The sequence below is a fragment of the Capricornis sumatraensis genome, chromosome 1, assembly GCF_032405125.1.
Source record: "Capricornis sumatraensis isolate serow.1 chromosome 1, serow.2, whole genome shotgun sequence".
Taxonomy (NCBI): domain Eukaryota; kingdom Metazoa; phylum Chordata; class Mammalia; order Artiodactyla; family Bovidae; genus Capricornis; species Capricornis sumatraensis.
Genome location: NC_091069.1, coordinates 236,840,661 through 236,984,839, shown reverse-complemented (window position 1 = coordinate 236,984,839; position 144,179 = coordinate 236,840,661). Strand labels below are relative to the sequence as shown.

General features: G+C 40.1%; 3 protein-coding genes and 1 non-coding gene across 4 annotated transcripts in view; 2 read left to right on the top strand and 2 right to left on the bottom strand.

Annotated features, from left to right (window-relative positions):
* Positions 1–6,419: 6,419 nt before the first annotated feature.
* On the bottom strand, positions 6,420–18,557 carry DBR1 (debranching RNA lariats 1). Its single transcript, XM_068981906.1, has 8 exons — positions 18,361–18,557; positions 17,387–17,511; positions 15,018–15,098; positions 12,894–12,979; positions 11,599–11,823; positions 7,985–8,065; positions 7,586–7,731; positions 6,420–7,113 (listed from the first exon to the last, which is right to left on the bottom strand). Exons 1-8 carry the CDS (start codon positions 18,555–18,557, stop codon positions 6,420–6,422), a joined length of 1,635 nt encoding a protein of 544 aa, XP_068838007.1.
* On the top strand, positions 15,267–15,372 carry LOC138093267 (U6 spliceosomal RNA). Its single transcript, XR_011146031.1, has one exon. It is a non-coding gene; the product is annotated as a U6 spliceosomal RNA (small nuclear RNA).
* A 14,992-nt stretch (positions 18,558–33,549) lies between the features above and the next one.
* On the top strand, positions 33,550–138,457 carry ARMC8 (armadillo repeat containing 8). Its single transcript, XM_068985575.1, has 22 exons — positions 33,550–33,588; positions 60,394–60,470; positions 73,069–73,140; positions 74,473–74,615; positions 74,720–74,817; positions 78,080–78,172; positions 81,740–81,820; positions 84,428–84,503; positions 84,600–84,690; positions 86,310–86,370; positions 88,783–88,983; positions 91,982–92,077; positions 111,030–111,112; positions 111,424–111,505; positions 116,092–116,178; positions 118,438–118,530; positions 120,844–120,993; positions 122,399–122,494; positions 126,264–126,359; positions 130,568–130,640; positions 131,967–132,060; positions 135,967–138,457. Exons 1-22 carry the CDS (start codon positions 33,574–33,576, stop codon positions 135,998–136,000), a joined length of 1,992 nt encoding a protein of 663 aa, XP_068841676.1. The 5' UTR covers positions 33,550–33,573; the 3' UTR covers positions 136,001–138,457.
* Positions 138,458–143,818: 5,361 nt separating this feature from the next.
* NME9 (NME/NM23 family member 9) overlaps positions 143,819–144,179 on the bottom strand; it is a 23,735-nt gene continuing 23,374 nt past the window's right edge. Inside the window, exon 11 of the mRNA XM_068982652.1 lies at positions 143,819–143,916. Coding sequence (XP_068838753.1) covers positions 143,819–143,916 — 98 coding nt within the window. The remainder of the gene's footprint in view (positions 143,917–144,179) is intronic.

Below are 144,179 nucleotides of genomic sequence, written 5' to 3'. Positions count from 1 at the left end.
CCCCCATCCCTGGGATTCTCCAGGCAAGAACACTGGAGTGGGTTGCCATTTCCTTGTCCAATGCATGAAAGTGAAAAGTGAAAGTGAAGTCGCTCAGTCATGTCTGACTCTTAGCGACCCCACGGACCGCAGCCTACCAGGCTCCTCCATCCATGGGATTTTCCAGGCAAGAGTACTGGAGTGGGTGCCATTGCCTTCTCCGCCCCAAGTACTAGGCAACCAATAATCTACTTTCTGTTTCTATGGATTTGTCTACATCTCATATAAATGGAAATCAATTAACAATTCTTTTTGTATCTGGTTTCTTTCATTTATCACAATGTTTTCAAGTTTCACCCATGTTGTAGCATATATCAGTACTTCATTCCTCTTTATTGGTGAATAATATTCCATTGTGTCAATGTGCATTTTCTGTATTCATTCATCAGTTGATGGACATTTGGGTAATCTCTACTTCTGGCTATCATGAATAATGTTGCTATAAACATTTGTGTACATGTTTTTGTATTCCACATTTTTTGTACTACTCTCTCAAACTTTTATTAGTGAAACAGATTTTTTAAACTTTTTATTTTACATTGGAGAATAGTTGATTAACAATGTTGTGTTAGTTTCAGGTGTACAGCAAACTGATTCAGTTATACATATACATGTATCTACTTTTCAAATTCTCTTCCCATTTAGATTGTTATATAATATGAAGCAGAGTCCCCTGTGCTATACAGTAGGTCCTTGTTGGTTATTTATTTTAAATACAACAGTGTGTATATGTCAGTCTCAGGCTTCCCTGGTAGATCAGTGGTAAAAAACTCACCTGCCAATGCAGGAGATGTGGGTTTGATCCCTGCATTAGCAAGATCCTCTGGAGAAAGAAATGGCAACCTGCTCCAGTATTCTTGCTGTGAAAACTTTATGGACAGAGGAGCCTGGTGGGATACAGTTCAAGGAGTCACTATGAGTCGGACACAACTTTAATGACTAAGCACACACAGAATCACATGTCAATCTCAAACTCCCTAATTACTACCCCCTCCCTCCAACCATAAATTCATTCTCTAAGTCTGTGAAGTCTGTTTCTGTTTTGTAAATAAGTTCATTTATATCATTATTTTACCTTTTCTATATAAGCGATGCGGTATTTCTCTTTGGCTTATTTCACTTAGTGGGGCTTCCCTGTAGCTCAGCTGGTGAACAATCCACTTGCAATTCAGGAGACCCTGGTTCCATTCCTGGGTAGGGAAGATCCTCTGGAGAAGGGATAGGCTACCTACTCCAGTATTCTTGGGCTTCCCTGGTGGCTCAGTTGGTAAAAGAATCTGCCTGCAGTGCAGGAGGCCTGGTTTCGATCCCTGGGTTGGGAAGATCTCCTGGAGAAGGGAACACCTTCCCACTCCAGTATTCTGGCCTGGAGAATTCCATGGACTGTATAGTCCATGGGGTCAGGAAGAGTCAGATGAATGTGACTGAGCAACTTTCACTTTTCACTTCATTCAGTATGACAGTCTCTAGGTCCATCCATGTTGGTGCAAATGGCATTATTTCATTCCTTTTAATGGCTGAGTAATACTTTACTGTATGTGTACCACATTGATTCTTTACCATCTGAGCCACCAGGGAAGCTTCTGTATCCATTATATAGATGCAAAAATCCTCAACAAAATACTAGCAAACCGAATCCAACAACACATTAAAAGGATCATACACCATGATCAAGTGAGATTCATCCTCAGGGATGCAAAGATTTTTCAGTATTTGCAAATCAGTGTGTAATACAGTATATCAACAAGTTGAAGAATAAAAACCATATGATCATCTCAATAGAGTCACATTCTTTTTTAAACCTGTGTATTACTCCATTGGGTATTTGTTCAATCAGTCCTCTCCTGGTGAACATTTAGACTGTTTCCAATAGTTTGTTATTACAAATAATGCTACAATGAATACTCCTGTGCTTATGCTTCCTTTTATTTTGAAGACAGAATGGCAACCCACTCAAGTATTCTTGTCTGGGAAGCCCATGGACAAAGGAGTATAGTGGGTTACAGTTCACGGGGTCACAAAGAGTCAGACACAACCTAGCCACTGAACTACATCTTTAGGCTGACCTATCCTACAAGTGTAATTACTGGGTCTATATAGAGTTCTTTGTACTTTGCAAAGATGAGCCCTTTATCTGTGCTATGAGCTGTAAATACGTTCTTCCATTCTTGTCATTTACCATTGTTTACAGTGTTTTGTTTGCCATGAGAAAGGTGTCTATTTTTGTATATAGTCACATCTGTCAGTCTTTGTTTCTGGATTCAGAGTTACAAAGGTTTTCCTCAGTTCCAGACTATAAGAAATTGTACCCATGTTTTCATCTGATATTTTTATGGTTTGATTCTTTACATTTCTCTCTCATATTTTGGGATTGAATTTTGCTATATTAAAAAAAAAAGTTTCTTTCCAAGTGGATATCCAGAGATCCGATCTTATTTATTTAAAATGTCATCTTTTTCCTCACTGATTTGAGATGTCACTTGAATAATATATTAAACTCTTATATATGTTTGGGCCTATTTCTTGTCTTTCTGTTCCACTGGCCTGTCCACTAAGGGAATAGCACCATGTTGTTTAATTAATATAGAGGCTTTATGGTATGTTTTAATAACTGATGTGGGCAGGATAGGTCCATTACTCTTTGAGGGGTGGGATTTTGCTATTTTAACTTGTTTATCCATATGCACTTTAAAATCAACTTGTCTAGCTCCAGAAAAGCAAACAAAAAAGCATGTATTGATTTCTAACTAATGCTAAATTTATGTATTGAGAATTGGCATCTTTATAGTATTATCTATCCAAGAATAAGAGATGGTTTTGTATTCAAGTCAACTTTTGCATTTTGGGGGTACATTTTAAGTGTTTCATTGTAGGCTTTGCACATTTCTCATTAAGTGTTTCTTTTTATTGTTTTGCTTATACCATGCCACTCATTAGTAATTTCGTATGTGAAAACCGTTGATTTGCATGTTAATTTTATCTTATTACTTTGCTGTACTGCTTTATTTACATATTACTTTAGTGATGTTGATATATTTAGTTTTGACATTCTGATGTTTTGCTATTCCATGGAAACATTCAGGTCATCCATATAAAGATGTTTTTGCCTTTGTAATTCTGATTCCTCTCATTGTTCTATCTGTTTTGCTCTTTTCACAAATATTATAATGTAATGGAGATAGTAGGTATCTTATTCCTTGATTTTGTTACTTTCCTTTGATGGGAATGCTTATAGTATTTCCCTGTTAAACAAGATGCTAGATTTTACTTTTTAAAAAATCAGTGTTCACCTTTGTCAAAGGCCTTTTCATCATCCATGATCATATTTGTCCTTAGATCTATTAATATTATTGTGTAAATCTATGAACAGACTTCCTAATATTGAACCATCTTTGTATCAGTCATGCTGTATCTTAAAAATGTGCTATAGATTCTGTTTATTAATATTTTACTTAGGACTTTACTTAGGATTCGATATTCATATATAAGATTGGTTTGTAGTATTTTTGTGCAATCTTTGTCAGATTTAGGTATCAATGTTATATTAGCTTCATGAAAAGAAACTGAATTTTCCTTCATTTTCTATATTTTGGAACACTCTACATAATGTTAGGGATTTCCCAGTCTTTAAAAGATTTGGTAGTTTCTCCTGAAACCATATAACAAGTAGTCCCTTGATAACTCTATTCCTTCTCCAGAAATTATTTTCACTTTCTGCCTTTACTAGGATTTCAGTAAATTCTATTTTCCTACAAAATTAATCATTTACTTATCAAATTCACTTGTACCAAGCTGTGTAGAGTAATCCTATTAGTTTGAGTATCCTGTTTCAGTGGCCATTTCTCCCTTTTCTTTATTCTTTTGGTAAGTGTGCTTACTCTTTCTTGATTGGGTAAGCTAGGGATTATCTTTTTTTTTTTTTTCTTGAGAAAGAGCACTTATCAACTCTATTATTTATTTTACATTTAATTACTTTCTGCTTTAAACTTTATTAAAAATTTCTGAAAAAGAATAATTGTCAGAGTTTATGGAAATTCAATTAAATCAGTGATGGGGAAAATCCATAGTTTTTAAATATTTTATGTGAGAATTAAAGTCAGTGAATTATTCAACTCAAAAAAGAAAGTAAACAAGAAGATGGAAAGCAATAAAGATAAAACCCCCAAAGTCTAAGACATTTTTCAAGTCAGATATTAACAAGACGGAAGCCAAATGCCAGCACATTCTCCTAGATTAGCTCCTGAATTTCAGCTGCTGTGGGAGGATGGGATCCTGGAACAGCCTTTGGGTTCCATGAGTTCTGACCCAAGGGCTGGGTGACAATATCCTCTGGTGGCCCAGGCATTCTAACCAGAGACAGAACAGAATGTGGCTTCTCCACATGGATCTTTATACACTCTTTAATATTAGTAACCTGTTATATAGCATGAGAGGCAGCACTGATGCAACTTGATCCCTACTAATAACTTTTGTCTTTCTAAATGTGGTGTTAGATCATACATTTTTCAATTTTTTAAATTCAAGTAGTTGATTGACAATGTCATGTTAGGTTCAGGTATACAACACAGTGATTCAGTTTTGCATATATGTATATATATATATATATATATATGTATGTGTGTGTGTGTGTATATATATATATATATACATACATACGTTTCCCTTGTGGTTCAGCTGATAAAGAATCTGTCTGCAATGCAGGAGACCTGGGTTTGATCCCTGGATTGGGAAGATCCCCTGGAGAAGGGAAAAGCTATCAACTCCAGTATTCTGGCCTGGAGAATTCCATGGACTGTATAGTCCAAGGGGTCACAAAGAGTCAGACACAACTGAGTGATTTTCATTTCACTTCATGTATGTACATACATATATATATATTCTATTTAAAATTCCTTTATAGGTTATTACAAAAATGTTTTCTCAATAATTTTATTTTTGGCTGTGAGATCTTTGTTGGGCAGGCTTTTTTCTCTAGTTGTGGAGAGTGGGAGCTACTCTATAGTTACAGAGCAAGCGCTTCTCAGTGTGGTGGCTTCTCTTGTTGCAGAGCATGGGCTCTAGGACACACAGGTTTCAGTAGTTGCGGCTCCCAGGCTCTAAAGCATAAGCTCAATAGTTGTAGCACATGAGCTTAGTTACATTAAAATTAAAGTTAAATATAATATGTAAATGTCAACAGGTGTAATCTCAACAAATAAGTATATGATTTTATGTTTGCCAATGTTGAGTACTTACTTCCTGAAATCTTATCTACCCTCTTCATTTTCAATTATATTTGAGACATTAATGGGGAAACAGTGGAAGACTTTATTTTGGGGGGCTCCAAAATCACTGCAGATGGTGACAGCAGCCATGAAATTAAAAGACGCTTACTCCTTGGAAGAAAAGTTATGACCAACCTAGACAGCATATTAAAAAGCAGAGACATTACTTTGCCAACAAAAGTCCATCTAGTCAAACCTATGGTTTTTCCAGTAGTCATGTATAGATGTGAGAGTTGGACTATAAAGAAAGCTGAGTGCCAATGAATTGATGCTTTTGAACTGTGGTGTTGGAGAAGACTCTTGAGAGTCCCTTGGACTACAAGAAGATCCAACCAGTCCATCCTTAAGCAAATCAGTCCTGAGTGTTCATTGGAAGGACTGATGTTGAAGCTGAAACTCCAATACTTTGGCCACCTGATGTGAAGAACTGACTCATTTGAAAAGACCCTGATGCTGGGAAAGATGGAAAGCAGGAAGAGAAAGGGATGACAGAGAATGAGATGGTTGGATGGCATCATCGACTTAATGGACATGAGTTTGAGTAAACTCCGGGAGTTGGTGATGGAGAAGGAGGCCTAGCGTGCTGCAGTTCATGGGGTCACAAAGAGTCAGACACAACTGAGTGAGTGAACTGAACTGAAGAGCTGACCAGAGAAAATATTTATAACAAATGAAAAGAGAGCACATATAAGTATAGATACAATAATGACTTAACTCTGTAAAAAAATATATAAATATGCCATATTTTATACACCAAAATACTTATAGTGGTAGTAACTCTCTGAAGGCAAGAATCCTTGTCTTACTCATCCTTGTAGTGCCATCTTATAGAATAGTACCTGGTACAAAGTATGTATTCAGTAAGTGCTTGCTCAAAAAAAATTAAAGTGAATAAGTTCTCAGAAAAAGGGGTACTCAATCAAGTAAATATATGAAATTTTAATATATTTTTCATCTGAAATATACAAAGTTCTAAAGATAAAGTCTATACCTAACTAAAATTTTCTTATGTAACTTCATTATTACAAACTTAAGTCTTGAGTCAAAGATCCAATTCTAAAAATACAGTCTTAAAAATCATGTATCTACATATAATACTAAGACAAGTAAACTGTCTCAGGCTGTATCATTATCATCCACTGCAGCATAGATGGCTTGATTCCTTCTCTTGATTTTCTTTCTTTGTTCAGGTTCATGTTCACCACTCAGCCTCTTCAATGGCACCGTGGTTAAGTCCTTTCCATCCCCCACCTCCACAGGGTCACCAGAATTCCCCTCCTTGCACACTGGGGAACCCGAAGTATCATCAGAAGATACAGTCATGGAACTTGGCAAGATCCTGATGTCAGAGAAGCTTGCAGAAAAGTCAGAAGCTTGATCAGAAGACGGTTCTACAGACGGTGTATTCATGTCACTGTGTGCACTTACAATACTATCATCATACTCCTCTTCTTCATCTAACATGATCTCATCAGGATTAATAGAGGACAGGGCAGATGTGTCTGTGTTATATTCACTAGGGTCTTCTCCAGAGTCATTACCCTCCATGTCATCCAGCCCTTCATAGTCACCACACAAGTGCTGGTCTTCCTTGGCCTTCTGAAGCCTGACGTTAATGTCTGTGATGCCAAGTTGGGCACAAAATTCAGTCGTCTGAGGATTGATCCTATGAACCAACTGCATCTGTGTCTGCGGCTTGCTAGGGTCATAACAAGCAGCTGTTATACTAAAGTTATTTGGAATTTTGAGGTCATGATTCAATTTCTCCAGTACTTCGTTAATAGCTTCTTTTGTCGCACTGTAATCCCATCTAAAAAGTCCAAAACAATAGCTTTTTACATTTTATCGACCTCAGCAATAAATAATGAGATCTAACTATGGACTACAGGTGAAATAATTTAAAAATTAACCACATTTTAAAATTAATAAAATTATAGTTAACTTAGCAAAGGGCCATTTTTGAAATTAAAACAATTTTTAGAAAAAGCTGACCTTAACTCATGCCCTAAAACAAGTACAAATTATTTTAATGTGCAAACCAAATCTCCACCATCTTACAGTCTGATGTACTTATACACTTATTAGAGCTGGTGCTCAGCAGTCCATTTTCTTGGATTTCTTAGATGGAAAACATGCAGTTTTCATACCAGTCGGTAAACTCTGAATTGTTCTGATAGTCGTTTAACAATAACTCCTTTGATTAAAAAAATTGTAACAAGGTGGAGGGGACAAAAACTGTGCATACACTGGAGACAGCAAATCCTAAATAAGACCAGACCTACCTTGTATGCAGGCCATTATTCTCAGGCATATTCCACAGGCGCTCAGTCACATTAATAAGATCATCAGTAGCCCTGAGAACAGTGAGCCATTCAGCATCATATTCCAAGGAATCAGGAGCACTGGGGTCATGTTCTACTTCTATTACCTACAGGAAGAAATCGGTAATTTTAAGAAATACATACCTATTCTTATATTCTAGGAATGTCAATGTAACAATACAGTTTAGGAATTTAATTCAGTAGCGTAAAAACATTAATGTAACTTAAACATTCCCAGAGAAATCTCAGAATATATAAATTACAAAAAGCAACAATGAATTCTGAAAGAATAGTTAGTAATTTTTTTTTAATCATTGGAAGAGCAAACTACATGGCAAAGTTATTTCATTTTCTCTTTACCTGAAGAAAGTCTCTGTGTGGTAAGCACTTGTCCAAGGCTAGAAATTTGGTTGCTTTGGCTGACTGTCCTTTATCCATGGTCTAGAAAATATGAACCATGATTTAATAAAGAATGTTAAAACATCACCTCAGGTGGGTGGGGTGGGGAGGGAGAGGTCATATGTATACCTATGGCTGATTCATATTCATTATGGCAGAAACCAACACAACATTGTAAAGCAATTATCCTCCAATTAAAAATTTAAAAAAAAAATCATCTCAGGCAAGTCATACATTGAATAGGACAGAAATAATCTTTATTACCCATACCTCTAAGTTGTGTGCTAAAGGAACAACTGTTACTTTTCCAAAACAAGTCAGCTCTATTTCTACTTGTACAATGGTAAGCAAGGCACTTAAATTCTCTGGGTTTCAATTTCTTTACAAGAGGACTTCCCTGGTGGTCCAGTGGTTAAGAGTCTGCCTGTCAGTGCCGGGGACACAGGTTTGATTCCTGGTCCAGGAAGATCCCAGATGCCACAGAGCAGCTAAGCCGGGGTGCTACAATTACTGAGCCCACATACTGCAACTAAAGCTGTGCACCGCAATTAGAGAAGTCCAAGCAAAGCAACAAGGAGAAGGCAATGGCACCCCACTCCAGCACTCTTGCCTGGAAAATCCCATGGATGGAGGAGCCTGGTAGGGATCACTAGGAGTCGGACAGGACTGAGCGACTTCACTTTCACTTTTCACTTTCCTGCATTGGAGAAGGAAATGGCAACCCACTCCAGTGTTCTTGCCTGGAGAATCCCAGGGATGGGGAAGCCTGGTGGGCTGCTGTCTCTGGGGTCGCACAGAGTCGGTCACGACTGAAGCGATTTAGCAGCAGCAGCAGCAGGCAAAGCAACGAAGACCCAGCACAGCCAAAAGGAGAAAAAGTCCTTATAGTCGTCACAGCAGAAAGTAATGGTGGTAATGATAATGTTAAAGCAAATAATACACACAAACCAAAGCGTATAACACAAAGGTTAAAGACCAGACAAGAGATGAGTTTAAAAGTAAACTGGCAGAGCTAAAACCATAAAACTTGTAGAATTAATAGGAAAAAATTTTTGTAACCCTGGGTTAGGCAAAGATTCTTAGATATAACACCAAAGTAGATATTCACCAATAAAAATGAAAGAAATAGTGACACACGCTACAAGAATGATCCTCAAAGCAAGTAAAAGAGAGAAATCAGAAACCAAAGACTACTTATTTCATGATTCCACTTATATGAAATGTTCAGAAAAGGTAAATCTACAGAGATAAAAAGAAGTGGTTGGCTGGGGCTGAGGGCAGGAACACAGATTGACATCAAAGAGGCACAAGGGATCTTTTGGGGTGATGGAAATGTTCTAAAATTGGGTTATATATGATGTTTGCACAACTCTGGAAATTTACTAAGAATCACTGAATTCTACACTTAAAACAGGTGAATTTTTTGATATGGAAATAAAAATCCAACAAAGCTCTTTTTAAAAAGTGAACTGGCAGAAAGCAACATGGGGGATCACAAAGATGAAAGTCACACTGGAAGAAGTAAAAAGTGATAAGAACAGCAGTGAAGCAAGCTCTTGGACGCCCTGCTGAGAGTTTTGAATCCATGGTGGGAGGCACAGAGACCACGGGCAGATCGGGAAGCAGGGCGGTTCTGAGAAAAGGTGATCTCTGGTGTTGGTTAAAGAGCTCAAACAGAAGACTGGTGAAGTCAGAGGTGCCAAGAAAAAGGGGATCAAACATAGCTTTAATTCAGAGACACAAGCTCCTGAGGTTGATACCAGAAGACTGAGTTGGGCAGGTGGGGGCAGGGGTGGAGTATCAAGTCAGGTGCTTCAGTAACAGTCCAAGAAAGTCACAAGCCCAGAAGAGATTAACAGTGATGCGGGGCAGGTGACTGACAGAAACAGAAGACTTGGAGGTGAGGATAATCACGCTGGCAACAGCCCAAAGGAAAATGAAAGAGGTCACCTCACCTCCTTCCCTCAGTGAAGCTGGAGAGTGAGAATCAGAGAGGGCCCACAGGCATGTTTTCAGACAGAACCTTCCAGACTGTGTTTGAGGAGCATCACTGAAGTACACCTCTACCACTGAAGAGGATTTGGTCCAGTAAGTTCAGGAAGCGCTACACACCCCCATCCCCGATCCTGGAGAAAGGTGATGCCCATTAGGGCATTAAAGACTCTCAGGTTGACTTCCCAGGTGGTCCAGTGGTTAAAAATCCACCTTCCAATGCAGGGGACACAGGGGTTAGGGTTAGGGCAATAAGCTCCCACATGCATGGGGCAACTAAGCCCACGCTGCAACTACTGAGCCTGAGAGCACGCTCTGGGGCCCATGCACCATAGCTAGAGAGACGCCCAAGTGCCACACGCAATCCCACATGTTGCAACTAAGACCCAGTGCAGCCAAAGAAATTACAAAGATGCTCAGAAATTCTAGAGAAGCTTCTGAGAAGGTATCTCTGTTAACCCAGCATTTTCTAAACATTTTCCCTAGGGAATACTTTATGGGAAAGTCAGAATTAAGTCAGAATTGGAGGTAAAAGGAAGAACCATGCATTTCCATAATAGCCTAGCAACAGCACCCCACTCCAGTACTCTTGCCTGGAAAATCCCATGGACGGAGGAGCCTGGTGGGCTGCAGTCCACGGGGTCGCTAGGAGTCAGACACGACTGAGCGACTTCACTTTTACTTTTCACTTTCATGCCTTGGAGAAGGAAATGGCAACCCACTCCAGTACTCTTGCCTAGAGAATCCCAGGGACAGGGGAGCCTGGTGGGCTGCCGTCTCTGGGGTCGCACAGAGTTGGACACGACTGAAGTGACTTAGCAGCAACAAAGTCTATATTATCTACCTGCCATCAAGCACCATCAGCTATGCAGCTACTCAAGGAGCACTCCAGGAGTTCTCCTCCCTCTGTCGCTAAATCCTGATGATTACGCTTCCAAAATCTCCCTGAGCCTGCTTCGTTCTGTGTTCCCTCTTTGCCATAGGTTAGAACCTCATCTTTTACTTACATAGCCCCCTCTGTCTCTCACTTTACGTTACTCCAACCCACACACAAAACTGTTGCCAAACTGATCCTTCTGAAATGAAACTCTGATGTCATTATCTCCCAACTTTCCCAAACTCCAGAGCATGGCTGGAAGGCAGCTATGATCTTTCTCCAGCTTTCTCTCTCCCTGTGCCTCAGCCCCAGAGACCAACTACGCTTCCCCAAAGACGCCACACTCTCAGACTTACAGCCTGTGCACACACTGGCCCCTTGGCCTAGATTACCCTGATAACCTGCTTCTTCCTGGCAACATCAATTTCTTCATAAAACCTCCTCTATCCCTTCATCTCTCTGTCCACATCCCCATCTCACCATGGCCTGGTTTAGGTGTTCCCACAGTACACTAGCACTTTTGTCACAGACTTACTACACTATTCAATAGTTGACTGCTTGTCCCTTCTCCCGATTGGATGCTGAGTTACTCACAAAAGGAAACTTATCTTTGATTTTTTTCGCTAACTTCCCAACTGTGCCCATGGTGCCCATAGATGTTCAGTAAGCGTTTATTAAATCAAAGAATAAACATTTTGGTTCCTACCTGGTGCTGCATCAAGGCTGCAAACTTTACGTGGAGGTGGGCGGAAAACCAGTAAGTAGGTTTTAAGTGCTCTAAAAGCTCGGAGGCAGCGGGACTTCCTAGTGTGTTATTTTCCACTTCTTGTCGGAAAAAAGATTTAGTCTTAAGAAGTTGCTTCTTGTTTCCATAATGATAGATACTTCTTGGCCAATCATGAGATAAGAATATGTCCATAGGCTGCTTCAGCTTTAACAGAAAAAGAAAAGAAAGCAAGCTATTAAAAAGAGATTAAACAAAAGGAATTCCCTGCCTTCCTCCGGCTACCACACCACTTACCCACGGAGTTCTCTAGATTTCAGTGTAATTCATCCTAGGGACACTTTGTTTAATGAAGTTACAGAAATACTGAGCTACTCACTCATTAAAGCAAAGAGAAATAACTTTCTCTCTACCTCATAAATGATCCTTATTTTCTATGGCAAAGCAGCTCAGTAGAGACACACTTTGATTAGACTGCCAGGCTCAGTTCAGCCTGGCAGACTCTACCACTGAACAGTGCGGGTAGTCCGGCAGGTGACTTTACCTAACTGAGCCTTGGCCTCTCACCCTTAGTGTGACAAAGTTGAGTAATATCTATCTCACAGAATCTGAGTGACATTTATATGAACTGTCACAGATGAAAATTGCTAGCCCAGTTAAGCACTGAAAAGTGAAAGTGAAAATCGCTCAGTCATGTCCAACTCTGTGACTCCATGGGCTACACATTCCATGGAGTTCTCCAGGCCAGAATACTGGAGTGGGTAGCCTTTCCCTTCTCCAGGGGATCCTCCCAACCCAGGTCTCCCGAATTGCAGGCAGATTCTTTACCAGCTGAGGCACTGAATGGGATCACAAACAAAAACCTAGCTTCACCCACTCTCCAATTAAGCCAGTGTTTCAATATCACCTTCATGATTTTCCCATATCCTCTATTATCACTATTATTTTCTATTTAATATCACTATTTAAAATAAACAAGTAATACTTTCTGTAAACTATCACTTTTTTCCAATATGTATTCTTTAGCTTTACCTTAAGAAATAGTAGCTGAAATCATGGATCAAATATTTTATTATTAATCACTAAAATAAATGTATAGCCATTAAAAATTTATAAATGTTCATCTGGAAACCTTCTAAAACCAACTCAAGATCCAAATTTTAGAAATACAGAATTAAGCTCTTCTTAGAAGTAGTAGACTAAACTGATCAAAATACATTCTGGTACACAATTTCTTTACATTTTTTCAAGTCTGCCATAGTATAGTTTTTACATACCTGTTTTAATTTGTAGACTTCAATATTTCTCACATGATATATACTCCTTATTGTAGCTGCATTATAAGGGGGGCACTCAAAATGACCTTAAAGAAGAGAAGTTGTATTCAACTCCTTTAAATACTGAAAATATAAATACATACATATACTTCTCCAAAACTGATGTTTGTCAATACTTTTGGTTCTTAAAAATTTTATTTGAAAAACCCTGCTCTCTAAATGCTGGTATTTTCTAATAAGTAATTACAAAGTATAAATCTAAATGACTAGAGGGGCTTCTGATTTTTAAAATTAAATTATATTTAATTTTGGAATACACTGCTTATTCACATAGTTTAAGATTTGAAAGATACCATCTGAAAGGTATAAGGGAAGGCGAAAGAGTGAGGGAAGGATGGATGGGGAATTTGGCATATGGCATGTGGGATCTTAGTTCCCTGACCAGGGATTAAACCTAAGCCCCCTGCAGTGGAAGCTTGGAGTCTTAACTACTGGATCGCCAAATAAGTCCCTATATCATGATATACTTAACTAGTTCCCATCTTTTGCTATTACAAAGAAGACTGAAATAAATAAATTTGTTTATATCATTTTGTACTTGTGTACTATATCTGTAGATAAATTCCTAGAAGTAGAATTCCTTAGTCAAAATACTTATATAATTTCCACAGATATTACCAATTATCCTCCAAAGAGTGGTTTCTATTTGCATCTACACCTGCTACATATGAGGTGGCCTATTTTTGTAGACCTGTTCCAACAGTTTACAACAGGGAGCAGGGCAGCAAGGAACAGACTTGAATTTAACAGTTATACTGAGGATATAAATTTTAGCTGCCAATTTAATTCATGAAAGTTTACAATCAATGGGAATCCAAGCTATTTCTTTAAAATCAAGGTATGATTCATTCAGATTCTGTGTGGTATACTTATACAATGGAATACTATTCACAAGTTAAAATGAATACGGTTATATGTATCAACATGGATTTCAAAAAACATATAAACAAACATGTGACAGAAAAATATATGTAAAATGATACACTTATAATGAAGTTTAAAGCATCCTATATAATACAATGTTTAAAGCTATTAACTGATATGGTAATGACATAAAATAGTCAAGTGAATGATAAAAAACAAATTCAGAATAGTGACTGCCTGGTGAAGTGAGAAAGGAAAAAAAGGGAGAGATGGGATTGAGGACAGACAAACAATGAATTTTGATTGTATCTGCACTTTTTTTCTTAAAAATCAAAACTAAAAATGGCAAAATACCAAATAAAACTAAATGGTGGATACACAGATGATACATTCTAATGTTCTGTACGTTTTCATATGTATATAATATTTTATAAATTTAACAAATCTATTCATAGAAGACAGAGAAGGCAATGGCAACCCACTCCAGTACTCTTTCCTGGAAAATCCCATGGGCGGAGGAGCCTGGTAGGCTGCAGTCCATGGGGTCGCTAAGAGTCGGACACGACTGAGCGACTTCACTTTTACTTTTCACTTTCATGCATTAGAGAAAGAAATGGCAACCCACTCCAGTGTTCTTGCCTGGAGAATCCCAGGGATGGGGGAGCCTGGTGGGCTGCCATCTATGGGGTCGCACAGAGTCGGACACAACTGAAGCGACTTAGCAGCAGATTCATAGAAGAAATTCAATGAAAAAGTCAAACTATATACTCTGTTTAAGTTACTCTGTGGCATATAAGTTCTAAAGTTTAAAAACAATTCTCAGGGGACCACCCTAGCGGTCCAGTGGTTAAGAATCCACCTTCCAAAGCAGGAGACATAGGTTTGATCCCTGGTTAGGGAACTAAGACCTCACAGCCATGAGGCCACTAAGCCGACAAGCCACAACTAGAGAAGCCCCCACAATGAAACTAGAGACATCCTCCCACCACAACAAAGACTAGCGCAGCCAAAAATAAAATAAAAACTTTAAAATAATACTAAAAATAAATAAGAACAAATTAAAACAATTTTCAGAATAACAATACCCATTTTGCTGTACACCTGAAATTAATGTAACAATGTAAGTCAAGTATACTTCAATTTTTTAAAAAAGAATGTAACGTCGTTTGTTGTGTTTTTTTTTAAAAAGGATAATATTACCTTTTCGATAGTCATGAGATTTAAAGATACCAGAGATTCCACCAATCCTTACTCCTCGGTATTTTACTACTCCTGCCAAACCTGAAAAATTACACAATTAAATAAAATTACTATAGGAAAAAGCAATCTCATTACTAACTTAACAGTTTAGAGGTCAAGAATACCATTCAGTCCTAAAATTATGTGAAAATTAAGTATCATGATGAGGTTACCCTTTTGCATAGAAATATGCCAACAATATATAAGGTGGTGCTCGCTTCGGCAGCACATATACTAAAATTGGAACGATACAGAGAAGATTAGCATGGCCCCTGCACAAGGATGACACGCAACTCGTGAAGCGTTCCATATTTTTAATGGAGTATTACTCAGCCATTAAAAAGAATACATTTGAATCAGTTCTAATGAGGTGGATGAAACTGGAGCTGATTATACAGAGTGAAGTAAGCCAGAAAGAAAAACACCAATACAGTATACTAACACATATATATGGAATTTAGAAAGATGGCAATGATGACCCCGTATGTGAGACAGCAAAAGAGACACAAATGTAAAGAACAGACTTTTGGACTCTGTGGGAGAGGGAGAGGGTGGGATGATTTGGGAGAATGGCATTGAAACATGTATACTACTATGTAAGAAACAAATTGCTAGTCTAGGTTCGATACAGGATACAGGATGCTTGGGGCTGGTGCACTGGGATGACCCAGAGGGATGATATGGGGAGGGTGTTGGGAGGGGGGTTCAGGGTTGGGAATTCATGTACACCTGTGGCAGATTCATGTCAATGGAGGGCAAAACCAATACAGTATTGTAAAGTAAAAAAATAAAATTAAAAAAAAAATATATATATATAAGGTGGACTAGGGAGAGGGGACTAGAAGCAAATCAGGCAAGAGACTGAGCAGAGAGGGAGGAACAAATGAGACAGGATGTGTGAAGAGGGAAATTGTTTTGTTGTGTAGTCACTCCAGTACTCTTGCCTGGAAAATCCCATGGACAGAGGAGCCTGGTAGGCTACAGTCCATGGGGTCTCGAAGAGTCGGACATTACTGAGCAACTTCACTTTCACGCATTGGAGAAGGAAATGGCAATCCACTCCAGTATTGTTGCCTGGAGAATTCCAGGGACAGAGCAGCCTGGTGGGCTGCCATCTATGGGATCGCACAGAGTCGGACACAATTGAAGCGACTTAGCAGCAGCAGCAGTCATTAAGTCCTGTTCGACTGTTTTGTGACCCCATGGACTGTGTAGCCTTCCAGGCTCCTCTGTCCATATGATTTTCCAGGCAAGAATACTGGAGTGGGTTGTCATTTCCTTCTCCAAGGGGTCTTTCCTACCCAGGGATCATATTCGTGTCTCCTGCATTGGCAGGCAGATTCTTTACCACTGAGTCACCTGGGAAGCTTGGTACCTAATGGAATATGGGGAGAGGGTGGGGGAAATAGGGAAAAATGTTCTATGATGGATTTATATGTTATAAACCTGAAACAAATTACAGGGAACACACAGGATAAAAGAAGTGCTAAACAACATGAGGGAATCCAGTCAGCTAAACCTAGAAAGCAGGAAAGTCTATTACTGCCAGATAAATTCCCCATTTTCTTCAACAAATAAACAGCATGGGGCAGTGGGGGTGGGGGGGAGGAAAGTGACAAGGGAGAGTTATGAGATTTCAGAATCATGACAAACAAATAAAATGCACAGACCTTGTTTGGATCCTATGTGAATAAGTCAACCGTAAAATAGACTTCTTTGTGATAATCAGGGAAATATGAACATAAACTAGGTAACAGATAATAATAGATAATTGGTAAAATCCTGGTACTGTAGTAGTGGTATTTTTAAGTCTTCATCACTTAAAAATATGTGCTAAAGTATTTACAGGTGAAATAATTTGATGGCTAAGATTTGCTTTAAAATACTACAATCACCTCCTCCCACAAAACAGTTTAGTGGGGAGTGGGTTAAAAGAAGGAACACAGTATGATAATCGTTGTTAAAGCTGGTTAATAGGTACAGAGATTCACTATACTATTCTCTATTTTATGAATGTTTAACAATTTCCATTATTAAAAGTTTATTTCTTTAATTTAATAAGAGGAATAGGAAAAAAATAAAAAGAATGCAAATAGTGTGGAAGCTCTTTGCAGTTACATTAAGTATTGCTTAAAGCACTAAATGATGCATGGGCATATTCTCAAGATTGCCTACTTATGTGAATTATTTTAGTTAAATTTTCATAATTAACTATTTAAATCAAGAGAGTCCCCAAACACCACACATCTCAAGATGCTAATTAACTGATATACAAATCCTGGCAGGCTCTTCCATGCCATCAGACCAAGAAATTAACCATAAACACATACCTAAATAATAAATGTTTGGTGCTACCCAGCCACCGTAGGGTAACTCTTGCAAATGATTTGAGGCTTCATGGTTTCCCCCAATGAAAATCGTGAGAACTGGGGCCTTTTTCTCCCCAGAGTAATACCTAGAACATAAGGTTAAAAGTTGTCAATTGGTATTGCATAAAAGAGACACAGAGAAAAGCAAGTGGGCACGCCTATACAATTAGTCACAGCAGAAAAGCAAAATGATCTCAAGGAAAAAAATCTGAGCTCATCATAAAAACTTTAAAAGCTCTTTCTAAACGAATTCCCCATCCTTTTCCTTAAGAATGAAGAGCTGCCACTTTGGGTTTCAAGCCAAAGTATGTTCAGTGAGGTCAAAAACTTTTGTCGGTTCACTGCTAAAACCTTAGTTTCTAGAATGAGGACTGCGCTGTGCGTGGTGTTTAGTCCTCAGTCGTGTCCGACTCTTTGTGACCCCATGGACTGTAGCCCGCCAGGATCCTCTGTCCATGGAATTCTCCAGGCAATAAAGGAGTGAACTGCCATGCCCTCCTCCAAGAGATCTTCCCAACCCAGAGATCGAACCCAGGTCTCCTGCATTGCGAGCGGATTCTTTACCGTCTGAGCCATCGGGCAAGCCCTGAACGAGGACTAACTAGCACACAGCAAGGATCCAATAAAAACTCTTGGATCATTAAATGAACAAGTCTCAGAGTCTCATCAAGCAGTGAGGTAGAAGAACCTGTCAGTTTCTTTCTCCAGGTGTCCCTCTCAGGCTAAGATCGCTTTCGAAACAAATAAAACAGACCAATGGAAAGAAGAAAAGTGACATTTACTAAGAGCCAGTTCATAGATACACAGCGTGAACAAAGGCGAGAAACGAGAACTAAGAGAGACAGCTGGTCAGTGGTAGGCAGACGGGATTGGAACCCAGCCCCCACCGCTGGCTGCCCCACACCTCCTACCGCGGGCAGGGCCGCGTCCCTCACCTGTAGAAGGTTTGCATGTGGCGGTACTTGGGCGGCACGGCCATGCAGCGCAGGTCGGCCTCGTTGCGCACTGCCTGGAAGTCGCCGCAGCAGAGCAGAATGTCTATCCGCCCCGGGCCACGCCGCTCCGCCAGCGCCAGCGTCTCATAGATCTTGTCCAGCTCGCCGTGGCAGCAGCCGGCCACAGCCACGCGCATCCTGCCGGTCCGTAGAGGGGAGCGCTGCCCGCCACCCCTTAACCAGAACCAGCCCAGGACAGACAGCGAAGACCAGAGTGAGATCAGCAGCCGCCCGCCTTTCCTGACATGCCGCCTCCTGCAATTGACTCTCCAGTAATATAATTCACTTCCGGTTTTCAAATCTCGCGAGAAAGGGATCGGACGGGCAAGATCCACTCAGGGATTCCAGGGAACTTTCAAACAGACTCGGGTTTTGCCTGTCTCGGCGGGTTTTTGAGTCCGAACAGATTGACAGATGCTAGAAATTAAAACCAGAATAGTAAAATAAACATTCCCGAAAATAGTGCAGTTTGATAATATGAAACCAAACTTAGGGTGTACCCCTCACGGCAAAGATAGTTGCCTGAAAATGATTAGAAATTAAAAGGTTTCTAAAAGACACTACAAAATAAAACAAATTTAAAATGAAACTTAAAAACCCACTGACGATTTTGAAATTATCTCTTCGAAGAGTTTCTAAAATTATCAGGCTTTTTGTTTTTGTTTTTGTTTTTTTAAAGGGGGCCGGGGACTCTTCATTTTCCTACCAGTTGTTTGCATAACTAGACACCAAACTCAATGAAAGCGAAGAATGTCTCGAAAACATCCAGGAGGGAAAAGGACCAGACTGACAATTGATGAATTAGTGGCCAAGGCAGAAACAGGTAAACAAATAAAACTCTTATGGCAAATTTAATCAAGAAAAGAATCGAACTTCCTGAGATCAAACCCGGGTTTTCTTGCATTGCAGGCGGATTCTTTACCGTCTGAGCCACCAGGGAAGCCCAAGAATACTGGAGTGGGTAGCCTATCCCTTTTCCAGGGGATCTTCCCAAGGCAGAGACAAGTAAACAAATAAAGCCCTTATGGCAAATTTAATCAAGAAATTAATCTAATCAAACTTCTCTGGTGATCCAGTAGTTAAGACTCTATTCTAACCTCTAACATGATACATCAGCTTTACTTGTTTTTAAATTTCATAGAAATGTCAGTGTATATTACGTATTCTTTTAAGTCTGGTTTCTTTCACTTAATATCTGTGAAATTCGTTCATGAATCTTATATAACCGAGCAGGAGGACACTATGGGGTCTTCCTAGGGCGGAGGACCACACCACCACCACACCACCCCCAAACCCCATAATGTCCTCCACCCACACCTTGTTTGTAGAGAGGCTAGCCTCCTAGGTCTACCCCCAAATCCAAAGAATACATTTAATTAAAGTGAGAAAATGTGGAGGCAAAGGGAAGCAATCAAACAAGACAAAATAATAATTGTTTAGCTGTTAAACAAAGTCAAGGACCTTCAGTTCCCCAAGAACTATTATAGATACTATCTTGAGCCATATCCTTTGAACTGTTTTACAGATACTGAAACCCTGGGTGGAAGAAGTTAACTGTATGCTGCCCACTAGCACAGAGACCTCAGGCTGGTTGGAACCAGAAGGTTGATGATATGTCTCCTGATTGCTTCACCACCAACCAGTCAGAATGTCCACGAGCTAATCATGCACCCCACAACCCTCTCCCTCATCCTGTCTTTAAAAATCTTTCCCTGAAAGCCATCAGGGAGTTCAGATCTTTTGAGCACTAGCTATCTGGACTCCCAGCTTGGCGTCCTGCAATAATTGCTGCTCTTTCCTTCATCACAACCAATAGATTTGGCTTGACTAGAAATGGGCAAGCAGACCCAAGTTTGGTTTGGTATCGTCTTTACTATGGATAGATATAGCCGTAGTATGCTGTTTCATATCACTGTGTAGCATTCCATTGTGTGAACATACCACAGTTCATGGATCTATTTTTCTGATGAAGGAAATTTGGATTGTTTCTAACTTGGGCTGTTATGAATAAAGCCACCATGCACATTTTTGTAAAATCTTTTGGTGGACATAGCACTTTTTCTCCTTGGATTATGGCCAGGAATGGAATCTCTGCATAATGTGGCAGATATATATTAGTCCCTCAGTTGTGTCTGACTCTTTGCGACCCCATGGACTGTAGCCCACCAGGAGAATTCTCCAGTCAAGAATACTGATTCTGTTAAAGACAATATCTAGACAGAGGTACTCATTTTGTTTAGTCACTAAGTCATGTCCATTCTTTTGTGACTCAGTGGACTGTAGCCCACCAGGCTTCTCTGTTCATGGAATTTCCCAGGCAAGAACTGGAGTGGGTTGCCATTTCCTTCTCCAGGGGATCTTCCTGGCTCAAGGATTGAACCTGTGTCCCCTGCTTGGAAGGTATATTCTTTGCCTCTGAGCCACCAGGGAAGCCGATACTCAATGATGAGCAAGACGAAAAAAGAAACCACATGTGAACTATGGAAGCATGCTAAAAAAAAAAAAAAAAAAAGCCTAATCTAGGGTAAAGCTGAGCAGATATTAATTAAAAACTTTGTAGATACAATCAGACCTTTCTCCTCTAAGTCAAGTCTGCTTGTTGAAGTGGTTGATTCCAAGGCAGAGGAAGTACAACATGAGCCTGTATCATCTTGTGCCATAAAACAAAGGTGTGCTCCTTGAAAATATGTGAGTTATTTTCAAATATCTTTTGATATTAATTTCTAACATAATTCCACAGTGATAAGAGAACAGACTCTAGGATTTCAATACCTTTAAACCATGAAATTTTTGCACCTTGTTTTATGTCCCTGGATATGTCCCCTATTTTATAGTCTATGGGAACTTGAATAGAATTTGTATCCTACTGTTGTATGAAAATTGTATTTTCACCTAATTGTGCTTTTTAGGCCTACTGTATCCTTCTACTTTTCTTTATATTCATTCTATTAGTTTTTAAGAGTTTGATAGTGAAATTCTGACTAAAAGTCTTAATTTATCTACTTAAAAAATAATTGTAATATATAGTGGAACTGTATGTAACTCTGTTCTGTATTTTCCAAGTCTCCTATAAATGTGTTATCATACTTTCATAATTTAAAAAATAAAGAGACAAATAGAAAATGAAAACAGGAAGTACTCGAAGAATCTGAAACACCAAAATGTCGTTGACTGAAGGCTTTCTTACAAGCCAAATCTGAAACAATTTCAGCATCAAAATGCATAATTGTAGTAACAGACATTAGCCCATTAAATAAAGTAAGAATACACTATTTCATCCTGGCAGAAGTAAGTGAATAAACAAGTAAGTAGAAAAAGAGAGCTCACATTTACATAAGAATGCTGATTGATAAGTATAGAAGGAAAGTTGGAGTTAAAAATTACCATTTACCATCATCATCACTGTTTCAAGTAAGAATTTTCAGTTCAGTTCAGTCGCTCAGTCGTGTCCGACTCTTTGCGACCCATGAATCGCAGCACGCCAGGCCTCCCTGTCCATCACCAACTCCCGGAGTTCACTCAGACTCACATCCATCGAGTCAGTGATGCCATCCAGCCATCTCATCTTCTGTCATCCCCTTCTCCTCCTGCCCCCAATCCCTCCCAGCATCAGAGGCTTTTCCAATGAGTCAACTCTTCGCATGAGGTGGCCAAAGTACTGGAGTTTCAGCTTTAGCATCATTCCCTCCAAAGAACACCCAGGGCTGATCTCCTTCAGAATGGGCTGGTTGGATCTCCTTGCAGTCCAAGGGACTCTCAAGAGTGTTTTCCAACACCACAGTTCAAAAGCATCAATTCTTCGGCACTTAGCTTTCTTCACAGTCCAACTCTCATATGAATGTTAAAACAACTGGGAAAAACTTTGAAGAGTAATAGGATATTTATAGGGCTTCCCTGGTAACTCAGCGGTAAAGAATCCACCTGCAGTCCAGGATACACAGGAGACCTGGGTTCAATGCCTAGGTCGGGAAGATCCCCTGGAGGAGGACATGGCAACCCACTCCAGTATTCTTGCCTGGAGGATTCCATGGACAGAGGAGCCTGGGGCACTACCATCCATGAGGTCGCAAAGAGTCAGACACGACTGAAGTGACTGCGCACACACGCACATACTCACACACAGAGGATACTTATATAGTCTCAACACAGCTATTATTTGAAGCTATTTATATGATCTCAATTATTGGAGAAGGAAATGGAAACCCACTCATTTATTCTTGGCTGGAGAATTCCATTGACAGAGAAGCCTGACAGGTTACAATCCATGGGGTCACAAAGAATCAGACAGGACTGAGTGACTTTCACTTCACTTATATGATCTCAAAGTATCTTTCCAAAAGATACTTTTTTTTTTTAAACAAAGAGACAAATAGGGATTTTGCACTAGAGAAACCTTGCAGACACCACTTAATAGAGTGATCAAAGTTAATCTCATTAGGAATGGACAAATCCACATCATGTGCCTCCTGAGATGACTTACGTTATTTCTGTGGTATTCCTGAAAAAAATGCATAACCTGAATCTAATCTTGAAAGATAGGAGATAAATTGAAATTGACAAAAAAAATTAAACTACCTGGCCTGTCTTTTATTTTTAATATGATTGTTGTGAAATACAAGGACAGACTGAGAAAGATTAAAAATTAAAGGATATTGAAGATTTGTGAGAACTGAATGCTATGTGCTGCTATAAAAATGCATTATTAGGATAATTGCAAAATCTGAATAAAATCAGTAAATTAGATAGCACGGTATCAGTGTTAATTTCCTGCTCTTGATCATTTTACTATGGGTACATAAAGGATTCCCTTGTTTTTAGAAAACACACACTGAAATATTTAGAAATATATGTATCTGCCCATTCATGTGTTGCAGGGGCTAGAGGCTAAGAAACGACATTTCTTACAGTCCCTTACCAGCTGAAGTCTGGATTAGGTTTTGCAAATGAGAAACATTTGTGTAAAGTTAGAAAGTAGAAAAGTAAAAACCATTTCTTTTCTCTTCTGGCTCTGGCAACAGTTGCAGCTCAGCACCCTGAGCTCATTTAGTGATGGTAAACTTCTTGCTGTTCCCCATCTGGAGTAAACTATTCCTTCCCTGTTAACCCAATAATTTTGTAATCTTTTTGCTTAAAATACCTAAAATGGGTTCTGTATTCTTGTATGTTATACCAGCATAGATATCATTCAAGTAAAAGGCAACCCAAGCAAGATATTTTCAGCCATGAAAGGCCTCCAAGGAGACAATACCCATGAGCCCCTCTTGAAAAAATATGACTTGACAATGAAATCCAGCCAAATAAGAGTTGAATAAAAACAAATGACACAGGAAAGAACTGCATTTAAAAGATGGATGATTTAGAACAGAGTGAGGGAATCGGAAATGTTGTGGTAGGTGTAGGGCACTTAATGAATATAGGGTGGTTCTGCAAGACTATGTTGATAGGGTGACATTGAGCTTCATGAAATAAGGGAATGAGCTCTGGAGCTATCTGGGCAATGAGTCTTCTAGTCAGTTTATAAATAAAATGTTACACATTGAGATAAAACATCTGTCCCTGCTATCTGTATCTTGTAATTGAACTAGGTGGGTGTGGCACCTACTACACCTGATGGCAGTATGCTAACTGCAAGAAACAAGTGAGCAAGTCTGCGGTGGGAAAACTGGAGAGGCAATCATCAGAGAGATATATTAATAAAAAGAGTTCTGTGGCGGCTCTAGGCTCTGCATTTTTAACCTGTCAGACATTCCATCAGACTTCCTGATTTCATCAGACTTTTTTATTTAAAGCTAGCAATATCTCTTGTTTATAGGTTTGATGACTTCCAGATTCCATTTCTGTCTTGTAAATGGTGAAGATTGGATTTACTTTGCCTAACTTGTCACCTTTACATCTCCATTTTCAAACTCGTTTGCCTACTATGGTCATTATTGCTTGGGGTGGGGATGTAGGTGTCTTTTCGTTTCAGTTCAGTCACTTAGTCATGTCCGACTCTTTGCAACCCCATGAACCTCAGTACGCCAGGCCTCCCTGTCCATCACCAACTCCCAGAGTCCACCCAAACCCATGTCCATTGTGTTGGTGATGCCATCCAACCATCTCATCCTCTGTCGTCCCCTTCTCCTCCTGCCCTCAATCTTTCTCAGCATCAGGGTCTTTTCAAATGAGTCAGCTCTCCGCATCAGGTGGCCAAAGTATTGGAGTTTCAGCTTCAACATTAGTCCTTCCAATGAACACCCAGGACTAATCTCCTTTGGGATGGACTGGTTAGATCTGCTTGCAGGCCAAGGGACTCTCAAGAGTCTTCTCCAACACCACAGTTCAAAAGCATCCATTCTTCAGTGCTCAGCTTTCTTGACAGTCCAACTCTCACATCCATACATGACCACAGGAAAAACCATAGCCTTGACTAGACAGACCTTTGTTGGCAAAGTAATGTCTCTGCTTTTTAATATGCTGTTTAGCTTGGTCATAACTTTCCTTCCAAGGAGTAAGTGTCTTTTAATTTCATGGCTGCAATCACCATCCCCAGTGATTTTGGAGCCCAGAAAAATAAAATCAGCCACTGTTTCCCCATCTTTTTGCCATGAAGTGATGGGACTGGATGCCATGATCTCAGTTTTCTGAATGTTGAGCTTTAAGTCAACTTCTTCACTCGCCTCTTTCACTTTCATCAAGAGGCTCTTTAGTTCTTCTTCACTTTCTACCATAAGGGTGGTGTCATCTGCATATCTGAGGTTATTGATATTTCTCCCAGCAATTTTGATTCCAGCTTGTGCTTCCTCCAGCCCAGCATTTCTCATGATGTACTCTGCATATAAGTTAAATAAGCAGGGTGACAATATACAGCCTTGACATACTCCTTTTCCTATTTGGGACAAGTCTGTTGTTCCATGTCCAGTTCTAACTGTTACTTCCTGACCTGTATACAGGTTTCTCAAGAGGCAGGTCAGGCAGTCTGGTATACCCATCTCTTTCAGAATTTTTCACAGTTTATTGTGATCCACACAGTCAAGGCTTTGGCATAGTCAATAAAGCAGAAATACATGTTTTTCTGGAACTTTCTTGCTTCTTCCATGATCCAGCAGATGTTGGCAATTTGATCTCTGGTTCCTCTGCCTTTTCTAAAACCAGCTTGAACATCTGGGAGTTCACGGTTCACGTATTGCTGAAGACTGGCTTGGAGAATTTTGAGCATTACTTTACTAGCGTGTGAAATGAGTGCAGTTGTGCAGCAGTTTGAGCACTCTTTGGCATTGCCTTTCTTTGGGATTGGAATGAAAACTGACCTTTTCCAGTCCTGTGGCCACTGCTGAGTTTTCCAAATTTGCTGACATATTGAGTGTAGCACTTTCACAGCATCATCCTTTAGGATTTGAAATAGCTCAACTGGAATTCCATCACCTCCACTAGCTTTGTTCGTAGTGATACTTCCTAAGGCCCACTTGACTTCACATTCCAGGATGTCTGGCTCTAGGTGAGTGATCACACCATCGTGATTATCTGGGTCATGAAGATCTTTTTTGTATAGTTCTGTGTATTCTTGCCACCTCTTCTTAATATCTTCTGCTTCTGTTAGGTCCATACCATTTCTGTCCTTTACTGAGCCCATCTTTGAATGAAATGTTCCCTTGGTATCTCTAATTTTCTTGAAGAGATCTCTAGTCTTTCCCATTCTGTTGTTTTCCTCTATTTCTTTGCATTGATCACTGAAGAAGGCTTTCTTATCTCTCCTTGCTATTCTTTGGAACTCTGCATTCAAATGGGTATGTCGTTCCTTTTCTCCTTTGTTTTTCGCTTCTCTTCTTCTCACAGCTATTTGTAAGGCCTCCTCACACAGCCATTTTGCTTTTTTGCATTTCTTTTTCTTTGGGATGGTCTTGCTCCCTGTCTCCTGTACAATGTCACGAACCTCCGTCCATAGTTCATCAGGCCCTCTATCAGATCTAGTCCCTTAAATCTATTTCTCACTTCCACTGTGTAGTCATAAGGGATTTTATTTAGGTCATACCTGAATGGTCTAGTAGTTTTCCCCACTTTCTTAAATTTAAGTCTGAATTTGGAGTCCCCAGTAATCCAGAAGATGGTAAGCCATCTGAAGCCCTGTTGGTTTTATAGTGTCTCTTTTCCTATAAATAATTGAGGTCCTCATCCTACCATTGATCTTGGAAGATCTGTCAGTGTTTCCACAGCTAAATGCAGAGAAGTGGTGTCTTAATTGTTTCATTAGACAAATTTTATGGAAAAGCCAAGCTCTGTGTGGAGCAGCACACAGAGCTTTGCCTGGTCTGTTTCTGTTGACACTGTAGGTCAGAGCTTGGGAGCCACCTCTACCAGAAGGACTTCTTATGACTTTAGTCCTGATGAGGTTTCCTCGTAGACCCTCTCTTAGCCCCACACTGTTTCACTAGTCCCACAGTGCCACAAGTGTGGTATTAGTTCCGTAAGACTGAACTCATGTCCCCTGCAGTGGAAAGTGCAAGCAGAGTCCTAACCACTGGACCGCCAGAGAAGTTCCTCTCTTTCCCTTTTTGAAAGCTCTGTGATAACAGGGAATATGTTTCTCTTGTTAATTGTATTACCACCCTGACCACAGTTCCTGACACATAGTAGGTACCTAGTAAGTACAGTTTGTTGATTGAATTAATTTCCCGGATCCTTGGTCTTGTGATTATTATTCTCTAAATGAGTTCTTTTCTCATTATTAAAGAAAAAACAGTTGCTTAACCCACAGTGACTCCGTTTTTACACTTAAATTCTTCACTCTGTGTTTCCTAAGAACAAAGGTATTTTCTTCATAACAGTACAGTTATCAAAATCAGTACATTAACAATGATACCTCATCCACAGAATTTGTTCCCACTTAGCCAGTGTCCCAGTTTATGTGCTATGTAGCAAGAGAGGAATTTTATTTTTTCAGGATTCAATCCTAGAACACAAATTGCACTTAGTAAGTGTCATGTCACTTTAGTTTCCTTTAACCTATAACAGTTTTCCAGCTTTTCTTGTCTTTCATGACAGTTTTGAAGGATATAGATGTGTTATTTTATTGTATGTCCCTCAAGGTTTGTCTGATGTTGGCAGGAATATCACAGAACTGATGTTATATCCTTTTCAGTGAATAATACCATGGGATGTCTATTTCTCCCACTAGTGGTATTATTCATTATAATCACTATAATAAAGTGGTATCCATCAAGTTTGAAAGTAAAGTTACTCAGTCGTGTCCGACTCTTTGCAACCCCACGGACGGTAGCCTACCAGGTTCCTCAGTCCATGGAACTTTCCAGGCAAGAGTACTGGAGTGGGTTGCCATCTCCTTCTCCAGGGGATCTTCCCAACCCAGCGATTGAGCCCAGGTCTCCCGCACTGCAGGCAGACTCTTTACTGTCTGAGCCACCAGAGAAGCCCATCCATCAGGTTTACCTAATATCATTAGCAACTTGTGGGGAGGTTCTGTTTTTCATCATATTTCTCCCAATTAGTCTGAGCATTCATTGTTGATTCTTGCCTCAATTATAACTCCTATGGTTGTCAAAAGAGTGGTTTTCAAATTCATCATTTCTTCTATATTTGTAAGTTGAAATTCAGCCATAGCAGTTACCTAGTTATAAAAAGTGCATTTTGTGGACTTCCCTGATTGTCCGGTGGCTAAGACTGCGCTCCCAGTGCAGGGGGCCTGCATTCAATCTGTGGCTACGGCACAAGATCCCACGGGCCAGGCCTAAAAGATTCCACATGCCACAACTAAGACCCAGCACAAGCAAATACATAAAAAAACAAAAAGTGTACTTTCTTTTTTTTCTACTGTTGTTTCTATTAAGAGACTTTTTGAATATCGTACTAATTCTGCTTTATGTGTATACATACCTTACATCCTCCAAGCACCTGAATTATGGATGCATTATTTCTCATTGCAAAGCTCTTGTAGATTTTCTTTAATTGGTTGCTTGCTTAACTGCTCTGTAATCCCATGTGGGAGAGTCCTATTGGGTCCCAGAGGACCATGTATTAGAGAGCAAAGTATTGAACCTCTCAGAGACTCACTCTTTTTCCTGTCTGCTTGAAGGCAGGAGCTACTTCTTTATTCACTTTGAATCCCTAGGACAATGTGTGCAAAGTAAACCCACAGTTAGTGTCCGTTGAACCACACTATATCTCCTCTGTACCACTGTTAGTTCATTTTTTTCTTTTTAATTGATTTAAGAAAGAGCTTCTATTTTCAAATCTTTTAAAGGGTCCTCTAAATTCCTTTTGGGATCATTCCTTTTTTGTTTAGTCGCTAAGTCATGTCCAACTCTTGCAGCCCCTGGACTGTAGCCTGCCAGGCTCCTCTGTCCATGGGATTCTCCAGGTAAGAATACCGGAGTGGGTTGCCATTTCCTTCTCCAGGGGATCTTCCCAACCCGGGAATGAACCCAGGTCTCCTGGATTGCAGGCAGATTCTTTACCAGCTGAGCTATGAGGAAAGCTCTTTCTACACCGTAAGCTTTCCTTTTTTTTTTTCTTTCACATTGGTATGCTTCTACTTTCAAAAGTATGGTTTTATTTCTCTACCCTGGCAATTCCCTTTAGACGTTTATAAATACTTTTCAGATTTCTTTCCTGCTGTGCTGTTCTTAGTTACTCAGTCATGTCCAACTCTTTCTGACCCCGTGGACTGTAGCCCACCAAGTTTCTCTGTCCCTGGGGGATTCTCCAGGCAAGAATACTGGAGTGCGTTGCCATGCCCTCCTCCAGGGTATCTTCCCAACCCAAAGATCAAACCACATTGCAAGCAGATTCTTTACCATCTGAGTCACCCGGGAAACCCAAGAATACTGGAGTGGGTAGCCTATCCCTTCTCCAGGGGAACTTCCTGACCCAGGAATCAAACCAGGGTCTCCTGCATTGCAGGAGGATGCTTTACCAGCTGAGCCTCCCTTATTTTCTGTTGTGTATTCCTACTTTTTCTTTATTAAACTCATACTTTGTTGTGATTTTTTTGATAAATTAATACTGCTCTGAGAAAGGGAAGGATGGGGTGAAATTTCATTCCTGTTTGTTGAAGAGTCTGTGTTTTGTTGTTGCTGTTCCATGGACGCTGAAACAAATTTTTTAAATTACCCCTCAATTTCTACTCATTATTTAGGTTTGAAGGATGTACTTAAAATTCAGTTCAGCTCAGTTCAATTGCTTAGTCATGCCTGACTATGACCCCGCGGGCTGCAGCATGCCAGGCTTCCCTCCCTGTCCATCACCAATTCCCAGAGCTTACTCAAACTCATGTCCATTGAGTCGGTGATGCCATCCAACCATCTCATCCTCTGTCATCCCCTTCTCCTCTCGCTTAAGATTATTTATTAGCAAAATTTGGACTAGAAATGGGATGCCTGATCCCAGAGCTTAGGGCTTTGCTAATCAATACTTTCTTCCTGTAAAACAGCAGTGTCATATTCTGGAAATAAAACAAAAAAGCCTGGATGCTTTGATTTTAGCCACAGCTGTAATGAGGGTTCTATTGCAAGTTTAGATGCATGCTATCTAGATGCATGCATGCTCAGTTGCTTCAGTCATGTCCAACTCTTTGTGACTATAGCCCACCAGCCTCCTCTGTCCGTGGGATTCTCCAGGCAAGAATACTGGAGTGGGTTGTCAGGCCCTCCTCCAGAGGAGCTTCCTGACCCAGGGATCAAACCTATGACTCCTTCATCTCCTGCACTGCAGGTGGATTCTTTATGGCTGACCCACCAGGGAGATGTTCTCTGCATTCTACCCCAAATGTAAGCCTGCACATTCTGCTTTTCTACATCAGGTTAGGGAAGCCCTTTCTGTTCTCTGCAGAAGTACAATCCAGGAGGGTAGAGAATTAAAAGCTGTGGGAAACCCTCAACCAATGCAGGATGGGTGTGGGGAATTAATGCTCCAGCCTCACAATGGCTATCCAGAATTGGGGGCATGCTGTATGTTTCTCAGGGGTCCTTAAGGAATAAGCAGTGACTTCAACAATGGACCCTTATACCGACTTTTTCTTCTTTCTTGTCTCACTCTTGCTGATCCATCAATTCTGTTCCATGGAAACACTTTCTAAATAAACTAGCTGCACCCAAATCATTGTCCCCAAGATCTACCTTTGGGAGTGCCCAAACTAAGCCACCTGGAGGAGGAGGGCATGGCAACCCACTCCAGTTTTCCTGCCTGGAGAATTCCATGGACAGAGGAACCTGGTGGCTACAGTCCATGGGTTCACAAAGAGTTGGATATAATATGAATGCAAACTAAGCCAACAATTCATTCAACAAACATTTACTAAATGACTTTGTTGTTGTTTAATCACTCAGTCGTGCCTGACTCTTTTGCCACCCCACGGGCTATAGCCCACCAGGCTCCTCTGTCCACAGGATTTCCCAGCATAGAATACTAGAGTGGGTTGCCATTCTCATCCCCAGGATATCTTCCCAACCCAGGAATCCAACCCACGTCTCTTGCATTACAGGCAGATTATTTACCACTGAGCCACCAGGGAAGCCACTAAATGACTAGTCTATGATAAAATTCCTAGTGCCTGCTCTGAAGTGTATAACAGGGAGACCGAAAAGTAGAACATTACCTCAAAGTTACAGTCTGTTGTTGGAGATGCTATGTTAGAGGCAAGAACAGGATTATGCATCAAGACATGGGGTAGTTTATTTGGAAAGTGTTTCCACAGAACAGAATTGATGGATCAGCAAGAGTGAGACAAGAAGGAAGAAAGAGTATAATTAACAGATGAGCTAATTAATGAAATGTGAATCAAATATACAGCAACAACTGTATACCATGCAAATGACAACTAAAATTTGAGTTGATACCTTTGTATGCTCTGTATAGGGCTTCCCAGGTGTTGCTAGTGGTAAAGAACCTGCCTGCCAATGCAGGAGGTGCAGGAGACACTGGTTGAATCCCTGGGTCGGGAAGATCTCCTGCAGGAGGACATGACAACCCATTCCAGTATTATTGCCTGGAGAATCCTGTGGACAGAGGAGCCTGGCGGCTTACAGTCCATAGGGTCACAAACAGTCGGACACAACTGAAGTAGCTTAGCAGGCACGCTCTGTACAAGGGCTATGCTCTGCTCTTTTGTGGTTTGTAGTGGTATATGATATGATCCTAGGTGATACATGGATGGACATTTAAACATTTTTGTAGTTATTATGTTAATGTGTTCAGTTCAGTTCAGTCGCTCAGTCGTGTCCGACTCTTTGCGACCCCGTGAATCGCAGCATGCCAGGCCTCCCTGTCCATCACCATCTCCCGGAGTTCACTCAGACTCATGTCCATCAAGTCCGTGATGCCATCCAGCCATCTCATCCTCGGTCGTCCCCTTCTCCTCCTGCCCCCAATCCTTCCCAGCATGTTAATGTGTACTAGACTAAAAGTATACTTGACTTTTCAGAGCTTTATGGTTTAGGATGAGGCTGAAATTAATGAGTTGAAATTGGTTTTAAAGAAAAACATTGAGGGAATAATACCTGGGTGCAGATTGGCAAACATTGTGTGGGTGGTATGCAGGGTAATGAAATTTGGGGAATAGCGTTGCTGTAGGAAGAAAACCTAAAATGAAATCCCTGCTTTCTGGAAGGTCAACAGTGAGAGAACACTGGCCCACAAGCAAGAATTCACCACAATAAATTTGGAAACCAAACACAGGGAGAAGATAGGAAAACAGTGAGGAGCAAAGTGAAAGCTACGCTAGAGCTACCACCTCCATCGGAAGGCTATTAGCCTAGTCCAGGGGAGAGGTAATATCAGCCTGCATTAGGGAGTGTCTTCAGCAATGGCATCAGGTCAGTTCAGTTCAGTCGCTCAGTCCTGTCCGACTCTTTGCGACCCCATGAATCGCAGCACGCCAGGCCTTCCTGTCCATCACCGTCTCCCGGAGTTCACTCAGACTCACATCCATCGAGTCGGTGATGCCATCCAGCCATCTCATCCTCTGTCGTCCCCTTTTCCTCCTGCCCCTAATCCCTCCCAGCATCGGAGTCTTTTCCAGTGAGTCAACTCTTCGCATGAGGTGGCCAATGGCATAAGGACGAGTAATATATAATAGGTTCGTTGCAATCATCCTATGAAAACCTCGCTGGTTGCGAACCGCATGAAGTTGAAACCTGTTCAGCCAAATCCAGAGCAGCTTTGTTCACATATATACACAACCACACAAATGGAATGAGAGAGCTGAACTCGTCAGTCAGAAATTAGAATTAGAAGCATATTTTTATTTAGCTTCAACGATCAGAGCAGTAGCGTGAATTAATCAGATTCTTGCCCCCATTTTTTTTTTTTTTCTACTTGACTCAGCGGCTCGAGAAACGCTAACACATATACAGCGCTTTCTATGTCTCAGGCATGTTATAAGAGCTTTACATTTTCCATTCTTCTAACCCTTTATTTGACACAGGAGGAAACTGAAGCATAGGAGATGCCCAGGTAATGCAGCTCTGTGAAACAGCAAGGATTAAACTCAGGCGTTCTGGCTCTAGAGTGTCTATTCTTTACACTAGAATAAAAGAGTCGGATAATGCTGAAACAGCATCGGATCGTGAAACACTGTTACTGGTGGCACAACACTTGGTTCTGGGATCACAGTTTCTCCTTCTGTAAGACGGAGATAATAACGACGCTAGGAGTTTGGTGCAAAGAAGGAGTGAGATAATGAATGCGAAAGCGAACTTCAAATTATGTAGGTGGGTCCACACACCAGTCTTTTGGAATAATAAGAACGGGAACTCAACAAATTGTAACGAATCAGTCTAAGAAGCTTGTAGCGAGACTCCGCCCCTGACGCTCCTCCCTCCGCGAGCCGCAGGTGGGGCCGGCAGATCTTCTTTGCGCATGCGGGAGCTGCTGCCCGCTCCCACCTCTAACCCAGGCTGAGAGTAGCTGCCGTTTCTGAGAGGACGATTCGTAAGGAGGCCCCTGGCGCGGTTTCCCATTGCTCGTCCCTCTGCGGGCTTTGGCCATAGTTCAGCGGTGTCTAGAGGGTGGTCTGTTCTCGTCTACCTGCCTGACTTTCTGGAGAGGTACCTGTGGTTGCCCCAGTAGTCGGCTGTCGAAAGTGCCGGCCCCCGCGCCGGCGCCGGCTGCAGCCGGGTGGGAAGGCTCAAGATGGCGTGCCTGTTGGAGACCCCAATCCGCATGAGCGTCCTCTCGGTGAGTGACCCGCCGCAGCCGCTCGCTTGCCCGCGCGGGAGCTCGGGCCCAGCCCGCTCCATTCACCACCAACGCCGTCTGCCTCTTGGGCACCACCCCTTGGGGTGGCCTCTGGCTCAGCTCTGGGCCGGGGAGTGAGAGAGGGTGGGCGGGCGGGATAGACTGGATCCCAGCCGAGCCCGAGACGTCTCCAACTGCCGGAGCGCTCACCGGTGCCGGTTCTCAGGACGGCGTCCGGCGGGCGGGCTGGTTGGGCATACGGGCAGCTGGCCCAGCGGCGCGGCTTGGGCTTTGCCAGTTTCACCGAGCCCTCCTCTTAGCGATGCCGGTTCCCCGGGGCCGAGCACTCTGCTCCGTGAGGCGCCGGGCTTGCCGCTGAGCTGGGGATGAGTGCCCACTTAGCCACCCCTCCCCCCGGCCGCTGTGGCAAAAAGAGATAGAGGGTCCTTGGCCCCCACAGACTTGGGGCTACCACGCCAGATCTGTGTGGCTTCTATCGCTTCCCAGCACCCGGTCACGGGCTGGAGCTGCTTGCTTCTTGGCAACGGGTATTTCATATCAGTTGCAACGTCTCCTAGTGTGTGTAGTTATTTAAGCTCCCTTTCTCCGCTCTGCTGTGGAGGTCTCACCCCTGTGAGTCTGAAGGAACCTGTGCTTGGCATTCCTCTTTCCTTCAAGGGGAGTCAAACGTTAAAAAAAAGAAAAAAAAAAAAAAAGGAATGTATTGACATGCCAGAAAGCAAACCTAGTTTGCTTGTTGAAGTTTAAAAATAAAACCAGAACGCGACTTTCACCGTTTACTGTGTTGCTCTTGAGAGAACCAGGACCAGGGATGAAAGTTACTAAAAGGTACCTTAGAAGGGTTTTGCAACAAATGAAAGCTGTGCAACTGAGAAAAGTCAGTTTCCCAGAGGCCCATTTGTTGTAGTTGGAAACCAGCCGGCAAAGACTGGTTGACCATCTTTCAGACTTGTCGTGGAAGTCAGTCCGATGTTGAGAGGGTGGCTGGATTGTAGGTGACTTGTCAGGTTCGGTGAGTCTGTGGCTTCAACTGGTTTCTTTTCTCTTCGGTGACTTCTCCCACAAGCACACTCACCTATCTTAGCAGTTAGCACATTTGCAACAATTCGCGTTTAGAGCATTGCTGTGGTTAGAGCATTGTTGCAGTTGCAGAATTGTGGTATATTCCACCTTGATAATTTTTTTGGAGGGAGGGGAGCTGTACAGAAATCTTTTCTCTGATCCATTTTAGTAATCCTTTTTAAAAATTTTTAAACTGTGACTGGGGAAATAATGTTCACCTAAGCATTGAATTTAGATTCAGTTACCACACCTCTGACTGACACCTAGGAACATTTTATGGGAGAACAGGCCAATGACTTTTCCATCATTATGCTGTTGTTTTTAAGTCGCTTTTCTCAATTCCCTCTAATTATTCTCGTTTATCCTAAGCTTCGCTTGAAGCGTCTTTATTTTTGTACATTGTCAACTCGTATAGGGTACAGTTGATTTTTTTTTTGTTTGTTTTCACTCCCTTAGTAATATTTCCTATTAAACTTTGTGCAAAAACTTCTTGAAGAGTGTTCTGTACTTCTAGTGGGGATTTGCTTTAGCCCCAGTCTCATTGGGCCTTTCTTCCCCTCCACCTCCAACCACCTGTTTTTTTTTTTTTTTTTAAGGTTTTCAGAGTCTCAGGGTCTGGTCTTTCAGTTCATCAGTTCTGGAGCCTTGGGACATCAGAGCTTTGGATAAATGATTTAAACTGTCAAGCCTTATTGATTATAATAATTTCAACTGAAGCCTGGATCTTTCAAAGTTCTACCCAGGGCACCACTTTTTGAAATACAAAATGCAGATGGAACAGGAATTAATAATCAAAAATTATCTTGGAAATAATTGACCCCTTTAATAGGCTACTTATTTTGTACCAGCTGTGTACAACACTCTTTAACGTATGCTTTAGGGAATGCACGATTGAGCTCAGCATACCCTCAGGGAACTCACTGGTCTGAATGACTCCATAGCTTGAAAAACATAATTCACACCAGGGGCAGATCAAATGGTTTAGAGAATTTCCATTCAAGGCCCTTTATATCTTCTCTCTGGTGGCTCAGATGGTAAAGAAATCTACCTGCAATGCGTGAGACCCGGGTTCAATCCCTGGGTTGGAAAGATCCCCTGGAGGAGGGAATGGCAACCCACTCCAATATTCTTGCCTGGAGAATTCCATAGACAGAGGAGCCTGGGGTCACAAAGAGTCAGACATAACTGAGCGACTAACCACAACCTCTCTGAGAGATTTCATACATTCTAAAACGTTAACTGTAGTCGAGTCACACATCTGCATGGTAAGCCTTGACTGTTCTCCATCTGGTCTCATGTCTTCAGTTGTGTGGGTGTTAGCCATCACTTCCAACAAAGCACATTCCTTCTAAGAGAACTTGGTCCTGACTTCCCTTTTCTGTTAATGGTACTGTCTTTCATGGATCACCCACCATTAAACCACTTGAATCACCTTTGACTCTTAGCTCTTTCATGCCCCTGGAACTAATCAGTCCTTAAGTTCTTTTGGCTCTTCATTCTCAGTGTTTCTCACATCTGTCTGTTCCTATGACTGTCTTCTTTTTCAGGACCTTATCGTTTTATGCCTGCATCACCACAGTTCCTTGCAGTTTATTTTACTGCCTCTAATAGTTTTTACTGCCCCTAGTAGTCCAGTTCTCCACATTAATTTTCCTGTACAGCACACAGGACACACGGTTTCCTTGTTTCAATTCTTCACTGGATTCCTGTTGATGAAAGGATGCATTCCTATTCAGCTTTGGATGTAAGATTCTTTACCCTCTGCATGAACCTCTTATCCTATATAAACTGGCTTTCTCAAGTTAGAGTGATCTCGGATTCTTACAAACCCCAGTAGCCCTTGTCTGCCTGCTCATTTGCACACATGAATTCTAGCTTCATATGTAACATATTTTGAGCTTCTGTCATTTGCCAAGCATGGCATTGGGTTTGAGAATACAGTGGTGAACTGCACAGACTGTCTCTGCCTTCTTGGAGATTAGTCTAGTGGGGGAAAGAGATGTCACAGATCAAAATGTCACAGAGGTCTTTGTGAACAATGATTAGTGTTACGAATGAAAAATGTAGGGTGCTGTACCAGCATGTAATAGAGGAATGTGTTCAAATATAGAGGTCAGTGAGCTAGGAAAGGTTTCCCTGAAGAAGTGACAATGAGCTAATAGTTCAAGGACAAGTAAGAACTAACTAGAAAAACAAGAGCATTCCAGGCAAGCTGGAATCCAGCTGAAATCAAGATTGAAATCAAGCTGGAATCAAGATTGCCAGGAGAAATATCAATAACCTCAGATACGTAGATGACATCATCTCCCTGATAGCTCAGTTGGTAAAGAATCTGCCTGCAATGCAGGAGACCCCGGTTCAATTCGTGGGTTGGGAAGATCTGCTGGAGAAGGGATAGGCTACCCACTCCAGTATCCTTGGGCTTCCTTTGTTGCTCAGCTGGTAAAGAATCCACCTGCAGTGCTGGATCCCTGGGTTCGATCCCTGGGTTGGGAAGATCCCCTGGAGAAGGGAAAGACTACCCACTCCAGTATTCTGGCCTGGAGAATACCATAGGCTGTATAGTCCATGGAGTCATAAAATGTCAGACGCAACTGAGTGAGTTTCATTTTATGGCAGAAAGCACAGAAGAACTAGAGTGTCTTGATGAAAGTGAAAGAGGAAAGTGAAAAAGTTGGCTTAAAACTCAACATTCAAAAAACTAAGATCATGGCATCTGGTCCCACCACTTCATGACAAATAGATGGGGAAACAATGGAAACAGTGACAAATTTTATTTTCTTGGGCTCCAAAATCACTGCAGATGGTGACTGCAGCCATGAAATTAAAAGACACTTGTTTCTTGGAAGAAAAGCTATGACCAACCGAGACAGCGTATTAAAAAGCACAGACATTACTTTGCCAACAAAGGTCATCTAGTCAAAGCTATGGTTTTCCCAGTAGTCATGTATGGGTGTGCGAGTTGGACTATAAAGAAAGCTGAGTGCCGAAGAATTGATGCTTTTGAACTGTGGTGTTGGAGAAACTCTTGAGAGTCCCTTGGACAGCAAGGAGATCAAACCAGTCAATCCTAAAGGAAATGAGTCCTGAATATTCATTGGAAGGACTGATGCTGAAGCTGAAACTCCAGTACTTTGGCCATGTGATGCAGATAACTGACCCATTAGAAAAGACCCTGATGCTCAGAAAGAGTGAAGGCAGGAAGAGAAGAGGGTGACAGAGGATGAGATGGTTGAATGGCATCACCCACTCGGTGGACATGAGTTTGAGTAAGCTCCGGGAGTTGGTGATGGACAGGGAGGCCTGGTGTGCTGCAGTCCACAGGGTTGTAAAAAGTCGGACATGACTAAGCAACTGAACTGAACTGATTCCAGGCAAAGGAAACTTGTGTTGCAGAGGCCCTGAGGCTTTTAGTAATTATTCTCTTTTATCTTCTTAGAGAGTAAAGTAATTCAGAGGTAAATGCTGGACCTTTCCTTCTTTTTAATCTAGCTACTCTTTATAGAGCTTCCCTGGTGTCTCAGACGGTGAAGAATCTGACGGCAGTGCCGGACACCCAGGTTCGATCCCTGGGTAGGGAAGATCCCCTGGAGGAGGGCATGGCTCTCCAGTATTCTTGCCTGGAGAACCTGGACAGAGGAACCTGGCGGGCTACAGTCAATGTGGTGGCAGAGTTGGACACAACTGAGCCACTAATACACTTTCACTCTTTATAACACTGTGTTTTTTGTATGCTAGATTCTCAATAAATTTTTGATTGAACTGTGTATTTGGAGGAATTGGAGGAAATCTCCAGGTACCTTTCTTGGTCATAGCCATGATCACCCTATCCGTCTTTGGTTTGGATTTAGCATTACAACATCACTGTTTTCAACACATTTATACATTTTCCCAAACTTTTGGGTGATTTTACATTGATTGCATTTTTTTTTAAGTTTTTATTTTGAGATAGCTACGGATTCACAGGAAGTTGCGAAGGTAGTACAAAGAGATTGTTATGTATACTGTGCCCAGTTCCCCCTTTTGGTCACGTTTTATTTAACTATTGTATAATATCAAAACCACATAACTTATTGGTATAAATATGTACCTCTCTATCATATCACATGTGTATATTTGTGTAACAACACAGTCAAGATCTCCCTCATGCTACTTTTTTACAGTCACACCTGGTATCTCTAACCCTGGGCAACAATTATTAATCTCTTCTCCATCTCTATGATTTTGTCATTTTGAGATTTGTGATTTTATGATTTTGACCTTTTGAGATTGGCTTTTGTCATTCAGTGTAATGCCCTGGAGATCCATCTAAGCTGTTGTAGATGTGTCAATAGTTTCTTCCTTTTAATTGCTGAGTAGTATCCCATGATACAAAGAAGGCAATGACACCCTACTCCAGTACTCTTGCCTGGAAAATCCCATGATGGAGGAGCTTGGTAGGCTGCAGTCCACAGGGTCGCGAAGAGTCGGACACGACTGAGCAACTTCACTTTCACTTTTCACTTTCATGCATTGGAGAAGGAAATGGCAACCCACTCCAGTATTCTTGCCTGGAGAATCCCAGGGACAGAGGAGCCTGGTGGGCTGCCGTCTATGGGGTCGCACAGAGTCGGACATGACTGAAGCGACTTAGCAACAGCAGCATCCCATGATATGGATTTATAATATGGATGTCTGAAAGATAGTTTGCTTAACTGTTTTCCTATTAGAAATTTCAGTTGTTTGTAGTTTTTGGCTGTTAAAGCCTGCTATGAACAAACAGGTACAGGCTTTTCTGTGGACATAACTTTTTGTATCTCTGAGATAAATGCCCAGTAGTGCAATTTTAGGTCCTGTGATCAATGTATGTTTAGTTCTTAAAGAAACTGACAAACTTTTCCAGAGTGACTGTACTATTTTACATTCCCACCAGTAATATAGGAAAGATACGGTTTCTTTATCGTTAGCTTTTATTTTAGCTGTTCTAATAGACATACAGTGATATCTCATCATGGTCTTAATATACATTTCCGTAACAGTAATGTCAAAATATTTTCATTACTTGCCATTCATATTTTATTGAAATATGAATAAAATATTTTAGTGAAGTATTTTTTCATGTCCTTTTGGCCACTTTCTAATTGGACTGTTTGGTTTTTGACTGTAAGGTTTTGAAAGTTCTTTGTATATTCTAGATATGAATCCTTGGTCAGATAGGTACTTCAAAAATATTTTCTCCCAGTGTGTAGCTTGTCTTTTCATCCTCTTAAACATAGTTTAGAAAATGAACTTTTATCTCAATTTCACACCAGAAATTAATTAAAAATGGATCATAGATTTAATTGTAAAATATAAAACTTCTAGAATAAAGAGAAAATTTCCAGAACCGTGGGTTTGGTAACAAATTCTTAGATATAACATCAAAAGCATGATCCGTTTTTTTTTAATTGATAACTGGACTTAAAATGAAAATTTATGCTTTTTGAAAGACCCTGTCAAGAGGATGATTACACTTTGGTCACTTTGTAATGGTTTGAGAGACAAAATGATAAAATACCTTTGAATCATACTGTAGGCTGCAGAGACAGCTAAGGCCTTCCTTACATTCTTTTTCCAGTGCCATTATGCCTATTTGACAAGCAGCTATTTGAACGGTATAGGATATTCCAAGTCTGGATATTCCTTGATTTTGTTCTGTTCTTGACGATTATAAACATTTGTTGGTCTTAAAGTGCATAGTGATTTACTTTCTTACATGGACAACTGACAAGAGTTTTAAAAAGTTGTTCTTTTCTGTGAAGATCTTCCCTGGTGGCTCAGACGGTAAAGCGTCTGCCTATGATGTGGGAGACCTGGATTCAATCCCTGGGTCGGGAAGATCTCCTTGAGAAGGAAATGGCAACCCACTCCAGTATTCTTACCTAGAAAGTCCCATGGACAGAGGAACCTTATTAGGCTGCAGTCCATGGGGTCGCAAAGAGTCAGACACGACTGAGCGACTTCACTCGCATCCTATAAGTATGAATTTGGTCTCTCTTGGTTTTTAGTAGTAAATGCAAAGTAAAATCTCATAAGAGCATTTTAAAGTTTTCTCTTTGTTTACAAAACACCAGTGAACACAAGATATGTTAGGAGTTGGTGCTAAAACAAAATCAGTATAAACTTCCTAATCTTTAATGGGAATGTGTGAAGAACAGAAGATGCTCATTGCATGTTTCTGGACATCTTGCTATCTTTTTAAGGAAAGATTGCCACCTGAATTCAGACATCAAATGGTCAAGAAGTCATTTATGCTTTACCAAGAATTAGGTAGGGTCTTCCAGTTTCACTTGGAGATCTACCCTTATTTCCTCCCATTCTCATCAAGAATTTTTAAAGTAGTGCCAAGAGCCAGGAATATCAGTTACTTTGATTTTTAGTTTTTTGATTTTGACAGTTGTTTTGGAATGCTGTGTATCGTGTTGGCTTCTAAGTGAAGGTATGGAATTATTGACAAAGGAGAATTTCTGTTATTTTCTGGAAATTGGAGAACAGCTACCCTCACTGAGCAGTAGTGCTGTGATCCTTAGGACTGTTTAGATAGAAATAAAAAGTATTCCAAATAAAAGCTGTTTTGCAGAAACAGCTCCCACTTGTCACTTCGGTAAAAGAAAACTGTTTTGATCTCATTTCATAAACTCAGAAGAATAAAGAATTATCTGCATTCTCTGGTATAGTCATAAAGTTATTGCAGGAGGGGAATGATGAGACAGAGTTGTGCTTTCTATTAAAAATGAAAAGTTCAGATTCCAGCCTGTAGAATCTATTAACATTTGGAAGTCTTTACCACGTGCAAAATGATTACAGAATACACGATTCTTTTGTTTCAGGAAGAATTTATTAAGCTTTCAATAAGTTGCAAGACATGACTGATTGAATAAGGGGAATGAAGAAAAGGAAAGAGTCATAATCATGATCAAGTATGACTGGCAAGATTTTTAGCTTTATATCTAGGCGGTATCCTCTACCGAGATGGTGAGGATTAGAAGCAGAACATGTTAGAGGAAAGTGAAACTCTCTCAGTCTGGTCCGACTCTTTGTGACCCCATAGACTATACAGTCCATGGAATTCTCCAGGCCAGAATACTGGAGTAGGTTGTTCCCTTCTCCAGGGAATCTTCCCAACCCAGAGATCAAACCAGGTCTCCCACATTGCAGGCAAATTCTTTGCCAGCTGAGTCACCAGGGAAGCCCAAGAATACTGGAGTGAGTAGCCTATCCCTTTTCCAGCGGATCCTCCCAACCCAGGAAATCGAACCAGGGTCTCCTGCATTGTAGGCAGATTCGTTACCAGCTGAGCCACCAGGGAAGCCTGTGTTAGAGGAACAAAGAAGAAAAATGAGTTTCATTTTGGACATGCTGTGTTTGAAGTGTTTTCTGGAAATTCATTTAGAGGCGTCCAATAGGCAGTTGGATATTCTGGAATGTTTTCCACAGCACCAAGCAGTTTTCTCCAGTCCTCTGTGGATATCAGCTGGGTGCCCTACAGTTTAGCCTAATTCTGATACAGTTTACTTGGAAACAGTATCAGATTCCACAGGTTAAGTCCTGCAAGACTGTCCCTGCTTCAGACAGCAGTTCCAAGTCCACATGGTTCTCCTGTCCTCTGACTGACCAGATATAAATCAAGGGATTGTACTACTCCCTTCTTGGATTCAGTTATTTGTCAGAATGGTTCACAAAACTCAGCAAAACATTTACTTATGTTTACCAGTTTATTCTAAAGGATAGATGAATAGCCAGGTGAAGAGGTACGTAGGTCAAGATCTAGAAAGGTTTCAAGTTCAGAAACTTCTGTCCCTGTGGAACTGGGGTGTAAAATCTTCCTGGCCTGTGGATCCATTCACCTACCTGGAAACTTATCACATTTTATTCAGGAATGTATATAGAGCTTTAATCTCCAGCCTCCCTCTCTTCCATTTTCCAGAGGTTGGTGGCTGGGACTGAAAGTTCCAGCCCTCTAATCACTTGGTATTTTTGGTAACCAGTCCCAGCTTGAGGCTATCTAGGGCCCCAGCCTGATCATTGATTAGCATAAGCTCTTGAAAAGTATTCCTTATGAATAAGTAAAGGTACTCATATAATGCAGGAAATTTTTCAAGAGTTTCAGGAGCTTTTTGCCAGAACTGGAAGAAAGAATGGATTGGATATACTAGGCTGACCAAAAAGTTCACTCAGGAATGGAAAATCTGAATGAACATTTTGGTTAACCCATTATTTATTAAACTACAGATATAAAGGTCTAATGGGCTTTCCAGGTGGCACATTGGTAAAGAATCTGCCTGCCAGTGCAGGCAATGCAGGAGACACGGGTTTGATCCCTGGGTTGAAAAGATTCCCTGGAGAAGAACATGGCAACAAAGTTCAGTATTCTTTCTGGGAAAATCTTGTGGACAGATGAGCTTGTCAGGCTACAGCTCATGGGGTCATGAAGAGTTGGACATGATTGAGTGATTGAGCATACATAAAGGTCTAATGCTTAAACCTGGGGAGATGATTATTATTGGGAATCATCAGTACATTGATTTGTCGATCTTAGCCTTTTCGGTTTAAGAGACTCAACGCCATCTTCCCCAGAAAAACATGCATCTGCCTAAAGAATCACATAATTTCAAGAGGCTCATGAATTCCCTGAAACCCACACATAAATCTTGAGTTAACAGTTCCTATTCTTTATTCATTCCAGTCAGTCAGAAAAACATATCACAAAATTTAAAACTCATTTAAAATAATTTTAGAATGGTAACAAATTATAACACAAGGTTTTAAAAGTCATGTAAGGTACCATGTGGGAGACTTGGCTCTGAAGAACTATAATCTTTTTCCCAGAATATACCAGTGATCTTCCCCAAGGTGTACTGTATCTACAGAAAGGACTTTGTTGTAGCAGATGGTGTAGCAGACCTGGGAGACAGAGCTAGGTGAGAAATTTCAGTAGGACAAAGTAACATCTGGACACAGGCAAAGTGGAATAGATTGAAATTACAAGTGGCCCATGATATTGGCACAATAGTCACAGACCTCAGTGTGGATGATGGTCAGGCAGATCCTGAGTGGTACTATGATCAAAAAGTTAACGCACCAGTTGCTGGAAGAGACAGACTGAGTATGGGGTCAAGCACCATGGATAGCTCCGAGGCAAGGGTATTTACTGCCTCTAAAACTCTGAAACAAATAAAGCCTTTTTTTTCCCCTTCTCTTTTGAATAAGGCGGCAGGTAGCCTATCTGGACTGTGTCACCTCTGAGGTGTACCATGAAAGACGGTGCCCTGGATTTCTAAGTCATTACATGACTGCAGTTTTGAAGAATAATTCAAACTATTCTTACGGTCAAGGACTATATCGCATCCATGTCTGAGTAGCCTCACTCTGTTATGTCCGGATTGAGAAGTAGGCATTTCAGTGCACCTAGTGGATTTCCTGGGCTATGTTAACATTTTAGAAGGCATCTAAATAAACCTTCGCCAACCCAGAGGATATCTCAATCTCTGTAAAACTCCTCACAACCCTTGTCATTCCAATGAGAAGGTTCTTGCTCCCTTGGACTTCCAGATTCTCCTGTTTGGAACCATAAATCCTTACATGATTCATGTATTCTATCTAGAGGGATCTCTTCTTGGCCCTCAGTCTTCAGACATTTTTGTCTACATTGAAGAGTAAATGAATAAAATTTAATAGTGAGAAGGAATCTTAAAAATCATCTAGACTCAAATATATAAAGAAAGCTGAGTGCTGAAGAATTGATGCTTTTGAACTGTGGTGTTGGAGAAGACTCTTTGGACTGCATGGAGATCCAACCAGTTCATCCTAAGGAAATCAGTCCTGAATATTCATTGGAAGGACTGATGCTGAAGCTGAAACTCCAGTACTTTGGCCACCTGATGCAAATAACTGACTCACTAGAAAAGACCCTGATGCTGGGAAAGATTGAAGGTGGGAGGAGAAGGAGACAACAGAGGATGAGATGGTTGGGTGGCATCACAGACTCAAGGCACATGAGTTTGAGTAAGCTCCAGGAGTTGGTGATAGATAGGGAAGCCTGGCGTGCTGCAGTCCATGGGGTCACAGAATCGGACACGACTGAGCGACTGAACTGAACTGAGACTCAAATAGCTGTTTGTGATTTGTACCATACTTTAAAAAGATAAACATTGCAGTGTGCATATTAAATTGCTTCCAGTTCTTCAGACCACCTAAGCATACTTAAAACATTTTTATACTATCAAGAGCTGTAATAATATTTTATAATATTAGAAACTCACTACAGAAAAAGTAGAGGCTGTTCTTCATATTTCTTTTAAACTGTCCTCGACCTTTCTGTTGTGAAAAAAGTCCTCTTTGTGTGAGTAAAATTATGGAGTCTTGGTATGAAAGAAGCTTGCAGACAGTCTTTAGTTTGTCCTAGTCACTTTCTTATTGGGAAAACTGAAAACCAGAGAGGTTGACCTGTCCACTGTCAGGCAATGGCACCCTACTCCAGTACTCTTGCCTGGAAAGTCCCATGGATGGAGGAGCTTGGTGGGCTGCAGTCCATGGGGTCACAAAGAGTCAGACAGGACTGAGCAACTTCCCTTTCACTTTTCACTTTCATGCACTGGAGAAGGAAATGGCAACCCACTCCAGTGTTGTTGCCTGGAGAATCCCAGGGACAGGGGAGCCTGGCGGGCTGCCATCTATGGGGTCGCACAGAGTCGGACACGACTGAAGCAACTCAGCAGCAGCAGCAGCAGCAGCAACATGAAGTGTCAGAGTCAGGTTTCCAAACACGTAATTAGAAAAGTATTTTGTGTGCACTACCTTACATTTTAGTATTTTATTTTCAGACTTTCTGTGAGTACTGACTTATTTGCTACTTATTTTCAGTCTTAATCATTTACTAAGAGGTCAGGCTGCCTCTTATCCAAGTAGGTTAAGTTAACGATTACATATTTAAGTATTTTCATGATTGCGTTTATGAGATTGAAACAGATTATATTCTAGGAATTTTGGCTGTCATACATATGTTATATTCTGTGCAGATGGGATCTGGCCAGACTCAAGTGCCAGTTTATACACTTTGGAAGTTGCTAGAGACTGCAGAAAAGAAGGCCTTTGGTGAATTTTGGGAGGGAGGATGCTTCAAACCTCTAGAATCACCAAAGAATGAATCCCATGATTTTTTAAAAAGTAAAGATAACAGTAGTTTAAAAAATACTATGTGATAGGTCTGCAGAAATTGAATGCGAATCTGATGAAGTCCTAATCAGGCTAAAAGTTTACTAGAATACAGAAAAGTAAAAGAAAAACCAAAATATCTATGAAATTTTGAGTTTACCTAGGCATTTTCTTCTAATTTTTCTTCCTTTTGGAAGCAGGTGGGAATTTTTTAATACGCAGGAGGGTGTGATAGCTGCAAGGAAAAGGTCAGTCTTTATTGATCAGAGCTGAAACTCCAATACTTTGGCCACCTGATTCGAAGAACTGACTCATTTGAAAAGATCCTGATGCTGGGAAAGATTGAAGAGGGGAGGAGAAGGGGACAACAGAGGATGAAATGGCTGGATGGTATCATCGACTCGATGGACATGAGTTTGAGTAAACTCTGGGAGTTGGTGAAAGACAGGGAGGCCTGGTGTGCTGCAGTCCATGGGGTCGCAAAGAGTTGTACACGACTGAGCGACTGAACTGAACTGTTGATATCCTTTTTTGTATCATTCCAGAGGGAGGTAGATTTTATCCCGTCAATATTAGGGAAAAAAATTCTCCAGCAGATAGTTTTCTTTAATGGTGAAATTAACTCTATGGCAGAGAAATATAGTCTCACTAGAACTCTTCAAGTAGCAATGAGGCAGTATTTAGGATATTGTGACTTTATTGTCACCAGAACACAGTTAGAACATGGGGAAGGGGCGACATATGATTTGACAGTAAAGCACAGTTGAGTAAAATTTCAAAGTGTCAGATTTCTGATGTTCTGGATTGTGACAGCCCAAATCTCTTTAGTGACAATATACAAACACATCAGGGACTTCCCAGGTGGTGCTAGTGGTAAAGAACCCACTTGCCAGTTCAGGAGACCTAAGAGACACTGGTTCGATCCCTGGGTCAAGAAGATCCCCCGAAAGAGGACATGGCAACCCACTCCAGGATTCTTCCCTGGAGAATCTCATGGATAGACGAGCCTGGCCGGCTACAGTCCATAGGGTCGCAAAGAGTCAGACAAGAGTGAAGGGACTTAGCACACATGATTGCACAAACACGTCAAGTGTTCTTGGACTTTAAAATGAATAATTGTGGATCTGTGACTGATCTAAGCAGTACAGTTATTTGGGAGTTGAGAAAATTGGGAAGCATTTGTTTGGACTGAGAGTTTTGGAGACATCAGAAAATCAAATCTTGGTTTTAAATTGGGATGGAGAAGACGTTCTGAAGCTCACAGTTGACTGGAATTTTAAGAGCTGTTTCATTTAGTGGTTCTCAACTCTACCAGACTCCACACCCTGTTCTTAAAACATATTTGTGAAAGTGAAGTCGCTCAGTCGTGTCCGACTCTTAGTGACCCCATGGACTGCAGCCTACCAGGCTCCTCTGTCCCTGGGATTTTCCAGGCAAGAACACTGGAGTGGGTTGCCATTTCCTTCTCCAATGTATGAAAATGAAAAGTGAAAGTGAAGTCGCTCAGTCATGTCCAACTCTTAGCGACCCGATGGATGGTAGCCTACCAGGCTTCTCCATCCATGGGATTCTCCAGGCAAGAGTACTGGAGTGGGGTACCATTGGCTTCTTTAGAAGCACCTCTTTGGCTCTCCTGAAGTGAAATTCACTGGTAACTGTTCTTACATGTAAATTTTTAAGGGTTGGCATGATGCCTCAGCTGTGTTAAGGGAAAAAGAGTAGGAAACTATGCCATTTAAGTGAGTAAATACTCAGGTACTGGAGAGAAGTAATAAAGTAGTGCTGTGCTGTTCTCAGTCATGTCTGACTCTTTGTGACCCCATGGACTGTAGCCCACCAGTCTCCTCTGTCCATGGGATTCTCCAGGCAAGGATACTGGAGTGGGTTGCCATGTCCTCCTTCGGGGGATCTTCCCGACCCAGGGATTGAACCCAGGTCTTCCGCATTGCAGGTGGATTCTTTACTGTCTGAACCACCAGGGAAGCCCAAGAACACTGGAGTGGGTAGCCTATCCCTTCTCTAGAACTTCCTGACCTGGGAATCTAGCTGGGGTCTCCTGCATTGCAGGTGGATTCTTTACGAGCTGAGCTACCCAGGAAGCCAAATAAAGAGGTGATATATTTGCAAGTAAGTTTAGTTTAGCTATAAATATGACTGTTGTAGGACAGATTGATATAGGTATGATGTGATGGCTACTTAAATATAATAAGTGATATTGATTTTGATGTGACTTTCTGAAACAAAAGGTACTTTTGGTAAAGTACCTAACAAGACAGAGTTCAAGTCCAACCTCTTCTATAATCTTTTGGGAATTGCGTTTTTGGAAAATGTTATAGTAAAGTGATGCTGAACATATATTGTGTTTGTATGTAAAATGGAGTTAGAGTCTAGGCTCAGGATATTAAAATAAAGTTTGTTTTGCTACATGACTCTATAATGGAAAGTCTTTTGGAATGTGGGCCTATTGTCCCACTCACAGGACATGTAGCATCCTTGGTCCTTGCCCACTAGATATTAGTAGCGTCTACTGTCGTTTTGACAGTCCCAAATCACTTCCATAGATTTACAGAACGTATTTTAGGCGGTAGTGCTGTCCGTGTTGAGAACCACTGAGATGCTGAGGGTATGGGGTTCTCTGGTGATGTGTGTGTAATAGTATGCCTCCCTCTTTCTCCTCTGCACTCCTCCCTTCCCCCAGCTTATGCAGTGTATAGTATAAGGAGATGGAAATAAAATGTGCTGTTAAACACTTCCCCCATAGCATGTATAGCCCTCTAATATCTGGCATCATTTATTTATTATATTTATTGCTTTTTATCATGCTCTCCTTGCTGAAATGTCAATTCTGCAAAGGTGGGCTTTTTTTGGTCATTGCCTAGGCTGTGTAGTTGTTTAACTGTTGACTGAATTTAAGAGTACAACTTAAGCTTTTCTTTTGTAGTCCCGAGTGTATACTGTAATCACGGTAGTACTAAATTGCGTTTCTCAAACACACCACGTTGCTTCAGAACTCTTTTGCATGTGCTGTGCTCTCTACCTCGAGTCCTTGTCTTTTTTTCTTCCGTTTTCACCTAACAATAATATTAGTCTTTCAGATTAATCATCCTGCTGCTTAGATACCATCTCCCATTCCACCTCTAACTTCTGTATTTCAGTTAATTATATCTTCAACTTTCTTTTTATTTTGTGTTCATTTTTATGGTTATCCTTATCCTCTGGTAGAAATAACAACTGTAACTTACTTACCTGTTTCCTTTCTGTGTTGAATGCCTTGAGGGTAAGGGACTGTATCTAATCTCTGTTACCAGCACCTAGTAAATTAAAGATATTCACATGTTGAATTTCAGCATGAAATAGGCTTTAAATGAATCTTTGTAGAGCTCAGACGTTCTATTTTTGGGGTTGTGTTCCTTTCATCTCTTCCCTAAACCAAGGTTTTCCCTGACAATGCTGAATGATCAACATTATGAATAATTTATCTTGAAGTTCCTAGTAGTTTTTGGAATAATTGACATATTAAAGTTTGATTGGCAATAACCAGTTTAAAATTCATTTCTTAGGGGTCAGAATTCCCCATTGAGAGTTAGAATATTTTAGTTTCTAAAGAACACATGAATTAAATGAGAAAATAGATATGAAAATGCTTTGTAAACTATAACTTGCTAAACAAGTGTCAGGTATTATAAAAATATTTGTATTCTGTCTACCTTTTCTTTCTGGGTTGGTTGTATGGGAACAAGAACACTAGGAAGATTACTCCTTGGAACTTCCCCAGTGGTTAAAACTCTGCACTGCACTGCAGCGCGTGTGGGTTTGATTTCTGTTTGGGGAACTAAGATCGTGCATGCTGTGCACCATGGCCAAAAAAAAAAAGATTACTCCTTGACCTATGTGATCAAATATTTTCTGAGTCTGTTGTTATACCTGCAGTTATAATGAAAGTTAGTAATAAAAAGTGCACTAATGATTGCTTTTAATGATTCTTTTCTACATTTTTAAGTTTTTAAAAAATCTCAAGTAATGAAAGATTAGAGTTTTAAGTTCAGCGCTCAAATGCGTATTTATTTCTCGCTAAGTGCTTAGTTTGCTCTGAGAATAAGGCCGTCATCAGGTGAAGACAGGTATCTGTCTGAATGTGCTGTGCTTGCTCACTCAGTCGTGTCTCACTCTTTGAGAACCCATGGATTGTAGCCTGCCAGGCTCCTCTGTCCATGAGGATTCTCCAGGCAAGAAGACTAGAGTGGGTTACCATGCCCTCCTGCAGGGGATTTTCCCAACCCAGAAATTGAACCCAGGTCTCCCACTTTGCAGGCAGATTCTTTACCATCTGAGCCACCAGGGAAGCTGATCTGTCTGAATAATTAAGCTTTAACCATTAATATGAATATCAATACCCGAGAAGAGCATTTGTTACACTTTAAAAAAATATATTTTTTAATTCAAAAATATAATTTTCCTGAAATCAGTATTTGTTTGGATCATTTACAGGGGTTTTTCCTGTAATACCTGCAAATGTATTATCTCATTTGCTCCATACTCTGAACTATGCGGTGACATCACCATTTTATGCTTGAAGACAGCAGTCTCAAAATTTTGTTTTTGCCCTAAGTCATGAAGTAGTAGAACTAGGTTTCAAACCCATCTTCTAATGCCGGATCATGTTTTCTTTTCTACCACTCAATGCCTGAATATGGTAGAAATAAAGAACATGTTATTTTAATGAAATATACATAGAGCAAGATTTTAATGAAATGAAATTGATAACTTTCTAATTAACACTTAAATTCTCACTGTTCATTGTCTAATAAACCCATTGTTTCATTTCAGGTTTTAAAACTTCAGTTGAACACATTTACTTCTAATCTTTGAGTTAAATCCCATTCAAGTGTAGGACTTAGTAGTTTAGTATTCAAGACCTTTCCCAAAGAATTTTTTTTTTCCCCTAAAGTTAGGGTTTTATTCACCCCAGCCATGGGTAGTTTATTCAGAAGGGCAAGTAGAGAATGTTCTAGTGTGCCTTTTCAGCATGTCTGACCAGTTTTCTGAGCTATCATTAAGATTTTCCTCTTTTGTGCTACTAAAGAGGAATAAAAGGTAGGGGGAGCGTATAGCCTGGTTTGTCTCCAAAACTCTTCATTTATGTGTGTTATCTGTGACAAGTATTAACAGTGCTGTCTTTCAGTCCTAAAATTATCCTGGTTTGGATGGTAAATTTGAAGGTCTATTCATTGTCTATTCATTTATTGTTATGTAACAAAATACCCCAAAACTTATCTGCTTAAAACATTTGTTATCTCAGTTTCTGTAGGTCAGGATTCAGATGTGGCTTAGCTGGTGCCTCTGCCCCAGAGTTCCTTGTGAGGCTGCAGTCAGGGTGTCAACAGGAGCACTTCTTCTCACCTGAAGACTGAATTGAGGGGGCATGCACTTCCAAGCTCACTCACAGGGTTTTTGGCAGGATTTAGTTCCACATGGGCTGTTGAACTGAGGGCCTCAGTTCCTTGCTGGCTCTTGGCCAGGTGCTCCCCTTAGTTCCATGCCATGTGGACCTCTCCATGGGGCAGCTTGCAACAAGGCAGCTGGCTTTTGACAGAGGGAGGGACAGACAGACACAGACATGGACACACAGAGAGGGAGAGCTCTGCAATGACATTATATCACTTCTGCTGCTTTCTTACTAGAATCAAGTCACTATGACCAGTGTTCACTCAAGGGGAGACATCACACAGGACTTGAATTTGAGAAGGTGGGATCACTGGGGCTATCTCAGAGACTGCCTATCACCTAATAAAAGGGAAATTGCTTCCACATAGTAGTTCTCCACAGTGGAATACAACTTATTTGTTTCTGTCTTCCTTCAAAAAGAAATTTGCTTCAAGCGTCTCATCTTTCTTTAATGTTTAGTACCTGTTCATACATATGTACATTTAGCTCTACTTAGAATTAACACTAATTCACAGATTTGGCATATATAAACTTTCCACTTGAAGGGACCTGTATACATATTCACATAATCTGGTGGGGTGCTATTAAGCATAGAAATGGAACAGGTTTTTAATACATTTGCGGTGGCTTCTGGAGCTTTGAATGGGTAAAAGGAGTTTAGAGCTAGGTTTTGAGGGCTTACTAGGTCATTTGTTTGAAGCCTTGTGCCAAAAAGCAGAGGTCGTAGTGTGACCCTGGCTAGCATTGCTCTCCTTCATGGGCACAGACTGTACCCTGAGCTTCAGCTGGCTCCTTGGCACATCTGCTCTCTTGGTGGGGAGGATGGAGCATCACTGTGTATAATCCCTTCCAGCTCCTGAAAGCTATAACTACAGTTGAAAGGGTATTGGTGTTTTGAAGTGAGGATGAAGCCACTTTTTGAAAGGACAGATCATCAGAAACTCTCCTGGCCTTTTGGCCTCTATGGGCAGGAGGGAGGAAGGAACTCTAGTGCTTTTCATATTTCAGAAGTAAATAAGTGCCCCCAGATGAAACTGTCCCTCACCAAAATCCACGCTGTTGTTGGCAAGAATGAAAGAGCCTCCAAGTTCTCTTCACCCCTGCCTAACCCAGTATCACAGCCTCACTCATCCTTCCCTCCAGGTTGTCAAGATTAAACTCTTATTCTCTGTTTACATTAACCTCCACAAGAAGCCCAGGACTCTAGGGTCCTTCCTTTTGCCCGTGTATCTCTGTCCATTTACTTTTCTAGCCAGATTGCTTGCCTCTCTCCTTCTTTCATGGGATTTCCTTATCCTCAGCCTCTTCTCCAAACATTTCCCTCATCTTTCTGTTTAGATTGAAACTGAGCTTTTCACTTGTTGACATCCCTTTCCTCAGTTTTCTCCTGCAGTCTTCTGAGCTGGTGGCTCTTTTCCTTCCCATGTCCCTCATATCTCTAGGAGGTACAGGAGAGAATTGTTCTCATGGATCTTTTCAGACCCCTCTCTTCCCTTTTTCTGAACGTTCCAGCTCTGCATCTCATCAGACTCTACCTTGTTGTAGTCATCGATAGATCCCCCGGCTTCCCGGGTGGCACAGTGCTGAAGAATCCTCCTGCCCACGTAGGAGACACAGGAGATGTGGGTTTCATCCCTGGGTTGGGAAGATCCCTTGGAGAAGGGAATGGTTACCCCCTCCAGTATTCTTTCCTGGAAAATTCCATGGACAGAGGAGGCTGGTGGGCTACAGGCCATGGGGTTGCAAAGAGTCAGACACAGCTGAGTGACTGAGTATGAGCATAGATCTTCTGGATCATTCCCCCTCCTTTCTTTTAAGATTTGAGCTCCTAGCTTGTGTAATTTATGCAAATTTCACCACCTGTATAGACAATTTTTCTAAAATTCTAGACTTCTCCAGTGATCATATCCTCTGTCCTACTTTGAGGTATTTGTCCTCATGGTTTTTTCCTAGACCTTGACCTTCATGTAATAACTAAATCCCTTCACTAACTAAAATCCCTTCATAATCTCAATTTTTCACATCCTGGCCACCACCTTCTGTCCTCCCTAACCATTCCTCCTACTACCTGAACACCTGCAACCCTTCTTCAATTCCCTTGTTACCTGCATTGTATTAATTCTACCACTCTTTCACTGGTCTTCAGTAGGCCTGCCATAATCACAACCTTGCATATATACTCTCAACTCAGCTGACCTCTTCCTCTGGCTTTGTCATCCTTGCCTGGTGAAATTCCAGCTCTGGTTAAACCCAGCTCTCTTATTCATGCCTACTTCTGTATATTTAAATGTAGTTGGAGAAAAACACAGCCACGCTGACTGGTCTCACTTTAAATTCATAATCATGAGCCTCAGGAAGGTTAAGTGCTGCCTGGCAGAGCTGATATATTTTCTGGCCCATACAGTGTCTTATTCTCGTCTTTTTCTTCACCCACCCTCACATCCATCCCCACCATTTTAACTTTAAAAAAGTAGAGATAATTGGAGAGAATGTCCACAAGCTTTCACCACCATATCCACCTAATTAATTGCCTCTGGCTATTGTACTTTCCATGCTGTACTTGGTCAGTAAATCCACTTTCTTCTCAATTATTCATGAACATTGTTCCAGAAGTTCTTCCCCTACCCCAATGCAGCATGTTTTTCTTTATATAAAAACAATTCCCTCAATAAATAAATATGCTTTAATTTATTCCATCTTAAAAAAAAACAAAAAACTTCTGACTTCACCTCTCTCTCTAACTACTTCTCTCTTCTCTTTCCTTTACAGTGAAACTCCTTGAAAGAGTTGTCTGTATTTACTTTCTCTAATTCCTCTTTACCCATTCTCTCTTAACCCTCCCCAAGCAAGCTTTGGCCCCACCACTCGCACATACTGTTGTTGTCAAGATCACTGATCTCCACGTTCCTGAATCCAACTTTTGTTATTGTTGTTCAGTTGCCCAGTCGTGTCTGACTCTTTGCTACCCCAAGGACTGCAGCACGCCAGGTCTCCCTGTCCCTCACCATCTCCCGAAGTTTGCCCAAGTTCATGTCCATTGCATCAGTGATGCCATCCAGCCATCTCATCCTCTGATGCCCTCTTCTTCTTCTGCCATCAGTCTTTCCCAGGGTCAGGGACTTTTCCAGTGAGTCAGCTGTTTGCATCAGGTGACCAGAATACTGGAGCTTCAGCTCCAGCATCAGCCCTTCCAATGAGTACTCAGGGTTGATTTCCCATAAGATTGACTGGTTTGATCTCCTTGTCCAGGGGACTCTCAGGAGTCTTCTCTAGCACCAGAGTTTGAATTCATCAATTCTTTGGCACTCTGCCTTCTTCACAGTCCAGTTCTCACAACCGTGTGTGACCACTGGGAAGACCATAGCCTTGATTATACGGACCTTTGTCAGCAGAGTAATGTCTCTTTTTCAATACACTGTCTGGGTTTGTCATAACTTTCCTGCTGAGAAGCAATCATCTCTAATTTCATGGCTGTAGTCACGATCTGCAGTGATTTTAGAGCCCAAAAGAGGAAATCTGTCACTGCTTTCTACCTTTTCCCCTTCTTTTTGCCATGAAGTAATGGGGCCAGATGCCATGATCTTAGTTTTTTTAATATTTGGTTTTAAGCAGACTCTTTCATTCTCCTCCTTCACCCTCATCAAGAGGCTCTTTAGTTCCTCTTCGCCTTCTGCCATTTAGAGTTGTATCATCTGCATATCTGAGGTTATTGATGTTTCTCCCACGTATCTCAATTCCAGCTTGTAACTTATCCAGCCTGGCATGTCTCATGATGTATGCAGCATATAGGTTAAATAAACAGGATGACAGCGGACAGCCTTGTTGTACTCCTTTCTCAGTCCTGAACCAGTCAGTTGTTCTGTTCAGAGTTCTAACTGTTGCTTCTTGATGCACTTACAGGTTTCTCAGGAGACAGGTAAGGTGGTCTGGTATTCCCATCTCTTTAAGAGCTTTCTGAAGTTGTTATCATTGACACAGTCAAAGGCTTTAGCATCATTGATGAAACAAGTAGATGGTTTTCTGGAATTCCCTAGCTTTCTCTGTGATCCAGTGAATGTTGGCAATTAATCTCTGGTTCCTCTTCCTTTTTTAAACCCAGTTTGGACATCTGGAAGTTCTTGGTTCACTTAGTGCTGAAGCCTAGGATGCAGGATTTTCAGCATGACCTTACTGGCATGGGAGATGAGTGCAATTGCTTGATGGTTAGCACATTCTTTAGGGCTACTCTTCTTGGGAATTTGGGTGATGATTGACCTTTTCCAGTCCTGTGACCACTGTTGGGTCTTCCAGATTCACTGACATGTTGAGTGCAGCACTTTGATAGCATCATCCTGTAGGGTTTTGAATAGCTCCATTGGAATTCCATCACATCCACTAGCTTTATTAACAGCAGTCTTCCTAAGGCCCATTTGACTTCACACTCCTGGATGTCTGGCTCTGGGTGACTAACCACACCATCATAGTTATTTGGTTCAGTAAGATTTTTTTTGTACAGTTCTGTGTATTCTTACCATCTCTTCTTGATCTCGTCAGCGTCTACTAGATCTCTACTGTTTCTGTCCTTTATTGTGCCCATCTCTGGGCAGAATGTTCCCTTGATATCTCCAGTTTTCCTGAGGAGACCTCTTGTCTCCCCGTTTCTGTTGTTTCCCTGTTTTTATGCGCTGTTCATTGAAGAAGACCTTCTTGTCTCTCCTTGCTGTTCTTTGGAACTCTGCGTTTAGTTGGGTGTACCTTTCCCTTCCTCCCTTGCTCTTTGCTTCTCCTCCTTCTTCAGCTATCTGTAAGGCCTCCTCAGATGACCACTTTGCCTTCTTGCCTTTCTTTTTCCTTTGGGTTGGTTTTGTTGGCTGCCTCCTGTACAGTGTTATGGACCTCCATCCACAGTTCTTCAGGCACCCTGTTTACTCTCATCCTTTGAGTCTATTTGTCTCCTCCACTGCATATTCATAGGGGACTTGATTTAAGTTGTATCTGACTGGCCTAGTGGTTTTCCCCAGTCTCTTTAGTTTAAGCCTGAGTCTTGCTATGAGAGGCTGATGATCTGAGCCACAGTCAGCTCATCAACCCAACATTTAGGTCTTAGTTATTATCTTGTGCTACACATCCATAGCATTTGGCATAATTGATTACTCCCTTCTTAAAACATTACCTTATCTGGCCTCTTAGGCTTCTTCCCATCCCACTGGCTGCTTGTTCAGGTGCTTCAGAGCTCAGTCTTCGGGCTCTGCTTTATCCTAAGTGAATTTATCCTGTTTATGCTGCTCCTGTTTATACTCATCTCCCTAATTTGTATCTCCCACTCAATAGGTCTCTCCTAACCTCTCGACATATATTCACCTGTAACTTGACATTCTCACTTGGAAGGCTAATAAAATTTTCAGTTCTAACAAAAACTGAACTTTGATCTTCTCACTCAGAGTTGCATCTCCCACAGTCTTCCCCATCTCAGTAACTGGCAGCTCAGTCTTTCTGGATGCTCAGGCAGAAACTTTAAGTATTATCCTTAGCTCCTCTATTCTTTCACATCCCTCATCTATTCCAACAGCATATCCAATTTGATAGTCATTTCAACATTAACATTTATCTGGAATCTGAGTGACTCTTACTACCTCCAAAACTCTTGCCCTAGTCCAGGCTTCCTTCATCTCTCTGAAAGAATAGCACTTCTGGTTACTGAAATAGCCTCCTACCTAGTCTCCCTGCTTTGTTCCCTAGCCCAGTCCACATATTTGTCTGTTTCTATAGTTGCAACTAGAGCAGTCCTTTTAAGGCAAGTCAGTTCATGTCTAATGGCTTCCCAAATCATACTATGAAAATAAAAATTCTTACAATGACCAACCAGACTCTATACCAATGTTGTCCAGTGGAAAAATAATGCAAGCCACGTACATAATTTTAAATTTTCTAGCAACCATGCTATAAAAATAAAAAGAAAACAGATGAAGTTAATTTAAATGTTAAATCTAATTTAAACCTATATACAGAATATTATTTGAACATACAGTTAATGTAGGAAATTGTTAATGAAATTGTTTTACTTTTTTATATCAAGTCTTCAAAAATCTGGTATGTATTGTACACAATTTTGATGCCAAAGTTTGGTTGGAAATACTTGATTTGTATTTTGCTTGGAAATACTTGATTGGTATTTAGGTTTCATGAAATACAGTTGAAAGTAGATTTACATACCCAAGTATTTCTAAACAGTCTTAAAAGTTTTCTAATAATTGAATCTAGCATTGGTTTTTAAATATTTAATTTTAATTAATTAAAATTTAAAAATTTTAAATTCATCTTCTAGCCACATTTCAAATGTCCAATAGCCATATGAGGCTAGCGGCTATCATATTGGACACCGCAGCTCTTTACCATCTGGCCCCTCTTCTCTGAACTCATCTCCTACTGTTTTCTCCTTTGCTCATTCTGCCCCAGCTGTCACAGCCTCCTGTTCTTTGATCCCCTTAGACGCTTCCCATTTCAGAGCCTTTGCATTTGTTGTTCTCTTTGCTTAACAAGCTTGGCTCCAAGATAGCTGCATGACTTACTCCTTGACCTTTCTCACCACTTTTCTCAAGTGTCACCTTTTCTCTGAGCACCTATTTAGTATCTGTACCAATCGCCTTCTCTCTCAAAGTCTTTTATTTTCAGGCTGCCTTTTTTTTTAAATATTTATTTTTATTTATTTATTTGGCTGTGCAGGGTATTAGTTGTGGCATGTGGGATCTAGTTCCCCTATCAGGGATCAAACTCAGGGTCCCAGCATTGAGACAGCTCAAGAGTCTTAGCCACTGGACCACCAGGGGAGTCCCTCCAGGCTGCCTTTTGAAAGACAAGAGAAGAGGGCTGAAAGTGGAGAGATGGCTTGATCGACAAAGGAAAGCAGTGAAATAGGAGAAATGTCCCATACAAACAACTAAATGAATATGTTAAGCGGAAGCATAGAGTAAAATCACTTTGGACAACCGACTAGATCCTCTAGCTTGCTACTATGTAGGCAACTCACAGGTTCCATTTTTGTACATACGACTGGCCCCTTTGTAGGTGTAAGCTCTGTACAATTCTGCCTTAGCTTCCTCTTGCATCTCTTTGGCACCTAGCATAGAGCTTTGACCCAAAGGCAGTGTAGCGTTTCACTCATTGGCTACATATTGATTAACCTTCTGTGCTTTCTAGTCTGCAGTTCCCTCTCTACCATCTACCCTTCGTTTTCAGTGCCGGCAACTGGAATCCTTGCTGATGGTATTTGTGTGTTGGCTTCACTCGCTTTATGGCTGTGGTTGTGACCCTGATTCTTTCCTTATCTATTCTTGTGCACTGTTACTCATCTTCTAAAACCAGCCCCTCTAAGAAGTCTTCACTGATTCTCCCAGTTTGTTAATACTCTCCTAAGTGCTACCTTTATTTGTGTATACTTCTGTTTTATATTCTAATAGGGAATATAAACATGTAAACATAGTTACAATAGAATATGAATTCTTGAGGGAGAGACCATGCCTTACTTTTTTTTTTTACCTTTAATGCTTTCCTCTGTACCTTGCATATCTTATTAATAGATAGGCAGTGTTTATTAAATGAATGTACAGAGAATTAGTACAGAGAAGTAGACTTGTTGTTAATGGGAGAAATTTGTTATTTAAAATAAAGGTTTTAAACCCAAGTATGTTTTTAAAAACCATATTGAGAGGCAAGAGATATAGAGCTGTGGAGACAAACAGTAAAATCAAAGATCAGTCCTTACAAAGCAGAGAATACGCACTTAGCATTATTGGAAAGTCAGGAAAGCACATGTGCTCAGATGAAGTGAGAAGACATATCTGTATTATGGGAGTGCTGTTTTCAGTTTTATCCTGGATTTTGCTCTTGGGTATATTATTTTGAGGAAACCAGACCCGTTAGCAAGTGCTTTATGTTACCTGTCAGGCATAAGAATTTTCATCAGTGTGTCTTATTGCTGCCAGTTTGTTCTTTATAAATGGAGTATGTATTAAAAATAGGTGTTTGCGTTGCCTACAAGGATATTTTTGTTGCAAACCCATAATATGAAAATACACTTTGATTTTTAGCTGAACTATATTGCCTGAAATTTTTTCCAGAGTTATTTTCAGAGACTCAGAATTTTAAGCTGACACTGTGTCTTGGCAGTTAACTCTTTTCTGATCAGGGATTCTGGATGAACTGGAAAAGTATTTCTTCCTCTCTATAAAAACTTATTGCTAATGGTTGATAGTATATGAGCAGCATATTCCAGCAGGCATCAGAAAGAAACAGCAAGGGATAAAAGTTCTTTCTCTCTGGTTCTTAAACATATGTTCTTTGTTTTAAATGATGTTAAGTGTTGAAAATTAAATATAAAAATAAGTATAGCCCCCAAATAAGTATTATAGGAAATAACATAATAGAGCAAACCCCAAAATACAAATAAAAGGAGGTAAGTGTCTCCCTTGTTCTTCATATTCTAATTCCTCCCTCTTCTGGTCAGCTTTAGCCAATTCAGACTGGGTAACTCATTTGGACCTGATAAATCACCCTAATTTTTAATTTTGTTTTTCCTCAAGAAAGTGTGACAACAACTCCTTTATATTAGTTTTTATTTTTTACTTATGTCTGCTTCTTAGCAGTAGAGCTCCTCTGTGTCTCTCTGAGGGTCTTCCTCTTGCACTGAGACTACCCTTCATAAACTGTTCATGAAGTCCTTTCCCATTTTTCCTTGCTGAGATCAGATTTTCCCTCCCTTTAGTGGATATAAACAGAAACAGCATTCCTATCTTTTTTCATATGTAGGTGACATCCAGCACTTAGTTAAGAAACTTAGCTTGCTTCTTAATACTTAGGCCCAGTTCTGTTAGCAAAGCTTGCAGTGCTCACTACAAAGGTTCCTCTGTCTAGTTATGTTAGTAAGAACTGGGTATCTCTTTCTTGCTCATCTTATTTTTTATCTTGTCACAAGATTTTCTCAGATTGATTTAATATGATAAGTATATATAAAAATGTGAATGCCTCTGCTTTAAGTTAGATTATATAGCTATTTGATGTTATAGGTGATACTGTGAATTTGTGATTTGCATGGCTTCAGATGTCATAATTTTTCCCCCCACTTTCTAGGAAGTAACAGCTAGCAGTCGCCACTATGTTGACAGGCTATTTGACCCTGATCCCCAGAAAGTTCTACAAGGTGTCATGTAAGTAGTATGTATTTAAGAGTCTATCAAAAAATCTTGTTTGTTTTATGTTTGAATCTGATAAGTATTATAATTCTGAAAATATAGGGTTATAACTTTTCTGTTTTGGAAAGACCCCTTGACATTCATGACTTTAATATGATACTGAAAAGAATTGTCTGTTGGGTAGTTAACTGACATGGTTAGCTTCATTTTTTTGTAGAATATTTGCTTTACATTTTAAAAAATGTTTAGTTTGGAGAAGGCTTTTGTTACTTTAATATCCAGCAAAAGCAAGAGAGTAGAATTGGTGATCTTTTATCATTTGAAAAGGCTGGGAGAATAGGTCATTGGGGTTAGAGGTGGTTTTGTTTCGTTTTTGGTTAACTCATTGACGGTCTCTAAAGTTTGGATTTCCTAGTGATGTTGTAAATATCAGGATTTAGAAAGCTGTGTTAGAAAATTTAAATAAACTCTTGATAACCTTAATGTCCTTCTTTTTTCCAGAATTGCCTCATGTTTAATGAGAGGAAACATTTTTAAGCAATATATCTGAGGTGATTATACTTAAAAATAATTAAGTGGTACAAGTGCAGTAAGATTGCAAATGATTGAAAGAATTCTCGCTCCTAAGAGCAGGTTTTTATGCTCTTACCACACCACTTCTAAGAAAGAAAAAGTGAAAATGAAAGTCGCTCAGTTGTGTCTGACTCTTTGCGACCCCAAGGACTGTACAGTCCATGGAATTCTCCAGGCCAGAATACTGAAGTGGGTAGCCTTTTCCTTCTCCAGAGATTCTTCCCAACCCAGGGATCAAACCTAGGTCTCTCGCATTGAAGGTCTAGCCTAAGACAACTCATTGGGTTGGGAAACACAGAGCATCCACAGGAGTGAGCTGTGTCCTGGGGAAGGAGGACCCCAAAAATATCAGGATGAGATACATTTGAGATAGCAGTGAGGCACTTATTTGTCCCTTTCTTCTTCTTGCCCTGTTAGTGTGATCAGCAAAATAGCATCTTTAGCTTAACTCTTGCTCAACCTTGGCACCACTAGGATGCTTTGTTTATGGAAGTTTCTACTGACTGTTAATTCTTATTCAATGCTCACCCCCCACTTTCCAAAAAAGGCTGTATATAAGGGATGTCTTGGGGAAAGTGGTTTATTTCTAAAGTAGAGGCAAGATAAACAAGCAAGGCTGCTTAACTATTCAAACTGAGCTAGAAGGAAAAGTGAAGAGGAGCTGAATGGAGACCCATGTGGGTACTTGACACCTTCTTTTCATGTCTTCTCAGTTTACAGAGACAGGAGATGGTATTTCTTGTTTTCTCATTATGTTAACTTTGCCTTTATCTTCTTAACTAGGCTGGGAGACTTAATAATGATTTAATCAACCCCTGTAAGTCTAGTTTGATTAATACCAGGGCAAGTGGTATTAAATCCATCTGTTAAATCAGTTTGGTTGTACCTGTACACACAAATTTCAAATCCTCCAAGATGATGCTGTGAAAGTGCTGCACTCAATATGCCAGCAAATTTGGAAAACTCAGCAGTGGCCACAGGACTAGAAAAGGTCGGTTTTCATTCCAATCCCAAAGAAAGGCAATACCAAAGAATGCTCAAACTACCACACAATTGCACTCATCTCACATGCTAGTAAAGTAATGCTCAAAATTCTCCAAGCCAGGCTTCAGCAATATGTGAACCGTGAACTTCCTGATGTTCAAGCTGGTTTTAGAAAAGGCAGAGGAACCCAGAGATCAAATTGCCAACATCTGCTGGATCATGGAAAAACATCTATTTCTGCTTTATTGACTATGCCAAAGCCCAAGCCTTTGACTGTGTGGATCACAATAAACTGTGGAAAATTCTGAAAGAGATGGGAATACCAGACCACCTAACCTGCCTCTTGAGAAACCTATTTGCAGGTCAGGAAGCAACAGTTAGAACTGGACAGGGAACAACTGGTTCCATGGTTTCAAATAGGAAAAGGAGTACATCAAGGCTGTATATTGTCACGCTGCTTATTTAACTTACACGCAGAGTACATCATGAGAAACGCTGGACTGGAAGAAACACAAGCTAGAATCAAGATTGCTGGGAGAAATATCAATAACCTCAGATACGCAGATGACACCACCTTTATGGCAGAAAGTGAAGAGGAACTAAAAAGCCTCTTGATGAAAGTGAAAGTGGAGAGTGAAAAAGTTGGCTTAAAGCTCAACATTCAGAAAACAAAGATCATGGCATCCGGTCCCATCACTTCATGGGAAATAGATGGGGAAACAGTGTCATACTTTATTTTTTGGGCTGCAAAATCACTGTAGATGGTGATTGCAGCCATGAAATTAAAAGACGCTTACTCCTTGGAAGGAAAGTTATGACCAACCTAGATAGCATATTAAAAAGCAGAGACATTACTTTGCTGACTAAGGTCTGTCTAGTCAAGGCTATGGTTTTTCCTGTGGTCATGTATGGATGTGAGAATTGGACTGTGAAGAAGGCTGAGCACCGAAGAATTGATGCTTTTGAACTGTGGTGTTGGAGAAGACTCTTGAGAGTCCCTTGGCCTGCAAGGAGATCCAACCAGTCCATTCTGAAGGAGATCAGCCCTGGGTGTTCTTTGGAAGGACTGACGCTAAAGCTGAAACTCCAGTACTTTGGCCACCTCATGCGAAGAGTTGACTCATTGGAAAAGACTCTGATGCTAGGAGCAGTTGGGGGCAGGAGGAGAAGGGGACAACAGAGGATGAGATGGCTGGATGGCATCACTGACTCGATGGATGTGAGTCTGAGTGAACTCTGGGAGTTGGTGATGGACAGGGAGTCCTGGCGTGCTGTGGCTCATGGGGTCGCAGAGTCGGACACGACTGAGCGACTGAACTGAACTGATCACACACAAATTAGTTGAAGGGATAGGTCAAATTGACATGCTTTCTTAGACAAGCAGACACTCCCCCCATACAAAGCCAATTGATAATCCTAGATATCACTTAAGATTCCTCAATAAACAGTTCAGTTGGAAATGCCAAACTCATTAAGTGTTCAGTAAATGATAGAAGATGTTATTGTTGTTGTTTTTATTATTTCTGCTACTATGGTTGTTTAGGAGAAAAGGTAAATTTCTCAGTTAAGGATTCTTCATGAAAGACTTGTATCTTGAGTTGTATCTGATATATGTAGCTAATTCAAGTGTTAATTGTCACTGTTAGAAATTTCTCATTTACCCAAAAATACCATAGCTTCTTGAAAGGTGATAAAATATCAAATAAAGCATAAAAAACACTGGGAAGAGTGTATTATTGCAAACCAACTAACATGTAGTTTGATAAACTTAGTGCCTCTTAAGAAATTGTCAAGTCTTAGGCACTTGGCTGTCAGCTAAGAAGATAAGAAAGGTTTTGGGGAAGGAATGGATAGTGGAGTGGAAAGAATATGGGCTTTCAAGCTGGACAACTGTAAGTTAAATACCTGCCTCTGATATTTCCTAGTAGAGTCCTTTCCTAGTGTAAAGCTTGGGCAAAGTATCTCATTTCCTTGAGCCTCAACTTTATCATCTGTAAAGGGAGGGTAATACTGCCCATCTTGCCAAGTTGTTAAGGATTGAGTCAGAAATATAAATTCAGTACCTGGTATGTTGTGGATACCCACAAATTGGCACTTCAGTGGTTAGTAGTTATCAGCCCTAATTTAAAACAACTTCAAAAGTAAGATGATTCTTTTCAAAGAAGAGAAAGAAAAATTTTAAAAATATCAAAGAGATAAAACAGTTCCCACTGAAAGAAGAGGGAGAGGAGCTAGAATTTTTGATTCAGATAAGAAAATGTGAGTGATAACATTTTCCAGTAAACATGATTGCTGCCTATAGTTTTAAAATCTATTTTATGGCCTTCTAGAGGTGTGTGTAGTACGATTTGATAAAGCTTTCTTTACCCCAGAGAGAAAAAGTTATGTTTTCTGAATTCTTGCCTGAACTTTGTTACTGCCTGAAAATTAATTGTGCATAGTCGAGAGAATGAAAAGTGAATCACATTTTTAACATTTTATTCATTTGTAAGCAACCTTATCTAATATAAGAATAATACAGTATTGATAGACAAAAAGAGGGAACCAAAATGATGTTTAGGAATAGAGAGTTGACCAGTTCTTTTTTTTTAATACACATTACACAGCCACTGTTGAGTCATTCATACAGAGACTATTACTAGACCAAAATAAGCAGGTAGAAGGGAGATGGCCACAGATCGTAAACAACCAAAGGTAGATTTCTAATTTTAGAGACGGAAAAGAACAGAGGCTGAAGTAATCTGCTTTGAATCTAAAATATCCAGTGAGAAAGACATAAAAGAATTGACTAGCTTTAGCTATAAGAGTTCTATCATTTTTTCTGGCAATATTTATCTGATTTTTCGCTAGTGGGAAAAACAAAATTGAAGAAATTAAAGATGAATTATAACTTTTCATCATGACCAGTAGCTAATTTACTCATTTGAGTTAGAGCCATAGCCCTACCTGTAAACGGAGGGAACTTTGTAGATAACCTGTGTTGTGAAGGACCATTTTATCTAGTTAGTGATGACTGAGGATTTATCGTAGAACAACTTTTTTGTTGTTGTTAATAGTGCAGTATTTAGCATATATTTGAATGGTCCTATTATATTAAAGGTTGAGAGCACTGAATCTTAACCACTAGACCACCAACGACAGTATATTAAAGCTTTGAAAACAGAATTAGATCCTGAAAAGCAAGGTTTCAAATGCATAACTGAGTAGTTGTGGAATAAGATAGGCGTCAGAGAGAACAGGGGGTCAACTGTGTAGGCCCTAAATGTATAGCCTTTGCAACTACAACAGAGAGTAGGTACATCAGATAAGCTACATTGTATTGCAGATTTTGAGCTTCGTCTAGTGTGGTGATCTGTGTGTGACTTAAAACAGTTACAGATATTTTTGGTGGAGTTACTCTGGTGTTAGCTCAACCATGTTAAATCTCATAGTTGCAGTTGTTGAAATATTTTTGTAGATCTTAGGTCAAAGCTGCTTAAACATTGTGCTTTTTGATATACCTAAGTTAGAGCACCTGAATCTTTTTACATTAGTGATTCTCCATGAAAAAAATACGTATCCCTATGTGGCCTTATGTTGATGATATTCCCTATGTTGAAAGGCAAAAGATAGTATAAGCAAATGTGGCTAGCTTTATAGTTTCAAAGTTGAATCAAAGTAGAGAACTAGATAACTAGATAATCAAACTCTTTCTGATAAACTAAGGCAGGCAGTTGTGGATACTGTAGAATTGTGTGGGTTTCACCAAGTATCTGTTTTTAAAAAGTGTCTTCTGAAGTGTTTTAATGTACTGAAATCATTTGGTAATGATTTTTCCATACATCATTTTCTGGTTTCAGGGAAATATATACCTCTGGTTTCAGTAGAATATAGACACTTTCCATTTTCTTCCATGAGCTAAAAATATGAGCTGCCATAAAAATGAAGACTCTGGTTTTTGGAAATTTCAAGTTAAAGGATAAGTTTTAGGATAATTCAAAAGAAATATCCTGTTAGTTAATCTTAACAGTTAAAAGTTAACTTTTAAAGGTAAACAGGTACAGGTAAACACAAGTGAAGATGCCCTTAATACCAAATGAAATGGAGTGATTCCTGAGAGTTACTTGTTTAAAACTTTGTATCCTGAGACAGTTTAGTCTGGTTAAAAGAGTAGCAAGATTTTCCAGACATTATGAGAACAAATTGACATAGTTTTGTGTTCAGATATTTAAGCTGTTTATATACGTATGTTAACTTAACTTTGAACATAAAAAATAGTGGAATATTTGTACGCATATGTGTATATATATCTTTTCATATTTATAAGCCACTTAACTGTATGCTTGCATATTCATAATGTTCTAACACATTTTTTATGTTCTTTGGCATGATTACATATATTAAAAAGTTTATTAATGTTCTGTAAAAATATTTTGACATTTATTAGTGCAGTTATTACATTGTACTTTTCATCTTTGGAGAATGTAAGGTGATTTGTGACCATATATTGACAAGACAGAGTTAAATACAGCTCCTAATTTCTGAACTAGTGTTTATACAAATCAAAAATGTAGCTGATACTCCTTACATTCCAAAAATATACACCTCAGAGTAATTTGTTTATAAGAATGAATTAAATTACTGTCAGTTCTTATTTTCTTCAGTTTATACGTACAGTAGCTGCATAATAAATGCCTTGACTTGAAGTTCACTATAAGTCTCAATTGTCTGCTGAATCAAAAAGCCTTATATTAAAAAAACTTTAGTTTGAATAATAGATCATCATTATCTAATCTTTTAAAAATTGACAGTTTACATATGGTAATGGTGATTCTAATTGGAATATGAAGACTCTCATTCCTTAACCATGTTGGTTATTAGAATGCTTATTGTACTTGGATATTTGGATGTTACATTCTCCAGAAAGAACATCATAGCAATTATTCTTACAGGGTCAGAACAGTGAGTATGTTTGTAATTTTCCAAGTCCAAGTAATTTTTTTAACGTGTTTACCCTGTTACCTTATTGTAGCTACCCACAAATACGTATTTTTTTCTTTATGTCTTGTAAAAAGTTAGTTTTCATAAATTGGTCAGACTTTATACTGAGATTGTAGTTTTCCATATCTACTGTACTTTTTGGCTATTTCACACTAATTAGATCAAGAATGAATGTACATATTCCAAATAAGAGCTACTTTCAGGTAAGTGAAAAGTCATACTGGTTCAGAATGAAAATGACATCATTGATCTTTAATTTTTGGCTTTAGCCTTCAATGATTTTAAAGATAATTTTCTATTTTTAGATGCTAATTAGGTTTTCAGTTAAAATTTATGCTATTTTAACTTTTTAGGAATACATATGCTCATACTTGATTGACTTAGACTTTGTTTTTCCAACGGGTCTAGATTCCAATTATTATTATTATTTTGCTTTTTCTACTATTTTAATGGCAACATGTGGTTTTACTTTCTTGGTTTTGATCGCAAATCATAATACTCTGGCTTACATGTATGCTATAGTAGGCATTGTATATGTTTCTTTCATATTCAAGATCTTTTTCTCTACCACACTAAAAATTATTCACCGAAAGAGCAAAGAAAGGAATTTGAAAGATTAGCCTCCATGTAAAAGTGGCCACATTTTGAGTCTACTTATTAGTGGGCAAATTTAAGATTTTAGCTAGATGTTAGCTGAAAATGTTCCCTGACGAATGCATTTCTATAACATCTTAATATTGGCTCCTTTTCTCCCATCCTCAAAGAGTAGACTGTCCCCAAGGCTTACATTTTAGCTTTTCTATCTGGATATTCTTATCTTCAAAGATAATTCAATATGTATAAAGTCAGGATAGATCCTTGTCTTGCTAAGAGAATTATTCTCCAAGCTTCCTGTGTTCCCTGCACCCAGACCTGAAGTAGTCATTTCAGACATGTCATATGTCACTTTCTCTCTGCTTATAACATCATCTTGTTAACTGCTTCCATAAAATGTCCTCTCTATTAATGATTCCTGTGGCTGCTACTTAGTCAGTCTCATATAACCAGATACCTGGGTGGAGTAATTTCTGTAACAAGCATTGAGTGCCAGGCAGGTGCTAGGTAGGCATTGTGCATTGTGCCTGTAGTCACTGCTCTGGGGAATGTCTAATGCAGGAACCAGATAGCTAAAGAGATAGTTCACTACAGTCTGATTAGTGAATGCTGTGATAGTGATAAGCGCAGGGGGTCTTGGGGCCACAGAGGAAGGGCATCAGCCATTTAGTTGCCACTCTTGGCTCTAGAATTATTGTATTCCAATCTGTTCCACATTCAGCTTATCCTCCTTTGTCATTGCTTCCTTCATGTCCTTTTCTGATCAAGAACATGATTTCTCTTTAATTCATCTCCCTTTAGTTTGTCTCTTCTCCCTGTCACTTTTCTAACTTTGTTCCAGGCTTAATGTCCCCACCTTAAAGGGAATCTCCTTTTCAGTGCTGGTCCTAGTACTGCCCCGGAAATATGCCATATTCCATTTCCAATATGATCCCTTTTGCCCTCCTCATCCACTTACCTAAATCCTAGCCATTTCCTAGGCTAGTTCATCTTAGTTCCTACCATTGCCTAAAAACCTGTTAAGCTTGTCTTATCTCCTTTTCTCAACCCTCTAAGCACACTGTTTATAAAACGTCACTGCCTTAGTGATTAGTTGTTAGTGTTACTTTTGTCTCCTCAAGATTGTAAACTCTTCAGGTCAGACATCTCATTATGTGATGCTTTTGTATCCTTCATAGAGCCTTGCACAGTGCTGAGCCAAAAAAAAAAATAATCATTGAATTTCAGTAGTGTATAAGCAGGACATTCCCCTCCTACCATCAGTATTAAAGACTAGTGGACATGAGATTATATTTTTTTGATCTACTAGCAAAAGGATGTTTTTGACTAAAAGATAGGCTTTTCTTTTATATAAATTGAAAGACAGGAGAAAAAAGAAATACATTTACTGAATTCTTTTATCTTTTTAGTCAATTTGTTCTGAATGCCTGATATGCTGGAGGTGATGGAAAAAACACTTGGCATAAAAGACATGGGTTGATGGCTCTGTTATTTATTATGGGGCTCTGAGAAGTGCCCCAAACCTGAGTCTTAGCTTCCTCATCTGTAAAATCAGGTTAATATTACTTAAGGTTGTGATGATTAAATAATAGGTATGGAATGCTTTGTAAACTTCAAAGCAATGTATAAGTTTTGCATAGTTTTGTTGTGCTCCCATCTTTATAATTGCGTTTCTAGTTTACAAAAATATGGATTTCTATATGGTATGTTTTGTGATCCATTAATAGTAACTTCTGATATTTCCAGATCATACTGGTTTCTTGCCCCTGAAGAGGAAAAAAGTAATGAGTGTGCTATGATAAAGAGCACTAGAAAGGATACCTACCCAGATCTGGGAGTTGTCAGGGCATGCTTCCTGGAGGATGACACTGACATATAAGCTCAGACCTGAAAGATGAGTAAAGTTAGCCAAGGAATGATATAAGGGAGGGGATGATAAGGAAATGAGAGAGAGAATAGCTACACTCTGGAAACTGAAAGAAGCTTCATTTGGCCGGCTCTGAAATTGAATCTATCACTGTACTTAGGTGTGCTAAAAATGAGTATATGTGTTGATTATTGTCTCTTGCAGTTTTTAACTCTTTCATAGAAATGATCTTCTGCTATCCTTTTATATTAACAACTAAATAGAATTTATTTGCAGGGCATTAACATCTCTTCTTTAGTATAGATAATATTTTACTTGTTAGAGCCAGAGCAAGAATTGTTTTCTTTAGACATTGGTCCATTTAATTATTTTTAAATTTGTTTATTCATTTTTTGGCTATACTGAGTCTTCATTGCTGCACTTGGGCTTTCCCTAATTGTGGCGAATGGAGACTGCTCTTCATTGCAGTGCGTGGGCTTCTCATTGCAGTGGCTTCTGTTGTTGCTGACCACAGGCTCTAGGTGCAGAGGCTTCAGTAGTTGCAGCATGCAGGCTCAGTAGTTGTGGCACATGGGCTTGGTTGCCCCATGGCATGTGGGATCTTCCCAGACCAGGCGTCGAACCCGTGTCTGCTGTATTGGCTGGCAGAGTCTCAAGCACTGGACCACCACAGAAGCCCCATTGGTACCTTTTATTAATTGTGTTCTCTGTAGTCTGCAGTTACTTTATAACTACCAGCTGCCTCCATCATGTCCATTTTTCAAACTAGTAAGGAAATTGGAAAATTGGTTTTGGAGGAGTTTTGTTTGCTTTTGTCTGTAAAAACATTTACTCTGGCATGGTTTCAGATATTTGGGTTGTATTTATAAGGTTAGGGTCACTCATTTCTGCTCAGTTTAGGAAGAATGGGGAGAAATCTGGGAAAATGTTAGAATTAGAAATTCCATAATAGACAGCCTCTAGAATGGCACCTGGCAAAAATAAACTTTCAGTAAGCTCCCGGATGCATGAATGTGCTGCGTTAGTATAGGCAGAACACATTAAGAGAAGAGAAGAAGAAGGAAAATGACAGACTGCTAGGTTAGAGTCTATAAGCCGACAGTTGGGAAGTCAGTCTCTAAGAAAACAGCAGGCATCTATAAGGAGGCAGGAGCCTAGATGTACAGTCTCTCATTAATTGTGTTTTGCTCAGTGAAGCTTCGATATCACATGAATTTTAAAATCATATATCAGAGCTTGGTTAAAACCATAGTAAGCTTCATTCAATTTAGTCCTCATGAGCAAACAAATGAACAAAATACTCCTGCTTATCCGCTATAAATCATATGGAAGATCTGAGGGATATTCTAGAGAGAGAGAGAGAGAAGGCCCTCAAGCACTGAGCTAAAGGAAGAACCCTAACAAATACAGTGTTTGGCTCAAGACTTGCGAAAATGCTATTCTTATGGGGAGGATCAGCTTTCAGCAGACCACCACATCATAACAGCACTTTCCTGTAATAATCAAAAAAGATAATTAAGGAGAGGGGTATTATCGTTACCAGGGTTTTTAATGCTGATGAAATTGGTTGGTGTTGGAAACACAAGCTGACAATAACATGAAGTCATTGATTTTAATAACTCCCTCTCCACCTCCACCCCCCAACCCTTCCCCCTGGTTTTCTATCCTGTTTTTCTATAAGATCATAGTTTGCCAATTACAGGACTTTTTTAGGAGTATAACTTCAATGGTTGACAAAAAGTTTCTATGTTGTAGAGCTCTGCCACCTAAGAGAAGTTAGGAGAGATGCTCAGCAAGTAACTAGGGGAATGTATTTTGGCATATGAAAGAAAGATAACTTATAATGTTTCAATATGTTAGTGCTTAAGCATGAACATGTTAGAAAACTTAATGAGGTATGAAAGCAAGAGCTGAAACTGTGGGCTGATATTGGTATGGTATTGATGACCCCATCTACCATGAGTGCCACTTATTTGATTTTCCAAAATGAAGTAACTTTTAAAAAGTGTAATCTCCCTTTTATTTACAAAGCAGGTACAATACTGGAAAATACAGTTTTCTTGAAGATTGTGCAAAAACTGCTTTCTGTTTTAAAACTATGGCCAGAAATTTTCAGACATCTTCATAAACATCTGAAATGTCCCTGGGAGGCTCTGATGCCTTCTTCCACAAGAAGAAGAAGGTTTGAGAACCATAGTGTTTTTATATTAAGATAGCACTACTGACCAATTACCTTAAGTTTTTTCTTTTATTAAACATTTTATTAGTACTGGGCTTGCTGCTGCTGCTGCTAAGTCGCTTCAGTCGTGTCTGACTCTGTGCGACCCAGTAGACAGCAGCCCACCAGGCTCCTCCATCCACAGGATTCTCTAGGCAAGAATACTGGAGTGGGTTGCCATTTCCTTCTCCAAGTACTGGGCTTATTTTGAGCTATTTATTTTTTCTCTGCCTGTCCTTTGAGAACAACCATGTGTTTGTGAACCAACTGGTCATTGATAGAGATACTCTTATTGTGGAAAAGAGTTTCACTCCCAGAGAAATGGAGATCTGAGTGTAGCAAGAGTAAAAAATACTGGTGAATAAATGGGAAATATAAAAGATATTTTCTGGGACTTCTCTGGTGGTCCAGTGGCTAAGACTCCCTGCTCCCAATGCAGGGGGGCTGCGGTTCAACACCTGTTCAGGGAACTTGATCTCACATGCCACAACTAAGACCTGGTGCAGCCAAATAAGTAAATATCTTTAAATTTTAAGTAAAAGATGTTTTTGTATTTTTTAATCTCCTTAAAAGTGACTGTTTAAGCGAAAATTGTACAATATAGAAAATTCCCTGGCTGCCCAGTAGTTAGGACTCTGTACTTTCACTGCAGGGGTCCAGTCCCTGGTGGGGAAACTAAAATCCCACAAACCTCATGATGCAGCCCCCCCCCCAAAATAGTGCAATATATCATGTTGTTTCTAACTAGTTTAAAGATGTATAACAGCAGGTCAAAGAATGAATGGGAAGATGGAAGTATGTTTGCAAGGCTCTTACAGTTCACATGAAGTAGGACACTATACCTTGAAGACTGTGATAAGTTAAAAGGTACATATTGTAAACTGTAAATCTACCACTACAAAACAACAAAACAAAACCCAAAGAGGTACAGCTAGTCAGACAATAAAGGAGATAAAATGGAATCACAGAAATATTCAGTCCAAGGAAGTCAGAAAAAGAGGAAAGTAAAGTCATGGTCCCTGAAACAAGGTCAGGTCTATTCCTTGGGCTGGCTGCTTTTACTGCCTACTCCCAGAGCTATGCATGAGAAGATGGCCTGTATTTCTTATTATTCAAAGGATCGGTGGTCTTTTTTTGAAGAACTCGGCTTTCTTTGTATTGAAAGTCTTTTGCTGATTCTCAGGCTGTCTCTCACTCCCCCTTCACTGCTGCCCTCCTGTTTCATAGCCCCTGGTTGCACAGCCCTGTCTCTGTCCCGTCTCTTTAGCACTCCAAGCGAAGTGTCAGGGTTTTACTTTGTCACTTAACATCCGTACTTGACAATCCAAGATGCTGTAAAACAAAGATAGATTAGTATCTCAACACATCTTACCCTTTTCTCTTTTCCTTGAATTCAGAGACATGAAAAATGCTGTAATTGGAAACAACAAGCAGAAAGCCAACCTCATTGTTTTAGGAGCTGTTCCACGGTAAGTTTGCCACCATCCCCTTTTCTGCTGTTCATATGAAGTTTTAGATGTGTTCTCATTCTCAGTCATAAGACCCATCTTTTTTCTGTATTGTCTGTCCTACTTTTTTTTTTTTTTTTAATAAATGCTTTGAAGTATATGAAGCATCTCTTTAAAAAAATTAAGATACCAAGGAGTGGAATACATGAATACTTTTTAGAGGTTTGGGAAGATCATTGACCCTGCCATAAAAGGACACGTTGGGTAGATAAGCAATGTACACCATCCTGATTCTCTCCTCAGAGCTCTGGCAACTTTTATATGATGGGATAATAATTTCTTAGGATTCTCAAAACCTTTTTTGAAATTAAAAAAAAAAATTTATTTTTTGACCCTGCTTTTTAGAATTTGCTGGCTTTGAAATTAACATAGAAAGTTTCATGTCTTCTGATGAAGCTATTAAGCTTCTTTTTGGCAGACAGTGACAATTGTTTAACTGCTTCTTTGCCTTTGCTACCCAGAATTAAGTTTTATGTGCAGTTACAAATTTTTCATTCAGAATTTTTAAATGTCTTGCTTTTCTCTCTTCTCTTTTTTCTTTCCTGTCTTTTAATGTAGGATTGTTTAATGGTTTTGTTGTTTTTATTATAATCAACCACTGGTAACTGTAAAGCTGTCAGCAGCCTTTCTTAGGGGACTAGTGCTCAGTATATATAAATATGCTTTAGGGAGCATGAAGGATGTACCTTAGAACATAAAGGAGATAGTCATATGTTGTAGACAATTGGAATTTGGGGAGTAGTTTTTTGACAGGCTAGCCTAGAATAGAATAGGATCTTTTGATGCCCCAAATAGGAGAATTAGAGAAAGAAGAGAACTTCCCTTGTTTGAAGAGCTGCACAAGGACTCTGAGTATTCCCTCTAGGCTAGATGTCTGTGATCTCTGAACTGTAGTAGTGGATATTCAGGGTCCTTACGATCCACCAGCACTTGGCTTTGGGAATCTTCATATCTTGAAGTGTCAGATAATGTGGACTGTCGTGGTGGCTGTTTCCACAGGACATCGCTTGGGGACAACTCTCAGATTTTGAAGTTCTGATACACTAAGATTGTATGATAATTCTGTTGTTCACAAAGAAGAAAATCTCTTTCGGTTCTCCCCGCTGCCGATATTCCTTTATTAAATTAACAGCTTATATAAAGATATGACCATTTCCTAGCAGCCTGTAAACTCACCTACCATATTTTCAGTGTGTGGGATGTATTGGTAGCCTTTTCTGTAACATTACTTTTACCTAATGTTTACTTTTAAGTTTTTTAGTCTCTTCTGTTTATCAAGTTCTTTCTTTTTAGATTATTGTACTTGCTTCAGCAAGAAACCTCAAGCACAGAATTGAAAACTGAATGTGCAGTGGTATTGGGAAGTCTTGCTATGGGTACTGAAAACAATGTTAAGTCTCTACTAGATTGCCATATTATCCCTGCCTTACTGCAAGGTATGTAAGGAAGTCATTTTTATACAGGTAAAAAGTAGAATCAGTTTGCAGCGTTTTAAATATAAGTTGAAAGCATGAGTCTCAAATCTGTTTTCTCTTAACAGGACTACTGTCCCCAGACCTGAAGTTCATTGAAGCTTGCCTCCGATGCCTGCGCACCATCTTCACCAGTCCCGTCACTCCAGAGGAACTACTGTATACAGTGAGTTTTAGGTGTTTTTCAATCATCAAGTTACATTTTTACTAACAGCATACTTCTGATTTACTTAGCTTAGCATCTCATAACTGATCTTAGCTGTGATAACTATGATATAGAAAAGTCTCAAGAAATATTTGAATTGCTAATTTGCAAATATCAAATGTTCTAGGCTTTGTAAAGCAGTGAAAGATAGTCCCAGACCTTGAGAAATTTATAAGCTGGGGTTTTTTGTTGTTTTTTGTTTTGTAAAGACCTTTCTTAATTTCTTAAAAGGAAACACATTTAATGCACTCACTATAGGTTAAATCTGGTAGAGGAGGCTTTATGGAGAAGGTAGAATTTGACCTGATCTTGAATAATGGATAAGATTTCAAGAAGTGTAGAGAAAAGAAGCTGTTCTAGGGTACATCTTTGAAAAAGAGAATATGCAGGACAGTGGACAGAATAGTTTAATGCAGGAAGGGAATCATTGTTCATTTCAGCTGAAAAGGTGAACCAAAAGCACTTGTTAGAGGCTTACTTACCAGGCTAGGATCAGAGAATACATGTGAGAGAATCTAAAGATCTTCAGAGTCATTCATTGGTTTTCAGAAACTTCAGGGATTATTAGAGTGTATTTTTATCTGTTGCTTATCTGGGGCTTTCTTAATAAAATTATCAAGGCTAGTATTTTTTAAACTCTCTTATCCACAATTCACAGTAGAATTATATTTTCCACGGCCACGCTGTGTGTGGGGGGTGGGAGGTGGGGGCGCAGAGTGGTGGTGGGAATATCTTGAGACAGTCTTCACAAAACAGTTGCATAAATGTGGTGCCTTCTGACTTCTATTTTATCCTTTTTCATTTTAAAAAATGCTGGTTGTGATTCTCTGAACTGAGATGCAGAATCATAGTTTCAAAGTGGACACATATGTATTGGAGATCTTGTCCAGGGTCATGTTTTACAAATACTTCAAAAATATAAGTAGTCAAGAGGCACAGGCAAAGCAGGCAGGGAGAGGGACATGTCATGTGCCTCCAGAGTTTGTTTTTCCTATATTAGACACTTGCTCCTCTGGCCTGTAATGATGCCTAAGGTCTGTAAATGAGGCTTGTGGGTCATCTCACACAGCAGGGAGCTAAATTATGAAGCATCTTGATTTTATACCTCAAGGATTTGTGTAACATTCTTTGGGGAACCATGGCTCATAAATCCATAGACCATTTACCACAGTGGTTCTCAAACTTGAGCAGGGACTGAAATTACTTGGAGAGCGTATTAAACACAGAATCCTGGACCCTACCTCCAGAGTTTCTAATTCAGTCAGTGTGGGATGGGGCCTGAGAATATGCATTTCTAACAAGTTTGCCAGTAACTGGTAAACTTTAGTATCTGGTAAACCAGATGCTACTGCTCCATGAGAACTGGTCCACTCTCTGAGAACCACTGGTTTACTGTAAGCATTTCTAAATTGAGGAAGCATTCTCACAGCATTCTGTATAGAACTCTCCATCTGAGTATCAGTCTGTTTACTTAAGGATTTCTGATTGTCATTTTTACAAAGAAATTAAGCCAATCACTCATCTTCTTTACCCTAGAAGTTTTTTCCCAACCCTCAGCCCAGTTTTGGGGAAGGAATTGACTCTGGTCAACTTATTCAGCTCCTTCCTTCTCTCTCTCTAAATCGATTTCATGATCTACTAATGGATTGTGGTGCCTAATGTGGAGAATGCTGCTATACACCAACTTAGCTTCTTTCTGCAAGAAAAATTAAGACACAGGGACTTAAGGGACTTTCATAGGATACCTAAATTATGAAACAATTTTATGCCTCAGAGGCCGTGGAGACTCTAAAAAATGCTGGGTGGGATAATGACAGAGAGTAGTATTTCAGTGTAACTAACTGACATCTGTGGGTAGGATTGTATAGAGACCAGCTGCCATAGCAACTCAGGCACTAAACTAAGGAGCACAGAATCCTGTTGAAGAGGGCAGAATGTCTAGTTTGAAATTGTTTATAAGATGAATGACTTTTGGGGAAATTATGTAACTGTACTTTGCCTTGTTTAATCAACCAGAAACTGCAGATATGTAACACAGCAGCTTGCAGTATCTTAGTTCCCTGGCCAGGGATTGAACGTTGGGCCCACAGTAGTGAACACCCTGAGTCATAACCACTGGACTGCCAGGAAATTCCCTCATTTTGTGTTTAAACTGCTTATGATAACACAGGGTTATAACAAGCAAGGGGAAAAGATTCTATTTGTAGGCATCTTCTACAAAAATAGCCTACTGTTTTCCTACTTAGCTTTTATGTATCTTGGGCATTAGGGAAACCCCAAACCTTGTTTATCCCAACAGTGGTATTCTTTTAAGTTTCCTTCCTTGCCCTCTGTTGTCTTTTGTCAAAGTGTGGTCTGTGGACCAGCAACATCAACCATTAGTTGGGAGTTTGATAGAATGCCAAATCATAAGTCGTACTTCAGACCTACAGAATCAGTCTATACATACAAAGTATCCCCTGAGAACATACATGCAATGCGCGTTCGTATCTGAAGAGCATTGCTGTAGGACTTATGACAGCACTGACTAGGGCACTCGAGCTAAGTCTCCTTTTCCATCTGTGGTTTGGGCCAAATATCCTCTCAGTGTTTAAATCATGAAAGAGGAGATTTTTTGAGAGCCCTGAGGCAGATTGGGTGGATTCTTCTTTCTTCTGTACCATCATGTATGCTGTGAAGTGTCAGTAGTAGGCAGAGAGTGGGCTGTAAGTGAGAAGCTGCTTTTATATAAACTGTCTTGTCTTGTGAAGACTGAAATTAGCTCACTACAGTTATTAGAAATGTTAATCTGTTACTGATACTTACCAAAACATCTCAGACTTCAAAATTGTGAACTTTTATTTTAATACAGTAATTCCTCCTTATAAGCTATGTAGTAAGTATTTATCTTATTAATTATGTCACATTTTGGCTTTGGAATAGATTATGTCAAGTCTTATTGAAATGATCTTGTTTTATTGTGGGGATGTTTATGGGAGAGAAATTGAGAATTTCCTGTTCTTGTATTTTATTATCAAGCATGAAAATTGAAGCCCCTTTCCTTTCCCTTTGCCTAAACAGTTTTGATTACATGTTGCTTTTGTGTTGCTATGTTCCTTAAACAGACTTGATTTACTGTCATTAAGATAAGAGGCTTACATGCTTACCTGTCGTTGGAAATCAGTGTTAAAGACACTCACCGAGTCTGAGTTCCCTGTTGCTCTGCTCTTCCCTTTCACTCCAGGATGCCACGGTGATACCGCACCTCATGGCGCTGCTTAGCAGGTCCCGCTACACCCAGGAGTATATCTGTCAGATCTTCTCACACTGCTGTAAAGTAAGCACCAGGATAATGTTCTCTATAATATAAACACTTGTATGCCCTCAGGAGATGTGCCTTCTTGGTATGTCCTCCTGGAGCTAATCTGTACACATATAAGCAGACCTATGTATGTATATAATTTCTCCTCTTTTTTTTTTTTTGACATAAATAGTAACAGACCATACATACTGTTCTGTACCTTGCATTTTTTACTTAACATTTTGATGGATATTCCATATCAGTACATAAGGAGCTTCCTCTTTCTTTTTTAAGAAAACAGATGAATAGTATTTTATTGTATAGATGTACAATAATTTATTCACCTTTTTTCCTACCATTGGGCATTTAGCTTGTTTCCAGTCTTGTGCAGTCAGTGCTGCAACAAATACCCTGTATGCAAGACATTTTTATAATTTACAAGCACCCTCATGCCACTAACAGAACTCAGCTTTCTTTTAGACTGATAAGTAGCATTTGCTAGCTCTGTTCAGGATTATCCATCAATTTAGGTAGTTAAATATAACTAAACTTCAGGAAACATTGTAGCATATATAAACCCACGTAGCAGTGTCAATAGTAATAGACTAAAATCCAATATTGATTTCCCTACTGATACACCAACAACATGTGTCTTTGAAAACAACTGATCTGATGATCTCTGTATTGTCACTAATTACAAATTTTTTCTTTATTTTGTATTGTTTACATACAAGCCGGAAGTAAAATTTGTAATAGCATTTTAAGACTGATCTACAAATTTGCATATACTCGTATCAATATGAAATAAATTTACATACTTTGGACAGGGGAGATAAAGAAAGAGGTTTCTAAAACATTTGTGTTCTGAGCTTTAAAGTTATTAAAGTTTTGAAATTCTCTCCTTGATTTATTAAGAAGCAAAAGAAGGGTGGTAATAATATTGATTGAAATCCTAACTTCTAAGTTGTTGGCACTTCCTAAGCAGTTATTGAGATTTTGAGAGCAATTATTTGGTGTTTAGTTTAGGAACATGAGGGCTTATGTACTTCCTACCCTGAGGAGACTGCTTCACTAACTCCAGGTTCATGCAGGTTGATTTGGAGAGATTCAAGAGAGACTTAATGAGGAGAGCAATAGTTCCTCGTCTTTAGTTGGCTCAGCCACTCATTCCTTCATTGTAGTTGTTTTTACACAATCCTGTCTACAACCACAGAGAGAAGGAAGAGGTTCTTTTGTAACATATTTACTGCAATTTGGACAAAGAATGTGAGGAATTAAAAGGTACATCTTGTAAATGATGGAGAACGGTATGTACAAAGAATTGCTTTGTGTTTCACCATAATTTCTAAACATAACTCCAAGACTGAAAACAATCTAAATGTCTAACTATATGTGAATATATGTAGTATTTCTATCAGGCCTCCCCAGTGGCTCAGTGGTAAAGAATCCACCTGCCAATGTAGGCATCACAGGTTCAGTCTCTGAGTTGAGAAGGTCCCCTGGAGAAGGAAATGGCAACCATTCCAGTTTTCTTGCCTGGGAAATCCCATAGACAGAGGAGTCTGGCAGGCTACAGTCCATGGAGTCACAAAAGAGTCAGACACAACTTAGCAACTATACAACAAGTATTTATATATAGTATTTTTTATATATAAATATATAGTATTAGTTCGCCATTTGTGTTAAAATAGAGGAAAGAATATATTTGGGTATTTGTTTGTATATCTGTAAAATGTCTTGAAGAGTATAAAATAATCTATTAGTATTAGGTCACCTGAAAGCAGGAACAGCTTGGCTGAATACAATGGGAGAGCAGTGAAGTACAGGGAGTAAAAGCAGCCCCCTGCCCACTTGGCTGTTCTGTTGAACATTACCTGTGTATAAGTCAGCACGTTAAAATTTGTAAGCCAAGGCTAACTGAGGCTTATCTTCATAATTTATTCTAGTTATGTTTTATTAATAGATAAGAAAAAAATGGATCAAATTCTTAGAAGACCCTTCTTTTCCTTGGCTTCCCCATCATAGTCTCCACCACTACCCTTGTAATGAATAAGCCAGAGACCATGTTTCAAATGAGTCAATTCAAATAGAGAGCATTTAGAGCAGGGCCCCACATGTAGCAGGTACCCAATAAGGAGTACCTATAATTGTAACTGCAGATGCATGAGTGAGAATGAGGTAGGAAAAGAATATACTTCAAGACTGTGCGCTGGGAATGTCAGTATTTTCAGTTATTATAAAAGCAAGTTTGTACTGTTCTGAGTGGATATATACTGATAAATAATATCAAGAAGTTGTACTCTGGGAATTTGTCCTCATACCCTAAGGATCTGCACTGAGATGCCGCTTTACTAATATTCAACAAAACATTGTTTATAATAGTGTGACATTAGAAACTACTTAAAATATGTAATGGGGGTTTGCATGAGTAAACTGTGGAATATTATGTAGTGATTAGAAGTTAGAAAATGTATAGGATCAATTAAACTTCAGTTTTTTAAATGTGTGGAAATTAAGAGAGAAATTGCTGGGTTTTTTTTTTAAGTACTCTTAATAATAGATAAAATATTTAGGAGCCTATAAAATAGAATATGGCTCTTTTACTACTTGGAGGTAAGAAAATGCTAATCTTTCCAGTTCAAATGATGGATATTTTGGTCTAAGAAAGAATGAGCATCTGTAAGATCGTTATTAGCTAAACAGTGAATTGGAGAAGCGGTTTGAGAGCTCTTTTTCTACACTAGGAACTGGTTTCTTCTGTTGAATCCAGACAGATAGCCTACTTTTTGATGCTACACTTTTATCTCCTAAATAATGATAAACATGAAATACCATCCTTGTCTTGGCTTTAATTGACTTTTCATTATTTGAGTGGATGGGTGGGATATAAAAGAAATGAATTAAGTACTGGGAAAATCGAAGCCTTGCATTAACCTTTAGCCACTTTGAAGATCTTCGATAAATTGATTAGTAGAAAACAGGTATTTTATTCTTCAGGTAAAGAATAAAATACCTGAATGTTCCTATTTCTTCGCCTACTAACTCTAAGAAGTAGTAATTTTAAAAGAAATGAGAGAGAAAGAGAACTAAAACATGTTTACTTCCCAGTTACAGAGTGTTGTTTCCCACCATCCACTGCTCAGACCTCCCTGATGTGTTGAGGTAGCTTGGGCTCTGGTCTAGTTTCTCTTGCAGCTGATTAGTTTTAGACTTTCTCTGACTAAGTCATCAGTCTTAAGTTGTAAGAATGACTACACTGTCTCCTTGGGCATAGGGGATAACGGTGTACAAGTGAAATGCAAAATTTGGAGTGCTTCTATTGCTGTGATGATGAGGGCCAATATCAGAATATTCTGTGCCCCCTTCCTTATTCTGGGGAGGTAAGGGGCCAGCGAGCCGTTCTAAAGAACTAAGATGAGAGGTAAACTGTGACAGCCCTTTGCAGGACTAAAAACAGTGTCTACCCTGCTCTTTGGGTATGGGTTTATACAAATGTAGAACTGAAAATTCTACATTGCAGTGAATGTGGTTTTCCCCTTTTAAGTAAATGTATTATTGGAATGAATTATTACTCTTCTTAATATATTTTCTCTTTTCTTACAGGGTCCAGATCATCAAACAATTTTATTTAACCATGGTGCAGTTCAGAATATTGCTCACCTACTAACCTCAGTATCTTACAAAGTAAGATGTTAAAAATTATGGCCTGATTTTTATATTTTATTTTTGGTTATTAGAGTCTTGGTCGGGAAAGAGGCCCACATATTTTGTTGTTTCTTTGATAGATATTGTGATCAAGAATCGTATTTTATCAGTATAATGTTGTGAGGCATTGTTTTTCCTATAGAAAGCTTTTAAAAACAATCTACCTTGCTTTTCCTTTTTTTTTTTTTTTTTTTCTTTTTTTAGGATATGGTTGTGGTATAAATTGCGATTTGATTTTTACTTGTGATCACTAGTAATCTCTTTTGGTATGGTGTCAGTGCCAAAGTTGCATGTACCTTGAAGTATGTAGGAGCAGGGGCTCGCTTGCTAGATCAGGAAAGACTTTGGATTGACTTCCTATTTGAAATCTTTATTTAACCACAATTGACTCAAACTTCCAGCATGGTGTTAGTAGTTTAATTGCTAAGTCATGTCCAACTCTTGCGACCCTATGGGCTGTAGCCTACCAGGCTCCTCTATCTGTGGAATTTCCCAGGCAAGCATACCGAAGTGGGTTGCTGTTTCCTTCTCCAAAACTTATAGCATATACCCACATATACATCAACATTTAAAATGTGTTCTATTTTGTATTTTGAGTTAAAAAAATCAAGGGTTTTCAGGTGTGTTAATTTAATTTCTTTACTATCTTTTATATACAGGTAAGCAGTATCATGATATTCTATCAGGCATTTAGTTAAAACTTCGATCATTTCAGTATTGTCCCACTGGTAAGTTGTAGCAAATATTGGGACATTGTCTTTCTTGTGTCACATTAGAACTAAGTATGGTAGGAATTTCTTTTAGAGCAGAGAAGCAGTCATTCTTGTCTCCTATCCATTTATGCTGATCCTAGTCTGCTGTTGTGGTCCTTAGCTTTATTGCAGGTATGGCCTGCTAATATGTATGTTTTCCCTACCCCAGACATCCAAAGTTATTAATAGATCTTGGTGAAGATCTCACAAGGATAGGAATGGGGACTGGAACCAGCTTGAAACTAGCTAGAGGCAAGGGGAAGAAGTGTATGCTAGAATTGCTTCCTCTGCTTTGCACAGAGCATTGTAGGCTGAGACCAGTCAGCACTTGCACATCAACAAACAGTTGCTAGGGTCGTGATCTACTGCTCTTCTTTTCCATCCTCTAGCTTCATTAATTCCCCCAGTTCTTCCTCCATTTCTTTCTTTTTTCCACACTAGACTTCCTTATCTACTATGACAAGTTACAGGTGGTAGAAGGAAAAAGATTTTGATAACTACTCTCGCCAAGGTTTACTCCACTGACAAAGTGTCATGAACATATTCTAGGTTCCACCTGTGGGCTTGTGCTTGTGCTGCAGAGTATCACCCAAATGAGGGACAGGGCTTCCTCACATCCCAGCTACCTGTGCTGCCACTCTTGGGCTCCACAGAAGAACCTTACTCAGACTTAGAAGTAAGGATTAGGCCATTTGGTGAAAACTGAACAGAAAGAATGAAAACTAATAACTTAATAAACTATGTTGTGTATGGTCAAGAATTTGAGCCTTGGTGTCATCCCAGACCAATTACCCAGTTTTGAGGTATAGTAGCATAATTCATGGAGAAGGAAATGGCAACCCACTCCAGTACTCTTGCCTGGAAAATCCCATGGATGGAGGAGCCTGGTGGGCTGCAGTCCATGGGGTGGCTAAGAGTGGGACACGACTGAGCGACTTTACTTTCACTTTTCACTTTCATGCCTTGGAGAAGGAAATGGCAACCCACTCCAGTGTTCTTGCCTGGAGAATCCTAGGGACAGGAGAGCCTGGTGGGCTGCTGTCTATGGGCTCACACAGAGTCGGACGTGACTGAAGCGACTTAGCAGCAGCAGCAGCATAATTCATACAGGCTTCCCTGATGGCTCAGTGGTAAAGAGACCACCTGCTAATGCAGAAGATACAGGTTTGATCCCTGAGTTGGGACGATCCCCTGAAGAAGGAAATGGCAATCCATTCCAGTATTCTTATCTGGGAAAACCGGAGCCTATCAGGCTACTGTCCATAGGGTCGCAAAGAGTCGGACACGTCCTAGCAACCAAACAAAAACAACAAAACACAATTCATAAGTATTTCTGAAGTTGAATTAGTCCTTTTTTGAACTTTCTTATAACTTTCTTTCCTGTTCTCTTCCCCCACTTCCCATGCCATACACAACTATAAGAGTACTTTTTTTGGTCTTCTCTTCAGTTCTCTGGTTTGCAATTTGGGAAGAAGAAATGTCTCACTTGAAAAGCAATTAGTTATTTATTGTTATTAAGTTCCCTTTGCCTTATCAACATTGTATTTTTTACAGCATTCTTTTAAATATGATTGGAATTTATCTAGTTCAGTTTTAGTTGCTACTTCTTTCCTGTTCTTTCTTTTCCATTATTTCAAAATTAATTTTAACTTTTTATAATTAATTCTAATTTACTGTACTCTTCAGATATACAAGTCTTATTTTTATTCCCTCAAACCCTTCCTTTAGTACTCTAAGCAGGTTTAAATAGTTATTTCTTCAGAAGAGTTTAGAATCTTCGAGATTAAAATTCATATTTGCAAAATTAAAATAAATGCTTTGTTTATTTTTATAGGTTCGAATGCAAGCACTGAAATGCTTCTCAGTTTTAGCTTTTGAAAACCCCCAGGTATCGATGACCCTGGTAAATGGTAGGCTGGAACTTTCAGTGGCACCTACATGATTTAATTTATGAACTTTGTAGATTTAAAAAATTCCTTACTCCTTGTTACTTGTTTTATTTCTAGTTTTGGTTGATGGAGAGTTGTTACCACAGATTTTTGTGAAGATGTTACAGAGGGATAAGCCCATTGAGATGCAGCTGACGTCGGCAAAATGGTAAAAGTGAAGATGGTGTGGGAGAAAGACACAGCTTTACCTGTCTACTGTGGGGAGAGACAGCACTTCACCTGTCTGCTGTGGACAGCCTAGTCAGCTCACTCTCAGTCCCCATCTTGTCTGGGGATTTTGAAGTCTGACAGTCATGGGATTGTCATCTTCTTAAATGGTTATGAGTTTTGTACTCAGTTTACAGGCAGAATAAGAACTCTCATAACATCTAAGATTGCCTACAGAAAATTACTTCAGTACATTCCCTTCTCCTTGTATTTCAGTTAAAATAATACAGAATTAGATCAGATTTAACCAACACAGATTATGCTAAGTATTGTCAGGAGAATATAAAGAAACAGAGTTAGTTGAAGTTGATAACCAAGGGATGATTTCAGAGAATGGGACTTCTTCCTCTTTAGAAAAACAAAACAAAGATTCCTCATAGAGACCATTTATAAAATAGTTATTTAAAGTTCTTATTAGTACAGTTCCTGGCTCTTGTAAGCATTCAATACATGTTAAATCTGTAATTATCAATTCATTGCCAGATAGAGTTAATATCTGTTGTGTAGGGTTCTGTGCTAAGTGAATGGTTTAGTTACAATTTTTAAGAAGCCATAACTCTAATATTTTGGCCCAGATGAGGAATTTTCAGTGAATCATCCTTGCATCATGAATTTTCTGTTTTCTATTTATTTATGTGGTTTGTATTTTTTGTTCATCTGCTTTTCGTCTTCAAAGCAGCATTTGCCTTTTTGTTAGTAAGGTAATGGTCTCATGGAACTGGCTTCAAAAAACAATGCAGTAACAAATCTTAAGATAATGATAACAGTAATAAAGAATTTAACTACTACAATATAAGTATGGAATTTTACTGATTTGTTTGAAGCTTTCCCTCAAAGCCATAACATGGGGTATTTTATTTTATTTTTTGCCCTCCTGAAAAGGAATCTAATTCAAAATGGAAATTCATTAATTTAAGTGCTTAATGTTCAGTACTTGCTTAGAGAGGAGAAAGTAATTTTGTTCTTATTCAAAGTCAGATATAATTGTGAAGGTAAATTGTTTTTCAAAAGAACCAAATCATTAACTAATTCTCAAAGCCACTACTGTTAACATCTGACTAGTTAAGTTAATATCTTAGGGATAGCTGTAAGTATTACAAGTAAAATACTTCTTCTGTGATAATTCTACTGTTATTAGATTTGAAATATCCCAATTTAACCTCATTTAAACTTAGATACTTTGTTGAATTTATATTTTACTTAAAAATTTTTTCCTTTTTGTTACGGAAAATTTCAAACATAAAAAGTATAGAGAAAAGTATAAAGGCCTCAAGTGTGCCTAACACCTTGCTTTAATGTTTATCCACTCATTTGGCCATTTAATTTTGAAACAATTTTGTAGTTATTTTAAAAATATCTGGCTTACTGTCTGCATATATCAGGTAGTTTTGTTTAATTAACAGAATCTCAGGTAAGAAAGTGTCAAAACCTTCTCCCTCATGATAAGTAAGAGTAGGTGTCTTTTTTCTCCTCTATAATATCTTAAAAGCAAGTAGAGTTGTTGTTTTTTTTTAATTTTAAAATACTAGCAAAAACTTACTTTCTGCCATCTTATTCCAGTTTAACTTACATGTGTAGAGCTGGAGCAATTCGGACAGATGACAACTGTATTGTATTAAAGGTGAGCTAATTAGTTCTTTCTAAAAACATGTGAAAATTACCCAGCTATTTAAGCGTTGACTATAAATATTAATATTCCTTTTTCCTTTTACATATTTATCACTACGGCATTTGAACGCAGCAAGAAATAATATTAAAACATCATGCTCTTCAGCGGGATGACTTGTAGTTTTTAAAAATTGGTTTTAGATGTGTTTTGAAAGTTAAAGTAAATCTTTGCATGTCAAACTTTTTCATTTTTGTGGTAATTAGAAGGATGTAAATGCTATAAAAATATGTAAGATTCAAGTTAAATAGAAAATATATTTTAATACTTGATTTTCATTGTTTTCAACACAGTTTTGTAGGCAAGCAGTTTGCTAACTCTTCAGATGAAAACTTAATTTCACCCTCATGCCAGATAATAAAAAGGCGTAATGAGAAAGAATAAGAAAATAACACTTGAAAGCAATCATCATTATTGTGGTGTGTCAGATGCAACTAGAACTCTGAAAAGCCCAGATGAAAGACTAGCCCTAAAAGTCCTAAGACCTGGATTCTGGTTTTAGCACTTCACCAGTGACTCGGTTGGTAGCCTTGGGCACATCCCTTATTCTTTTGGTGCCTCAGATTCCTAATTATGAAAATGAGAGCAATAATTCCTGCTCATCTATCCTACAGGGTTATTGAGAATAATAATAATATATTAAATGCATTAAACTTCTTCTTAACTCTAAAGAACAGAATAGCTGTAAATAGTGTGTCATTTTGTCAGTGTGAAATCTCTCATTATCTGTGTTCAAAATGAACCCAAGGATAAAAGACCATTAAGAAGATTAATGTTTCCTTTAGTTTTGGTGAAGCAGACAGTTGATGTAATGAGATCTGAGGACCCCTAAGTAGGTAGTGCTGCATAGAGCACTGAGGGCTTCCACATCCTTACTTAACTGCTCTATCCCTACTTTTCTTCCTCATGGATAAACTTGTTTAATAGTATCTTCTTTGGATAGTAGTTGTGAGCATTAAATTCAATAATCCATGAATTTATGGTATTGATAAATGTTGGTAACTATTCAAAGGAAAATAAGAATAAGGCTTTCTTCTTGGAAGCCTAGGGTTGTATCTTAAAGATGGAACCAGCCTGATAAGAGATCAGTAGTGAACAATGAAGTGCTGAACTCTGTGGTAAAGCTATGATAGGAACTTAGAACAAAACATAGTTGACTGTGGTTGTAGAGGAAAGCTTCATATAATTCTAACGTTTCAGTTTCTATATCCATATCAACCTTTAAAGTTAATTCTTCAGCCTTAGAAATATAAACATGGGATATTTTTAATGAGAACCTAATGTATGGACAGGGAGGCCTGGCGTGCTGTGATTCATGGGGTCGCAAAGAGGCGGACACGACTGAGCGACTGAACTGAACTGAGTGTAGGGCTTCCCACGTAGCTCAGTCAGTAAAGCATCTGCCTGCAATGTGGGAGACCTGGGTTCAATTCCTGCATCAGGAAGGTCCCCTGGAGAAGGAAATGGCAACCTACTCCAGTATTCTTGCCTGGAGAATCCCATGGACAGAGGAGCCTGGCAGGCTACAGTTGATGGGATTGCCAAAGTTGGACATGACGTAGCACTGTCTTTATCTTTAAGGTAGGTTAATTACCAAGCCAAGATTTTCAAAGGACCTCAGAAGTAAAACTGATATCACAGTCATTCCAGGGAGTTCTTTGGAGAACCAAGGAATTGTGATTGGTGCAGTTGGCTTGGATTAGAGGAGAACTGGTAGAATCTGAGCAATGGGAAGATCACTGAATTTTTAAAGCTGTATTTTGTTTTTGTAATCTCTAAACAAAAAATTGAAAGTCATCCCAGCCATGACACACTCATTAAGGAAAAAATTCTGGAGTAGGAAATGGCAACCCACTCCAGTATTCTTGCCCAGAAAATTCCATGAGGAGAGGAGCCTGGCAGACTGCAGTCCATGGGGTCACAAAGAGTCGGACACGACTGAGCAGCCGAGCACAAGGGAAAGATAGTGTGCTTTTTCTAAGGCAAAATTTTTCCTAATTAAACTGCTGAATTATTTTAGGTAAATAAATACATAGACAGGGCAGAAGCATCAGCACTGATATATTAGGGATTCTTGAATGTCTTTTGTAAGGTCGTATGATAAAGCTTCAGTCTCATCAATCACAAAAGCCTAAAGTGCTTTGAATATATGTGAGTTTAGTGTGCCAGTATAAATGATTGATGCGCACTGAATTTTGTTTTTACATTCCAAAAAAAATCCTTTTATTCTCTGAAAGTCTTTATTGAAATATTTGATTACCAACATGACTCCCAGTAAAAACCATTGGGTCGATTTAGTTACTATATGATCTCCATCGTGCTTTTCCCTTTACCAAAAAAGCAAATAATTAATTTCACTCCTTCCAGACATTGCCTTGTTTGGTTCGAATGTGCAGTAAGGAGAGGTTACTAGAGGAGAGAGTTGAAGGAGCTGAGACACTCGCCTATCTGATTGAACCAGATGTTGAGCTGCAGAGAATTGCTAGCATTACTGATCACCTCATTGCCATGCTTGCTGATTACTTCAAGTATCCCAGCTCTGTGAGTGCCATCACTGATATTAAAAGGGTATGTTCTCTTTTCCTTTTCAGCAGCTCAAGAGAGGGATTTTAAAAAAGATTTTCTTACTGTTCACTACTTTGAACCACTTGATAAATTACAGTTCAAAGCCCTTTTAAGTAAAGAAATCTTTTACTTTCGGTAACAAACATGATGTTGCTTTATGAGTTTTTGAATTCAGTCTGTTAAGTTTTTTAGTAAGGAGGTAATCAAGAAATTTCATCCCTGATTCCCACCTAACCCCAAAATAGCAGGGTCTCTAAGCTAGGGTTATTGACATTATATCAGCATCCTCTAATCCTTTTCAAGGTTCCAGAATCATCTCTGTTGCTATATTCTCATTCTTTAGAGCAAAGATAATCTTCTGTTCCAGGAGGCTGAGTGGCTTTATTTTACTCTCTGCCACTGTTTTTTCCTTTCTTTTCTTCTAATTTTTGCCATCTCCTCTTTCTTTTCTGCAGTTTTATACTGTGTTTTGGGCCTGGTAGTTGACAGTAAAGCACCACCTAACCTCTAGTTTGAAAGCATCAAGGACCAAATTGTGCTAACTTTTTCTCAAACTATCAGTTCCTTAGAATGGTAGATATTCTTTTTGGCTTTGTTTTTCTCAACCTGTATGTCATATGCACTTCTCTAAGCATGAGAGATAAACATTCTGTTAGAGAAAGTTTATTTAAGGAGGTCACAGTAGAGAGAGCATTGCCTCTTAAATGGTAACCAGTACTGTTTCACATATGTGACTATGTTTTTAATGCTGCTGGTCCCAATGGTAAATTTTAAAAACTATTCTTTTGACCTCTCCCCTGCCCTTGGGTTCCAAAAAACTTCATCTGGTAGGCAACTATTCTTTTGGCATTTAACACTAAAAATAAAACAAACTATTAAGGGTATACCTTTCTCTGTCTCAGAAAGGGCCTAGAATAACTTTCATTGATATTTGTATTAATGTACTCTGCCCTTTATATATTAAAGTTTTGTGCCTACCCTTCCTTCAGTATAGCTCAGTTGATAAAGAATTCACCTGCAATGCAGGAGACCCCAGTTTGATTCCTGGGTCAGGAAGATCCGCTGGAAAAGGGATAGGCTACCCACTCCAGTATTCTTGGGCTTCCCTCATGGCTCAGCTGGTAAAGAATCCACCTGCAATATGGAAGACCTGGGTTCGATCCCTGGATTGGGATGATCCCCTGGAGAAGGAAAAGGCTACCCACTCCAGTATTCTGGCTTGGAGAATTCTATGGACTGTATAATCCATGGGGTCACAAAAAATTGGACACGACTGAGTTACTTTCACTTTCATTTCCTTCAATAGTATTGTTTTTCTAGTAGAAGTGATAGGTTGTATTGAACCATCTTGCCTTGTCTGTTTTCCCTCTGACTACTTGCTCAAACTAACACAGTACTTCCTAGTACAAAGATATATGAGCAAGTCCTAACTATAGCCTCATGAACCCCTTTAGCTGACCATCCCAGCAAGGCAAATAGAACACTTTGATGGATATGAGAGTGAAGAAATAGTTATAAGAACTTCTAGCCTATATATATGCAAAACATTTAACTGGTATATAGATTATCCCTTCTCCTAGAGTTTTTCCATCACAGTAAAACTGGGATAATAATGACTTTTAAAAATCTCCTAAACTTGAATATTAGTTTGTTTTGTCATCTTTATTTTTGATACAGTGGTTTCTGACATAGAAGTGTGGATACTAGACCGAAAAGGGACTTTTTGCATGTTAATAATGTGTGATTTTCACGATACTTTGCTTAAGTCCAAGTTAGTATTCTACTGAGTTATGACTGGAAAGTAGTTAAGACATAAGAACACATTTTAGAACTTACACATCAAAATGAATATTGTGTATTGGGAGATTCCTCCCATAAACCATCTGTGCCTGCTTTGATCAAGATATTTTTGGAGCTACACTTAAGAATTGCCTTTAGAACCACCCCATCTGAGTTTCAGTTTTTTTTTACTCTGGAGTTTTTGTTGTTGTTACTCTAAATGACATTACCCAGCTGGGTTTCTCCAACTTCACACACCAGTGACAGTTAAAACTCTCTTAGTTGATGAAAATATGTTATTGTCAAGGTTTTCTTGCTAGTATGCCATTCAGTTCTTTAGGAATTTTCAAAAGAGGGTTTCAGAATATTATGAACAACACCTACATCTTTGCATAAGGGTGAAGTTTTCCAAGGCAACTTATTTGGAAAAAGTTATTTGGAAGGTAACTGATAAAAGGTATTTGGAAGAACTGATAACTGAGAAAGCCAGTTATGCATGTGAAAGACAGCATTAATTATTTCATACCAGTAATTTTAATAAATTTATCCCAAAAAAGTCTCCTGAAAACAACTCTCAGATAGCTGTAATAGACAGATAGTAATGATTACTGTTTTCTGTTGTTTATTAAGTATTTTTACAAAGATTTTCCTGCTTCTAAAAAGCTTTTTAAATGCTGAAATTTGGCTAGCACTATTAATGTTTGGGAAAACCTTCTCAAAGATTCAGCAGCACTCAAGTTATCAGCTGTATTCTACGGCTGGAAAGGCCTGAGTATGCCATGTTTGTGAGAGTGTTTCAAAGAGCTGGTGGGGAATTCCCTGGTGGTCCAGTGGTTAGAACTCCACGCTTCCATTGCTGGGGGCACAGATTCAATCTCTGGCTGGGGAACTAAGATTCCACATGCCATGGCCAAAAAAAACCAACTGGTGCAAGCAAGCATCAGTGCCACTAAAGAAACACTGAATTTTTAGGGCTCAAAGATCACAAAGGTTTTTCATATACCAGTGTTATCACATTTTAGACAGAAGCAAACTGCAAGAATTCCGGGTCTTCCTGACACAGACCCAGCAAGGTCTTAGTCATATGTGAGCCAAACCCCCAAATAACCAGCACTAATATGTTAGTAGCTGTTAAGCATTCTTTTTTTCTTCAACTCTATTTGTTTTATTGAAAATTTAATTTGTGGACTGGGTTGGAACACATCTTTTTTTCCTCCTGTAGCTTGATCATGACTTAAAGCATGCTCATGAACTTCGCCAGGCTGCATTCAAGCTCTATGCCTCTCTCGGAGCAAACGATGAAGACATCCGGAAGAAGGTGAGTCTGGGAGAGGGGCGTCCCCCAGTCCTGACAGCCAGCAGGCAGGGAGTGACGTCAACCTGAAAGTCGTGGTGAAGAGCACTAACAGTGACTGTTTGAATATAATAAAACAGAGTGACTAAAGGCATAATTGAAGAATGAATGGGACCCGGATTTGGGGGGTTGTTTTTTTTTTTTAGAACATAGAGTGGCATGGCCATGCTGGAATGACAAATAACCGGCGTGCTTTTTTGTGTCATTAATATGGATTATTATGTTGCACATTTTTGCATGTGTTCTGATAAAAATCAATTCTAGCACTGTGAAGCTTCAGATACCTTGAAAGACCTAACACTAGAATTGTAAATGTTATTTATGGAAATCCTTTCCAATGCCATTGAGAAATTCATATCTCTATTGTATATTGTTCTTTGATATGTGGCTTAGTTATGTTTTGATTTTTTTTGCTACTGTGCAAGTTTGATGTGAATAAAATCTTTATGGAATAATGATTTTATGTTTAGTGAGTGGTCATCTGAATTTTCCAGCTCCCAAAAAATGTATCACTGGTATAGCACCTTATGTTATTGCAGTCTAGTCCAACACTGAGCTCATGTTCTTCATGAGAATAGTTCTAAGCAGGGAGTCAAGTATTGTAAGCTCTGATCTGGCTCTCTCCCACAGACCAAAAGGCTGGAGCTTACTACACACAAAAATGTATAATCTAATAAATTATACACAAGACTTTAGGAACATCAATAAATTAATTCATATGTTCTGTCCTGATGAACCATAGCAGAAAGCAAAATGTGGCAGTTTACTAAATCTTCCCATCCTGTATTGGTATTTTAAGGACCCCTGAGAGAGAAATCACAAGTGTTGGGACTTAAACATGATTTAGAGAGGTACTTTGGGCTTGTAGAGAGAGAAGTATGGAATTAACTGTAGGTTTATTAAAATAAATTGGACCACAGTTGGAGAAAATTGAAATTAATAGCAGTAAGATTAGATATGTAAGTAACTTTGATTTAAAATCTGTGCAGAAAACACAACTAAGCTGAATGTTTTCCATGTACCTCAGTTTAGTTCAGTTAACAAGATGTTTTTGACTTGATATGTTTTAGTAAATATCTATAAAAATCCTTTTCAACACCTCTAAGCTTTAATTTGTAAACTGTTACTTCAAGGCAGACATACTAGTGATACGATATTCCCTCTGTCTAAGCATGATTTATGGATATTGATGTTCATATGTTTCATTCAGTTTAGGAACATGGTATATTGCCAAGGGGAGAGGATTTTATTGCGATTCATATAGATAAAACATTTTAAAAATTGACGTGGACTGTATAACTTAAATACATAATGATTTGTTTGGGGATGGTTTAGTAGAGCCCAATGGAAAGAAAAGTATTTTACCCATTCTTTTAGCTCAAGAAGGCCATGCCATGGACTGAAAGGGAGGTAGATAGATGGACCATAATGAGGGGGAAATAGGATGTCCATTTGTACTTCTTTGTACTTTTTTGTTAATAAACTATTGTTTTGGAATTAATGACTTTAATTTGTGATATCGTGTTCTAGAAATACAACATAACAGTCTGGTGATTAGTAGTCTAAACTTGTATTTATAATGTGTATAATTTCCTGGTAAGGCTAAATCCTGATAATTTCTGTAGAAAGATGACAAATAAAGAATAAGTTATAATTATTATAGTTTTTTTTGTGTGTGCTGAAGAAAAGATTCTGTGGTATGCTGATGTAATGGGGATTCTATAGAGTTTTTAGGAAGATATTTAATTTCTGTGGAATCAAATGAATAATTTACAGTTCATAGCAACTACTGAAGAGAGAAATTGTAAACTGAAAAATATAAAATAATTTTGTGATAAAATCTGCATGAAAACAGTTCCTAGTGGAGAATTCTTATTTTCAGTGTAAAAAATGATAAATGATAGCTCTTCCTTTGAATGCATTTATTTCTATTCTATTTTTTGTTGAAATAATTATTTGGATAGATTTTTATTTAGTTTCTCTATGAAATATTTATTTACTTTTTACACTTATGCCTTAATGAACTTTGATTGTATCTCATTTTTTGGTGTAGATTCTTGAAGTACAATGTTTATTATTGTTTTATTTTTTAATGCAATTTTCGTACATGCCAAGATGGAATTTTAGTTTACTGAGTTAATGAGTGGGTAATAATCTCTGAAAGAGATTTCAAGGACTGTAGACCTATTTCCACCCCCTCCTTTTCCCTCACCCCAAACAAAAGCAACAAAAAGGCTTTATGTTTGCTCCAGGATACAAATAAGAGATGTTCAATTGGTCTGCCCTTTAAATTGAAGATAGGAATGTGATTCAATAAATATAGGAAGTAACATATATCCCATTGCCTTTTTATGACCAATTAAGGAAATGAGGCAGAATGAAGAACAGAGAACTAGAGACAGTGAGAGGTATACACAGAAGTAAAGGAGAAAGATACAGGCCTCCTTTCTTCATGGAATTATGGCTGCCTCTATCTTACTGCTTCTAAAGACTTCTTAAGGCCTGCTGTGATTTCATTTCTTGATACCTTCTCTCTGGGCCACACAAAATTAAGCTGAAGACTGATTATGACCTATAGGTCAGAGATGTACCAGTCCTGCTTTGAAGCAGTGTTGGTGTGTTCCCATTAAAAGTAACTAACTGTGTAACAGTCCCAGAACCTCAAAAGCACTCAATGAATATTGCTAAATGAATATATATAGAGAGAAATATAGAAATGAAAATGCAGAAATCATATGCAGAGTGACATTTCCTTTAATACTTCTGGATCTTTCGGTATCCTGTGCAGAACAAAGTTGGTATCCTTATTCCTAGTTTGGCATCCTTTATCACTCTGTGGCATACCTACAAATTTCCTGATTTCCTGTGGTGTCCTGTCAGTGAAAGAGGGTGGAAAGAGTCCTGCTGTGAAAGTGGAAAACATTACCATTAGCTGTGACGTGAAGAGGGAGAAGAAGCCCAAGAAAAGATGAAGGACCACTCAGCTTGACAACAGAGGTGGCCTGGCCATATTAAACTTAGATAATTCACAATTTTGAAAGCAAGGGCAGAGTAGGAGTTGAGAGCTCGGTAAAAGAAGGGTCCAGAGCACAATAGCAGTGCCTGCACTGACAACTGTGCCAGGTAAAAATTAGGTAAGATGCCAGATAGTCTTTGCCATGGGGAAAGTCTAGGTTCTAATGATAACCTTTACCACATAGTAACGCTGACTAAGAAGTATAAGTTCAGTTAATGGGATGGTAACAAAGAAGTTAGAAAACTAACAAATTATTTCAAGTACTGGTATCCCAATCAAAACCCCAGTCATGCAGAAGCAGCAGTGGCAAACAGTCCTGTAATTGTGAAGCCCATTGTTTTATAACAAAGAACTGCTTTTTTGAAGACCGTCTCTTGACTGGTATCTATTGATCATCAATTAGGTTGGAAATTTAAAAGGATTGTCTCTCTTACTTTCTTCAAGGAGGTTATAGAATTTATCAGAAATAGCTAGGAAGTGTAAATTGAGGAAAATTAGGAATATATTAAATATGAATAAATTAAAATGTAAGGAAATTAAACAACTAGATGTTATTTTTATTTTTGATAAAAATAAAACATGTTACAAATGTTAATGTAATACTTACTGTAGCATTTGCTCCTTTGAGATATCAGACTAATGGAGCCTTTCAGAAAGCTTTCCTCTTGGATTTTGAGTACTTTTATTTTAGCTGGAGATCCCCTTTAAGGAACTAGACTGTAAGCCCCACGAGGGCAGGGATTTTTTAAAATATTTTGTTCCTCACTGTATTCCCAGCATCTACAATACTATTGAGTGCATAGTTGACACTTAACTAGTATTTGAAGAATAAATGGATGAATGGGAAGAAAAAAAACAAGCAGATAATCGAACCATATTGCAAAATTGGATTGTTAAGCACTGTTAATTGTATTATAAATGGACCTCTCTGCATTAAGAACTTTCATAACTTTACTAGCAATTCTACAGATATGTGAAGAGAGGAGATTTAAAATAGAGAAAACCTACATCTGATCATATAGACAAGGGTTTCACTATACTTAGCATAGAGGGGATATAGGAATTCTCTATTTTTCAAGAGACAAACAATTCCAAGGGCATGTCTTCTACTTACTTTGATACAGATCAAAGAGAACATATTTTATGATATGGTACTTGTTTAGTTTTGAAATAATTTTTTACCATTTCTCAGTTTTTTCCTTTCTAAGTGTGTGATTTTTAAAGATGTATAGCACTCACAAATGTGAATCTGCACAATTTTTCCCCTAGGGATAGAAGTATGATTTGGTTTATAGAAATTAGCCCAACTCTTAGAAATCAACCTATTCTGTAAAGTGATATACAACTGGATGAAATAATTCCCAATTAATGAATGTCACATTTTTATGAAAATCATAATTAATGAGGGTCAGTAATTTAATTCTACATAGATTGATTGAACTTCCTACATTGTATAAATAATGTTAGATGGGTGGAGAGAGGGGGGAAAACAGCAGGTGTGATAGAGAAGTAAAGACACAGCCTTAATATTCAGAATTTATAATAAAACCTTAGTAAGTCAGAGAAAAGTAAGGAAATCCCAGTAAGAATTTGCAAGGGTCTCAAAGAATTACTTGGAACCAATTAAAGTGGACATGGTGATATCAGTGGACCTATCTTTGAATCAGCTTGGAAATGAATCATTTAATATTTTGATGTTTTCTAAATGCCCGTTCTATCTTCAGGAATCAAAAACATGAAATCTTAAGTTTCTGTTCTTTGTTAAGGGGAAAAAGACTAGTCACAGTGGTTTTTACATAACACATGTGAAGAAGGTAGCCAAGAGTGAGATATATTTTCTTTTTAAACTGAACAGTTTTTTTTCTTGGACAGTGTTTTTGAGAAGTATAGGCAGAGAAAAATGAGGAAAGGAAAGCAAAAAGAAGATTGAGACTTTGTCTTATACCCTCTTTTTCCTAGCAGAGAAAGTTTTATCTTCAGGGACATTTTAGTTTGAGATACAGTGTATTTGAAATATCTAGCATGGTGTGTGTAGGTGCTCAATCAATGGAAGCATTTGTTAGAGTACCTTCCATGAATAATTTTATTGGAGGATTAAAGATAAATATATTTTTAAGTGTATTAGGAAAAAAAATTGAATGATATTGGGGCATAAATAAAAAGGTTTATAGTGAAGACTCCTTTTGTGCTATAAATTTCCAAGACTACTAGTTATTTGTTTTAGTAAAAAGAATATAATTCAGAAACATAGGTCTTTCCTTAGTTTATCTTTTATTAATAAGTTGTCTTCCTACTCTTATATTTTAAAATATATTTAAAATACTCATTTTCAAAACTTTTCTGTTGCTATATTATGCCCTCTGAAGCACAAAAACACTTTTGTTTTTCTTGGAATGAAATAGAATTTACAATATAAATCAATAATTGGTTAAAAGCATAGGTAGTAGATGTCTTGAGCAAAGTAAGGAGGCCAAATTCTATCTAACTTTATCTAAGTATTAATTATTACTGTCTATGATTGCCATAGATGTCATTTCTCCAAAGAATCATCATTCTTCTGAAACCATATCCCAAATGCACATGTTCAAATTTTGAACAAATGTAAATCTTCTGTGTTTTTGAAGTTATGTGATTTTAAAATACATTTGTAAATTTAGGCCAGCTTTTCTTACTATCTTTTTAATATCTCAAAAATTTAATAAGTGCTTCACTTTGATCTTTTTAAGCTAAAATCATTTGTTGTAGCTTTATTTTATTTTATTATTGGTCTTCTGTGTAACAGTATAATTATACCATGAATTTATATTTTTAAATATTTTGTGAAGTTCATTAATTCTAAATGGTTATCTGAAAGGTATACTGTCAAAATTATGTATTTGTCTCTGCCATGAAATCAGGCAGATGCAGAAAATTCTTTCTAAGCCTTAGTCTACATGTTGAAACAAATGCCTTGAACATTTTGAAGGTTTTCGACGGTACCACAGAAATAGCACCCTTCAGGACTTGGTTCTGCTACTGAATAACAACAAATCATTCAGAATTCAGAATTACTTGATTTAATCTGTGGTTAAATTGTTAGCTGTCATCTGAAAGCTAATCTGCTAAAGAATTTTAAATGAACTCTGCAGCATTGATTCATGATGGTAAGTATTTTTAAAGAGTTCACCATGACAGGACCAGGTTTTGCCACTTGCTCACAGTATTAAGACCCTTGGCCTTCAACATACTGAAAGAAGCAAACCTGGGAGCGATAATGCTATATACAGAATAGAGGTATTTATACAATAATGAACTTATAGTTTAGAGTTTCATTAAATGGAGACATAAAATTGAGAGTTATACTGTTTTTCTGGTATTGTAGTGGCATAAATCATTGAATTAAAGTTCTTGTTCTTTTTTTCAATAAGAAGTACAAACTGGTTGTTTCATTAGTTGTTTATAATACAATTAAGACAGATGTCTAATAAACCAAGAAATTGGCTAAAATATGGTATATATTAAAGACCATATTGTATTATGGTCTCTGTAGAGCTAAAATTAGTGATTTGGTTGGATTTTCAAGAATGTTCTATCTAGAAATGAATCAGTTGTTTGGGATGATGAAATATTTGTGGAGAAGTAGACCTTGAGAAGATTGAGTTTGTGATGAAGAACCAGAATCAGCGCTACACACTTCCCTGTACTGATGCTAGCACAGGAGTTGGCAAACTGTATCCTGTGGGTACTTGTCACCTGTGTAATAATTGTGTAGCCTGTGAGCTAAAAATGGCTTTTGCATTTTTAAATGGTTGGAAGAAGAAAACCAAAAGAAGAGTAATATTTCCTGACATGAAAAGTAAATTAAATTCTAATTTGTGTCCATAAAGTTTTTCTTCCTCTGTATCTTTTTTCAGCTTTATTGAGGTATAATTGATGAAATATCTATCAAATTTTATTGGAATATAGCCATGTTGACTTGTTTATGCATTGCCTGTGGCTATTTTGCACAATCACATGGCCCAGAAAGCCTAAAAGTTTACTGTTTGGCCCTTTGCAGAAAAAATTTTTCCTGCTCTGTGCTAAAACTGTATAGCTAAATAGAAACACCCATAAACCAGTTTGATGAAAAACTGTATTTCTCATTCGTCTCTTCATACTGGACTGTAGAAAGAAATGGGGCCCTACCAAAACCAGAGGGGAGGCAGGGGGGACTTGGAGATCAGTTGTCTGACTTCCTGAAAGAGAGGCAGTGTCAAGTGTTGACAGTATGACATTGCCACTGGCTGCTGTCCTACGTGCTGTTTCCCTTGTTTGAGTGATTTTGGCATGTGGCAGATAGCAGACAAATTGGATGGTGATTATAGCTTTTGGTTATGGTAGGAAACCTTAGATTCTGTGTATTGATTAACAGAGTTGTCAGAATAAGATTTTTCACCTTGTCAAAGAGAAAAATTAAGATCCATCCAGTTCCATTATTAAGTAAATATCTGTTTAGCCTTTAATACATATGAAGCATTGTGTTAGGTGTTGTTCAGTCGCCTAGTCGTGTCTGACTCTGTGACACCATAGACTGTAGCACGGTGGTATGGGGCATGTAAAAATCATGTAATTCAGATATTTACATCAAGAGATAATCTGTTGGGAAACCAAACTTAGCAGAATTAACGTTTATTGAGCACTTACTGTGTGCTGGGCACTGTGCTGATAAAGGTGCATTAGCACATTATCTCCCTTAAACCTTACACAGCCTTGTAAGGTCAGCTGTTACAGATCAGGAAACAAGTGGTTTGACCAAGACCATCCAGCCAATAATTGGTAGCCCCTAAATTGTGTTCCAGTCTCTCTCACTCCACAGCCATTGCTGTTAACCACTTCATTACTTTACTCATCTAAAGTTAAATGCCCACTAGAGCCAAATCATGAAATGGCAAGAAATTTCACTGGGAGATATGTGATAGTCTGAAAAAAAAGTGCTATGAATTCAGAAAACTTCATCATCTGTATTAAGTGGTTGCAAAGTATAAGATTCAGGAAATGTGTTTTTTCTCTCACATAGTTTTTGGTACAGAGTGAATAATGAGATGCATTAATCACATCCATTTATTCATGTGGCATTTATGATATACTTCGTCCTGTATTCCCAAGAATAAAGCACTAGACTCATATGTAGCTTGTGGTAGCCTACAACTTAAAGCAGTTAAGGAATGAGACACTAAATTGCTGTGTAGTAATTCTAGCGCCTCATGTGTATGTAAAAAGTCTCATCTACATTGAAAGCCACTTTTGCTGTGATCCACCTAGATATGATTAAAATAAGACTGTAGTTGAAGTCCATTTATATATTATAAAGAAGTTTACTTAAAAACATTCTCATCTTTTCCTTCTAAGATATTAAGAAATAAAATATCTCCATATCTGTTTTCCTTCTGCATCCATTGAAGCTGTTAGTTTCTAAGGCCACTATCTTGATATGACTACACTGTAAATTAATATTCTAGAAAGGAAGCATCCAGAGTTAATGATGTCATCTCAGAATTTTATTTTGTAGACAGCTTCCTTATGGAATAGATTTGAACTTGAGGCAGCATTTTGAAATCTTTTAGTAGTTATCTCTTATCAAGCTATAATGTTCATAACTAGAATGTAAGCTCCATAAACACAGTACTTAATAGATAACTATGCTTGTATTTATTGAGTAAACTGTGTATGTCTGGACATCAGAAGTCAGGCAGCCAACCTGTAGGATATTTAAGACTGTTGCGTGCACAGCTTTGTGCTGAGGAGCAGGGGCTGAGCGAGCCATTGTGTTGCATGGTTCTTGGGGCAGCACATCATTCAAACCCCTGAAAACCAATAGGAGATGGAGGGGAAGTTTTAGTTCTGTTGTTTGAATAGTCACTTATAATGGTTTTGTCTGTGTGCTAAAACAAAAGTGTAACTCAGCAGCTGTTTAGGTTTTGTTCTGCCATAAAGCTAGTGGTTGAACTTTTAAAATTGAACTCTTATGTGTAGAGAAATATGTTTTTGACTGAGGAAGTGTTGATCAGTTTTTAGATGTTACAAGTATTTCTCGCATGCTATATTTATATTTTTGGTTTCAAGAGAAGGACAGTTTGGGCCAAGAGAGTTCTCCTATTTTTTTTTCTACAGTGTAGAAAAGTTTAGAACTTTTGAGTGTTTCTTTTAAACACTTAGCATAAATGAAGTTTCACAGCTGTTAAGAATCCGCCTGCAATGCAGGAGACCCTGGTTCAATTGCTGGGTCAGGAAGATTCCGCAGAGAAGGGATAGGTTATCCATTCCAGTATTCTTGGGCTTCACTGGTGGCTCAGACGGTAAAGAATCTGCCTGCAGTATGGGAGACCTGGGTTCAGTCCCTGGGTTGGGAAGATCCCTTGGAAAAGGGAACAGCTACCCACTCCAGTATTCTTGCCCAGAGAATTCCATGGACACTGGAGCCTTGTGGGCTACAATCTATGGGGTCACAAAGAGTCGGACATGACTGAGCTACTTTCATTTTAAGAAGATAAAAAGGTCCAGAGGTAGAAATTACAAAATGCCACTTAAAGAGGCTTAAAAGCAAGAATGAAATACAGAAGGCCCACCCTAAGAAACCCCTCCTCTTTGTCCTCCACTCCAAAGCAGTGATACTGCTCCCAGGCTTTGACCTGCAGGAGAGCTTAGATGTTAATTTAGTTCAGTGCCTTCAAGAGAAAGGACCAAAAGGAGGCTCTGCAGATCAACTCTTACGATGTTTGGTTTTCAGTTTCTCTGGCTGAGAGGACGTATACTATTTCCCCCAACCCCCTGTCTCCCAAGATTGTGGGGTTAGAGAAGTTTGGTATGAATGTGGAAATGAGCCATGGAAGACTGAGAGAAGGGAAGAAATGCCTTGTAAAATGTTTACTGAGACTCCAGGATAATAATGTTTTGATCAGTAATCTGTCTTTAGAGAAACTGTGTATATTTTAGAGGAAAAAAAAAAGTCTCCGGTAAAAAAATTACCCTTTCTTCTTTAAATATTTGCTAGAGGAAAATGTCGGAGAAGGCAATGGCAACCCACTCCAGTACTTTTGCCTGGAAAATCCCATGGATGGACGCTCCTGGTAGGCTGTGGTCCGTGGGGTCGTTAAGAGTCTGACACAACTGAGCGACTTCGCTTTCACTTTTCACTTTCACGCATTAGAGAAGGAAATGGCAACCCACTCTAGTGTTCTTGCCTGGAGAATCCCAGGGACGGTGGAGCCTGGTGGGCTGCTGTCTATGGGGTCGCACAGAATCGGACACGACTGGAGCGACTTAGCAGCAGCAGCAGCAGAGGAAAATGTCAGGAAATCTTGTATGGAACAGTGGCAAAAATATGACAGAATAGGCTGTCGTTGGAGAAAACCTGCAGATCTCATCCAGAGCATGTAGGGCTTGCAGCCTAAGAACAGTAGAATATTGGTCTGTTTAGTTGGTATCTGCTGAAGCTGGGTCCTGATTCTAGAATGGAGAGCAGATTATAAGGGAATTGAATTTCACAGTCAGTGTAACTCACTCTTCTGGTTTCTTCACAGTGTTCTCTCAACTTTTCTTCATTGACTTGCAACCTCTTTGACCTTTGGCATTTATACTCCCAACCCAGGCTGAATGATTTGTCATTTTTCTTTCATGTAGGTGTTGTGAATTGGACCTTTTCTGTTATCTTTGTCTATCTTATTAACAATGCCCTCTCTTGCCTTGTATAGTATATACTAATCTTCATTGGCCTAGGATGTCAATAGGTAATCTGTAGTTCCTACAACCCTGAAGACTTTTAAGTTCTCTTCATTCCTAATTTTCAAACTCAGGCCTCAACCTCATAACTGAGGCTAAGCAAATATCTCATCCTTAAGCACAGTGAGCAGAAAGGACCTCAAACTAGAAGCCGGAAAAATCGGGTGGAGTTGACTTGTCAGCTTTGCCCCAAATTTGCCTAGAGAACTTGAATCAGTGACTTAATCTTTCTGAACTTTGAAGACCTCATTGTCAATAAAGAAATTTATTTCTAAGGCCTCTGTAGATTTTAAAACCTTACAGAGTTTATTTCCAAAACCTGTGTAGATTTGAACATTATTCAAGTAAAAATTAACAGCCATAAGTTCATTTAGTTCTTTCAGAAAGTTGTGTCTGCTGCCATTAATGCCATGGGAATGCAGTAAGAGGGTCGGGTTTCCAGCTGAACCTGTTTAAGAACTAGCATTGCAGCTGCCCTTGCTTGATTCATGGAGGGCCATGTACTGTTGGGGGATTTTGTTTGTTTTGCTTTGTTTTAAAAAAGGAGTAATGGCATGAAGATGTACTCAGGAGTTATAAATATTAAGTGCTCGAGCATTTCCATGATATGCATGGCAGCATATCCTTTAGTTAAGTATTCTGTGGCAAAATCAGTATGCTCACAGCCTAAAACCTAGGACAAGTTTGATTTTCTACTTGTAGGAATAGATCCCTCTCTAGTCCGCTGCAAATGCTACTCAGTCTACCAGATCAGCTGGCTGTACTTACCTCACTCCAGTGTTTACTTTGTTACCTCTTAACCCCTTTTCATCCTCCCAGCCTTTACCTCATTTCCAAAGCCAGTCAACTGCACTGTCACCTGATCTTGTGTTCACAGGGCTCATCTTTTAAAAAGATAACTTAGATGAGGGGCTGGACCTTATGTAAATGGCCCAAGTGTGCGCCCTGAGACCGACACTTGTGAGACTGAAGTGTTGACATAACAGGTTCAGGGCTCTTGTAGATCCTTTTCCCTTGCCAGACCTACTTTTTCTCCCTGACCTCCTTGTGCTACAGTCTGCTTGACTGCTTAGTCCTTGCTGCCTTAACTAGACTTTCTGGATTTGATACTTTATCATCTTAGATGGCAGTGTCTTCTGACTTAAAAGTTTGATTCCAAGTCTTCGCTCTTTCTGGACAGTTCTGTTTTGTTATCCTCTGTTGGAACTCTTTCTAGGAACCTTTCACAGAAGCCCATTTGGAATTAACTTGTGTTTATCTGGCCATTGTGCACATTAGCATAAATAACTGAGCCCACCTGCTTTGAATTGTCTAAGAAGTTTGGTGACGCTGCTAAGAATCTGCCTGGTTTCCATTTCCACATCTTCATCTGATTTCATCAAGTTCAAAGTCCACTCTGAAGTTTGTAGTACTTGGCAAATGCTTCATCCTGGGTCTTGCTGGAAGAGTAGCCGTGTCTTGTTTTGTTTTTAGCTCTCTGACCCTTCAGTTCTTCAGTTTTCTGAGAAAGAGGTGGTTTATGACTTGGCCACAGCTAAGTTATAGATCCACTAGAGCTCATGGAGGGCTGGGGAATTCCCTTTTAAGCCAAGGCCATGTAGGGTTGCAAAGAGTCTGACGACTGAGCGACTTTCACTTTCACCTTCAACTTGGTAATATTCCCTTGTATGCCATGCACCTCTGCCTTAGGATAACCTGAGTTCTACATTTTCCCGCTGACCCCTTCTCTCCCCCAGGCCATAGGGATCTCCTGTCCCAAAACAGGGGTCTCACATGCTATTCCAGTAGATCTTCATCTGCCCCTACGAGAGCTCCAGTGTCAGAGACAAAAAGTGATGAAGACACCAGCAGAGGGTACATAGCACCTAGCCCACTGACCTCAAATGTGGTCAGTTTAGGGTACAGCATTTTTTATATGCTTTAATTCTGTAGTTAAATGTACAAACCAGTCCCCTTGAAGAGCTGGGAAAGAGAGATGACTCCACTCTGAGGATTCAGTCCATTACTAATATTCCTCCTGGCCAGACGCAATGTCTGTGTATCTCTCTCTCTTAGAACAGATTCAACAAGCTATGCCACAGGGCATATTTGCTGAGCTGTGGTGAGGAATCTCCAAGAACCACGAGGCGGAACAACTTCAGACCCCACTTAGCATTGCTCTTATACCTGGAAAGACCTAAAGATCCTTTGCAGGGACTAGGACTGGCTGTCCATCATTACCAACTCTACAGCACAGTACTAGGGTCGTTGAAAGACACCTTGGAGAATGTTTTATTGTATTTGGCTCTCCAGCCCCACATCTGAGAAGCTATCCAGTGCTCTGTTAGACCTTCATGTGGGCCAGAGAGCTACTATGGCAGTGGCCACTGCCAGCTCCTTCGCAGGTGACCTGAAAATTGTTCCTCTGGATTTGATTCCGCGCTTTTTCCTATCTCCAAGAAGCAACAGTTAGACCCAGGCATGGAACAACAGACTGGTTCCAAATTGGGAAAGGAGTACGTCAAGGCTGTTTATTGTCACCCTGCTTATTTAACTTATATGCAGAGTACATCATGAGAAATGCCAGGCTGGATAAAGCCCAAGCTGGAATCAAGATTGCTGGGAGAAATATCAATAACCTCAAATACACAGATGACACCATCCTTACGGCAGAAAGTGAAGAAGAACTAAAGAGCCTCTTGATGAAAGTGAAAGAGAAGAGTGAAAAAGCCGGCTTAAAACTCAACATTCAGAAAGCTAAGATCGTGGCATCCGGTCCCATCACTTCATGGCAAATAGATGGGGAAGCAATGGAAACAGTGATAGACTTTATTTTCTTGGACTCCAAAATCACTGCAGATGGTGACTGCAGCCATGAAATTAAAAGACACTTACTCTTTGGAAGGAAAGTTATGACCAACCTAGATAGCATATTAAAAAGCAGAGACATTACTTTGGCAACAAAGATCCATCTAGTGAAAGCTATGGTTTTTCCAGTAGTCATGTATGGATGTGAGAGTTGGACTATAAAGAAAGCTGAGTGCTAAAGCATTGTTGCTTTTAAACTGTGGTGTTGAAGACTCTTGAGAGTCCCTTGGACAGCAAGGAGATCCAACCAGTCCATCCTAAAGGAAATCAGTCCTGAATATTCACTTGAAGGACTGATACTGAAGTTGAAACTGCAATACTTTGGCCACCTGATGCAAAGAACTGACTCAGTGGAAAAGACCCTGATGCTGGGAAAGATAGAAGGTGGGAGGAGAAGAGGATGACAGAGGTTGAGATGGTTGTATGACATCACTGACTCAATGGACGTGTGTTTAAGCAAGCTCCGGGAGTTGGTGATGGACAGGGAAGCCTGTTGTGCCGCAGTCCATGGGGTTGCAGAGTCGGACACGACTGAGCAGCTGAACTGAACTGAATCACATTTTAATCCTCATTTTGGTTAGTGTATTCACTACAGTGCTCCTTTTATTCCTGCATAGATATCTCAGTATGCTCAAGGCTACAGTTGCAGTTAGATCCTGTTGCTCATTCATGTAGCTTCTCAGGGCACTCTGGGGTTTGAAACCTAGATTCATTCGCATTCTGACTTTGCATCATTTTTACCAACTTGCTCCCCGACTGATACCTTAATGGAAAAGGTAGATCAGACACTTAAGTAGTGTGCTTTCTGGAACCATAGCATCATCCGCTATGATGAATTTAGTTACAAATCTGAGCCTCCTACTGCAGACATGTTGGTAGACTATGACCAATAGTCTGAAGGGAATATACTTCCAGATAGTTCTGCTACTTGATATCCTAAATGAGGAGCGAGGTTTTCCATCTGCCTTACAGCTCCCCTCTATCCCCGAAGTGTTAGCCACCACAGCCCCCAGGAAACATGAAAGAAAGTTCAAAGCCCCACTCCATATTTCAGTGACTGACCACTAGCACAGTTCTCCAGTGATCCCTGGTCTGAGCCAAACATCTTCTTCTCGAATTAATGTCTACTCCCAGTTGATAATAGAACTCTTGTTCTTGAGAATGGGCGTTTTTCCTGCTTATCTTTTGCACTTGTTTCACTCTGTTTGCCTTAGCCCCATTACTTGTGTCATTCCTGAAGTGCTCTTGCTGACATAGATTCAAGTGCCATAGCACTCATTAAAGAGTGGATTGCACTTGCTTATTCAACACTGTAAGTTTATTGGGAACAAGGGTTCTCTCTCCTCCATCAATGTATCTTCAAGTTTTAAAACCATGCCTAGCACTCAGGGAGCACACAGATATTTGCTGAATAGATAAATGCGGGCGTGTAAATAGGAGCTGTGTCCTGTTTGCCCTTCCTTGCCTGCTCCCTGATTTCGTCCCCCTGTCCTGCACTGTCTCCATTCTCTTCTAACCAGCCTGGCTCCCCATGTCATTTCTGAACATCACGGCAGTTTTGCCCAGACAGACTTACATGATTTTTATTTCCCTGACTGCAAAGAATTGGAGTTAAAATAATTATTGCTGTATCCCCTCGTTTTCCTGAAGGCCCAGAGAGGTCAAGCGAGTTGCTCAGACGCAGGAATGGATCTGTATGTCTACATGATTGCTACACCTGTCCTGTGCCTTGCCAGATTTCCATCTTTGCTGGGATGCGGCCAGTAAATATTGTCCAGGAGCCTCTTACACATCTGTATTTACTGTGCCCAGTTTCTTAAGCAGCAGAGCCAGTCTAATAGTATTTCTCAGGTCTGGGAGCGTAATCAGGTGTCCCTGCCCCTGCGCCTTCCCCAGCCCTCAACACTTTATTTTCTGGTAATGTGATTACACTCAATACAGGGAACTGTTTCTCCCAAGTTATCCCTTCTTATTCTTAAGTAGGAATTATTTCCCAAGTCATGGAGAAGGAGCTTTCAGACTTCTGCATCTAGCTATTCAGTGCCCAGATTTTTGCCCCAACTTTTAATTTCCTTCCCATGCCAAAGGCCCATGGTTTGGCCTTGCCTTTTTCAAGAACAATGGCTAGTGCTTGATTGAAGGAACCTGTCAGTCAAGCAGTCTTTGACAGTTGCTGTAGCACGGAAGATTAGATAACTTGGGAAAGGCTGTAATCCCAAAGAAATAGTAATAAGGTCCTAAAACAAGTTTATTGGAGTGAGATCAGTAAGAGAATGAATAAAAGGTGTAGAGTGCAAAATCACTTGATTGGGTGTTCAGGAAGAGATGAAATCAGAATTAACAAATGTAGCGCCTGGGTAATGGGGAGAATAATAACACCTTTAACAGTGACAGACAGACAGACATGGAGAAAGAGCACATTTAGGAGGGAAGATAAACTCAGTGTGGGACATAAGGGGTTAGACTTCATGGAAATTAAGTTTGGATTGAGCAGGCAGTTAGGAATATGAAGCTAGAGTTCAGGAAAAAGAAGTATCCATATCGAGCTGATTTCAAAGTCACAGCCTTTTCATTTATGTAGAGTGAGGATGAACAGAGCTTTGGGATGCATGTCCATTTAAGGAAGGGAAAGGGTGAAAAGTCTCAAGTTTGGGCACTTATGTCTTTTAAATAGAAGTGGGAATGGAAAGTGGGGCAGACGGAGGAAGGGGACTCAGTGGGGTAGAGCAGAGTAAAGATTCAAGAAGAGGAGTGGAGAAGCGAGAAGGGCTTTGAGCTGGAAGTACCCAGCCTCAACAGGAGTGAAGAAAAGTATGGAGACATGTTAATGAGAAGAGGGAAGTTGAGGCAACTTGTGTCCCAGAAAGAAAGCAGTGTCCTTGGAGAATGAGATGAGCACAGAGGGACTGAGGGTGTAGGGAGATAAGAAGCACTAGAAGGAGGAGATAAACATCGTGAGAAAAATGGTGTCTCCTGCAGCAGAGTGCGAGGCTCGTGGGCCCACAGTGAGCGGGGTGGCGTGCCCTGGGACCAGGCAGGCAGGGTTGGTAGTTTTTCTGTCCTAATATCAGCAGGGTTATTTATTTATTTATTTTTTAATTGGAGGAAAATTGCTTTACAGTGTTGTTGGTTTATGCCATACAACAGCAAGAATCAGCCATTAAGTATCCATAAGTCGCCTCCCTCCTGAGCCTCTCTCTCCTCCCCGCTTTCCACCCCTCTCAGTCATCACAGAGTGCCAGGCTGGGGTCCCTGTGCTATGCAGCAGCTTCCCACTAGTAATCTGTTTTACACATAATAGAGTGGATATGTCAGTGTTACTTTTTCCATTCGTCCCACCCACTCCTTTCCTTGCTATGTACGCAAGCCTTTTCTCTACATCTGCGTCTCCATTGCTTCCCTGCAAATAGTTTTCATCAGTACCATTTTTCTAGATTCCACATTTATGTGTTAATATACAATATTTGTTTTTGTGTTTCTGATTTACTTCACTCTGTATAACAGGCTCTAGGCTCATCCACCTCACTACCACTGACTCAAATTTGTTCCTTTTTATGGCTGAGTAATATTCCATTGTGTATATGTACCATATCTTCTTTATCCATTCATCTTTCTGTGAACATCTAGGTTGCTTCTGTGTCCTGGCTATTGTAAATAGTCAGCATTTGGGGATCTGAAGCAGAACTGAGTGGTGGGAGGATAGTGGAAAGGAGTCTACTGTGTGGAGTATCTGAGCATGACATCCAGGTCAAAGAGAAGATATATGAGGGTTAGGTTGATCAGTAGACAGTGAGAAGGGTGGTGTTCAGGGGCTGGAGATGACAGTGAGGACAGAGGCGGATGTGCACAAAGGTAAGGCTGAGATGAGGTTTGGTCTAGGGTGAGAAATAGATCAACATGTATGTTTTCATCAGCCACTTTGGAACCTGCAAATCATTACTTTTTTTTTTTCTTTTTTAAAATGAGCATTCCTCCTGCCCTGTGACTGCAGTGTGGTTGCCTGTCCTTAATAGTTGATGGTCTTTCTCCTAGGCACCATTCATTTCAATTCTGTTTTCTTCTCTTCCCGTTTGGCTTGAACATCCTGAGATTTCCCACCCTGTCCTCTTCTGAAGTCAGGCTTCTAATGCCTCTCATGTTAGTCTAGGTCAGTGACCCTCAACCTTGCTGCACACTAGACTCTAACCAAGGAGCTTTCTAAAAACATATGGGTGCCTGGTCCCAGCGCAGAGAATGTGATTTAATTGACCTGGGAATTTATTAAACTCCACAGGTGATCTTTGCACATGTTTCCCCAGCCGGCTGTTCTCCCGGGTGAAAGTAATGACTCCAGTCGTGTTGCCTGCACTGGGAGCTACCTGACGAGCTCAGACCCACACCTTCTCTGACCATGGCAGTATTACAAGTGTGGCTACGCATGAGGGCTCCAGAGTCTGATGCCTGGATTCCTATCTCAGCTCTGTGATGCTAGGCAAACTCTCAGTTATCTAGACTCCTCAATTTCCTAATGTGCTGATGGGGAATAATAATGCCTACAAAAGGCTTAATTCTCAGAATGTAACATACTTATTAGCACAATGCCTGCCACATAGAAGTGCTCAACAAATAGTAGTTGTTTTTGTTAATATTTGTGTTATGATTGTATTAGCTCATTTTCTGCTATGCTGCTTTTTCATAGGACCACACAAATTAATTTCTTCCACATACTATTTTGTGCCTCTACATTGGAAAATCATAGGCTGTCTTTTTTCTAAATTTAAAAAATAATAAAGCTTCATGACTGTAATGATTACAAGTAGCAGGACTTAATGCTACAATGAAAGTTGGTAAAGATTACTTTTCTAAATATTTATCTTAGTTTCAGTTTGCTTGGTAAGAGAGTGGCCACAGGATGGCTCTGTCAGAAACCCACAGATTTTTTAAGGACTGAGTGTGGACCATGATTTTTCAAAAAATTCACTCTGGCAGGAAGCTGCCCAGTGGTAGTTCAGTTATATCTTGCTTTTTCTCAAAACTATTTATGCAACGCCACCACACTATTTATCACATGTAATTATTGTTTTAAGTGTCTTTAAAAATAAAGAAAACATAATCTGCCCTTTACGCCTACGATTCCGCCTGGCAGTTCCTTGGTGGGGTAGTCACACCTTCCTGATCAGCTGTCTGCCCCCACTGCAAAGTGATTGTTCCAGAGGCCAAAACTCTTGCTAAAAACAACGTTAAACGTAAAATGGACATTAACATACTTGCATTTACAAGCAGTGAAGTTTGTCATCTTCGTGTTGTTATTTATGCAGCATTAACCTTTTTCTCCAGATCATTGAGACTGAAAATATGATGGACCGAATTGTGACTGGCTTGTCTGAGTCTAGTGTCAAGGTGCGGTTAGCTGCCGTCAGGTATGAGCTTTAAATGGCCTGAATAAAAATCCTTTGCCATGTGTTTAACCTTTTTCCTTTCCGGACCTTCACCGAGTAAGCACAGAATCCAAATGTTACTTGACCATATTCTCAGGTGAATTCGTACAGTGTGTAACACTATTTAACAGAGAAGCTAGCTTGAAAAGCCCATGAAGTCCTGAAGTAGTTGAATTAACGATGTGTGTAGATAAACTTGAAATGTATATTAGTAATTGTGCAATGCCCAGCAGTGTGTTTTAAAAGGAAAAGTTTTGGCTTCTTGTGAAGCTAATTTTGATTATTCTTTGTAGATGTTTGCACAGTTTATCTAGATCTGTGCAGCAGCTTCGAACCAGTTTCCAGGATCATGCTGTGTGGAAACCTTTAATGAAGGTAAGAAGAAAACATCAAGTCCACACCTATTCCCGCAGACCCACTGTGGGCAAGGTAGCTGACAGCTCTCCCTGATCTAAGAGTGTGTCTGATTTTTATGTTAAAGCATTGTGAACATTTATCTCCTCAGATCTGATGTTCTAAGCCTCTTTAGAACACACAGACTGTGTTTCTGAGGTCAGCATCTCATATATGACAAGGGAAGTGCACACCTGGCTTTCTTTCATTAAATAAAACTTCAGTTACTTTTTAGACTTATATCCAGAGTTATCTTTGTGATTTTTGTTTATTAAAAAAGAAAGGAATCAGACATTTACAGATATAACCTGTTCTTAGTCTTTTGGCACTCCCTTAATATTTTTTAAAAGTTGTTACTTCCTGCCTCTCCACTCCAGAAAGACTTCTTTGTTAAGACCTAAAGGTCTTTCCTTTGAGGGTACACACACAAAAAAGGGTGGTTTAGGTCAAAGAATTATCTGAATTGAGATTTAGAATATGCATCAGATTTCTGCTAATAATGTTATCCCTCATACATTACAGAACCACAAGTCACTGTGGTCTCACCATCTTTTTTCTTTTCTTTTTTTTAAGCAACTGTATACTTTGCATTTGATCTGCACATTTTTTTTGTCTAAGTTTTTGGCTTTTTGTTTTGCTTTTTAGTACCTACTGTGAAAGCCTCCAGGCACAGTAAGTCTACCAAAAATTTGTACTACAGAGTTCTTGCCCTCAGCTAAAAGCCTCGGTAACAGTAGAGGCTTCTGTGTGGTAGAGTTAGTCAGAATAGTTGGGGGAGGCTTCTGTCAGATTCTAAAGTGACTTTGAAGGCAGAAGGAAGGCAGGAGGATTACCTAGAGAGGAACAGCCTGAAGAGCAGAAACATTACGTGTGGTGTGTGAAGGAGGACTGAGCACGCCTTCAGGACTGCAGTGGAGGGTGCATGGTGGGCACCGGGTGGAAGGTGGGCACCAACTGGAAGGGTTGGGCCAGTGCCTTCCCCAGGAAAGGGAGTTTACTGTTGCCACTCTTCCTTGTTCTTAGATTGTACCTTTTTTGTAGCAGCTTCATCTTAGTTTATTGATTCTGTCCATTCAAGATTTTTTTAAAGTGCTCTCCTATTTCCCAAAATAACTTCCAGATATTTTCTCTGGAGCCATTTTCTGATTACTCAGCTCAGTACCCCTCTATCATATGAATCAGAAGTGGTTTCTGACTAGTTCTGCCTGGGCACAAGTTGGATGAGCAGTCTAAAAGGATTTGTGCACTTGGGTACATGTGGGTATAATTACCATCAAACTATTACTATTTTTGCACATTTAAAGTATAGTATTAAAAGCCTGAAAGTAAATGAGTGATTTATTTCAGGTACTTTTAGGTTTTTCTTAGTTCAGAGATTGCTTGCATGTCTATTGATTCTTTTCCCCGTTTTTCTTGTCTGTGTTTTTAAATGTTGATTAGCAAACTGTGTTTTTAAATGTTGATTAGCATGTGAAACCAGGTTAAAAGCCCAGGGCCCCAGGGAAGATGTCGGGCTGCCTCACTTTTCTGAGTCTAAAAATGGGATGACGACCTAGGGCTTTTGGTGACCGAGTGTGCAGCTCTAAAGCACATGTTGCAGCTTTCTTGAGTGTTTAGCTTGGGTTTTGTGAGTGCATTGCTGTTTACCCCATGAAATCACGTGTACAACACTCAGCTTTGTAACTGGACTTGTATTATCACTTTTTTCTGTTACAACCCATTTCATGTTAGCTGCATTGTTAGTCAGCTTATAATTAAATTAACCGTGAATCATTTTAGCGGCCTGTGAAGTGGTAACTAGTCCATTTTGTGGTCTTTTGACACAGTTTTTATAATTTGCATCACTGGCTAATTAGTTGATATTTAAAATTCTTTGACGATTTCTCTGTGGTTTCATGCTTGATTTCTTTCCGAGTATTTGTTAAGGAACAGTTCCGTATGTTTTCCTTGCTGTTGGAGTTCTCTGACGGTGTGTCTGCTTTCATCATTGGTTTTGATTTCCTGTCTCATCCTGTTGTCTGCTTAGTCGTCGTCAATCCAGACTGCCCCCCCACCCAGCCCCCGAGGCTGTAGTTTACCCATCCTTCTCCCCTCGCCCGTCCCCCCACTTGTGCTGGTCATAGTCGTGCTGTGGTCCACAGCGTGTGTGCCCTTAGTCGGGTTTGTGCTTTGTCTTCATGTCTCATTAAATGGTGTTTTTGCCCCATAGCAGTAAGTTGAATTGGTGTATCACTATGCAGTTACAGGAGAAGGCAACCCACTCCAGTACTCTTGCCTGGAAAATCCCATGGATGGAGGAACCTGGGTGGCTGCAGTCCATGGGGTCGCACAGAGTTGGATACGACTGAAGTAACTTAGCAAACTATAGAAGAGTAGGCATTCAGTTTTAACTAAAACTTTCATTTGTGGATTATTATTTTGGTGAAATTCTATTTGGTCAGTGTTGGATGTCAGCTTCTAAATTTCATGTGTTATATCTGATACTGTACTGAGTAAATGCTCTCAAGAATTTCTTGAATTTTTCTAGCATGTCTTCTGTTTTATCATTTAGTGGTATCTAATTTGAGAATAAAACCTGGTAAAAGCACATGAATATCTGTAAAACAAATAATATATTTTTAAAATGAATCATAAAAGTAAAGCAACTTTGTGAAACAAGTAGTAACTATTTATTACTGGTTCTTTTTTTAAAAACTACACATTTTGAAAGTTTTTTTTTTTTTTTCTTAACAAGACCCAGCATGTCCCTTCCTCCCAAAATACACTCCCCTGAATTCACATTAATGTAAATTCCTGAACACATAGACCAGAAACAAAGCAACTTTTTAAAGCCTTGTTTGACATTCACTTATTTCAATGATTCTAAGTAGTATAATTTTAGAAAATCATTATTTCTCTTAATTCATAAGCATTCTTTGAGTGCCCACTTTGTGCAGTGCCACTTAGGCCTGGATAAATTAAACTATAGATATTATAGATTATTCTTTCAAAAAGCTTTAGTTTGTAAGTAGGAAAGAAGATTGGCAGGGCTGCACAAAGAATTTGAATAGTGACAGTAATACGGCCCTAAGGGAGCTCACAGACAATAGCAGTGAACTCAGGAATATAGAATGACTTCTTTTTGGAAGGGCTTCAGGAAGGCTTCTGGAAGAAGATGACTTTAAAGCATGGATAGAGATGTAGGAAGGACATGGCAAGGGAAAGGAAGGGTGAACAGAGTCTTAGAGTAGATTATGGCAAACACAGAGATTGGCCAGCCATAGTATATGAGATTTGATCTTGATCACCCAGCTAACAATTCACAGGAGACTTAAAACACAGTATTTTAGGAGAATTGCTTTGATTTTGTAATTCTTGTTTGTTCTTAACATGGGAACTTCAGACTTGATTTAGCTGAAGAAAGCAGATAATCATTTAACTCTGAATTTTTTCTTTTTTTTAATGATCCATTTCCATTTTGTGTAATTAGAACTCCTAGGATTCCTTTTGGGGTCATAAGCCTGATTCTGGTCTGATTCCAAGTGCAAAGGATTTCTTTGAAGTGGATATGGCATATAACTGGTGGTGCTTATGAAGGCTTCTCTCTTTGAATCTAGAAGGAAGGGGTTCTGATAATAACTAATGGCAATTAACCTTTGTCATCAGGCTGTGTTGTCTTCTCTAAGTTCAGCAGGAGTCCATGATAGTTTGCTGTATAACTTGTATGAGTCTGATATTGTGCCTGATAGCAATCATGGCAAGGAGTTACCTTTTTTAAAACCTTATTTTTATGTAGCCATTACTGTGTGATAGTTTCTGCTCTAAAATCTTTTTATATATTAATTTTCATACAAATCCCTGAAGCAGACTCTGTTATTATCCTCATTTTACAGGCAAGAAATTCATAAACTTATTAAGTAGTTGAACTGAAATTTGCATTCAGGCATTCTGCATTCTTATTTCCATGCTATGCCACTTCCCTTATTCAGCAGATGACATTTAATCTTAAATATTCCCATCAAGGAAGTGTTGTGAAGTCTCAGAGAGGTTAAGAAATGTGCTTAAGTTCACACGTCTAATAAGTGGAGGAGTGACGGTTGGAACCAGGACTATGTGATTCCAGTCCTGAGAACCAATTCTTCACCTTGCTCTTCCTATGTCGTAGTTTGATCTATCCACATTCCTGTTCAGACAGGTCCTTCCAGAAGCAATGGAAAGGCTCAGGCCCTCGGGCAGTTCTGTGGTTTCATAAATGCCTGATGTGGTGGAATCAATTGGGTTAACTTGCCTCAGAGCAGTTCTCTGGTCTTCAGACTTTTTGCATAGAGCACCCCATCCCTGACTCGTGTCTTATCTCCTTTTCCATGTAGCAATGACTGTAGTTGTCCAGCAAGACAGACCTGAGGGCCCTAGTCAGTCATAATGACAGCACTAGGTGAAGTCTCCCTCAGTGTCAGGTGGATCTTTCCTCTCTCTGCAAGATGAGAAATCAGATTAAAAGATAAATTGTTTTTGTTCTCATTTATTCTGATGCTCTCACCTGCACGATTGCAAACTATTAATAGTATCCTTTTTTTTTAATTCCATAGGTTTTACAAAATGCACCAGATGAAATCCTAGTAGTAGCATCGTCCATGCTATGTAATCTCCTTCTTGAATTTTCTCCAAGCAAAGAGGTTAGTGTTGATTTTCTCTTCCTAGATGACTTCTGCCCAGTCTAGAGCTTAGTTAAATAATTTTCACTGTAGTTGACATTAAAATTTGAGGCTTGGGATTTAACACTACTTCTGAATTGTTTGGATGTTGGGTGTTGGGGAGCATTAAATTAATTTTAAAATAGAGTTGTCATTCTCTGTTATCCCTTCTCTGCCTGGCATATGCAGTTTATTTTAAAGATATTATAGCTTATAGTCAATCTGAACTGTCTAAAATTGTAAATATAGAAAATAATTACACAAGTAATAGACTGTTTTCAAATTATATTTACTAAAGAATAAATTAAGACCCAATTTTGTAAACCAGGATTACATGGCATTGCATGGAGATAACTGCTGGCACTGAAAAGTAATTTTTTTTTTAAGCTTTATTTTGAAAACTAATCTTTTTAATGTTAATGGTACTTACTTAGGGAGGGTTTACATTTGGGATTTTTTTCCCCCTTATATGCATTTTATAAATTGTTTTTATGATAAAGAAAATGGAAATAAACTTTAATAAAGGGAAGAGGTTACCTGATAGAATTAGTTTTACAGTGTTAAAATATCTCTGGTCTGCCTAGTCATGAGCTAGGTTTGGACACCATCCGTTATTAAGTGCATTTAGTGTCCCATTTTGGTGAAGTTCTTTTCTGCACTGTAATACTTCAGGCTTTCGACTGGTATTTAGGAAGACATTAGTAATGAAGTGGTGGTTCAGAGACTGTCATTCAGCAAGCGGAAATCTTGGGGTCAAAGTGGGAGAGACTGGTAGTTGTTCTGAAAGAAGGGGAGGCAGGATAGGACACCAGAGCGCCTGTCTCTGCTGAGGATGATGTGGTTGCAGTCAGTGTGACACTTTTAATCATCCTGAGCAGCTACCTTCAGAATATTTAGGGTGTAGCTAGAAAGGAAGGTAGGTGGGCTCTGGTGTAGAGTCATTAACATGATTAATTTTTTAGTATTAAAAGGAAACTGGATTCCTAACTGGAAGGGAAGGAAATGGTATAAGCATTTATTGGGCTAGTTGACACAATTGGAATATGGACTAGTTTCAATAAAAGTACTGTTTTACTGTCAGTTTTTCTGAATTTGGTAACTGTTCTATGGTTATCTAAGAGAATATCCTTGTTCTTAGGAAATACTCATTGAGGTATTCAGGGTAAAGTGGCATGATGTTTTCATTCTACTTTTAAATGGTTCAGAAAAAGGATAAATAATGTGAATATGGGTGTGTAGAATGCGAGACATAATGATAAAACAAATATGGCAGCATGTTAAAAATTGGTGAGTGTGGGAAAAGAATATATGGAAGTTCCTTAAATTGGTCTTTCTACCTTATAAGTTTAAACTTATTTTAAAATAAAAAGTTTTTTTTAACTGTACAGCTTGTACTAGTGAAGTGTATTTTTCTTCAAAAATGTCATCTTGAAAGGCACTGACCTTTGTCTTGGTATGCAAGTCTGAATTGCTTAAGACATTTCTAGAACCCAGTTCAAAAATAGACCTTTCAAGCATTTGTTGGTGATGGTAAATCAGTCCTCTAAGGTTTGAATTTTTTAGAAACTATCAAAACCTATTTTCAGCCAAATATCATAAATAAAGCAAGTCGTCAGACTAACACATGCTATTTTAGGTATAAAATGTATCACATTTAATACCTAAAATATTTGACTGGATATTGATACCTATACTTGACTATAAAAGTACAAGACTATTTTGCTTATATAACTGATAGGTAGTCCTGAAAGTAATTCCAAAAGCTGAATTCTGCAGCACATTGATGAGTAAGATTAACAGTTGGGAAGGAAGTTAGTTCTGTTGTAAACCAGCCGTGTCACGTCATAGTCACAGTTTGTGCAGAGCACTGGGACACATGCTGCAACAGAGCAGGGAGTGGCTGTCTCAGAGGAGGGCGGGGAGAGAGTGGAGCTAGGTGACAGGTCAGGAGGGCAAGAGGAAGCGCACACAGAAGTAGGGTGTCTCCTGAGTCTTTCAGGACTAGGGAACAGGGAGATGACAGGCTTTACTTTGGCTTTCGGATCTGTGAGAGTCATTGTCCCTACACTTACCCTTCTCAAGGTGATTTTTGTAGTCACCTCACTCCCTGCCTTGTGAAGGTTGCTTGGAATTGGTAAGAGGAGGAAAGAAGTCGTAGGCAGAGTGCCAGGCTGTGTATATTATATACACTTCATTTACAAACCTGACTTTAAAACTGTTTTTTCTCCTTTCCAATCACAGCCAATTTTAGAATCAGGAGCTGTAGAGCTACTTTGTGGACTAACCCAAAGTGAAAATCCTGCTTTACGAGTGAATGGAATTTGGGCTTTAATGGTATGTTTCACAAAGAGGAGAAAGCAGTTACTGAAGTTAAAACTAAAGAATGTTTTATTTGAAATGTCTGAAATTTTATTTTTTAAAAATCTTAACTCTTTTGGCTCAGTTTTCTAAAGACTTAAGACCTAAAAGATTTCATTCACCTTTCAGATTTGAATATAAGCAAGTTTCTTGGCCACTGTGTTCCCTTGGTTCTCCTATTTATTATGAAAAGGAGAATTTGGGGGAAAAAGTTTTCCTCATCATGAACTCATTGATATCTGTGTAGAGCTATGTACTTTACAGGGTGGTTTTGTGTCTCCTTTAAAACGTCTTTGTGAAGTAAGCTAGAGTATACGTATTTTACAGATGAGAAAACTAAGCAGAGTGGTTGAACAGCTTGCGCAAGGTAAGAGAGTTAGGGTGTACATGCTCAATCATTTCTTAGCAGTTTCTAGTGAATAACTTGTAATAATCTGAGTTCTAAAACTGTGTAACTATGAAGTCAGAAAACCATTATTCCTTAAAATTTTTTCAAATAAATCTATTGAATTGAAAATAAAGCATAATTCTACATGAATTTTTTAAACATAATTATAGCAGTTATAATTCAATCCAGTATGCCAGAAACTAACCTAAGAGTTTATATTTGCTATCTGTAATTTTTATTTTATATTATATTGGTATAGATCCACCTTACAATTGAGAAATAGAATTTAGAGGGTAAATGAATCATCTTAGGCCTCACAGCTAATACATGCTAGAAACAGGTTCTGGGCCTGTCCCCGGCCCATGTTCATCCTCTGGTACTGTGTTGTGTCTGCTGTCTTTTCACCCAAATTTTGGGGTGGAAATAATTGTCTTTCAGGAAAGCACTGAGTGTATCAGATTCAGTTCTTTTTCTTCTTAACCTAACAGCTTTTGGACTTCTTTTTCTTGAAACTCCCAGGAATTTTTTTCCTCCTCACTTTGTACTCAGCCTCCTTTTCAAGCTTTTTCTCAGGAGACATTCCCCCAAGTTTCATTTCCCGGTTTCCACTTCCCTTTACACTATAGTTTCAGGGACTTCATCTGCTCTTATGGTTTCAGCTCCCCTCACAGAAGAGATTGCTTTGGAATATGCATATCCAGATAGAATTGTTCCCTGTTTCCCAGGTTGTCACTTCAATGGCTAATGGGACTTCATTTGAGGGCTCTCTGACAAGTACAGTTTTAATTCTGAAAACTAAACTTACCCCACTCTTCAAATTCATATTAACTGTCTTACTCTCATCAATCTCCTTATTGCCAGTTGTTATGTTCTCGTTCACAGAATATAAAACCTTGGAATTCTCTTTGGCCTGGGTTTCTTGACACCTAACCCAGTACTCTTTTTGCTCTGACATGTTGCCTGTATTTGGAATTTCATCTTTCATATGTCTTAGATCCTTAATTTCAAAAAGTTCCTGGAGGGCAATAACCACATATTATATTAAGTCTCTAGTTTACAAGAGATTTTTAAACCAGAAGTTGATTTATGAATTATTTGAAATTTTCCTTTTTTTTTTTTTCCTTCAGACTTGTTGTTATAGCTTCAGGTTAAGCTAGGATAATCTATAATATGTCCAGAAAGGAGAAAAAGGAGCAAAATAGCTCCTGGCCATCTGGGACTGCTGGTCTTGGGTACATCTCCACCCCCAAGAACCTCCTGCATGGTATGGCCAACCATATCAGCAGTAACAAAGATCTGTGAATGCAGTAGGTGGTTTGTGCCAGTAAAGTTAACAAAACCCGCTGTTTATTTTCACACATAATAGAGGAGTAGCTTTAAGTCTTTCTCAAAGTACTTGTCACAGTATAGTCATTAGCAGTCGTTTTGTTATTGAAGTACACAGACAGCAACTTGATAGCCAGAAGGGTATTCTCAAAAATAATAACCAAGCTCACAGATACAGAGAACAGATTGGTGGTTCCAGAGGTGGGGGTGGGGGTGGGAGAAATGGGTGAACTGTTTTATTTTACAGTTTAAATAAATTGAACTAAATAAACGAAATTTTAAAAATTATAATAGTAGATTTTGTATTTATTTGAGAAATCTTAAGACATGAAAATGCCATGTCAGAAAGTGGTCGTATTTCTCATTGAGGAGTATGTATAGGAGTGACAGTTAACTTTTCTCTTGACCGACAGAATTATAGGTGATAAACAAGAATTAGAAAAATAATGTGACTTATCCTTAAGGATTTTCTGCAGATTTTGTTTAAACTTTGAAAATTATCAGAATTACCATTAAAATATAATTTAATAAAGTAAATGTAGATGTGATTCTTGGAACTTCTTTAATCCTTCCAGAATATGGCATTTCAGGCTGAACAAAAAATAAAAGCAGATATTTTGCGAAGCTTGAGTACTGAACAGCTCTTCCGGTTATTATCAGATTCAGATTTGAATGTGCTGATGAAGACATTGGGACTTCTTAGAAACCTACTCTCTACTCGCCCTGTAAGTAAAACCACCCCAGTTTCCAAATTAACTAGCCTGGCATATATATTACAGAGCACTGCCCTGCCTCTCTGCTCCCATCAACATCTGCCCAGAACTTATGATCGAAGGCGTGCCCCTTGTCAGAGAAGCCAGGAGCTAATATTTAGACCTGTCACCTTCCTAGGCGTTCTGGAGCTGCTTCATCATGTGGCCTCCACTCCTGCACTGCCTGTCCTGTCTCCCCTTCTTGGTCCTATGTGCTAGAGGCAGGGAGCCTGCCTCTGTTGCTTTATTCTGACTTGGTTTGCCAGCCAGAATGGGTTTTCTCATCTGCCTAAATCACTTCTCTCTGGGGCCTAAGCTTCTGTCCCTTGAGAGACTCCTCAGTGCCATCTCCTTGCCCACATTGACTGGACTGACCTCTAGAGGTGTCAGCCTGGAGAGCAGTGGGCATATGTCAGAGCAGGAGAGGCTGAGCCTTGTTGTGAAGTCTTTCTTGCTGTTCTCTAATGTTCCCTAAGCAGCAGGGTCAGTGGCCTTCAGGCAAGTAAAGAAACATGGGTGGTTCCCTTCTGCGTGCATCACTTGTGTTCAGAGTCCTTTCTGTACATTTGTGCCCCAAAAGAGTATTAGTAAATCTACACCCTATTTTCCAGGTCCCTGGCTTCTCCTCCTCCCCCATCCAGTTTTTAGCTTCCTTTCTATTTAGTATCTTTGGCCTCAAGAATCCTCAGTGATTGCAGTTCTATATTGTCAGGCCAAGTCTCTGCTATCTTCATCTTGAAGTCATCAACAGCAAAAAATTGAAGGCAAAATATAGCTTCACAACATAATACAGGCACACCTTGGAGATGCTGCTGGTTTTGGTTTCCAGACCACTGCAATAAAACAAGTCACAAGAACTTTTTTGATTTTCCAGTGCATATAAAGGTTACATTTACACTGCACTATAGTCTGTTAAGCATGTAAAAAGCATTATGTCTTAAGAGGAAAAAGTATTTTTAACATGGTCTAATTTAAAAATAATGCTGTTGGAAAAATGGCACCGATAGACTTGCTCTACACGGTTACCACAAACCTTCAATTTTTTTTTTATTTAAAAAAAAAAAACAACCACAATATATCAGCAGCATGCAATAAATTGACTTGAATTTGAGCAAACTGGGAGATAGTGGAGGACAGAGAAGCCTGGAATGCTGCAGTCCATGAGGTTGCAAAGAGTTGGACACAACTTAATGACTAAACAGCAACAACATACTTGTAAACATGGTTCTGTGGCCTCTGGTCCTATACTCATGGTGTTCTCTTTGAAGCAGTTGTGTACTGCACTGTATTGTTTAACTTTTGGAAGCCTTCTGTTCTTTCCTATTGTCTTTTTCTTTGTTCTCCAGATGATAATTGTGGATTTCCTATTGTTTTGCAGCACATAGATAAAATAATGAGTACTCATGGAAAGCAAATTATGCAAGCTGTCACCCTTATTTTGGAAGGGGAGCATAACATTGAAGTCAAAGAACAGGTATGTGTTCCCTTTTTTTTTTTGAGGAATATCTTTTGAGTGTGAGTGCCAAGAGGAATGGTAGTTAGGAACCTCCTGAGTCACTCTGTTGCAAAAGACGGTGCTGAGTTCAGAAGTGCTATAGACACAGGAAGGGTCTGAAGGAAAAGGCCCTCCACCATCCCTGAAACTCTTCTCAAGAATTCTTCCTCCTGGAATGGAAGAAGACACGAGCAGAGTCTGTAGTTTTACCCTCTGTGTCATGCACTATATATACTCTGTCACTATGGGGATGGACACCTCTGACCATCTTAGAATGAATCCTTTTCCCAGGGTTCACATTTCTAGCCCTCCTTATCACTATGATCTGAACCAAATTCTTGCAACTTCCTGATGAAAAACCCCTTATGCTGAAGACATCTTTTATTTCTTTACTCTCATACATCCCTCTTCCTTATTTCTATCCCATACCCCTTCTTTCTGTTGTGTTTCAATAGGGCAAGTTTAGGATAGACATAAAAGTACAGAGGCTGAATTTCAATAAGGATGTTCAATAAGGATGTTCATTAGGGAACAGTTTGGGAATTACTTTTCTTCTCTAGTTCCTGGGGTTTATTACAAGATTTTTAACATAGTATATATGACATTTTGTCATAAAGGAAAAAGTCACCTGCACACATATTTTTAACACAAGATCTGAGATAATGGTAATGTTCAACTTTCTGACTTAAATGTTGGCTCTATGGGTGTGTTCATTTCACAGTTCATTGAGCTGTACACTTACATGTATGGAAGAAACTTGTCCAAGATCATCTGTGGAGAGTTGGACCCAAAGTCTAACTGCAGGGCCCACTTCCTTACCCTCTGTGTTCCTGAGTTAAAGCAATTCATCAGGCTTCAGCAGAGCAGTCCAGGAGGCAAGAGTAGTAGGACTTGGGAGCTTTGTTGGAATTTGTGAGCAAAGAAGGTGATAGATTTGACAGAGTGATTTTAGACAAACATTTTAGGTGATTCTTATTGAAATTCAGTAGTGAACAACTATGTTTTTTGATGAACAAAATTTGAACACAGAAAAACTATGATCTTGTAGGCATCATTGAAGTTAGGGTAAATGAGATTCATTTCTAGAACACAATAAAGAAGACACAGTGGTCAAAATAAACTATTCTACATCGAGAGCATAGAAATTTGTCTGTAAAGACAGCTCACATAGAATTCCACTAACTTGAAAAGCGAAGCAAGGTAGAAAGGTGAGGCAAGATTTGGATAGGGGCAAAAGAAAAGACCAACAACAATAAGCTGTTTTGGTAGAATCCAATGATACCCGCTCACACAGGTTTGGGTAATGGGAAGTGTGGGTGACTATGGGGAGGCTTAAACTGCCTGCTTTTTAGGTAGAAGTGTAATTCTTCTCAAAAGAATCAAAGATACATTCTCTTTTTCTATTTATTGAGGTATATGAATATACAATAAGGTACATATATTTAAAGCATACAGTGTGATAAGTTGACATATGTATATGGCATGAAACAATCACTGTGATCAAGATAGTGAACATATCTATCTGTCCTTAAAACAGGAACACAAGAAGTGTTCTGTTCTAACCACTCCTATTGAGCATCATCCTAAAACTGCATTATCCATTTCAGGGGTTTAGCACACTGTTTCTACAAAGGGCAAGGTAAATATTTTAAGTTGGCAGGCTATACAGTCTCTGTAGCAACTTCTTAACTGTGATGTTGTAACCTGAAATCAGGTATAAACAATATGTAAGCAAGTAGATGTGGCTGTCTTCCAGTAAAACTTGATTTACCAAAATAGGTATTGGGTTGGGTTGGATTCAGCCTACAGGCCATAATTTGCCAATTATTACTCTGTATCATTGATTTCCAGTTGTTCACATGAAAGTGTGTGTGTGTGTGTGTGTGTTGCTTTTCTCTCTGCTCCCTAGCTCATGTGTTAAATTGGCTTGGCCCAAGAACTACATTAGTCTCTTTTAAGATTTGGTTTCTTGTCTCCATCAGAATACTCAGTAGGAGTGTGTGGGCTTGAGAGCAGAACTGTAGCTCACTATGCCATGCTGGACAAGCCTGAGGATGCGTGGGTGTATTCTAACCTGCAAGAAGGGGAATCACTTGCCTACCTTGCTGGCCTAGTCTATTCTGAGGGTTGTTTCCTGAAATCCTCCCTTCTATCCCTTGTCCTAGTAGGTAAGAGAGAGGTAGTTCTTCCCTAGGTGAATCTGAATTCTTGTCCATAGTTAGAGTCCAATCCTGTTTTTCCTCTTTGCTGTCTCCTCAGTCCTGAAAAATTCAAGGGTGTTGTGCCTGTCAACACTTCTGACAGGCTCACCATGTAACCAGGTCACTGAATCTGACTTCTTCCTCAGGTCATCTCTCTCCCACTTGTGGGTCATATCAGGGTCTCCTCATATGATCTGAGCACCCTGGAATAATAGTCCCCCAGTGCCTTGGATCATAAATGGTCCATTTTCTGTTTCCTGTGTCCTAGGGACAACCTCAGTACTCACTCCTTAACAATTTATACACTGTGGTGGTGTTAACCCAGGAAAAATAAGACCATATACCCTTTAAGATATTTGGGGGTCTGGGCCATAGGAAGAAAACATCCTCCTCAATTAGCTATAACCTGTAAGTTTAACTAACTAAAGTCTAGCAAAGGAAAAGGTTAAAATTGGAGAAAATATATTTGAATTCAAATCCCATGCCCACCTCTAGTCGCTGTTCTTTGAGTGATTCCTTACTGTGCTCGTGGACTTGGTGTCACTTCCTCCAAGAAACCCTTCCCTGGCCCTTCCCCGCCCTTGTGTTATCACACAGATGGACTTAGTGCTTTCTCAGTTCTGTTTTCACCTCAGTTGCACCACAGTGAAATGTAACTGTGTGTTTGCCTTTGGAGTTAGGGAGTATGTCCTGTTCCTGTCTCAGCCTGTTGCTCAGTAGAGTGGGCAGAGTTCAGGCACATTACAGGTGCTCGGCCAGTATTTGTGGAATAGCTGGGGCTGGCACTGGCTCACTATCCCTGCCACAGGCTCTTCACCTTTCCCTTAATCCCTGCCACCTGCTGGTCTGGCTGTGAGGATGTAACAGCTGACAAGAGCAGGCTGTTTTTCCAGTACCAGGGTGGGCACTGTCCTCAAGAGTGCCAGCTGGCACAGGCTACCTCCACCCTCCACATTAGGCCAACCTGCACCAGCTCCTGCACACATTTTGCTTCCTTTTCTGTTCCTTCTGGTAGGGTTCCAAAAAGTCAAGAGGTCCTCATCTCATGAGGCTAATGGACAGGGTCAGGTCTTTATCTAGAAGGTCATGGGCTTGGAAACAAGTAGCATCTAGGAGGAGGGGTAGGGGGAGTTATAACACCTACGAAGCTTTTACTCAAGAGACTACCACTTTGAAGAAACCTTATGGGTTAGTAGTAAGATTGCCTCTTAAAAATGAAATTTTCAAGAAAATAATAATAAACTACATTTACCCTTTGGTTTTTGTGATAACATGGCCATGGCTGCCTTTGCCTGGCAGTGATGGCTTACGCCCAGAAAGAAGCCTCTGAAGCATTTGGGTTCTTGTCTACCTAAGGCAGACTTTTCTTAGGTGTGGTTACTTTTTTGGGCAGCGACGTTAGGGGATAAGAAATCAAGGCATTCAGAGGGGAACATGTGAGAATCGGGAACATGTACTGCAGGTGGGAAATTGCCCAGGTTCTTGAAGGAGCTTGAGTCTGGGGACTTCAGAACTTTCCTGACCTCCCGCCCTTTGTTCTTTTTCAGACACTGTGCATCTTAGCCAACATAGCAGATGGGACAACAGCAAAAGAACTTATTATGACCAATGATGACATCCTGCAGAAAATCAAGTATTATATGGTAGGCCTTTGTGCCTTGCATGACTCCACTAGCTGCACATTAGAAGGCGAGGACAGGTAGTGCTGCTAGCTCAAAACAAATTGTGCAGAAATTAAAGAATAGACTCCTCTGTAACCAATTCCAGATATCCTCTTCCATCCTGAAAACTGAAACAACACTAATCCCTTGAGGTTTGTACCACTGGGCAGTGTTCCCACTCGTCACCCCATTTTTCACCCTGTCATCTGATTGCACCCTTCTTACGCAGTGAAGAACTTGGGCCCTTGGCCTTCTCTCAGTGCCCCTAATCCTATCTTCCCTCTCAAAGCTTCAGTCCTGTGCAGATGAACCCTCTAGTCTCTGGTACCTCTGGCCCTTACTGTTTGACCAGTTTGCTTTCAATCATAATCTGCTACCTGCCTGTAGACACCTCAGCTATGTACTGCCAAAGCCTTACCCGGGATCTTGTCATCACCAGAAACTGCCCCTTGCCAAAATCTGGACGTTAGACATGCTTCCTCTCTTCATTCTGTCAGTGTCTCCTAGGGAAACCCTAACTGTGGATGAACCTGTCTTCTCTTTGCCTGCATGGCAGAGTTAACAACTATACAGAAAGGCGCAAAACCAGACAGACTGGTTTCTTGTTAAATGCCCACCTGCGTGTGCACTCAGCACTGCTCAGTGTCCCCCTCTGCTTCTCCAGCGTGCTGGCACCTCCATCCTCCACAAGAATAGGCTCTACCTTCTCATTCTTTAGACCTCACCTTCTCTTTCCCTCCTCACTCCTAGGGGTGACCTCACCTTTTGTTTTATGAAGGAAATAGAAGCCAAAGTCCTGCAGTGGTTGCCTGTTACACCTTGAATAAAATCCATCCTCCGCCCACCCTTTGCTGCCCGGGAAGCCCTGCATGACCTGGCTCATCTGTGCCCCCAGCTCCTTTCTTTCTCCTCATACCTGTGTTCACACTAGTGAACTTTTTGTTCTTCAGAGAGGCCATGCATGTTCTTTCCTGCCTCGGGACCATCACACACATGCCTGCCCCTCTGCCTGGAGCACTCTTCTCTCCATTCCTTCATGGGGTTCCTTCTCACCTGTTGGATCTTAGCTCAGCTGACACTTCCTCCTGCACTCTTGTCTGCGCAGGTTATTCTTTGTTACTGCATCCTATTCCCTTCGGAGCACTTAGCTCAATTATCACCCCTTATAGTTGTTTGTTAGTGAACCTAGTGAGCACAAGCTTCACGAGGGCAAGGATTATGTCAGATCTGTGTACAGTTGTATATCTGTCACCTTGTACAGTGCCTAGCCTTTAAGTATATGCTTGGTAAGTATTTGATGAATAGAGAAGTACAACTTCAACCAGGAACTCCACTACCTTTCCAAAACCAGATCCACGTAGGATTGCCGTAATCTGTTAAAGGTTTCTCTGGACTTCCCACGCCCATCGAGGACACCTGTCTCTCTGCTGCTGTTCAGAGCCAGACTTCTCAAGAGCATCTTCTGAATGTGCTCCCTCCTTCCTCACCTCTAAATTCACTACCTAGCCCACTTCATCTGGCCTCCGCCCCCATTGTTCAACTCAAACTGTTCTGGTTAATGTCACCATTGACTCCATGATGCCAAGTCCAAAGGCTAGTTTTCTTTCCTCATCTTACCTCATTCACAGCAGATTTCAACTCAGCTGGCTGTTTCCTCCTCCTGGGAACATTCTTTTCCCCTGGCTTCCATGACATTATGCCTCCCTTCTTAGCCCTGGACCCTCTTCTCTTCTCTTCCTCATATGATCCTGAGATTGATGGTTCAGTGCCTCTGTTGCATAGCAGAGGGAGCTTGTGAAGACTGTTGTTTGGCCCCTTTCCTCATGAGATTCTGAGTTAATAGTTCTGGGGTATAGCCTGGGCATCAGTGTTTTTTTTTAACCAACTTCCAGGTGGTTCTTTTGTTTAACCAGAGTGGAGAGCCATTGGTTTAGGGAACGTCATCCACTCCCATGGCTTTGACTGTCATCTCTGTTCTTTGTTTGGTTTCTGGGCTCCAGTTCAGTAGTCAGTTCTGATAAATTAGTCATTATAGTTTTTACACTGTCATTATAGTATTATAGTCATTATAGTATTTACATTGATACCAAGCAATGCAGAACACATCAACATGGCCTTCAAAAGCCTTGACAAGAAGCTACTCCGATGGTGTCTACAGTTTTACAAATGCTGGTTATTTTCTTCTTGAGGGGAGCAAGATCCAAGGGCCACATGGAGGGTATACCTCCTGCCTAGACCTCTCTTCGGAGCTCCGGACTCACATATCCTCCTGTCTCCTCCTCATCTCCATGTGGCTGTGTGAAGCTTCTTGACATTGGTGCTTAAATATCAGTTCTTAAGTATCTCCCCTAAACCTAAATTTCCCTCTCCTGACCTTTTCTGTCTCAGTATAGTGGCTCTGCCATCTACCCTGTTGCTCACCTCTAGGAGTCAAATCTTGATTTCTCCAGCTCCTTTACCTCATTAATCCAGTTTGTCAGTAGGTCCTGTTAGCCTTCCCCAAGACTGGTCCGTATGCTGTTGACTTTTTTCTGTCACCATAACCCTCACCCTAGTTCAGGCCACACCCTCTTGTGCCCTGTTGACCATGATAACCTCCTAGACACCTCTACACTGTCATTCTAATCCCTTCAGCCTGGATGATCTTCTAAAAATGTAAATCAGATGTTGTCCCTCCACTGCTTAAATCCTTCAGGGCTTCCTGTCGACTCAGTGAAATCCATCCTTCCTCTGGCCTACAGGGGCCCACAGTTAGCCATGCCTGCTTCTCCACATTTTACTCTGCTTTTCCTTCTCAATATGCGTAGCTTTACAATTTCTTCTTACCGCAAACCCTTTCAGGAGCTTTTCCTTCTTCTTGGTGCCTCTTGATCTTTGTATACCTGGCATCTTCCTGTTTGTTATTCTTCCTCTGCATAAGTATTGCCTCCTTTAAAGAGATCTTTTCTGTACGTTTCACTTAAAATTAGTGAAAACTTCACCCTTCAGTTTTCTCTATCAAGCAGTTTGTTTTCTCAAAAAAAAATTCATTGAGTGAATGCTGGATGTAAATACTTACATGTTGTAATATAAATAAGTTTGTTTATTCAACAAATACTCATTCATGGCCTGATGCTGGGAGTAGATGGTGCATTTTATTCTGTTTTGTCTTAGTGGAGCCCAAACTGGACAGCTCTGTAAAAGCCTTGGCAGGTAGGAGGGAAAAAGAATCACCAGCCATAGAATTCTAATGAAGGAAACCATGTCCTTTGTCTCTGCTTAGTTTAGATACAGTTTTACGTGGCAAGAAGAGTCCATCCCGGCCTTCAAGAAACTGTTGAGCATATATTGTGTCATTGTATTTCCCAGATATGCATGAGTTATTTAAGTGTACTGAGAACTTTATTTTTTAAATTGACCAATTGAAAAATCATCTGTATGAACTTCCCTGGCTGTCCAGTGGTTAGGACTCCATGCATCCACTGCAGGGTACAGATTTGACCTCCAGTCAGGAACTAACATCCCACATACCACATGGTGCAGCCAAAAAAATCATCTGTAAAGATGTTTAGGGTCCTCTTTCATCTAAGAAAAAGCACTCTATATGGATAAATAATAACTTAAGCAAAAATGGTTGTACTTTGAGTACATTATGAAGAGAAATCAATGAGAGTGTGTTTTAGAAGAATAAGGAGGCTCCTTAAGAATAGTAGAGACTCAGTCAAGTTTTTTATGCTGTTCCTAAAGAGACAGGAGCAATTTGTATCAGATATTCAGTAGCCAAAGAGATAAATATTAAGTGCACATCCATCCAGTTTATTGGCCCTGAACACTTCCTGATGTAGACAGAGAACAGTCAAAAGCATAGACTTGTCCTAGGCCAGTGTTCCTGTGTGTATGGGTTGAGTTTTGCAGACTGCACCTGTGGCCCTTGAGGTGTTTTGTTTGGCCAGCCAGAGGGTCTCTAAAATTTGAGTGTGGAGTCCTAGCAAGCCTTCCTCCCCGGTGTACCAGATTTCCCACCACTCTTTGTTGTCTTTAGCCCAACCTGTTCACCCATTAGCACTAACTTTGTACCCCTCAAGACATTTGGATTTGAGGCCCCTGCTTCAGACTCTTAGGCTATTGGAATTGTCTGTGTTATGTTACAAAAAATTACCTCAAATGAGAGTATCCTTTTTTTTTTTTTTTCCTGTTTCTGCATCAAATAGGGTCATTCACATGTCAAATTGCAGCTTGCCGCTATGTTTTGTATATCAAACCTCGTATGGAATGACGAGGAAGGTAAGAGATTGGTGAGATTTGTTCTGAAAAAAATTATGGAGAAGAAGGTGTCAAACAGGAATGGCATCAGCTGCCTCAAAATCCTGGGTAGAGGCACTACTCATTGGGCCCCAAGCACCCAACAAAGTCTCCTAGGTATGAATGAGAATCTGCTGGCCTAGCTAACATGTTGTCCCCACCTTGGAGTCAGCACTGTTCCAGAGTACTGAGCGTGGGGATTGGAGGAGACCCTAGAGAAGCCCTTGCCCTTGAGAGAGCTGAGAAGGAGGATGGTGAGATGCACTTGAAGAAGATGAAAGGTGAGGGTGGGCGGGAGGGTTGACCTTTCACTGTGTGCATGGGGAGCACATAGAAGGACCACAGGCAGGTAAGCTTAATGGAGAAGAGGGTGGTTGGTGAGAAGGGAGAGCTACACCGTGCCTGGGGAGGCCATGTGTGTGAGCAGGCCTCTATAGTGCTCCACCTTGACTGCATTAGAATCAGCCAGTTAAATCAGAATCTCACAAGTGGTTTTTTAAATTCCCCATGTGATTCCAATGAACAGCCAAGGTAGTGAGGAGCGCAGTGGGCCTCAGTGTTGGATTGGCTGCATGAGCATCACCTGAGGGACTTTGTAAAATGCAGATTTCTGGGCACCACCCCTGGAGATTCTGGTTCACTGAGTCTCAAGGAGGTCAGTGCATGAGTGAGTCACTCTGGGCTCCTCAGTGAGGAGGAGAGAATCTGGAGGAATTGCACTTTGCAGTGGGTCCAGAACAAAGCAGAAAGAGGAGGAGCTCGGTTCAGTGTGCGGGCCAAGAGACCACATGCCGGCCCAGGTGCCAGGGAAACAAGCTGCCCTCAAGAAGATCCTAATCTAGTTGGAAGACAGGACAAAGCAGTGTGGAATTAGAGGTGCCATGGTCTGAGAGGCAGCAGGAAGTGCTGGGAAATCAGAGAAGAGTGGGAGGGAATAGAGGGGTTGGGAAAAGAGACTGGTTTGGAGTAGAAAGAGCCTGGCTAAGTCTGTCCAGAAAAAAATGATGAAGATGAGGCCTGATGACAGGGCCTTGTGCCCAGCTGAAGACTCTGGCCTTGACCCTGTGGTCTGTGGAGAAACTGTTCTAGCAGCAGAACCGAGGGAGCAGGGTCCAGGAGGCCAAGAGACCAGTTAGAACACTGTTGGAGAATCCCGGCACAAGGAGATTGGGTTACACTGGGGGGAGCCAGTTTTGGGGGGATGGAGGGGGAAAGAACACGGATAAGGCTCCAGACTGTTGGCTGCACATTAAAGAGAGCAATGGCCTGGGTAATATTCCCAGTAACCTGCTAGCTTTCATCTCTCAGGCTCACAAGAACGCCAGGATAAATTACGAGACATGGGCATCGTAGATATTCTACACAAACTGAGTCAGTCACCAGATTCAAATCTTTGTGACAAGTGAGTATCAAAGTTAAAGGTCTTTGCTTTGGGGTATGTTGAATTCTTTGATGAAAGAGTTTAAATTGCTTAGTAAGCCACAGGGTCAAACTCTAAGTCTGTTAGACCCTTGGCTTCCCTTTTTAGTAATCTATGAGCCAGCTGTGTGACACCTGAGTAAGAGATAAACCAATAATTGGCAGATTATTAAAGATTTTCACCTCACTGTGAATGAATGTGAGCCTGGACCACCATAATGGGAATCTGGAAAGGATCCTGAGGCCATTCCCTTTCAGTCTCTTGATCTTTAGAATAGAAAAGCATGTGGCCTTTTGGAGAGCAGAAATGAGGCCCAATTATAAAAGCATTCATTAGCTCAGAACCACACTAAGTGCCTGCCTTGTGCCAGCCCAGCCTAGCTGCTGGGGCTGCACCTGTGACCAGTAGGGAGTCCCTGTCCTTAGTGAGCTCACCATTTACTAGAGGAGGAGAGAGTCACAGTCTGAGACCCCTCTAACCTCTAGATAGCCAAGAATGTTTTTCCTGGCTGTGAACACTTATAATACAGCCTCCACGTTCCAGATCACTTTCATCCTGCAGACTCTTGAGCAGGTCTCAGAGTGCTCCGTGGTCTGGCCCTGCCTTCCTCATATCCCCATGCCCCCATGCCTACTCTGTGCTGCAGCCACACCTGCCCTCTTACAGGATCACACCTTCATGTGTTTACACATTCTGTTCCACCAGATTTGCCATCCCAGGCCTCTCTCCTCTGACTTACCATTCATTGAACAAGTACTTTTTTTTTTTTAATACTGACCTCTGCCAAGCATTGCTTTAGGCATCAAAGATATAAGGGTGAATAAAATTGATGAAGTCCTTGCCCTCGTGGATCTAATGTTCTAATACAGAAGACAGACAATAAGCAAATGAATATGTAATGTGATCACAGATAATGAGAGGTACTGAAGGTATAACCAAGATGAGGGGATGGAAAGTAAGAAAGTTTCTTGTCATATAAATTAGTCAGTAAAAGCTTCTCTGAGGATGTGACATTTGATCTAAGACCTCAGTGAAATGAGAGGGTCTGCCCAGCAGATGATTAGAATAGTATTCCAGACAGAAGGGACAGGGGGGTCAAGGTCCTGAGGCAGGGATGAGCTTGAGCATTCAAGAAACAGCAAGAAGACCAGTGGACTAGGGAAAAATAAGTGGGCGGGAGAGTGAGAAGAAGTAGACGCAGGGAGGCAGTAAGAGCCTTGTAGGCTGTAGCATGAACTTTGGCTTCTATGTAGAGTTTAATAGGAGGTCACTGGAGGGTTTTGAACGGAAGAGATAGTATCTGATACGGTTCTGGTGGCTCTGTGGAGAGTGGTTGGCAGTAGCGCAGGGATGGGAGCAAGGAGGCCAGTCGAGGCTGTTCTAGTTGTGTTAGGTGAGGAGGGAGGGAGGCAGTGGTGGGAGTACTGAGGAGTGGTTGGATTGAAGATTTACTATAAAGGCGGAGCCAACAGATTTGCTCATGGATCCGATGTAGGATATTAAAGAGAGGAAAGGAAAATGCCTCGAGTGTCAGCCTGAGCAGCTGAAGAGAGGTCTACCAAGATGATCATTTGCCAAGATGCCAAGAAGAAGAGAAGAGAAGGATAATCAAGTCTTGGAGAATCAAGAGTTGTCATTTGGTGTGCCAGCTTTTGGATGCTATTAGCCATCCAAGGGACTCAGGAGAGGGGCTGAAGATATGAATTGGGATAGGATATCAACCATGGAGCTGCCTGGAGTCACCTAGGGAGAATAAACGAGGAGAGAAGACAGAAGGGCTAAGGACTATGGACTGGGATACCGCACATCCACCCCAGCATTTAGAAGAGAATGAAAAAGGTCCAGCAAAAGGTCAGAAAGAACAACCGCTGGGAGAGGCAGAGACCTGGGCACATAGTGTCCTGAAAGCAAAGGTAGAGAACGCTTGGACAGTGACCATCCATCCTTCAAATCAGGTTGTCACCTCTGTGGGAAAGTCTTGCCAGATCCATTCTGCACCCTGGTCCCCAGACTTTGGTAGGGGCCCCTCTGTTCTCCCATAGCACCTAGAGAACACACCACACGTGCCTTGCTGTCAGCTTGCTTATCTGCTCCAGGGAAGGGAAGAGGCACTTGTTTAAGGGCTCCTCGAGTAAATGGCTAGGCCAGATAGAGCACACAGAGTTGGGCTCTTGCCTCCCTGAAGCTTGGTATCCAGTGGGTTAAGGAAAACAGATCCCCAAGCTGCTGCTCAGATGAGTGTCCCGTCGAAGGCACTAAGGCAGGATTTGAGCTCCACCTTGAGAGTGGGAACCTCCGCCTCCACAGCAGCAGTAGCAGACTCTGTCAGCCATCTCTTCTGGCCAAGAGCCAGGCTGTTCCAAGGGTCTTTTCTTGTGTTTGTTCAGAAATTAAAATAGTTCTGCTTAAAACCCTCTCTGGAACGACCTGAAAAGAGACCTCACCAGCATGAAGTGGGGTAGGTTTAAGCTCTGGCCTAACATTACTTAGACCAGTCTAGTATTGTTTCCCAAAACCTGCGTGGTACATATGTCTTCAGCATTTCTTAGACCCCATGAAAGGAATCAAGGTCCAAGCTACTCTACCTCAGTCCGTTTAAGGAAAGGTGACCTTGCCTTAAAGCCATCCATTGGAAGGACTCCTGAGATAGTAATAGGTAGCAGAAAGATCACAGTGGCACAGTCTCTGAGGTCCAATATAATCAAACATAGCCACACCCTTAGAAAGATCCACAAGGAGTCTGATTGGGAGTTTTAAAGAGTAATGCAGAATTTTGATCAAGACCCTCACGTAGACATTCCCACCATGGCACAGTTTATGATCTAACAGCAAAATCTCTAAGGTTCTTTCTGTCTTCAAGGCTGTGTGACCTTTTGACTTTCAGACACTTAACAGATGTGGAGTTATTGCCAACTAGACCTCTCCACCCCAGGCTCAGAGGGCCTCGAATTTGTGAAGTTATGGCCAATGAGAGGTAGCCTATGGCATTATTCAGAAACTGTTTCCTAGGAAAACGACCTCATAGAACCCAACTCGCTCATAACTTGGAACGGTTTTTATGGAGCTTTCTGTTCTAATGGATTGGACTGCTTGCAATGGTCATCTTTATAGAGGCTTAAATAATTGCAGGAGTATCCCTGAGCTGATTCCTTTTAAGACTATAGAGTGTATCCATTACTACACCAAAGAAACTGTGCTTGAGTCCAGCTCTTTGCATGCCTTGTCTGCTTTGCTATAAGCTAATAGTAACAGAAAATTTTAGCCTTTTCTTCCCATAACTTAGAAGGGGAAAGAGACCATTGCTAAAACCTGACTTCCACAGTTGCAGCCTTGACCAGGCGCGTGATGGGAGAGTAAAGGAGGCCTTCTCAGTCCCAGGTCAAAGGAAGGCACTTCTGCAAGGATCGGGACAGGTTAAGACATGGCCTACATTGCACAGTTTCCTCTTCATCTAGCTACCTTCCCCAGTCACCATAACAACCCACATCAGGCATGATGTGAAGGACAGGATAAAATCGTAACCTACCTCCCTCAGGTTTGAGCCATGCGACAGCCTCATCCCATGAGCTCTTGGCCCCTCCCATGCACTTTCTAATCAGTACCTACTCACTCCTGCCTAGGTCAGGTTTGACAAAGGAGAACTATAGAATGTCCATGAGTTGCAGCAGCTGTAAGGACAAGAGCAGGACTACAGAAAGGGGATGTAGCCAGCATGAGTTTGCAGTGTGTGCTGACCACAGATCTCTGTCCCTTATATAGTAGGTGCTCTGCTGGGCTCACCCCAGTTCCCTTGGGGGAACCTATTTTTTTTTTTACTTTCCCAGCTGCCATCTTTGAGCCTTGATTACACTTCTGACATGATGGCTAACAGGAACTCTGTGATTCCAGGGCAAAGACGGCGCTGCAGCAGTACCTGGCGTGATGAGAACACCCCGGGCACCTGCGGGCATCCCACATCCTTGTTAAAGGAAGTACAGGAACTAGCCTCATTTGATTCCTTCTATTTGCACAAGTCACCTTGGACTGCAGGGAGCTGTTTTGCAAAAGCAGTTTGGTAGGCTTAAATCTCAAATTCATCTTGAGAACATTTTTTTGAGGTAGTAATTTCCTCAGAGGACTGTTGTGTTTTGTTTTGTTTCTTTCTGAGCTACCTGGACTCTTTATTAGAACAATCAATTATTTTCCTTTGGACCTACAGTTTTTTGCCTATGCTGCAGCCACTTTGTGAGTGAGAATGGATGTGTGTCTGCACACACACAGATGTGTGTGTGTGCGTGCGTGTGTGGATGAAGGTCAGGATGAATGAATATGTGTGTGTGAGGGATACCTCAAAGTTTTCTTTTCTTATTTTGTGTGAAAATCTCTTTTCTACAGATTTTCCAGGGTTTAAGCATTGCTTGCTGTATAAAAAAAAAAATTACTGAATTATATACAGTTTGAATGAAATGTTATTTTAAAAACAAAACAATTGTTAAGTGTTCCATAAAGTTTATGTTGAATTTTGGTCAGATAAATATTTGTAAGTAAAAAAATATATGCATTTCTGAACCTCAACTTACATAGATTTTCTTTATAAAAAAAAAAAACAAAACAAAAAAACAAAAAAAAGAAAAAAAATTAAAAAGAAAAGGTTGGCTATAGTTGGCCTGAGTAACAGGCATGATATATGGTGCTGTGCAAAATAGTAAGCTAGCATCTTACTGCCGTCAATATCAGCAGGTACAGAGCCTCTTTTCAGACTAATTCAATAAGCTCTCAGGCTTCCAAGTCAGATGGACAGGTTGGAGTGAAGGCGACAAATACAGACATCAAAGGGAAATGTAACTACTGATAGTGGAAACCCAGCCATGACTGGTGGACTACGCTTGGCAGGAACTGGGCGCCAAGAGCCTCCCAGCTGCCCTAAACCCTGTCACTGGTGTAGCAGTAGATGGCAGGATTTAGATCCAGTCATGGAAGCTTGTGCTCCAGCTGAAGTAGGGCACCACTTCCTGGAAACAAAGTCCAATCACCTTGTGCTTCCTGAAACAGCATATATCACTGTGAAACTAAAGAATGTCCTACAGACGCATCTGTAGGAAGAAGCAGAGAACAGAATAGTTTAGAAAGCTGTTTTTCTCTTGGCTGTACTCAGCAAATTCTATATACTTGTCACTCAGGACTGCTATTCAGTGTGTTTTTGTAAAGTGAGATGGAAATTTTAGTAAATGATATGGCTAAGATCTTTTCCTGCATGAAGCCCAAAGCACTGAAGTTTGAGAGAAGGGAAGGGGGTCCCCTTGGGAGGACCGAAGATGACCGCTTTTTCCAGTCAGGACTGCTTTGCCGTTTGGCAGCCCTTAGCTTGGTACCTGCTCCAACTTCTGGGTCAGCTTCAAGGTGAACTCAACATGATTACTCCTGACTGACTGAAGGTACAACCAACCTTCCTTTTCCCTTGGCTATAAGAAGTTCAGAGGCACCGTGGCCAGGAAGCAGGGTCTATGCTCAGAAGCTTGCCCTGAGTTTGTGCACCCGATGGGCTCCCAAACCTGCCTGCCATTCCTGATGGAGCTGCCGGTGGTGCAGCCACTCCATCACCAGCCTGCTCCTTCCTTGGAAGATTTAAATATGTTTGATTGCAAATGAATGTTTTTAAAATGTATTTAATGCCATTTATTTTTTCTGTTCTCAACATGACCACCCAAGATTCAAACACAGAGATTTCCAAGTTGTATTTTTTCTTTCAGAACATTACTGATTTTAAAATCTGTCCCAACAGGGACTTGGGTTTTGTGCAACCATCAGAGTGCTAATGTGCAGAAGCCAGTTTAAAGAAAATGGAGTGTTCTGGGGGTAAAAGCCTTATTTAGGCCCACTCACTGACATTTCTAGTACTGAGAAAATATCCTTGGTTGGCATTTGTAACACAAAACACTATAGAGTTGGTATTTTTAAGTACCAGGTAAATATAAATAAACCAATAATGAATTGCTGAGACAATCTTGAACCCAGATAGCATTAGAAAGCTGAAAGCCCAATGAAATGACACTTTGACACTTAAACTCTGTGGATAAATCTTGCCTGTGGCTATAAACAGATGGTCAGAGGAAAAGTGCTTTATGATAATTAACTTTTCTGAGTTGAATGAAGGAAAATGTATTTATTAAAACAAAGCTGTTGGCTGCTTTATGCAGATGCAGTGTTCTGTCTGCAAGGAAGTGGGGGGAATGGAACGTGGGCTTGTGTCTCCACCCAAGTTCTTAACTAAGCTTCTCGCTCTAATACTGCATTCTGTTTCTCCTTTTGTGCCCTGATTGTAACCCAAAATTTATGAACTAGAAAAGAATGTCCAATTTAATAAGTTGCATTTTTTTTCCTTAAGCACTTTATGCAGAACAATACGTGTTCTTCTGGTAGTGTTTGGATAATATGATTTTAACACATGCTAATAAAAGCCAAGAAAAAAGCATGGCAACTTCTAAAAAGGAGTCTGTTTTCCAAATATCTAGAACAGTAGGAAACATTAGAAGATGATGTGGACTGACTTGCAAAACCCGAGATTCTTGATGATTGAGAGGCTGGGAAGTGACTGCATTTCAGAGATGAGCTAGCGCCCTAGGGTAACTGTGGCTTCCGGGAGCCTCTGCAGCCGTCTGAAGCCCCCTTTCCCGCTGACAGGTGCCCACTCCAGGGCTCCCCCTCCGTCCTCTCCTCTCCTCTTTCTGTATGCCACTCCCCCGCCAGCGCCCGCTGGACTTAAGCCCGGAGCTTAGCAGATGACCACCTGCACAGATGTTCTGCATTTCCAGTGCGCCACCTTCCCCTTCTCCCCCGTGTCTGAAACGTAGGGACATGCCACCTGTCTCTTGGCCTCACTAGAGTCCGAGGGAAAGCCAGGGATGCCTGCCCTAGAGCGTGAGGGGAAGATAGTGAGGTGGTTGGTGGGGGAGGCGATTCCCCGGCCACAGCGGGAGCTTGGAGGCAAGGCTTGGGAAAGCAGGGACTGACCACTGATCCTGCTGGAGAGCTGACAGAGAAGTCCCGGGACCTTGCCACCTGGGGTGGGGCTAGTGCTGCCCCGGACCTGCCCCTGGCACTGACCTGCTTGGGTGCTGGGCAGGAGGCATGTGTCCATTCCCAGCCTGAGGAGGGTTTTGGTCTTGACGTGGCTTCAGGGCAAGCTGAGGGAGCCATGCTATGGCCCTCCAAGTGCCTTCCTCCCTCTATCCCTTCAGCACCTGGCCTTGGCCTTGGCTCTGCAGGACAGTCAGCCCCCTGGCTGAGTGGAGGGCCTGAGACAGACAGGCCACCTCCTTGACTTAGTGGGGCTAGTCCTGCCCTCCACTGTGTCAGGTGCTCACACCCAGGAGAAGCCTTAAGGCCTAAAACAGTGCCCACCAGCAGGCCCGGGGTGTCTACCAAGGAGTTCCCTCCTCTGTTGGTGAGCAGACATTTCCATCACTTTCAGGAGCTTCTCTTCCTCTCTCTTCACCCCACCCTCATTCCTTCTGCCAGGAACCTTCTGGACTCTGATAAAAGAAGCACCCTTGTAATGGAAGGGGTGTGTCACCACACCTCCTACCCCAGCCGTGTCACCTGTGTCCTCCTGCTTTCCTCATCCCAGCCCTGCCATCCCAGCCACATCCTGGGAAGGCTGAAAGATCATCACAGACACCGACACACACAGGCCAGTCCCTCCTCCTGCTCTTCTCTCCCCTGCATTCAGAGGCCTCGGTCACTCCATTTCCCACCTCACCTCTCTCCAGGGATGGAAGCTTGGCATCCCAGCTTCTGGGGAGACCAGATAGCTGTCAACTGGGTGTACCACAAGCAACTCATTCAGAGCTAAACAACACCCATGGTGTGGAAGACCAAGTGTGGGGCTCTGGAGCCAGCTCAGAGATGAGCCCAAACCAACAGAGCTGCCCCATCTTGAGACCACTCACAGAGGTCAGAACAGAGCCCCTTGGTGGGCTCTGTGTCTGGGGGGATCTGCCTTGGAGTCAACTTTTCTGACAGAGTCTGTCAGGGGGGGCTCCACTGAGTGTTCTCACGGGGCTTGTACTGATGGTGTTGAGTATGACGGGCAGGCAACTTTCCATCCAGAGGTGACCCAAGGTCATGGGAAACACCAAGATTCTACGCATGTACATCACCAGATGGTCAATACAGATTGATTATATTTTTTGCAGCCAAAGATGGAGAAGCTCTATATAGTAAGCAAAAACAAGACCAGGAGCTGACTGTGGCTCAGATCATAAACTCCTTATTGCCAAATGCAGACTTAAGTTGAAAGTAGGGAAAACTACCAGACCATTCAGGTATGACATAAATCAAATCCCTTACGATTATACAGTGGAAGTGATAAATAGATTCAAGGCATTAGATCTGATAGAGTGCCTAAAGAACTATGGACAGAGGTTCGTGACATTGTACAGGAGGCAGGGATCAAGACCATCCTCAAGAAAAAGAAATGTAAAAAGGCAAAATGGTTCTCTGAGGAGGCCTTACATATAGCTGAGAAGAGAAGCTAAAGGCAAAGGAGAAAAGGAAAGATATTCCCATCTAAATGCAGAGTTCCAAAGAATAGCAGGGAGAGATAAGAAAGCCTTCCTCAGACATCAATGCAAAGAAATAGAGGAAAACAATCGAATAGGAAAGACTGGAGAGCTTTTCAAGAAAATTAGAGATACCAAGGGAACATTTCATGTAAAGATGGGCACAATAAAGGACAGAAATGGTATGGACCTAACAGAAGCAGAAGATATTAAGAAGAGGTGGCAAGAATATACAGAACTATACAAAAAAGATCTTCCTGACCCAGGCAACTATAATGGTGTGATCACTCACCTAGAGCCAGACATACTGGAATGCGAAGTCAAGTGGGCCTTAGAAAGCATCACTACGAACAAAGCTAGTGGAGGTGATGGAACTTAAGTTGAGCTATTTCAAATCCTAAAAGATGATGCTGTGAAAGTGCTACACTCAATATACCAGCAAATTTTGGAAACTCAGCAGTGGCCACAGGACTGGAAAAGGTCAGTTTTCATTCCAGTCCCAAAGAAAGGCAAGGCCAAAGAATGTGCAAACTACTGCACAGTTGCACTCATCTCACATGCTAGCAAAGGAATGCTCAAAATTCTCCAAGCCAGGCTTCAACAGCATGTGAACCAAGAACTTCCAGAAGTTCAAGCTGGATTTAGAAAATGCAGAGAAATCAGAGATCATATTGCCAACATCCATTGGATCATCAAAAAAGCAAGAGAGTTCCAGAAAAACATCTGCTTTATGGATTATTGCCAGAACCTTTGACTGTGTGAATCACAGCAAACTGTGGAAAATTCTTCAAGAGATGGGAATACCAGACCACCTTACCTGCCTCCTGAGAAATCTGTATGCAGGTCAAGAAGCAACAGTCAGAACTGGACATGGAACAGCAGACTGGTTCCAAATCGGGAAAGGAGTACATCAAGGCTGTATATTGTCACCCTGCTTATATAAATTGTATGCAGAGTACATCATGTGAAATCCCAGGCTGAATTGAAGCACTAGCTGGAATCAAGATTGCTGAGAGAAATATCAATAACCTCAGATATGCAGATGACACCACCCTTACGGAAGAAAGCAAAGAAGAACTAAAGAACCTCGTGATGAAAGTGAAAGAGGAGAGTGAAAAAGTTGGTTTAAAGCTCAACATTCAGAAAACAAAGATCATGGCATCTGGTCCCATCACTTCATGGCAAATAGATGGAGAAACAGTGGAAACAATGGCAGACTTTATTTTTCGGGGGCTCCAAAATCACTGCAGATGGTGACTTGCAGCCATGAAATTAAAAGACGCTTGTTGGAAGGAAAGCTATGATCAACCTAGACAGCATATTATAAAGCAGAGATGTTACTTTACCAACAAAGGTCCATCTAGTCAAAGCTATGGTTTTTCCGGTAGTCATGTATGGATGTGAGAGTTGGATTATAAAGAAAGCTGAGTCCTGAAGAATTGATGCTTTTGAATTCTGGTGTTGGAGAAAACTCTGGAGAGTCTCTTGAACTGCAGTGAGATCCAACCAGTCTATCCTAAAGGAAATCAGTCCTGAATATTCATTGGAAGAACTGATGCTGAAGTTGAAACTCTAGTACTTTGGCCACCTGATGGGAAGAACTGACTCACTAGAAAAGACCCTGATGCTAGGAAAGATTGAAGGTGGGAGGAGATGACAGAGGATGAGATGGTTGGATGGCATCACTGACTCAATGGACATGAGTTTGAATAAACCCCAGGAGTTGGTGATGGACAATGAGGCCTGGCATGCTGCAGTCCACGGGGTCACAAAGAGTCAGACATGACTGAGCGGCTGAACTGAATTGAACCCAGTGTCACAGGCCTTGATCCCAACCTCTATAGCCTGATTCTTCCTTGTGTCCCCGGCCCCAGCCCTGAAGGGCGCATGCTACAGACTGAAGGACAGAGTAGTGTGCCCATAAAAGACAGTTTGTGGACACAGACTATCCATTTAGAGAGCTTCTTCAGGTCATAAGCACAAAGCCACCTCATGAGAAAACCAGCCATTTACCTCATGGTGTAGAAGAACACAGCCTTTTCCCAAGTCAGAGAGGAAAGAGTAAGCCCAGGTTCAGTGCATTTACAATAAACCAAAGAACAAACTGGTAAGAAGGAGTAGCTGGGATGTTGCTACTCACAGGAGTAGTGATAGTTACTGAACAGCTCCTGTGACCCATGAAGGAACAACTAAACCAGGCAATTGAGTGAAAGCTGGTGCCACCACGAGGAGCTCTCAGGTTTTAAAATTAGTCTTGGTGATTCCCTGGTGGCCCCATGGATTTGGAGCTTTCACTGCTGGGGTTTGATCCCTGGTTGGGGAGCCAAGATCTTACAGGCCCATGGTGCAGCCAAACAAAAAAAAATTTTTTTAATAAAATACAATTCAGCTTTAGCCAAAATCAGAAACCCAAGAAATGAGGAGAGAGGGACATTAAGAAAATTAGTTGAACCCTGGTTCCAAATGTAACCCCCAAGCACTGTTTTCTGAACATGTTCTGATTCATGGAGAACCACAGATGGTGAATCAGCTTATTCCAGGACTGCCTGTTGTAACCATGGCCTGAATTAAAGCTGATTTATATCTGCCCCCATAAGCCCTGAAGTGTCACGTCCAGTCCTGTTGCACTGATTTCAAGTTCACTGCTACCAAGTTAAGCGCTAACATTGTTTCATCCGTGGGACTTCCCTGGTGGTGCACCGGCTAAGACTTCATTCCCAATGCAGGGGGCCTGGGTTCAATCCCTGCTTAGGGAACTAGATCCCGTCTGCTGCAAGTAAGAACTGCAATTAAAGATGCTGCATGGCAGAGTGAAGACTGAAGCTCCCAAGTGCTGCAAATAAGACCCGGCGCAGCAAATAAATATTTTTTAAAAATTTTGTCTAAAAAATAAAATCATTTCATCCATAATGTAGATTTATTCCTGGGGAGACACTGTCCTCTAGCTCAGTAAGTATCCCCTGAGATGACATCGTGTCACAGCAGAGTTCAATGACTGATGTCCATTTATTTTCTAAAATGTCAAGGATGGCCCCCCGAAAGTACATATTCCACATTCATACTGTTTAGTAAGGCAGGAAAGTGGATACCGTTATTTTTATTCATGAAGGATAGCTAAATCAAGAAAGTATTGGTACTCAAAAGAGGAAGTTCCAGTTCTGGAAGTTTCCTTATGTGCAGCAGATATAAGCGTTCTGACTTCAGCTTGTGGCCTCACCCTGGTCACGGGCTGCCTCATCCACATCCTCCGGGGAGCACAGCATTTTGCCGGGGCCCTCCGCTCCTTCAGCTTCACGGCCTGTGGGATGACAGGCATTTTGTAGGTCTTCTTACAACAGTCCAGTCCTGCTCCCCCACCCACAGACTGTCCACCAGAGAACAGCAGAAAGGTAGACAGTGAAGCTAGGGGTCAGAGTGGACAGAGCAGCAAAGAGGTCCTAGAATGTGGGTCAGGGACTCGGGAAGAATTAGGAGAGGAAGTGACACTGGCTGAGCACTTGTGTCAGGCCCCAGGCTATGAGTGTCACAAGAACCCTCTGAGAAAGATGATGATGATGGGGC

Excerpts from the sequence above, each read along its gene's own strand:
- ARMC8 (XM_068985575.1), top strand. Across the intron at positions 60,471-73,068 it reads AAAGTTCTACAAGGTGTCAT|AGACATGAAAAATGCTGTAA; the intron begins GTAAGTAGTATG and ends CCTTGAATTCAG. Across the intron at positions 92,078-111,029 it reads ATGAAGACATCCGGAAGAAG|ATCATTGAGACTGAAAATAT; the intron begins GTGAGTCTGGGA and ends CTTTTTCTCCAG.
- DBR1 (XM_068981906.1), bottom strand. The coding sequence starts at position 18,557 with ATGCGCGTGGCTGTGGCCGGCTGCTGCCACGGCGAGCTGGACAAGATC. Across the intron at positions 11,824-12,893 it reads AAGTCTACAAATTAAAACAG|CTGAAGCAGCCTATGGACAT; the intron begins GTATGTAAAAAC and ends TTTCTGTTAAAG. Across the intron at positions 8,066-11,598 it reads CAGCCTTGATGCAGCACCAG|ACCATGGATAAAGGACAGTC; the intron begins GTAGGAACCAAA and ends CATATTTTCTAG.